A 116,700-nucleotide genomic window follows, 5' to 3' on the forward strand; every position below is an offset into this window, starting at 1 on the left:
AATGAATGGGGCAGTGGAGGCCGCCAACAAGAACATTAAGAAAATTGTGAGGAAGATGACTGAGACCTATAGAGATTGGCATGAGAAGTTACCGTTGCACTCCTGGCCTATCGAACATTTGTCAGAACCTCTACTGGGGCAACCCCATTCTTATTGGTTTATAGGATGGAAGCAGTATTACCAGTTGAAGTAAAAATACATTCTCTTCGAATTTTGACGGAGGTAAGGTTAGATGAAGCTGAATGGGTTCAATCCCGATATGACCAGTTGAACTTGATTGAGGAAAAAAGGCTAAGAGCCATTCAACATGGTCAAATATATCAGAAGCGAATGATGCGAGCTTATGATAAGAAAGTTCGACCAAGAAATTTTTATGAGGGAGACCTTGTACTGAAAAAAGATCATTCCTATTCAAAAAGACTTTAGGGGAAAATGGATGCCGAAATGGGAGGGGCCGTATGTTGTGAAGAAAGCTTTCCCTGGCGGTGCATTGATCTTAACGGAAATGGATGGGAAAATTTTACCCAATCCAGTGAACTCAGACTCGGTTAAAAAATACTTTTTCTAAAAGAGAAGAGAATCCAAGGTGAAAACCCGCAAAGGGCGCCTTGAGATTTCAAAAAAAAAAGGAGAGGCCAAGGTGAAAACCCGCAAAGGGTACCTTGTGACCAAATCGGTTTTGAGTTGAAAACCCGAAAGGACAGCTCAAATTTTGAAGAATACACAGTGATCTTGCTATATTTAATTCAATAAAGTGCGAAGCACGTTGCATATTGAGGCATCAACAAAGTACTTTGGATCTTTTAAACACATGTTGAACTCAAGAAAGACTTTATGGAGCTGGTGTATAGACACTCAAGTAGCGATATCTTGGGCATCTAACTTTTATCCTGTCTGCTATCTTTAGATTCTATTTCTTCTTAAAGATAGGCTTTCAGATTAATTTCCTTTGTATCTTTTTTGATAATTCATTCAAATCCAACTATTCTTAAAAGTTTATTCATCTTCCATTATTCTTTAAGTATGTTGCATTGAAATAACGATAGATGAACTAAATATGTTCACAAATGAAGTTTTGTACATTACTCTGGAATTTCTAGATAATACAAGAAACTAAAACAGGACAATTGTTCGAGAAATTCACGTAAGTCAGGGATAAGGAAACTCGAGGAATTTTTTTCTTCTAGTCCAAAAGGAAAATGGAAAGATTGTCTTACAGAAATCCTCAGTGGATCGTAGCATTAGAGGAAGGGAACAGGCCTATAGGCTGAGCAAGAATGATACTTTGAAAAAACAAAAGAAGGAATGGGTGATGACGTCTAGGATAGGAGTCATATTCACAACATTTTGCATCATAACATGTTTAATTAGGAACATTCGACTCACTTCGATCATAGCATCCTAATTATCAGGCATAATCATTCTACAGGTTATCAAAGATGGGGCGCCTTAATCCCCTAAGCAGTAGAGTAATAGGCCGCAGCATAGAAGATCTCACCTTCAGATGTTTATACTGAAGAAGATCCAAGATGATTTGGCATCCTTGTGCTTACAAGAAGCGAATCGAAGACATAGTTGATTTGGCTTTCACGTGTTTACGATGAAGCAAATCTAAGATGATTTGGCATCTCTATATTGTCAGAGAACAAATCGAAGTCTGGCATCTCCACTTCGACGGGGAGCAGATACATAGCAGATCTCACCTTCAGATGTTTATACTGAAGAAGATCCAAGATGATTTGGCATCTTTGTGCTTACAATGAGCGAATCAAAGACATAGCTGATTTGGCTTTCACGTGTTTACGATGAAGCAAATCTAAGATGATTTGGCATCTCTGTACTATCAGAGAACAAATCGAAGAAGCAGATTTGGCGTCTCTGTGTTTGGCGGAGAGCAGATCGAAGATATCAACATGGCAGTCATAAGTTTGCAAGCAGCAGATTGAAGATCATGATTTGATAAGATCAGTCAAATCTGGTCTTTCTAAATCTTTGCTTAATTCCTGTTACACAGCAATGAGCAAAGAGGGGCAGCTGTAATAGCCCAAATTTGACCGGGCTTAAATAAAACAAAAGAAAATAAATAAATAAATAAATATTTATTTATTTTAAACAGTCCACTAAAGGTCCAGGTTACAAAGCCCAAAATAATGGGGCCTAACGTCTAAATATAATCAGACTCAAGTCCTAAAACATTACTGGCCCAAAATAGCCCAAACCCGTTATACACACACCCAAACAAACCGGTTACACCCTACCTAGCCCAGGACAAAACCAAACCCAAATAACAGAGGCCCAAAACTTAAAATTACAACCCTAGCTCTTTCTCCTCACGCCGCAAACAGAAGCTTCCAGAAGCCATCCCAACGGACGCATCTGCTTATCTCTCACGTCGTTCCAGTAACCCTCCATCAGCGCCGTAACTCTGCCTCCGTAATCAGCGCGCGAATTCGCACCAGTACATTCACTGCCAAATTCTTCATGATAACTGCAAAAGAAAGAAAAAACCACAGCAGCAAAGAAAACAAATATGGAAGGAAAGATTTCTTTCCAAAAATATGTAATAACAATAGTGGCTATAAAGCCCGAATGCTTTCATTGTACAATGGACCGCAGATTTTTACAGAAATAAATACATACGGAGATTTCACACAAAAGTAACAGGAAACGGATTTTATTTTAGAAGGTGATTTTTTATTACGTTTCTTTTCTCTTTTCATAAGAATATACGAATCGTCTTTTTTAAAAAAACTAGTAGCATTCGAAAGAAAAGGGGAGTTACTTGTGGAAGGACGACGGTTTTAGACCCTCAGACCACCGTGAATGACGGCGCGTGGGCACGTGTAGGACCAATGACCGGAGCGTGGCCTACGGAGGCCAGAGCCCGGAGTTCCTCTCCTCTCCCCTCTTTCTGAGGAAATTTTTAAGTTTTTTTTTTTACTCGGGTTTCAAATGAATATAAAACTAAAAATTTGGCTTATATAGCCCTTTCAAAACGGTCCCGTTTTAGCTTAGTTTGATAAGCTTAAAACAACGACGTTTTAAGGCCCCAGGATCCGCGCGTTGACCCGATTACCCGGGGAGGATACGCGTGTTTTTGAAGATTGGGTTAATTACCCAATTAGTCCCTCCACCTTTTTTACGTTTACAGTTTTGTTTTATTTTATTTATGATTTAGCCCTGATATTTTGTTTCAGTTTTAATTTAGTCCTTGCAGTAACTGTTTTAAGTCCTAGATTAAAACGATGCCGTTTAGGGACAAGGAAAAATTTCCCGATGAGTCCCTAGGGTTTAACGGCCGTTTCAATTAGGTCTGATTTCAGTTATTTTCTTATTAAATTAGCCACTGACTTTTATTTATGTTCAATTTAGTCCCTTTTATCCCTTTTAATCTATTTATAACCTATTTATTTTAAAAACTTTATACATATACTATTCTATTTTAATACGAATATACGTATTATATATCTTATAATTATTTACTTATATTTTATTATATTATATTACTTCATATCTTTCTATTATCACATTAATATATATCTTAACACATATCATTACTTATTATTTATTATAATACATTTTTATCACATAATGTTTATATATCTTTTATATTATTTTACATTTTAACAATACATTATTTCATATTATTATTATTTATTATATATTATTTTTCACAAATTATTTTTATTATTTTACATTATTATTTATATATTATTATATTTTTACTTGTATTATATATTTATTAATTATTTATATATATTATATATTATTTTTACATATATACACTTTCATATTATAAATTATAATTATTTTATATTATGTCATTTTTTTATACTATTATAGTTTATATTTTTATATAATTATTATTCTTATAAATATATTTTTATTATATATTATATTATTAAATATCACACTTTTTATATATGCTCATTCTATTTATCAATGGTTTATATTATACATATATTTTTAAAACTTGTGTTTTTATTATTATACAATATTTGCTTTTACTTTAGAATTAATTGCTATGTTATATTTTATATGTTATGCAATATCTTAGACTTTTATAATTTACTTTCAAATGCATATTTTTTATATATGCGTCAGAATTGAATATCATGTATCATTTATACGTTTAAATATATGTTGAATTACATGTTTATGGGTTTTTACCTATTCTTCTTAAATATATATTGCGTTTTATGTATTCTTTCTTATTTAGAATTTGTCATGTTTTATTTTTTATATATATTGGTTAGTATATAATATTTATGTTGTTATGCTATTATTAAAATATGTTATATCGTATGTTATGTTAATATACCCCTTCATGCATCGGTTTTAAAAACGAGACATCAAAGTTTTCAAAAATAAAAAGGCAATGCTTGGTGTTTGGAAGCTTCGAGAAAAGTAGTGTCCTAACTTATTGGGTTGCAATTTTTCTCGTTGAGTTCGAATGGTCAAGTACGCTTCTAAGTTTTTAAGATTTTCAAAATACGAGCAACTATCTTGGAATTTCAAAGCGTTGTGTCCTAACTTACTGGATATGGCGTTTTGTCGTTTCGAGATAGGGATTTCCAAAAAAGGGCTAACTTAGTATCAGTATTTTGATACAAGTGAACCCCAATTTCAAAAATCAAAATATTTTAAAGAAGATTGTATCTTAAAATTTTTAATTTCCGACATTAAAGACATTTGATAATTAATTAGGTACCAATTTTTGGGCGTTACGATGGTGCTAATCTTTCCTCGTACGTAACCGACTCCCGAACCCGTTCTTTTTATTTCGTAGACCAAAACTAATGATTTTAAAACAAAATATTTTAAAGGTGATCCAATCACACCTAAAAGGATTGGTGGTGACTCCCGTTTTCATTTTTAAAGTCGATTCTTATTTTCCCAAAACTCGGTTTAAAAATGGTTTCGACAACTACTAATGATGAATTGAATTAAACAATTATAATTAAAGATTATAAATATTTAGAAAAAATCAAATATTATTAAGTAAATATATCATAATTTCTCCAACTTCGGATGTCATAGGAGATCCATCTTTCTTCCTATGCGTAATCTCAAAAAGCTGAAGGCGTCCAACTTTTTGTCCAGATTTGACTTCCTACAATATAGTAGTAAAAATATTATTTAATAGTATAAAGTTATTAATATTTGGAAGAATTAATAAATTCATAATACCTCGGCCTCAGCTACAGAAGCAAAACTTCTCGACCCTGCCGTGTGCGTGAATTTTTGTTTTTGCCTGCTGCTTGTTCCAACTCACTCACGGTCCTACATAATGAAATTATTATTACGTATATAGTAAACACTATATATAAGAGTTTGGAAATACGTAATACCTCTCCTTTCTTTGAATTCCAGAATCTAACCGCATCTTCCCATTGGTACTTCAGCATTCCCGGTGGGACATTTCTCAATTTTTCCTCGAGGCTTATGTCTTTCTTAAAATATTGTTTTTTTAAAGTGCTTTATTGTCTCTCCATTTTTTACCCAGTGCCTTCTTGATATAATCATCGGAGACCTCAAAAGCAAATCTCTCCTAAAAAAACACAAGTTTAGAATGTAAATATAAATGAAACTTAAACCAAAGTATTATAAATTACATTCACATTTTGTTACCTTAATATTAGCGAGAGTCTGATTTTTGTTGCTATCAGGCATGTGATGCCATGATTCGTAGTTGATGGGCAACATATTGGCATTTCATGCTAAAATGCCCAAATAGCCTGCTAAAAGTCGAGCTTCAGATCCAACAGGCTGACCATGAGTATTTCTACTTACTTTGACACGCTCGACAGGATCTAAGTCGTATAAATCTCTAAGCAGTGTACGTCCTCGAACTCTGCGCGTCCCACCACTTTCAGCTGAAAAATGATATCTATTATTATATTAAAATTGACAAATAAATCAATAATAAAAGTCAACACATGTAAAATGAACTTAACATTACTTTGAAATTCTTCAGGCTCGTCAAGTGTCTCCGGCACATTCGAAGATCCAACAACTGTCTGTTGTTCACTATTTCCTTCTTCCGAATTTGGAGTATTCTGGACAATACTTAAATCTCGTAATTTTCTTTTACGCATTTTTCCTGCAATACACATAAAATAGTTAAAGTTTTAGTAACAAATTACAATAATAATAGTACATATAAAATAGTTAAATTATATAACATGACCAAGATTAAAATTATAATATTACATATAATTTTCACTTCGTAAAATCTTACTACATCATTATTCGTAAATATCTTCATCCACATCATGTCGAACCCATTGATGTTGTGTACTAGTACTAGGGATATTTTCATCTAAGTTTTGTTCTGGAAAATGTAATATTTCTGATCTTTCGACGATGTCATCTCTACTTCCATTACCCATGTCAAACAAGTCTCTAGGGGTGTTCCGGAGTACAACATACCAACCTTCTTCAGTTGGATCTTTCGAATAAAAAACTTGTTTCACTTGAGAGGAAAATACATATGGCTCGTCCATCAATTGTTATCCAGTGTGAATCAAGTGAGAGAAATTCACCATTGTAAAACCAAATTGATCTTTTTTAATTCCTCGAGCAGTATTAACATCAGCCCAATCACACCGAAATAAGACAACTTTCTATCTGCCATAGTAATCCAACTCAATAATATCGATAAGAAGTCCGTAATACTCCACATTACCCTCAACCGGATTACTGTCCCTAGCACTAGCATAACTTGTAATTGAAGAATTAACAACAACTCCACAATTTTGAGTTCTCCTCATTCTCTCGCGATACTTTGTATGAAATCTGTATCCATTGATAAGGAAGGCACTATATCTTTTTATTACTCTGTTCGGGCATTGGGAAAGCCATTTAACTTCGTCATTGACGTCCTTCCCACTCCAAACCTATTGAACCGAAAGTAAATTGAATAACTATAAATGTTTTATGTAAAAACATTCTTATTTGATTAACTAAATTTTGCAAATATATGTAACTTATTAACTTTAGTTACATACCGTTTGGCTTAACTATTCATGAAAAGATTCTGTAAATAACTTATTAATCTCTCGATGTTGTAATCTTCGAGAGCGTGCACAAGATCTCAAAATTTATTTGTGCTCACTATGTTAAAAACAAGTTTAATTGGTTAGAAGATAAACAAATCAAAACGACGAATATGTGAGGAAATTTTAGAACTTACTTGCGTAACGGTTCAACTAAATCGTGGTAAAAAAGTACATATCGATGTGCTTGTATCCACGATATATCATCTAATTCTGCAATTTCAACTTTTCCGATTGGTTCTCCATAACTTTGGAATAAATAAGTTTCAGCCAAGTTATGATCATTGAGCCCAGCATTTCTAGTTGGTCTATTCAATCGTGTTTCAACATCTTCTAAATATCTAGAACAGAAGGTCATGCACTCCTCTGCCAAGTAGCCTTCAGCAATTGATTCTTCTGGATAACGCTTATTGCGACAATAAGATTTCAATTTACTTAGGAACCTAAACACGATATACAATATTTATCAAAAGTTGTAACTAAATGTATAGAGGCGAATGAATAAATACTTGACAAAAAATTAGCACATTTCTATAGGATACATCCATCGATAAAAAACCGGTCCACCAAGTATTGCTTCGTGAAGGAGATGGATTACCAAGTGCACCATAATAGTGAAGAAGGAAGGTGGAAAGATCTTCTCCAAATTGCATAAAGTCAAAGCAGCTCGACCCTATACTTTCTTAAGTTCTTCAACATCCAAAACTTTGCCACAAATAGCTTTCATTATATTGGATAGTTCAATTATACAGGACATCACATTTTTTGACATGCAACACCGTAAAGCAACTAGGAGTAAATCTTGCATCAAGATGTGGTAATCATATGATTTTAATGAATATAATCTTCGATCTTTAAGACTCACACATCGAGATATATTTGACACTTACGCATCTGGGATCTTTATATCCTTCAACACTATGCAAAACACCTCTTTCTCTTTCTTTGACATTGAAAAAATAGAAGGCGGCAACTGACATTTCCCATTCGGAAGTACTTGAGGATGAAGATCACGCTGAATTCTCATGTCAACTAAATCAAGTCGACTCTGAAGATTATCTTTTGATTTTCCATCGACATTTAAAATTGTCCCAATTATGTTCTCGCATACATTCTTCTCAATATGCATGACATCAAGATTGTGGCGTAAAATGTTGTGTTCCCAATAAGGCAACTCAAAAAAAATACTCCTTTTTTTCCACAAGTCCGCCTCATTAGGATCATCCTCTTCGTCAGATTCATCATCAGATTCATCCCTCAATCTTCTCCTTATTTGCGTGATAGGTGGTTGATTCATCTTCCCATAACTAAAGTTGATATCTTTTAACATAAACAAGATTTTAGATCCAACGGTCTGCTCAGGAGCTCCTCTGTAATCTTCAGTACCGTCAAATAGAGTCCTCTGAAATATAAATTTATGATTTCCATCTAACCACTGACGATGGCCCATGTAAAAGAACTTCTTCCCATTATACAACCACTTTGAACAAGTTTGCACAGCACAACAAGGACAGGCATAACGTCATTTAGTACTCCAACCCGATAAATTAGCATAAGCCGGGAAATCATTAATTGTCCATAATAAAGTTGCACATAAATTAAAGTTCTCCTTTCTTAATACATCATATGTCTCAACACCCGACCATAATTGTTTTAACTCTTCAATAAGTGGCTGCAAATAGATGTCAATATCATTTCCGAGACCTTTCTCTCCAGGGATAATCATTGATAAAATAAATGAAGATTGCTTCATGCAAATCCATGGAGGAAAATTGTAAGGAACAAGCACTACAGGCCAAGTACTGTACGAAGTACTCGTGATTTTAAAAGGATTAAAGCCATCAGCTACTAGCCCAAGCCTCACATTCCGAGGATCGCTTGCAAAGCTTGAAAATTTACTGTCAAACGATTTCCAAGCTAAAGAATCAGCAGGATGCCTTAATAAAATCGGCCGTCTTTGAGGACATGAAAAGCCTTTGAAGTCTTGGTATTAGGGGAAAATATCGCATAACCTTGACTGGCTTCTTTCTTAACTATGCCCCACATTCATCCCCATTCACATCTTCTGTATTCCCATTCATCCAACGAGACTTACCGCAAACATGACAAGACTGTTGGTTCTTATGATCACCCCAATACAACATGCAGTCATTTGGGCAACTATGAATTTTATCGTACCCAATGCCCAAATCTTTTATTAGTCTCTTCATATCTTGACAAGACTGGGGGATTTTTGCAAATGGAAACATCTCTCTCAGAAAATCTAGCAGCATTGTAAAAGAATTTCCGGTCCACCCTCCCAAACATTTTAAGTGAAATAGACGAATGCAGAAGGACAATTTCAAATATTTTGATCCCTCGTAAAGTTCTTCGTTCATTTCATTAAGTAAATTGTAGAACTTCACCGCTTCTTCATTTGGCTCCTCATCAGGTGAACTTGTTCCCGTTTCGCAAAAAACATTTCCACCAATATTACAATCGTCGGATGCAATAAAGTCAAGTGGAAACGATTGCTCACCATGACTGTGCATATTAAATGCATCCCGCAACATACCTTCCATGTCATCTTGTCTAACATACTGGTGGTAATCAGTGTCAAGATAAGTTGGATTAATCGTTGAAGAAGTTCCACTAGATGTACACTCTCCATGGAAAATCCATTTTTTATACCCCCGAATAAAGCCATCAACAATTAGGTGTTCGTAAACAACTTCACGTAAATTCCAATTGATGTTGCCACACTTCTTACGCGGGCAAAGAATCATATTCTCTTGGCTTGCATTTTGAAATGCAAAATTTAGAAAATTTTGTACTCCATTTCGATAGGCGTTGCTTACCCTTGACAATTTCATCCAACTCCTATTCATTTCGTAGTTCTTGAATTCTAAAGTTGACAATAAATTACACGGGTAAGTTGTTTATTTATAACTCTAATTAAGTTATGTAAGTTATGATATGATATATATTTATGCATTATGTAAGTTATTTAAATTATGTAAGTTATGTGAGTTATGTGAGTTATGTAAGTTATGTAAATATAAGTTATATAAGTTATGTGAGTTATGTAAGTAAGTTATGTGAGTTATGTAAGTTATGTAAATTATATAAGTTATGTAAGTTATGTGAGTTATGTAAGTTATATGAGTTATGTAAGTTCAAGTATATATTTTACGTACTAGTGATGTATTCAAGTATATATATTTTTAGAATCTTATAAATTTTGCACATTAATAATTTATACAGTATAAATTCTTATATGTTAAAATGATATAATATTTTAATTATTTTCAGCATTCCATTTTCTTAGATTTAATATGTTCTTATATATTAAACTTGACAATAAATTTATTACTTCAGCATTCCATTTTTTATACCTCGGAAAAAAAAAATTTGACGATGTGGAAAATCACATGGAAAAAAATTTATTTTAATTAAATTATATTTATAAAAATTATATTAATTTAATAATATTTAAATAAATTAATCCAAATTATATTATTAATTAATCCAAATTATATTAATTAAATAATATTTAAATAAATTAATCCAAATTATATTAATTAAATAATAATTAAATAAATTAATCCAAATTATATTAATTAAAATAAGATTGAACATTGTTTTAATATAGACATGTGTTTTGCTTTTATTTGACAAATCACATGTGCAGTTAAAATATAGATGTACAACAGTCCACACTTAATTTAATTTCTGTTTTACAAGTCATCTTTTCTTAATTACATGTTCAAGCATTGTGTGAACATCCGTATTTAGTTTAAAAACTATGATTTATTTTGAATAAAAAGTTTTAACTTAAATCATAAAACGGGCGATAATATTTGTGATAAAACGGACGAGCATATTTCAATAATAATTTAAATTTAATTATAAAAAATAGATATAAAATATTTTATTAAATATTTGTATCGGAGATGGGACATATTATATGAATAATTTAATTTAATTATTAAAATCGTGATAGAAATATAGAAATATTTAATCAGAAATTACAAAAATAGGGTAGAAAAAATTCACGTGGCAAATACACCGCAGATTTCAATGGAGAGACATCAAATAAAGATTTAGCAAATTAAATATACATACCTCTTAGAAATTGTAAATTGGATGATAGGTCAATTCCAGCAATTTAAATTACACCTGCAAACAATGAACAACCATGAAATTAAAAAATTAAATAACATACGATATCGTTTTTTATTCGTGACAGATTATAGGAAATGGTTTGTTCAAAGTTCTGAAAGAAAAATGCGAGAAAAATTTCAAATAAATCAAATGATAGTTAATGTCTGCCACTCTAACTATGCCTATGTTGTTAGTATATTAAATATTAGAAAATTATTTTTAATTATAATTTAAATTATATTTGATGTTTTTATTCTTATTTTTTCATGTAGATATGATGTGGCACTTGGTCTCAATATATTTGGAGCTAAATTTGTTGCAAATTTCGCCAAGAAATGTGTAAAACTAAAAGTTTTGGATCATGTATTCACATGTTGGCGAAAAACAATGGTTTTTTGGTAAAAGTGTATAATAGTCCCTATATTAGACATTAATTTTGAGGAAAAAATTATTGAACAAAAATTGAATGAACTGAGATTGCTAGGTGCTTCATACAAGGTTATTTAGCAAAAATTAAAAGGTTGCAAATTGAGCAAAAATTCACTTAGCTAATGGAATACATGGCAGATTTCAATGGAGAGACATTAAATAAAGATTTAGTAAATTAAATATACATACCTCTTACAAATTGTAAATTGGATGGTAGAGTCAATTCTAGCAAATTAAATTACACCTGCAAACAATGAACAGCCATGAAATTAAAAAATAATCCGAGGATAAACAAGAATAGTAATTTGAGTTTTTACATTAAAAAAATGTACAGTAATAAACTTGAAAATTTATAGACTAAAATGGAAATTCAAAAACCCTTTGAAATTAGACTAACATGGGTTTACTAAATACGGGTGTTACTATCTGCGTGGTATATTATTATACATATATTCATATTATATGTATTTGCTTAATATGGTAACTTATATACATATATTCACAAGCAGCTGGAAGAAAAACTAGAAGAAAATAGGGATGGGTTCCTTACTTTATACTTCAAATTGCATTTTGATCCTTTTATTGAAGAAAAAACATTTAATTCACTTAATTTTAGCGAAAGACTTATTTGATCTAATATATAGGGATCAGTTTGTTAATTTGTTTCCAAAATGTAATCCTAGATATAATATAGGGACTGCTAGTAATTTTACCTTTTTTCAATACAATTACATGATTTTGAACCAATAAAATGTAATTCAAAATGTAATTGTTTTTAAACCAAAAACAATCTAATTAACTGCTATAATGAAATCGATTTCTGGTTGGATTACATGATTTTGATTTTTTTTAAGACAACACATGGTTTTGATGCTTACATCTAGCAGGCTAGTATCAAATTACCAAGAAAATGAATACTCCCTAGTCCCTAGACTAGTCCTTGAAACATATGCAAATGAAATTACACTAAGATAACTGACATATTAGTGTGTGATGATTTTAGGATTTGATAACCCTCCCAATAATAATGATTTTAGAATTTGATAACCCTTTCTAAGGTGGAAAAAAGTAAGAAAAAAAAGAACAGAAAAGATTAGACAACAAGAAACATACAAATTCAGTGACAAGAACATCTGTTGTGTACTCCCCAATAACATCACCCTGATAACCATCTTTCCAAAGCTCCATATTTTCCTGAAAAAACGTATGTTAAAATTATAATCAGATGCATGCATAAACTATCATGTGCAATTATCAATTATTCACTTTAAAAGGGGAATAAACAAAGCATTCCATATAAAGAATTTGTGGAGATGAAAAAAAATAATACGAGGAATAATAAATGAAAATGATTATAGCCCAAGTCAACGAATAGAAAATGACAAACTAGTAAACAGAATTTGGTTTGGTCAAGCTACTTTTAAAAACAAAATAGAATCAAACTATGAAGATGAAATACAACAGCCAACAAAGATTACATTTTCTCAACCAACATATTAAGTAGTTCGATTCAGCCAATTTAAGAATTTTAAACAGGTGACACGATATGGATGTCTACTTCAAACCATATTCAAATATTATTGGAAAAATAAATTTTCTGCTTGCTCGATTGTTATTTTCAAAATAAATCAGCAACAACAGCAAAGCAAGAGATAAGGCAAGGCAAATCAAGCAGTCAAAGCCCAAAAGTGAAATTTCTCATGAAAGCTACTAGAATACCAAGTCTAATCAACAAGTGTAATTAACACAACTTCAGCTCTCATGTCATTTATCCTGCATATAATTTAAATACATGTCAACACTCATAATAAATAATGTGGCATCAATGAAATGATTAAAACATGAATTAGTAATATATTAAATATATGTAAACAATGTAGCATCAATGGGCAAACAGTAACTGTTGTATATGAACAACATGAACACAATACCTATAGTATAGGACTCGAAATTCCAGCTGCAGCGGTGTAGAGAAGAGGCAGACGTAGACTCAGTTAGGGAAAATGAGAGAAGAAATTAGGTAAATGGGGGAATGAGATCGAGTTTAAGTTGGGGAACACGAAGACCAGTTAGGGTGCAAAATCAAAATTTTTGATTTGGGGTTATGGGATAAATACTGGTAGCTGAGCAAATCAAAACGACTTCGGGGAAAATGATTTCAGTATATCTCTTTGAGGGAAATTATAGGGGATTTCTGAAATTAGGGTTTGGGAGTAATGGAAAATTTTAGGGATTTCTGAAACAGATGAAGAAGGAAGTAATCGGGGTAAACTGAACTAGGGAAAGTAAAGGGCAAATGGGGTTCAAAAAAACGACGACGTATTCAATCTGGTGAAAAATATTTGTGGCGTTTTTAAAAAGTGCCACTAATTAGAAAGGCTATAAAACGACACAGTTTCTGCAATCTATTAATAGATTTTTGTGGCGTTTCTAGCGAAAACGCCGGTATTTCACATCTTTTATGGCGTTTATAAAAGCGTCACTAATAAAAGGCTATAAAACGATGACGTTTTGAAATCTCTTTAGATGTTTTGTGGCGTTTTTCCAAGAAGCGCCACTAATAACTTGGTAATAACGACGCCGTTTTGCATTCTACAAATAGATGTTTGTGGCGTTTTCTAGTAAAAACGCCGGTAAATCACATCTGTTGCGGCGTTTATAGAAGCGCCACTAATAAGAAGGATGTAAACATTCAAAACGACATAGTTTAAAGTATTAATACATGTTTGCGGCGTTTTTTTCTAAAACGCCACTAAGTATGCAATATAAATCCTTTTTTTCTCTTTTATTTTTATTATTATTATTATTATTATTATTTACTATTTAATACATGGTTAAATTTTAATTTGGTCTCTCTAATATATTTAAATTTCAAATTTATTTGCATATACTTTAATTTTTAATATCATTTAGTCTATATATTTTTATAATATATAGAATTAATTTAAACAGTTAATATTATTAACTTTTTTATTAAAACGTTACATGGTAATATAAAATTTGAAAATTTAGAGAATAGAGATTGCAATGTGGTTTCCATTTTTTATATGTTTATGTTGTTCTTTCACATTAATATATATATCAATGTATATCCATATGAAATTTATTCTTACAGGTTTAGGATTTAGTATTTAAGTAGTATTTAAGGGTTTATTGTCTATAGTTTAAGGTTTTATGGTTTTGGATTTAGGGTTTATGATTTAAAATTTAGGGTTTATAGTTTTAAGACGTTTTATAATTTAAGGTCTAGTGATTTAGCTCATATTGAATGTATATATTAAATATTAACCGTATATATTTATTTATTTATTATTTTTTCTCACATGAAAATAGATTTATAAGATACTAATAATAATATACTTGTTGTTGATAGACAATACTCTATGATTCAGTTGTAAGTTCGAATTTTAGAGAAAATATTATTAGAAGAAACAGTCATGAACCCCAAATATGATATACTTAATATCAAAAAATAGTCTATGATTCAGCTTCAGATTCTTCTTCCTTTTTTTCATCTACTGGTGCAGCTTCTTCTAGTTTTGCTTGTTGCTTTCGATCTTCTTCACGCCATGTGAAACACGTATATATTAAAAGCAGTATCACAAACACCACTGTGATACATACCATCACTGTTCCAAATATATTCTTTCCCAACTTATCTTTAAAATCTGTATTTTCAAATAAAACAATTATATTAAAAAATTATAATACGAGTTCGAATCTCAATATATCCTGTTAAGGAACAAATTTTTGCATGCATGCATGAACGAGACAATAAAATAATTATAAATATACATACATATATATATAATGTTGAAGAAAAAAATACCCATTCTTGGTAGCTAGCTCGAAATCTCAATAAAAGCCAATTTGGTTGAAAAATTCTTCTTCTTCCAATGTTAACTCCAAGCTTTAGTGTTTGCTATTAGGTCTCTGTTTATAGTAGTTTTATGCTTAAGTTAGGCTAATTAGGGTTATTTAAATATTTTTTTAATTTCAATAAATGAGGATATGCTTTTAGATTTGACCAAATTTCTTGAAAATAAATTAGATTTCTGTAAATAAATTAACTCATTAATTGCATATCGCTAGACCAAGTTCTGAAAAAGGAATATTGAAATTGGAGTGATAATCAAGGCAAAAGATATTATTTTACCTTCACGCTTCGTGTTTAGGTTAATTATTTATTTGTTGATTAAATTATAGTATAAAAATTTAAATATTACGATTTGTTCAAAGTTTTTGTACTCTTCGTATATTTGAAATTTAATCTTTATACTTTTATTTTCAGGAAATTAGCCTCTCTACTTTTGAATTTGTTAGCACTGTTAGAATTCTTTTGTGTTGTGTGGCGTTTTGAAAAAAAAATAAACTTGGTGTCCATGTAACAAAAATATAGCATTGTAACATGACTGAATTTAATAAAGAATTTTAACGGTGCTAACAATTCTTAAAAATTCGCATCATTATTTTAATTATAATAAAGTATTTAGACTAACTAATGGCATTATAAAAGTTGAGGTATCAAATTATGTCAAAAATTAAAGTATATAGATTAAAATTGAAATTTGAATGAAATATAAGGATCAAATTGAAATTTAACTAGTCTTATAATCTAACAAGTAGAGGGATTGAAATTAAAATTTACCCATAATATTATGATGTCAAAAAAGAAAAGGAGTGTCTATTGAAATTAAACTATGCTCGACTTGAATTTTTATTTTTATTTTAAGGAATTTAGTTTTTTTAATTTAAAAATACAAATTTAATTATTAACACAACTATAATTATTTTATTAAATTTAAGTTCATTACAATATTTTTTTTGTTACATGATTAGTAAGTATATTTTTTTATTTTAAAATATCATATCACCGAAATTAATAAAAAAATGTAATCAAAATTAATAATTAATGAACCCGGATTTTAAAATCTAAAAAAATAAATTTCTAAAAATAAAAATATTACAATTTGACTAGCAATAATTATAATATACAAAGAATCGGTATATAATTTTTTTCCTTTTCTTGTGAGGTTGGTTTAATAATGTTTATTAAAAGAGAATCTTCACTTGTATCTAATTTACTTTAAATAAAGTTTAATATAATATTTGGTACTTAAATTTAACATTTTTTTTAATTTAGTATCTAAATTTGACCCAAACTTGACAATCACTTTAAATACTTCTATTTTTTCAAAATATTTTGTGTCAACTCATAGTTAAATTATTTAATATAATATTTTCATTGGCATGCTCTCAAGGATTCATAGTAGAGTATTATAATACTTTGAAAACCCTAATTATTATTTCTTTTATTTTTCGTATTAATTTCTCCTTATTTATATTTTTAATTTTTAACTGAGTGGATACACATATAATGGGAGAAATTAGTTGGCCTATTGTAGGAGTAGGTTTCACAGTGTTCCTTGTGATTGTGCTTTTAATATGTATGTGTCTATCATGGCGTGAAGGAAACCAAAACCAAGCATCAGCACCGCCACCACAACGGGAACCATCGGCAGAAACGTCACAACCCGAACCACTGGTAGCAACGCCACAACCCGAACCCGTGGCTGAAACACCACAAGCTGATGTTGAAGTTGAAGCTGCAGCTGCAACAGATGTTGAAACGTATGTTCCAACAAACGCCGCAACACATGCGGATATTGAAACCGGACCTGTGACAGATGTCGAAACATATGCTCCGACATATCATCCAATTTATGCTCCGACATATCCTCCAATTTATGCTCCGACGTACGCTACAAGAGATTATGAACCACGTGTTACATCATATACATTCGCAGATTTTGCACGACTTGTGAGTTATTCGATGCATGGTTTTTAGTATTATCAGTTGCATTTTTAAGTTTTGTCTCATGATTTTCCATCTAATTAATAAAATAATGTGGTGATTCTTGCGAAGTTTTCTTTTTTCTTTTTGAATAATAAACAAAATTACAATTTTCACAATTTTTTAAGCCGATGAATGAAATTTTAATTTTTAATAGTCTATATCTTTATAACTTTTAAGGGATTAAATTGAACTTTTATAATTTTAAGAGGTCAAAGTATAATTTTACTTTTACTAATTTAAAATTTTAAAATATTTTAAAGGGTCTAAATAACAATTTTCAATTTTAAACGAGGCCAAGGCCCCTACCAGCCCTCTCTAGATTCACCTCTAATCATGTGTTGTACGAACATATATTTTGCAAATTCTTCGATCAATAGAAAACAAGATTGTCCACTGTTTAGGGAAACTTTTTTTAGAAATGATCAAAATTAAATTATAAATTTTTGAGATGTGAAATATAAATTTTATTATATATTAATTTATAATTTTATAATTTTTGAAAGGGCTAAATAGATTTTTTTTTTGGTACAAAATAAAAAGTAGATAATGACATAAAGTTTAAAATGAGTAAACTTTTGTGATTCAATTATATAGACATTGAATATTGTATTTTAAATGAAATAATAAAACAATTGTAAATTACATTAATTTTTTTTTATTAATTATACCCCGGTCCTTGTACTCTTCGAATGCTTAAAATTTAGTTTTTTTTTTATTTTCCTGATTTTAAAATTAAAGTCCAAGTTAACCTATATAACTTCGGTTATATTTGAATATTTAAAGATTTAATTTAAAAAATAGAGTGCAATTTATAACATATATTCGAATTTAGTCCCAAAGCCTTATTGCTCGGATAATAGTTTACTATCATCAAGCACATCATTTTTGCCTAATTCTGCTTCAATGAAAGTATTGAATCTAGGGAACAATTACTTAACTTGCCACATAAAAGGTAAACGCATCAACCATGGGGGCTGAACCACCTGCATCATCGTTGGTGGAACATGAAGGTTCTGCATTACCCATTATTTGGCAAGTTGAAATAATGGGGTATCAATCCATAATGATGCTAGGATCGAATTTGGGTTACATTGTTTTCACAATCGAAAGAGATCTGCAAAATAATTTTACAAATTAGCTCTACATCCAACATCTTACTTAGGCGAATTTCTAACAAGTATTTCATAAGTTTAATCTTCGTAATCTAGCATTCGAGTTAAAAACCTATTTTCTCTTTTCGTAATTTTTCATAGTAGCATTGGAACTTCCAACTGAATTCGATGGGAAGATTCAGCTTCAGCAGTTTCCTTGAAAGCAATTTAAAGAAATAAATCAGTGGGGTGTGTCGTGATTTAGCAGATAGCTACATTTACTTGGTCCTGGTATTTTGTTTTTGCAGTATATGACAAAAGAAAGTGTAAAAGGACACTTTGCTGTTTATAAGTTACCCAGTGGTGAGCCAATGGGGCTTTACTCAGCGTATGAAAACTCACCAACCCCTTATTCTTTTCAGCCTCAACACCAAACACCAGAAACCGCTGCACCAGCACCATATGCATCAATGTTCCACCCCCATTTAGTTCCTCATCGTTCTTATCATCTAAGTCATAGGCCCGGTAGGTTCGATACTGGTGTAAACCCATCAACATTACCAAGTTTTAAGATCGGAAACCACAAAACAAAGATGTGGTAAAAGAGACTGGTACACTCTTAATTTATATCAGCTCCATACTCTATCATAGTTCATAAGTCTTCAATTTTAGCTGTCCACATATTTGTCCTAATTTCATTTTGAAATACTGTTCTTTTAAATTACTCACTGCTAAGATCTCCATATTTTGCTTTAAGTTTTCTGCACAAGCCTAAAGGACTGTCGACCTAGTGGCAAGATTCCTGAAAAATGACTGATTGATGTAAAGATAGCAAGTGGTACACAACATATAAATGTTCAAGGCTGGCTGTGCATTGTCCGAATTTGACAACTGGTACCACTAGAATGATGACCTGGTGATGGCCAAACCGTGACTATGCAAAATTCGTGAGGGACAAAGTTACAGAGTTTGGAAAGCTTTTAAGTGCCGAGAGCGACTAGAGTAAGATGGATATCTATATATTTATAAATATACTGTCTGTATAGAGTAAAGATTTATGGAGTAAAAGTAACATAAAGGCCTTTATATTGTCAAATTGTATTTTATCCCTTTCTGCTCAAAAAATGAGCAAATTAATACTTGTACATTAGATCAAATAGTAAACTGATCTTCCTAATAAAAATTTCATCCATTTCTACTATTAAAAATTGGTCATTGTATGTCAAAATGAGGCACACGTGGCATACCCCTTGTATCTGTTTGGTTAATCTATAAGCAACGCCAATTTTTAATGGTAGAAATGAATGAAATTTTTAATAGTAAGGACTAGTTTACTATTTGATCTAACGTACAGGGACTAATTTGTCCATTTTTTTAGTAAAAAAAACAAAATACAATCTAACTCTTAGTATAAGAGCCTCAATGGTACTTACACTGACTTCTTGTGCATCTTAGCTAATATTTCTGCTACTACTAATGTAGAAGTAAGAAATCCATCTTATTCTTCTGTATTTTCAGCAATAAAATTGTGTTTTAAATTATTTACTCCGTTCTTAATTGAGAACATCCCATAGGATTTTGGCAATGTTTTGGGGGATAACAGGTGAAAAACTGATCAAGCCTTGATAAATTCTAGACAAGTTCGCCTTAAGAAATTTACTTCAGCTAAGGATACACTGATTACTACAACCACATACAAATTCAAACACTTATGAAAGCAGGTTAACTGTTAAAAAAATGCTGACATGTTGGCCTACATTGGTCAATGGTTCTTACTGATGGTTTTTGCAGTTCCGAAAAGCACATGTAACCCATTTCTTGTTTGCCGCTCTTTCCCCATTTTTTGGTTCTCTAAAAACTATGAGAAGCCGCATGCATCTGAGAGCTGTCAAAACACAGATGCTATTCCATTGAAGGCTGCTCCAATCTTTGATGACTATCTGCCAAGTGAAAATACAAGAAAATTAAGGTATGAAATGATCTTCTGGATTAGAATAAACATAATTGATCAAAAACTAGTTTTTAAGGTGCTATTGCATCTGAAGCAAAATCTATAGATCAGGAATTGTTCCTATCAACTGTCTCAGTTCCCTTTTATTCCTCTCCTTTTCACCTCCCATCAATATTGGTTCCCAGAACTCCTAAGTGTTGGTACTGGCAGTACAATAACTAAGCTTTCACAAATGGCACCACTATATGTATTATCAGTTACTACTATTAATCTAACTCCATTCTTTTGTTAGTATGACAATATGAACAAAATATCTTACAGAGAAACGATTCTAATTCATTCTATAAGCTCCACCATGATGAAATTATAAACTAGAATCACAATAATTTCAGAAACAAACGATCCGCATCATGGCATTGAAGAATAATAATATTGTTTCTTTCCCTAGTAATAGAGTTAGAGCATAGGACTATAGCATAGGACTATCTTTCTACAGGAACACAATAAATCAATAGCAGTTGGGTCTTTAAGTTTCAACATTATATATGTTCAAATTAGTAAGTGGTAATGACAACCAGCTTAAGCAAACAAAAAAAAAAAAAAAAGATACAAGCAACAAAGTTAGAAACCTTACCTCTTTATTCTATACAAAGCATTTTGCAAGTTTTCCCATCCTCAACTATTTGATTAATAGCATCCCGCAATTTCTCATAATCGTCTAATGTATTATAAACCTGATGAGAGATTCTCACATATCCTGTAATACACCCATCATTAGCCCTAACTCCATCCTCCCCATCTTTTGGAACTTCAACCTCATGACAATCCCGTAAATACGACCTCAACCTCGAAGCATCCTCTTCACTATTAAGACACAACCTTGAAGGCAAACCGACCATAATCATCACCGTACACATCTCCGGGGGCGACCCTAAATTTGTCCCCCAAGATTCTGCCAACATCTTCCCCATCTTCACCACCTGTTCATGGTTCCTCTCCATTATCCCTCAATCCCACCTTCAAACCGGTTCACAAACTCTAAAACCGCAGGAATCACGAGCTGAGAACTGTAATCCCTAGTCCCTATCCATGAACTCTCTATCGGCAATCCGTTCCCATATTCATGTGAAACAACAGGGTGATGCACATCAGATGATGCATTCGATTTCTTACAATGTAAAAACGCTACAGAAGGCGGGCAAAAAAACCATTTATGTAAATTGCTAACATAAAAATCAGCTCCAATTTCTTTAACATCTACTTTCAAGCTCCCTATCGCGTGTGCCGCGTCTACAAAAACCTGATCTATTCCTTCCTCTCTACAAACCCTAACTAATTCTTTTACCGGAATAACAACGGATGGCATTGACGTAATATGATCAATAATCGCTAACCTTATCTTCCTACCGTTTGATTTTCCTTCCGTGATTGATTTTTGAACTCGGAAATGATTTCTTCCTCTGAATTTACCGGGAACGGTAGCCGTACCTCGACGACGGAGCCACCAGCACGTGTTACGTAGGCCTGGATTGATTTCTTAACGGCTTGATACGCACAGTGCAACATCAAAACAGTGTCGCTTTTCTTGAACTTCCCTTCGGCGAAACTATGACCAATCTGTTGGAGGACGATGGCGGCGGCGGTTGTCGCGTTATCAACAAGGGAGACCTCGTCGACGTGGTCGGCGTTGATGAGGTCCTTTATGATCATCCGCGACGCCGTTATTCCATTACGGAGGGTATTAAAGTAAAAGGCATCAGGTTGTCGGAGGAACTGGAGCTGCCACCGGCGTTGGGCAGCAAGAACCGAACCGGGGCAGCTACCGAAACTCCCGTTATTGATACGAGCGACACGTGGTTGGTGGTGAGAGAACTCGTCTCGGATTTCGGATTCCGGTATGTAATTGGAAGAAAACTTGGGTTTTTTGGAGCTGCGGTGAGGCGACTCACTGTTTCGAGGGTCTTCGTGCTCCATGGGGGAAGCGAAATGGTGAAGAAAGTGAGTGTGAAATTAGGGTTACGTCCAGAGAATCACAATCGGCATGATTTTCAGTAGACTAGCAATTTTTGCATTTGTATGGGAAAATTCCAAGGCCTGGAGTTCTGCCCGCTGTGAGCTAAGGCAATAAAAGTTTACACGAAAGATTTCATTTAAATTATTAGAAAGTTTTATTAAAAAATTTTAAATAATTCTGCTAATAAGCTTAAAAGTGATAATTTAATAAATGGTAATACATTAGTGAGTAAAAATATATGTATTTTAAGTATAGGTCGATTTGATGGTCAATATCGAAAATTGAAAATTTATTATTTCATGCAAAAAAAACTTAAAATATAGAAGAGAATTAGAGCTTCTCACCCTGCAAGAAATGCAAACAAAAAAGGCCATACAACAAATTATTTTAACAATTTAGTGACTTAAATGAATATCTTTTAATAGTTTAATGATCATTTTATAACTTTTTAAAGTTGAGTGACCAAAATATAAACTTATTAATGATTTAGTGACCTTGAGTGTAATTTACCTATAAAATTATTAAAGTTTTATATAATATTAAATATTTTAACAAAATTGCTGAATCTTTACCAATTTTAAATTTCTTATCAAAATATTTAATTTCTAAAAAAAGACTAATGCTCTTAAATAAATTACTGAATCTTTTAAATAATTATTAAATTTCATAAAAAAATTAATGAATTTCTTTTTTTATACCGTACTGAATTTTTTAAACATTATTAAATCTCTTACAATATTAATGAATAACTTACAATATTTCGGAAAAATTAAATTGGAAATTTTTGCTTTAGACCCCCCAAAATTCATAAAATTATAGTTTGACTTTCCAAAATGTTAAAAGTTCCATTTATTCATTTTGAAAATCATAAAGATACCAACCAATACATGGGTAAAATTACATTTTAATTCTCCTTAAAAATATAATTTAATCTCAGCCCCTAAAAGATTTCTAATTTTCGCCCCTAATTTTTTACAATTTAAATGACTGAAACTCTTACCCGAAATCGTCTAATAAATTATAAATCTATTACTATTTTTGAATTTCTTACAAAAAATTTTAAATTTCTTACAAATTTACTTAAAAAGAGTACTACATCTTACTGAATTTCTTATAAATTTACTAAACCTCTTGCAAAATTACTAAAAATCTTACAAATTTATAGCGTTTAACTGATTTTTTACAACTTTATAAATTATTAAATATCTTCTGAAATTACTAAATTATATTTTTAATGTTGGACTAATTTCTTACAACTTTGTAAACTATGGAATCACTTATGAAATTGTTAAATTATATTTGTAATGATTTCAATAAATTATTTAATTTCTTACAATTTTGGAAAAAAAAATTTACAAAATTACTAAATTTGTTACAAAATTGTAATACTTTTATCAAATTACTCCATTACTTACAACATAAATTACTGAAATTCTTATAAAATTGCTAAAGGCCATTTGAATGGGTGTTTACCTCCAATTTTTTTTATACTAATCGTAAATAAATACACTATCCATCCAAAAAAACCCTAAATCTCATACAAATTTCTTACTGAAGTTATTACAAATTTACGGAATTTCTTATAATATTGTAAAGTTATCAGTAAATTACAAAAAAAATTCTTTACAATGCAAATTATAGAAATTCTTACATTAAATCTCATACAATATTGTTGGCTCTTATAATATTACTGAATTTCTTACTTGGAATCCATGAAAAGCTCAATTTAAATAGCCCATTCTAAACTTTTCCAGAAACACGTATTTTCATTGTACTAATAAGATAAAACCAGGGCTACAAGGCTATCAAACATCAAAGTCAGACCCCAAAAAGAGGTCTATGCATGCGTGTGTTATTATGTTAATATCCTAATAACATTACATTGATTGATAACAACAAATATAGATATATGTATGTGTTCATATATGTATATGTCATCAATATTACAGCCTCTGCAACTCAGTCCAAACCCTGGAACTTTACAGTTTATTATAAACCGATTACAAATACAAACCGCCTAGTAAATGTTACATATTTAGGGAGACTAACCGGACTTCAGCTTGCACCATAGTCCAACAGTTCCCATCTGAAGGGACGGAACACGTACACAACTTCCGGACAGCTCTTAAATAATAGAGCAACACAGACGCAGACTGCAGCAATTGCTACCATCGACAGCATTGCAGGCCTGTAACTCAATGACATATTGGTCACCATCCCATAGCTATAAGGAAGCTTCTGGTCACAAAGCTTGCAATGTCGCTTCACGGGTCTCAATTCGAGCTGGCTTATCTCAAAGCTGGTGGTTGTCTCATTGTTTTGCTTCTGGTTTGTGCTGGAGACAGAGGGAGTGGCGGGAATGTCAACCACCACATGCCCAGAAGGTGATCTCTTGTTAATTTTCCTTTGTACCAAGTGGATGTACGAGTAGTGGCCACGTAAGCGAGCATAATCTTCAGGTGTAGAGCCAGTGCTGTCCTGAGCACTATTCCAAGCATCAATGCCAACCTGAACAGAAAATAAGCACAATACTTAAGAAGTCAATAGACCATGGCTGACAGAATCCAGACTGAAGGAGATACAGAAGATCACCGAAATTCATGTTAGCAAATCAAAACAAGAATTCCTGCATTTCATTTCCAGGAATGCTCAGATATAAATTAAGAACATACCTTTCCAGGATCATCAGTTAATGCATCCAACACATCCTCGGAACCATCTTTACCAGCTGCAATGTGAAGAGGAGTCAAACCTCCAGGGCCTAGTACATCAGGTCTAAACAAGAAGGTTTTATCAACACCAGCAGCGACTGTCCTGTTCTCAAATCCTAATTTATCTGAAGCGTTCTCCAGAATAAATCTTAAAAGGAGCTCCACTAGAGGTCTACAATTTTTCCTAACAGCTCTGTGAAGAAGACTCATCTCTGTTAATGCAAGGTCGATAGAGTGGTGCTCCCCAGAGCCCACTGTTCCATCAAGAAGAATATTTAGAAGTTTCTTCACTACAGCACACCACTCATGGTCCATAGAGAACTCCATAAGCCACTTGAACCGCCTTAGAGAAAAGGATTCTGAGCTAGGATCCAACTGGCCCAATCTAGACTTCAATTGACTTCTATGAAGAAGCCAACCAACTTCATGAATGAAGTCCATGGCTACATTTTTGGCTTCCATTCTGCCAACATCGGCATCAGTGTCGGTAATCTCCAGTAAACTCTCAAGCATTCGGATCTCTGAACAAACATCATCCTCAGCAACAATGAAAGGGAAGAAACTGCTGCTAAAGCAAGGGTCTTCAATCTAGAGAAGATCAAGGAAATGTCAATTTCCGCAAAAGGAAAGACAAACTAGAATAAATTATATATATGCACCTTTTATAACAAGCATGTAGGGTAAAAAAAAAAAGAGAAAATAGCAAAGACAGATATAGCAGTAGACTCTACTTATTTTGCACTACAATAATGGCGCATAGTGACTGAAGAACATAGTGCAACTGGAAAACCAGAAAGTGTCGTGCTTCTATACCTCTCTCTACATTCTCACCAAATATAGAATAATACCAAAGCCAGACACAAATTAATAAAAGTTGTCCAAGCAGTCAACAAGCAGCCAAGCATGTTCTATAATCCAGCAAAAATACATCCAAGAACTTAAAAGTTCAGACTATGTCTCAAATCTCATCATCCTAGGACTTCCCTCTTTCCTCCCTTTACCCCCTCACACACTCCCATGTTTCACCTTAAATAAGATGAAATTTCTTGCGAATAATTACGATAGTCCACCCAAAAGTAGTAGAGTTAGCAGTAGCACTAACCAGGATGTATTTGCACTACACCTGTTATCTACAAGCTACATTGTAACCTCAAACTCAACTAAAAGGAATCTTACTAGAATTCACATATAATCATTTCAAAGATAACAGCAGCAAGGATGAGAGCAATAGGATTGATTAAACTAGTAGAAGAAAGACCACCTCAATGAATCCTCTCCCAGTCACAGTAGGGATAGAGCAAGAGAAGTTAATGCACTGTAACTCATCTTGCTCCTTGAAATCATCATTGTCATCTATCAACTCATGAGAATCATTTTGCACCAGATACTTCCCTTCTACTGAACAGAGCAACCTGGGATAGGAATCCAAGAATATCAAAGGCTCTAGAGCAACCATAAAAATTCAATACAAAGCATGTACTCTCTTGTATACACTCCCGAGGATCAATTCAAGCAATTGAGGGATAAAATGACTCAAGAAATATTGGCTGCAAGAAAAATGTAAAGAATACCTTGTGGCTGGCCGAGACAGATTGATACCTTTAACTGAAAATTGAGCTCTCTCAGTTGCAGATACTGCAATTGGTTTGACATTCACAATTTTACTATAACGGACGCTACCAAGAGGTAAATACGTATCTACCAGAACCTGACCTGCAGCACAAAAATAAATTGGTCAAGTGTTCACACCTCCATGCATAAGTACTCTTGCTTGCCAATTATTTGTTCATATCAATTAAATGAATACTGATAAAGACAAGATAAAGAGACCATTATAAATGAATGCTATCTGATCTTGCACCCTTATACAAATCCATCCAGTCCTCCAGAAAGTGTCATCCGAACAATCCAGAAGTCGACTCAAACTGAAACTCAGATTAGAGCACAGCTGACAAAATAATAGACGATTAAAATTGTGAAGAAATTAATAGCATTTAAATGCATAGGAGATAAAAGAATCTATAATTTCATGCAAACAAGCTTACATCATCCCAAGCAGCCTCAGCTTGACGAAGATAAATTGTGAGAACAATGCAACCAGGCCTAATATAGCTCTCAATGTCGGTGGGACTATGAGATAGCCAATCAAGAATCTGGAAGTTTAAAACATACATAATTATACTTTCGGAAGAAGCGAACCCCATACTACAGTTGCATTTAAAAACTTTTGAGTACCTGTGCTCGCAAGACCAAAGGAAAATCATTTGGTTCTTTCCCAAATAATTTAAACACAATCCTATTTGTACGGCTCTGCAATGTCAAAGTGAAAGTAAATCATCAGAGGTGAAACTTTCATAGAATTTTATAGCACTACATATATTAATCAACAGATGAGATCGATCATCAAAATATCCCTTGGTAATTGCTTGTCATGACAATTTAAACCTCCTCCACAAGTAAAGCCATCTAGCAACTGCACTGACCCCAAAGTAATATTCAAGGAATTTTAATACAAAAATGGTATGCATCATGCATATTATGCAATATAGAGATACCTGAGCACCACCACTGGAACTAGAAGGTGATTGGCCAGATGCTGAATCTGAATTCCTACTGGTCTGGGGTGGACTTGACTGATGAGAGGTCTGTTGAACCCATGAAGGGCAATCAAGAGAGCTAGTCCCTATATTCACAGGTGCAGGTGACCTCTCTATGTCATCTGTGCTATTGTCTGAGTCAATATATATGTCATTCAGATCAAAATCATTCATCTTGACCACTCCAGCAGCACTGCCTTGGACCTTAGCACCCCTAGTATCATGAGAACATACTGCTTTCTGTGGCATCTCCAATGCAGGTCCAGTGATATGCTGCTTGAAAAGCTGATGAGGGCCTTGGCCATTAGAAAACAAAGCTGAAACAGCTTCTATATCTTGAGGTACGGGCAGAAGCCCAGATATGTTTCTTCCTCCTTGTTCATTGGTATGGTTTGCAAGGCTCCTTAGAAGATGAGACAGAACATCCTGGTCCGTGGCCTGGCCAGATGTGTTAGCTGTCATTTAAGAATATCAAGGTCATTCACCCATAAGCAAATACAAAATATTCCATGTGAAATACAATAGCTAGAATTATCCTACAACCAAAGAATCTTAACAGCTCTCTCATGTCTAACTTCTAAATTCACCTAAAATATAGATTTCCAAGAAAGTGCATGGTGAACTATCCTGAGAAAAATAATTGACTAAGTATGAAAAACGAATTGAGATTCCTTTTGCATTGGTTGTTCAAACATTCATAATTGCCCCTTAGGTCCCCAGAAGGGAAAATGATTGTGTAAGTATGAAAATGTATAGCAATTTAGACCCATTTTTCAGAGAAAAAATATAGAACATTATATACTCAACAGACACAAACCCAATAGCATTCAGTTGTAGTGGAAAGTCAACTAGATACTTACAATGCAAATTAGAAAGTATCTTCAGAAGACTTAACAACAGATAACCACTAGTTTGCTCATCATTCAGTGAATTGCCATTGACGACAGCTTCAGGATTTCTTTTCCTCCTCCTTTTATTGTGGCCAGCCAGACGTCTGCGACAGCTTCTCTTACCGTCATCAAACTCTTGAAGGACATGAAACCTACCAAAAACCAAACAACATATCCAACAATATAGATTTTCAGCTTGAAGTACAAAAGGTCACCAATACGTTACTTCTATAAGAATTTCTACAAATTTAGTTAGCCTATCTCTTTCAGTTCTGCAAAGTGGTTCAAACCTTAAATGCTTACCGACTACACTGCTGACAAAATCGCTGCATGACATTTCCGACCAGTGTTTTACTAGCCTTGGAATGCATCTCACAAACCTTATGCCGCCTATGATAATCCTTGGCATCACTCAGATCAGCCCTGCAGTCATCAACCTGACAAACTGCACGATTTCCAGAACCTCCACTCAACTTGGTCTTCTTCCCACTAGTTCCCTCCCAATTTATTGTATCTCTTTGGCTAAGTAGATTACCATGACCATCTTGGCCCCCAAGCTTCAAAGTAAGGCTACCTGCTTCTTCATTCAGACTGTCATCTTTGACCACAGTGACCCTTCTCCTCTTCTCCAATTCCCTTTTCCTTTCAGTTTCCAGATCCACTTCGTCAGAGCATGACGATGAACTATTGGATGAATTGCCAGGAATACTGGACCCCAGCGGGAAAAACTGCCTCCCCATACCATCAGCAGACACCAGATTCATCCGGCTAGCAACAAAAAGGTCACCATCCCATTTCCAATCATTCAAATTCCACTCCAATGTCCTTTTCCCCACAGCCTGCAGATCCTCCGGACTCACACCATACAACTGAGCTTCACTTCCATATCGAGCCTCCATTTATAAAACCCCAAGTAACCAGAAGACTCAAAACCCAGTAATTCAAGCTCAAATAAATCTCAATTTAACAACAATCCACAACTTTAACCATATTCCAGCTACAGATCAGAGCTCCAAAACCCTATACTACTAATTACAACTAATCAGATTCAGCTCTTTCCCAAAAGTTCAATAAACAGTACACCAACACATCCATGATCCCAATTAAGAGTAACCCACATACATAGTCAAAACAAAAAGCCTACTTTTCGGTAAAACCCCAAATTCCAAGCACTTGAGGGTTTTTTTTCGCATCTCACAACAACATATCCAAATAAAAGCTGACAATCAACTCCAATTTTAAAGGAGCACAAAGAATCAGAGGTAAAAAAAAATAGACCTACCGGCTACTAGCTCGGAGTGTAGACAGGCGGGAAGATTAGGGAAAAGAGTTGGCCGGAAAATGAATGGAAATTAGACAAAGTAGCGAAACGTCTCAGTAATGATTATTTATGATAGTAACGTTGTTGCTTTGTTTGTTTGTATTTTTTTTCTTTTTTTTATGAGGAGAAGAAAAAGAAAGGAAGGTAACAGTAGACATTAAACCAAAATGGTGGACACACCACGTGTCATATTTTCTTAATTCTCGTATAATTATTAAATCAAAATTCAAATGATTCCATTTGCACCTCGTTAAACGGGATGACATTTTTTAATTTTATTTTTCTCCTACAATTTTTTTAAAAAATATCGAATAATTTTGAATAAATATTTTTAAAATTTTAAAAAATTATATTCATAATATATTTATATATGTATTTAATTTTTTTAATTGAGTGAGTGAACCAAACATTAATTTAATTAGAAAATAATTAAAATATTTTTATAGAGTAATAAAATGTACAAAAATATATTTTTAATATTAAGTAAATTTAAAAAATAATTACATAAAATACTTGAAAACAAGGAACCATTAATATTAAAGTTCTAATTTTATCATCTCAATCAAAACCAGTGTTCGTTTTTTTATAAATAAATAATTTTCCAATAATTTATATTAATAAAGATGTATTTTATGAAAATATTAACCAAATATTGATGGTAACGAGAGCATCATGTAATAGTTTAATATCACATCAATAACTTCATCTTAAATTTTAAGATTTTCATTGAGATATAATTTTTTTTCAGGTTAAAATGCTTATGTGTCATTAAACTATTGAAAAAAAATGTAGATGAGGTGCTATTACCGTTTCATACAATCATTCTCGACAATACAAATATTTTGAAAAAATTATTTTTTTAAATTAAAAAAAGTTAAACTATTTTAAAAAATTGGAATTTCTCGTTAAATCTTTCAAAAATTTTAAATTTTGGATAATTTTCGTTAAACTTTTAAAATATTTAAAAGTTTTAATTAGATTTATAAAAATTTCTAAACATTCACATTAAGTCCTTTTAGTTAAATAGGTTATGGAATTAAGAAAATGATAATTTAAAGTTGATCACGGGAGTAATAGTTCAATGGCAGCTTGCATCAACCATCAAGTGCCAGCTATGGTCCTTGTTCATCATACTTCTTTGATGAAAGAAACCTTGTAATGTTTGGACCAAAAACTTAGGTCCATCTCTATATACCCAAAAAAGGAAAACCAACTTTCATCACATTTTGGGTTTGAATTTGAAAATTCTTTTATATGGAAAATTTCGCCATTATTTTCATATTAAGATCTGAATTTTTTTCGTTTAAATTAGACCCTAGACTTGGCAAATGTTCTCATATTGAGACTTGATTTTTTTTTGTTCAAGTTAATCATTAAAAACTCTAAAGTTTAAGCCCCAATCTAATAACAATTGTCAAGTTCAAAACTTAACTTCAACCCAAAAAAAGTGTAAGCCCCAATGTGGAAAATATTACCAAAAAAAAGTCTAGGTCTCAATGTAGGAACAATTGCCAAGTTTAGGGCCTAATTTAGACCAAAAAAAAGTTTAGACCCCAATGTGGAAAATGTTACCAAGTCTAGGTCTCAATGTGAGAACAATTCTCAAGTTTAGGACCTAATTTAGAAAAAAAAAATCTAAACCCCAGTGTGGGAGAAGTTGCCAAGTTCAAACCTCAGATAGTGATTTAACCATTTATTAAATAATGTTTAATCAATCTTGGGGCCTATGGGTACTTTAATAAAAAATAATGGGTAAACTACATTCAATGCCACTAAACTATTAGTAAATTTACATTTTGGTTAATCAACTTCAAAATGTTACTAAATAGTCACTAAACTATTCATAAGTTTTCATGTAAGTTGTCGAACCATTAAAATTGTTGTTGTATAGCCTTCTCTATTTGCACCGCATACACCAATTGAAAGGTTTCCTTCTCCTTTTATTCTATAGTCTAGTTTTTTTTTTATGAAATAGATTTGAACGCCGCAAATCTATGAACTAAATCAAAATAAGTTTCTTCTCTGATCTTTAACATTGGCCATCAAATCGACTTGGATCTAAGGTATGTTCTTCTACTGGTTGATAGGTATTGATCCACTATATCGATTGTCGAATCGTCACTTGAAGCTCGCAAGTCGAATTTAAAAGAAAATAACAGTCTAGTAACTTAAATAAAAACTTTAAAATAATTCAATAATTAATTTATAACTTTTTAAAATTAATTGACGAAAATATAAAACTACTAGTAAATAGGAACGGATGTTCTTTACCCGAAGAAATAAACTTATATTTTGATAAGTTAGAAATTTTTCATTTAAGTTTGCTATAAGTTATATTATTGTAAATTGAATGAACCTAAAATTAACTAAATTTGTTACTAATAAATGTTAAGAATATATTTTTTTTAATTTTAATTGTAATAGCCCAAAATTGGGTCTAGTTGGAACAGAGGTTTCAGGACCACAAAATCCGAGATAGAAATAATTATTTTATGATTATTTTGAGGTCTATGATATGATTTCATGATTGTGTGAAAATTTCGTGAAGAAATTCTATGCATAAAGTGCTCAATTTGAAGTTAGGGACTAAATTGAATAAGTTGCAAAACTTGCATTCTAGAAGTTTCTAGTATGAAATTGCTTTGAAATATTAATTAGGAGGTCTTAAATAGAAATTTTACCAATTTCTAAGTGATGGACAAAAATTGGACATAGATGGAATTTTTGAAAGTTTAGTTAGGAAGGGCATTTTGGTCATTTGGTAATTAAAAGAAATAAAAAGGGAAAATAAAGCCAAAATTGACACATCTTTCTCATGGAGGCCAAAATTAGCATGGGGGAAGCCATGGATATGGTTTTCAAGCTTTCCAAGCTCAATAGTAAGTCCGTTCTAACCCCGTTTTTCAAGTTCTTTACGTTTTTGGAATCCCGGTAATTTGATTAAGCTTATTCTAACAATAATTTAAGCTAGGGTTCATATTTGGAAAAATACCCATAGGTGAAATGTGTTTATTTTGCTGTTTTATAATAGAATATGAGGTTTTAAATTATGTTAGACAACTTATGCTACTCGGTTTTGAGTGAAAACGAGTAAAAGGGCTTAATCGGTAAAAATACCTAATAGTCATAAGTATATGTTAGAGTGAGAATTTGATGTTGACATAGAAGGGAAAAGTGATCAGCATGTCATAAAACATAAGAATAAGGGATGAAGTTTAATTCCCGAGCCTAGGGGCAAAAGTGTAAATATGCAAAAGTTTAGGGGCAAAATTGTAATTTTGCAAAAGTTTGAGTTAAGGACTGTTTTGAATAGTATATTAATTAAATAAGTAAAATATGATGTTTTAGATCCCGGAAAACGAGATTTGAACCTAGAATGAGAGAAAAATCGAAAATTGAGAAAGTTGGTAAAATGACCGTTTTAGTATCGAGGTAAGTTCATATGTATAATAAGCATTAATTTATGCACGTTTCAATGTAAAATTGATATATTCATTATGATTTATGAGGTGTTAAAAGTATGTAAGTTGGTATGATAATAATATAGCAATAATGCTTTAATTTATATTTGAAAGTTAAATTTAGTGAATTAATTGAATTATATTAAATTAAATGATTATGGTGCCAAGTTTATGAATTGATTTAAAAATATGTCTATGGTACATGAAGTGCATTGAATTATCATACATAAATGTGATTTCTATGATTATAGATATTATGGGAAATTGTAAGTTCATATGATTTTTAATAAGGCAATTTGTAATTTAATGTTATTGCCTTGATATTAAATGAGATGTAAGTTTATATGTAAGTAATACATCAATATTACTTACATTATGATATTTTATAATAATATTGGAAATATGTTTGTGGATAATTACTTGATTGGTGAAATTGTTGGAAAAGAGAGAGAAATCTTGGTTGAACCTTCGGAAAGATTGGATGATACAGATTGTATGTAGCTAGGTCACATGTATGGTGCTGAGTGCACATCATGTGTACAAGAGAGCTACAAGACATTATGATGTAGCTAGGTCGCATGGGTGATACTATGTGTACACCATGTAGACAAGAGAGCTACGGGATATATGTAGCTAGGTCGCATACGTGGTTCCAGGTGAAGGACACCATGTAGACAAGAGAGCTACGAGATAAATTGGCTAGGTCACATGGGTGGTACTAAGTGTTCACCATGTGTACAAGAGAGCCGAACTATATGATGGGTGAAGCTATGTGTTGAAACCACCAAGTATCGAGGATTGATCCGAAGTGTTCAACGGGAGACTCTCTATGTATTACTTTGTGAGTTTTGTGATGAATAAATGCAGGAACTTGATTATGTGAATGATGTGTTCATTAAGTGGCCAGGATGCGGTGAGGTTATAAACAAGTAAGTTATACATGAGGATAATTTTATGGTGACCTTGTGATCATGGGCCTATACTTGTGATGCATGAAATGTGGTGAAAATGATTTGTGATATGTATGTTAAAATGAGGTTAATACAAAGAAAGTGTGAAAGAGTGAATTAGCAATAAAACTGTTTTGGACAGTAGCAGTGACGTGATTTTGAAAAATCACCAAAAATATTAGAAATTGAATCATAGACTTAATGAGATATCAAATTAAAGCTTAATGAGTCTATTTTCATATAAAAGGAACAGAGCAAAAAAAGGAGTTCTATATTTTGAGATATTTATGTTTTTGTGAGACTAGTTTAGAATGATTATGTGATCCCCTGTTCTGACTTTGGAAAATCACAAAAATTTGGATAAAAATAATTAGAGGCTTAAACTTATATTTTTAAAATCCCTAATGAGTCTATTTTCAAGATAAATCAACAATAACATTATCTGAGTTCTGTACTGTGAGATAATTAATTTTTAGTTAAGAGAGGTTAGAACGGTCAGAAAGTGAAACATGGGAAATTTTAATGAATAAACTGTACTAATTGGCTAAACCAAAAATTATGAAAATTTTATGGTGGAAAGATATGTGAGTCTAGTTTCAGAGGAAATTTACGGATCTTAATTTGGAGCTCTGTATCTCGAATTATAAATAAGTAAGTGACTATGACTTGTGTGGACAGTTTGATGTGAGCATTTATTAGTAAATTGTGAAATCGTACTTACAAGAATGCTATATACATTAAGGATGTGGAATGGAGAGGAGGAGGAGGCAAATAAATATATGTGGAATACATGGAAACTATGGTATATGAAATATTGATATAATGAAATAAATGATATGTGTTTATAAGAAAACAGAAAGAGAATGATATGTATCATGACATGTATATATATATGACTAGTCTCAATGTAATGCTTGTTGGGTATGGAGTTAAATTGAAACATTTCAGGCAAACATGTTATTTTGCGCATCTGAATTGTGGTATTTTATAAAGATATGATCTAGTTTTAAATATGAATGCTTGATGATTAAGCTGAAGATATTTGGTAAGATGATAATCTTGGTATACATGTATAAGTGGTACTATAATAAACAAGGTAAAATGAGTATGAGAGACACATGTATGATGACATACAAATGCTATGTTTGTGGTTTAATTGAGAATATTTAATCATTAAATGAATACCATGTTATATGCTTTTGATTTTGTATAAGTGTGTAAGAGATTAAGGTTGGCCAAAGCTTAGAAAATAGCCTAGGTATATTCCACATAGGCAGAGACACGACCATGTGTCTTAGCCGTGTATGGAACACGACTTTAGGACACGGGCGTGTGGAGCCTTAAAGCATGAAATTTCCAAGATTTTCGTAAGTTCTCGGTTTAGTCCCGAACCCTTTCTAAAGTATGTTTTGGGCTTCGTAGACTCAAATAAGGGACTATGTGTAAGTGAATGAACGTTTTGAAATATGAATGAAATTTTATGGACCGTATTTTAATTTAATGTTTGTATGTTTGTCTGGTAACGCCTCGTACCTTATCCCGGCCTCGGATACGGGTAAGGGGTGTTACATTAATCTTATCTTTTTACTTTAAATAAATTCTTTTCTTTCTTAAATGTTTAAAGAATTATAATTAATTGAGTGAAAGATGTCTCGTTTCTACAGAGTTTATATCTTAAGCAAGTTAACAATGTATTACGTAGGTTAGTAATATGTACCATAGATGATTAAACTTGTTGCGTTTTGAAAATCGACATGCAATAAAACATTTTAACACTACTTATTATCGTCATCGAGAGAATGTATATCATCTCAATAAAGTTATTTTATATGCATTTCAATTTCTATCACTCTACCAGTGATAACCTGACAAATAAAATATTGTTCTTGATTTGGAAGACTTATTGCGCAACAATTTTCACCAATAATTTTTATTAAAAAATAAAGATTTTTTGCACAAAATTATTCTAATTCTGTTGAAAGATTTATGTTATGATCGTTGGTTGTGGAATTGATAATTCCTTTTGCAGGGAATGGTCAAAATTTGTGGTATGTGAGTGTTATTCCAAAGTTGTCAGCAGCATTTTTGACATTTGATCTTTGGTTCTCTTTTGATGGAACAAACCTTGTTTTTAGCATTTGGATGTATTGTTGGGTTGGACTATACAAAAATGGGTTGCCTTCCTCACCTAACTTCTTTGATAAGATTAAAAAAAACCTTTTTTTTGTAGACAATAGAAATGACATGTGTCAAGACACAATGGGAGGAAAGTTGGAGCAGGCTTTGAAATATTTAATAGAATGGGAATTTAATTATAATTTTCGTATTAATTATAAATTTATAGTTTTGAAGGGATTAAATAATTTTTTTATTTGTAGGGGGATTAGAGTGTAATTTTACTATATATTAATTTATAGATTTTCAATTTATAAGCGGACCAAATTGATTTTTTTATTTTGGGGGGCCAATCAAATTCACCAATGGTGATGGTTGAAAAGGTGAAAATTTTTTTGAACAATCTTGTTATAGATTCTAATCATATGTGTTATCTTTTTGACACAATGCCTAGAACTACCCTTTGCCCCTCCCCGACTCATAAATAGGAGAATAATATGCTTCGACGCACTCGAACCCACATCTTTCTACATTGGCAACAATGCTCATATTAATCGAGTTAAGACTAAATTGACAAAATAGGTGGAAAATTAAATGGAAAGAACTAAAATAAGAGAATTATAGAGAAAGATTGAGAGAATGTTTGCCCTCAGGTCAAAATTTCCCGAAAGTTCTTTCATAAAGTTATGAAGGATTTTTATTTATAAAGTTCGAGAATAAGAGTTACAAAGCTAGTATTAATAAGAGAGAATTTTATGTTGAAAAGGAATTAATACTCTTTTATTAATAATGAGTTTAAGTAGTTGACAACAGCGAATAGTGAATAAAAATTCATAATGTTGTTGAGAGAAAATGAGAGAAATACTTAATATTACAAGAAAATGTTCTCCGTCCATATATGATCCACCAAACCAAGATTTTCCAAACATCCCATAAGTGAAAATAACAAAAAAATCCTACCATATTTCGGGATTATTTTCAATTCTTCTATTTAGGGTTAATAGTAACATGTGAAACATCTTCTACAAAACATTTTTTAAAGAATATGTCTTCCAGAATGACCTTATTTTACGATGAGTTGTTTTATGGAAATACTTTTATTGAAAGTTTTATTCTAAAAAAATGGGTATTCTTAAAGAACAATTGTTCTAAATGAAAAATATTTTGAATAGCAATTATTCTGGACATAATTATTCTCGAAGAACAACCATTCTAAGCAATAGTTGTTTCAAATTGTTATTGTTTTTGACTAGAGCTGTTCTCAAATGATAGTTACTTTGGATGGCAGATATTCTAAATGGAAACCTTATTTTGAATATAGTTATTTTGAACGTAACTATTTTTTCGAGCTATGATTGTTATGAACAACAAGCATTCTAAACAAAAATTCCAAAAGAGACATGTTAAAATTAATGGGAAAGATATTAGAAATTATTTTGTCCAAATTTTAATGTCTATTAAGAGCTTGGACTGTAACACCCTCTAACCTCAAACCATCGTCGGAATAGGGTTACGAGGTATTACCGAACATATTGGTTAATTTACAAAGAATTTATGAATAAACAACAAATATATTAAAATTAAATCATTAAGCCTCTTTTATGAACCATCGAGGCCTAATTCACGTATTATAAATGAATAGAGATTTATTCAAGTACTCCAGAATTTTTTTTTGTAATATAATTACCTTTTTTATTTTTATTTTTTTTGTTTATTTATTTTATTATTATTATTTAAAAAAACTCAATATAACTCCTTTAGAAACATCTAACATTTCCTGCAATTTCAAATTTGCAACCAATTCAACACAAACAACAACTCAATAAATACAATCTTCATCCAAATCACATTCGTTTCATAACAATATCACTAGTCCTTATTTTATCTAACATTATATCCATTCATACTTTCAAGGAGTATTTAAACATCTTAGTTAATTTCCATTCATATCATATATCAACTTATATTAGCTTAACTAATATATTCATGAGTTAATACAAAACAGTCATATAACCTCCTATACATGCCATATAAACCATTTAAAGTATTTATAACAAAATCTACCGGAAAATCGAGATAGTGTGACTTGAGCGTGATGATCCGATCCTTTGACCCTTCCGTTAATTTACAAAGAGCAATAAACATTACAAGTAAGCTGACTATAGCTTAGTAAGTTCGTCGGCTTTAACTATAAATCTTACCAAATATTAGTTTTCAATCATATGGATATTTCAAGTAAGTTACTTTCATCCTATAAGTCATTATCTCATTTAAAAAAAAAATTCATCCTGTAAGTCATAATCTCATTTAAAAAAAAATTACTTAATTGAACTCAATAATAATAATGATAACATTACTAACATTTCTTTTTCCACACGTTACATTTACGACTTACCAACTTGTCCATTCAAGGAACAGCTTACGGATCTGAGTACATCGTGATCTGAAGCCCGAAGTTTAGCCGAAACACATAAGTGCTAAACGGAAGCCCGAAGGCTAACTGAAGCACACAAGTGCTAGACGGAAGCCCGAAGGCTAACTGAAGCTCATCAGAGCTGAACTGAAACCCCAAAAGGGTTAACTAAAACTCATATGAGTTAACAGAAGCTCGTAAGAGCTAAACGGAAAGCAAACACGAGAATTCGCAACAAATGTTGAATCTCGGTTTACTTGGGTAATTTACCATCAATTCATCTTTTTCACTGAACGATCGTACTCATTTCCTGCATTTCGTTCCTCCAAAATACTCAGTTCGATTTCATAACTTTTGTACATAATTTACTTATTTTCAACAATTATCATACATAAATATTAATCACCATTCATAAAATAATATTGAAATTTAATAATTTAACCGTATGAACTTACCTGGAACAATTTGCAGTAGTCGTAGAGATTTCTGGAACTATTCTGAAATTTTCTCTTTTCCTCGTTTATCCTCGATTTCTTGATCTATAATATAAAATTTTTCCATTTATTCATTAGTATTTATTCAAATTCTATTCTAATCTACAGCTTATGCACTTTAATTTTTGAAATTACACTTTTACCCCAAATTTTATAATTTTTACAATTTAGTCCCTACTCAATTAACCCTCCAATTAAACTAATTTTTCTCAATTAACACTTTATTCTATTACTTTAAACTACTTCGTGTTTGTTTTATAACTCATACTTTACCATTTAAGCCATTTGATGCCAATAGTTATTATTATCACATTAATTCAATTAATAGCAAAATGTTACAATACAACATAAAAAAATTAACATAATAAGTTCCATATGAATCTACCTGACAAAAACAACAACATACAAGATGTCAGGGACTAATCTCAATTTTTCTTTCTTCACGATTACCCTCCAATTGGTTCAAGTCTCGCTCTATACCATAATTCATTCCAATAAATCAATTTCAAATACTTTGTAACATTATATTAAATACATACTACAGTTCAGTTTCACTTTTCAAATGTCCCCCAAAGTTTTGCATTTTATTCAATTTAGTTCCATAAGCCGAAATTACTATAACTTTCAAATTTGAGTTTCGATTTTGAAACTAATCTCAATTACATCCTTCTGAGATTCTCTATTATCCATAATTATAGATTTTTCATGTTAATTTCGAAATATTTTCACTTTAATCTCTATGTTCGAAAACTAACAATTAAACTTTACAAACTAGTCCTTTTTTCATTTCTAAGCTTAAAATCTAACAATTTAGTATCAAAAGCTTCAAGAAATCAACAATGAGAACTTTTGAGAACTTTAACAGTTTTACAAAATAGTATGCAAGTCAACTAAATTAAACTCTCGAGATCTCAAAAATATAAAAATTATAAGAAACAAACCTCAAATTACTTACCAATTGATAGATTAAAGTTATGGCTTGAACTCTATTCTTTCCCCTTTTTACAGTATGGGAGATGAAAAGATGAAGGAATGCTAAATTTTCTTTTAAATTTTGTCTTATATACTTAGATTAATTATTAATTAATCTTAATTTATTTACTTAAACCTTAATTAGTTAACCTTGTTTAGCTTAAGTTAGTACATTTTTACATCACTTTCCACTATTCAATATAAATTGGTCTAAGTGCATAATTGGTCCATCAGCTAATTAAAAATCCATAGCGATTAAATTTTGACTACTTTTACGAATTAATCCTTGTACCATAATTAACTATCAATTAGAGATAATTACTATACCTAAATTCAATAAACTACTTAATTAGACTTGTAAATATTAAATAACAATATTTATGAACTCACACATTGAAAATGAGGTTCCAAAACCACCGTTTCTATCACTGTTTCTAGTATCACTGAGAAACAGGTTGTTACAATTTGAATATAATAATATGTTAAACATAATGTATTTTTCATTAATATATGTAAGTTTTTTTTAGGAGAAGTTATTATAAGTGCATTCACAATTGTAATTATAAAGAATATATCCGAATAACTATAACAATAATTAATTATTATAGAGCATGATTAGATTGTTAACCAAAATATATCTAGATTTAAACTAAAATAAATTTATACAGGAGCATAGGCGGATTTAAGGGTATTGGCAGGAGCCTCGGCCCCCTTAAAATGGTCCTTTAAATTTTAAAAAATTTATATTAGCAAAGGTAAAATTACACTTTAGCCCCTTAAAATGATAAAAAATTGATTTAATTCTTTTAAAATTATAAAGATATATACAATTTAATTTTAGCCCCCTAGATTTTTTTTCCTGACTTCTCCCCCGTATAAGAGCCACTTATAGTGGTACATAAAGAATAAATATAGACGAAAAACCCACACACAAAAATCAAATATTTTAAAGTTAGGAGGATCTCAACCTTACCATTAAGCTAATACCTCATTCACTCTAAGTTTATTTTTAAAAATTGGTTATTAATGATAATTTTGTTTTGTTTTTATTTTCTCTTTTTACCTTTTTTTTTATAAAAAGTTAAATATTTAAATTTAAATTTTATTATTTATGTTAACTTGAGATTAATTCTTTTTCTTCCCTTTATTTTTTTATATTTTAATCAATTTTGCCCAATAGGATATTTTAAATAATGGTAAGTAATTAATTTTACATAAAAATAATTTAATAAATTTATCTTGGTTATAACTAAATTAAATATAAACTTTAAATAATTAATTTTAGTTGAAATTAAATATTTTTATGAAAATAATTAAATATATTTAATTTTATAGTACTTCAATATGTAATTAATTTTTTATTAATGTTGTAATTAAAATTGAAGAGATGAATAAACTAAATAAAAAATACAAAGACAAATAATACCAATGCTATAATTGTCATTTTATTTAATTTTTATTTAGTAAATAGATCTCAAAGACGTTTATAATGTGTTCTTTAAACCTAAAAGGGTAAGGAGACATTCTTAAAGTCACGAGGTAAATATATTATTATCCTCAAAATACATTAAGAGAAGGTGCATTGGTCTTTAAAAATTAAAGAAACTTTGCACAAAAAATTCAAAATGGTTCGGGTTTCCTCAAATAACGATTCTCCCTCATTCACTAATAGGTATCTTTTAAGGACAGTGTATAACCTTTAAAATATTATCTTTTAATATGATGAGATAGTCCCATTACCCCTTAATATTTTTCTACCAAAACCTTAAGTAAACTCTCATATAAGAGAAATGAGAAAATGAAACAAAGAAAACCTCTCAAAGGTAATTATACGAAGTTTAAGTACTCACAAATACAATTAAACGCTTGTATAATGAATAACAAATGAATTTAGCAAGTGTTTGTGAAAGAAAGATGAGACGTACAACAAAATGGAAGGTTGGATTTTTGTTTTTAATCTTTGTAAGCTTGTTTATTTTCTTCATTGTAGTGTGATTGGATCCTATTTAGATCCTTTTATTGATTTGTAGCCGCTTGAGGTAATTGGGGGAATTTTCTAATTGTTGAGAGCATTAATTTCATGAATTAATGATAATTTGTAAGCATGGATATAGATATCCTAAAAAGTGGTATTGATACCTTTAGGATATCAATACTTTACACAAAAATAGTCGTTAGAGATGATTGGGTACTAATATTCTCAAGGCAAGTACTGATACCTTAAGAACATGTATTGATACCTTGCTCCCCTATTTTGAAAATTTGACTATTGACTTCCAATATACAAATACCTAGAGCCTAGGTATTGATACCTCAAGGTATGGTATCGATACTTTACCCTTCTAGATTGTATTTTTGACCACTGACTTGCAATTATCGATACATCGGTCTTAGTGACAGATATCAATACCTTGATGCGTGGTATCAATATTTTACCCTTCTTGAAGTTATTTTTAGCTACCGACTTAAAATGTACTAATACATCAATTTTAAGGACATATATAGATACTTTGATACATGGTATTAATACTTTACCCCTTTAAAAAGCATTTTTTATTACAGAATTACAATGTATCGATACACCACTCATGAGAATAAGTATCGATACCTTAATACATGGTATCTATACTTAACTTTTGAAAGCTTGGATGACACTTTAAATCAATTTGGAAGGGTCTTGGAAGTAGTTAAAAATAATTTTAAAGCTTGAAAGCATTCTTGAAACTTATTTTTGAGTTTTTATAAGTTTAAAATTATCAAATTAATTTTCACTTATTTGATTAATGGGTTGAATTTTATTAAGAAAATTGAAAGTAAAAAGTAACAAATATTTTACATTAAATTTAAGGAATAAGTGCTCTAAATAATTTTATGAGATGTGTGAATTGAAACTTTTTTAGGATTCATGGAATATCAATAAATCAATAATAAAATTACAATCCATTGTTCACACCTTTCTTTTGGTGCAACATTGTTCACATTTCAGCCATAATAATTTATCCAGCAGCGTAGTTCATGCTCTCTACTTTTACTTTTTAAAAGGAAAAATTAATTTAAAAGAAAATGATGATTTGGGTTATTGAAATTTAGTTTGATTAATATGTATATTATTGTTAATATGTAAGGATGTATGTTTGAGTGTGCTAAAGTGTATTATCCTCCAATTTATAGGTTTGGGGGCTATGAGTAGTTCTAGGCATTGGATTAAAAAAACATATATAATCAGAATCTATAATAAAATTCTTTTAAAAAAATTGATGGAACGATCCCTTCAAATACTAGAATTTTCATTTTCTTCTATCAAACAAGTCGTTTTTTCTCTCTTATTATTATTATTATATTATTTTTGTCACTCATCGGTTAAATTATTGATGGAGTGTTGATGTGATATTTTTCATTGTCTTAATAATATATTTAGTTTTTTAATATTTATAAATTTTATAATAGTTCAATGAAAACTTTTGAATAGTTCAATAATTATTTTATAATTTTTTGAAGTTAAGTGATCAAAAAGTAAATTTACTAATAATTTTATAATATTAGGTGCAACTTTTTTAATAACTTTTAAATTTTATTAAGGCATAATAATTTATTTGGTTATCCAACTTTACAAAAAAAAGTTATTTTAATTCTCTATTTAATTTTTCGTAAAGTTATCGTTTGTTAATTTTAATGACGTGGCATTCAAGTAGCAATTTATGTGTATATCATATAAGCAATTAATTAATTTTTTGAAATTAAAAAAATAATAAATAAAAAAATTAACTCATCCATTATTTTAGGTGATTTGACAAACAGAATAAGTTTAAAGATTAAAAAAATAAAAAAAAATTAAATAGGGAAAAAAACAAATTTTTTTATAAAGTTTGATGTTCAAATAAATTATTATTTATTTTATTAATTTCTTTTGAGTTTTGGACATATTCTCTTAATCTTGAATTTTCTTTTTGGACTGTTGTAATTTGTTTTCCAAATGTAATCCATCCTTAATTCAGGATTAAGTTAAACTTATGAAAAAACTGATTAATTTTAAGATTATTTTTTTAATAAATTATAAAAGGAAATTTTTTTTAACAATAATACGATCAATCGTTACTCAAATTTAAATTATACTTGAAATAATAAAACCCTAATTGTCAACTTAACATACTATTTAAACCTAAACATACATATAGGGCAGTCAACACTCTAAATATCATACCAACTCTGGGTTGAACTTTAAGACTAGTTTAAACATTGCATAAAACATCTTACTTTTCCTTTCACAATTAAAACCAGCCACGTAATCAAGCTGGGTGGATTTGAATCCTTCCAATCCCAGCTCGGTTCAAGAAAAAAAAATCAACCGGACGGTCGGTGGAGTCAACTGTCAAGTCTGGCTAGCTAGCTATCAGTGTAGAAAGAAAGAAAAATATAAATAAATAAATAAAGTGAAAATTATAATAATAATAACAACAAATAAATTAAAGGAAACTGCCAGCAAAGTCAAGGCTCCGATTTTTCACTTTCATCATACGCTACGCGCCCTTCAAGTTCTCTTAATCTTCGCATCTTTCGCCGGCTTCACCGTCTCAGATCTCCGGCCCAACTGTTTCGCTCACTCTCTTATTGGACTGATCGAAGTCCAAGTGCTTCTTCACTTTATCGGCGGCTATTTTCAGGTTATATTTTCTTTTATTCTATACTTTTTTTTTTGTATTTTCTTTGATTTTTCTCTTCGGCTTTGAGACTAATTGTAGCTTTAGATTAACATTTAAGCGGATCAGTAACGCTAATTAATTTACGGATTTGCTGAGTGTTTTTTGGGAAATTATGATAAAAGAAAACGGGATTTTGAGTTTTGGCTGTTAGATTGGACCTTGTAAGTTACAGCTTGTTTGGTTAGTGGTTGATCTGCTTGATTAAGTGGTAGATGGTTTAACTTGGAGAAGTGTTTTTCAACTTTGTGCTGAGAAGAGATTATTGAAAAGAATTTGTGATCGTATCTGGATTTTGAGCTACTTTGGAACTGAATTATTGTGCTGGAAAACTTTTAGGTGGAAAAGTTGGTCAAATTCTAGGTTTGTGCAATTTCTTTTTCTTTTTTGTGGTTTTACTAGCAGTTTGCAGCGGCTAATTTAACGTTACTAAACTTTATATCCAATATGTTTACATGCATGTGGAATTTCAAGTTGGTTCTGACTTCTGAGTATGAATTTCCCGTGATATCATTGAATTTTTGCCTATGCCAGGCTGCATTTATATGATGAAATGAAAGGTCTAATTTACCCTATCTCTTGTTTCTTTGGGGATATCATGCGTAATAATGAAATGCTACAATCCGTGAGTTTACAGAATTTATCATCATTTGCATTCCTAGAAGGTTCTTTTTTTTGGTTCTTTCGCATGCCATATTCAATATCTTGAATGAGAGTCTTCAAATGATATGGGAGACTGCTTTGGGGAAATATATTTAGATTTAAGACAAAAATTAGATGAAGCAAATATGTTCTGTGGTATAGAAGATTTAAGATATGCATCAGATGGACATTTGGTTTGAGACAATCCAAAGGTTTTCATTTATATACGAGCCTCAAACACACACATAGTGGAAAAACTAAATGCATTTTGCTTCTACTTTTTTTGTCCTGTGCTCTTCCCATATGTAATTTGACCTGACAATTTTGGATACAGTACGAAAATGTGATATAAACACAATATTACATTTTCAAACACAACTAACATGACACAATTAATTCATGTATCATATTTGTGTTTATGATTTAACACATTTAATGAATTGTGTTTACACGATTCAGATGAGAAAAACGAGACAAGACACACCTGCATGGATTTCTAGATTTATTTGTAATTTTGTTGTATTGATTTGCATCTTCTATACCTGCAAGACATGTAAAGCATGGTGTGGTTAAGCTGTCCCCCACCCCCCCTTTTTTTTCTTTTTTCTTTTAACATTTATACTTACTTACATGCTTCCTTGGATTTCCAGATTGGTATTTTACAAATTAGAGATAATTGTCAAAGGATAGAGCCATGAGTTGTTTTGGCTGTTGTGAAGAAGATAATATCCACAATGCCACAGACAATGGAGGCCAATACATGGTTAAAAACTCAGCAGGTAATCCTTTGGTTGAATTTTGATTCAGCCTCTGTGTGAACTTAACTTGCATATGTCTGCACCTTTAATACTGTGAACTAGTTTAATGAAGCATAATATGTAGGGTGGCATGAACTTCTTTGGTGCTTATGCTCATAGTCAGTTGTTAAATTGTAGCTTGTTTATTAGCTTTAATTTTATTTTCCTATAAAAAAATTATTTTGCTTGATTTTTGTTAGAATGATATCTACACATGTATGTGCTATTTTCTTCAACCTAATTTTTTTTTACTACTCGATATTGATGCATGTTTGACTCTATCTTTTGAATGTTATGTCTGGGTATGCTTTGTGCTCACTTTACACTGAATCTGTTGGTCTAATCTGGGCTGAATTTTTCCACAGGAAATGTTGGGGGTTACCATACATCTGAAACTGCATCGAAGAGTGCTCAAACTGTGAAGGTTCAGCCTATTGAAGTCCCTGCTATTCTGGCAGATGAATTGAAGGAAATCACAGATAACTATGGTAACGATGCTTTGATTGGAGAAGGTTCATATGGTCGAGTTTATTATGGAGTTCTTAAAAGCGGAGAGGCTGCAGCGATAAAAAAGTTAGATGCCAGCAAGCAACCAGATGATGAATTTTTAGCCCAGGTTCAGTCGACAGCTATAATTCATTGCATTTATCACATCCTGATATAATTTTAGAGTTCCATATTTATATCCATTGATGTTTGGATTTTCAGGTTTCCATGGTATCAAGGTTGAAGCATGAAAACTTTGTTCAGTTGCTTGGTTATTGTGTTGATGGGAGTTCTCGTATACTTGCCTATGAGTTTGCTTCTAATGGTTCACTGCATGATATTCTCCACGGTATGCATGATGATGCTTTGTTCATTGCTCCTGCTAATCATATATAGGGATGTAACAATGCTTGAAGGAAAGATCTCTTCGTGATGTTATTATAAAAAATTTCTTCCTTTATTGAAAACAAAGCATCTGGTTTGTGATTTTTATGTTGTGCTGTTAATATTGCAAGATTACTATTCCTTTGATGCAGGGAGAAAAGGTGTTAAGGGAGCTCAGCCAGGCCCTGTTCTGACATGGGCACAAAGAGTGAAAATTGCTGTAGGAGCTGCAAAAGGGCTTGAGTACTTGCATGAGAAGGCTGATCCTCACATCATTCATCGTGACATAAAGTCTAGCAATGTGCTCATATTTGATGATGATGTGGCAAAGATTGCAGATTTTGATTTATCTAATCAGGCTCCTGATATGGCAGCCCGTCTTCATTCCACTCGTGTACTTGGAACCTTTGGTTATCATGCTCCTGAGTAAGTTATCTGTTATATTTATTTTGTCGAAGTTAAATAGTGTATTGATTTTTGGTACCTAAAATGAAGTAGATTTTCATATGATTACTGAGATGTTTCAGGGAACAAGCATAAAATGTCTAAAATTTCTTCTTATATATAGCTTGATTTAAGATAGAATACCTTGAAAATTGACTGTTCTTTGGCAGATACGCGATGACTGGGCAATTAAATGCCAAGAGTGATGTATACAGCTTTGGTGTTGTGCTGCTGGAGCTTTTGACTGGAAGAAAACCTGTTGATCATACTTTACCCCGTGGACAGCAAAGCCTAGTGACATGGGTACTCTTCTGCAACTTGTTTCCGTATATCCAGCCTCTGTTTCATTGTTAAACTTTTCAGGCATGGCTGATTAATGAGAGCTTTGAATTCTGTTAGGCTACACCAAGACTTAGTGAAGACAAGGTTAGGCAGTGTGTTGATCAAAGACTAGGAGGAGATTATCCTCCCAAGGCCGTCGCCAAGGTATTAATATGCTTGGTTGCTCCCAATAATATCCGTTTTCTATTCACACCCACAATTTCCGTGTTATGCTAATATTTTTAAGAGGCTGCATCAAACCTTGTTTTAACCTTAAACCTATCCTGATCTATCCTGGCCAGATGTTTCCTTTGGTATGCTCACTGAATGCCAATGTGATCTGTCATGTATGTATGCCTAAAGCAGTTTGGTGTTCTGATTGCAGATGGCTGCAGTTGCTGCATTATGCGTGCAATATGAAGCTGATTTTAGGCCAAATATGAGCATCGTTGTCAAAGCTCTTCAGCCACTGTTGAATGCCCGGCCTGGACCTGCCGGTGAAACACCAAGCACATAATATGTGTTCTCCCACTCTTTCTATCTCTGTTCTGTCTGTGTGCGCAGAAGTGTTCACACAACCAAGCATCCAGAATTTATAATGAGGGGATAAATTTTAGAAGGTGATGATAATTTGTTTATTCAGAGTGCCGTATGCATCTATTATATACTCGTATTCGATTTGTTCATAATGTGAGGTGTTCTTTTAATTATTATTGTTATTATTATTTTTAGGTTCTTGCATATATATGTTGATGGTCTTCTTGTATCCTTTTTTTGTCTAAATTTAATCATAACCTTATCTTCCTTTCATGAAATTGTTAGCTTTTCCTTTTTCTTTTAAATGGTTTTGCATCTTTGGTTGCTCGGATTACAAGAAATCACCATGAATGAAAGAATATATTATGGACAAGCTAGATTGTACCCCGAACCGAGCTGAGTTCAAGCTATAAAAAGTTAACTTTGTGCTTAATTAGGTGAGGGAAATGGGATTGTTTGGGATTGAATTCAAGCTTTTATGCTCACAATATAATGCTTTTGCCCTTTAGGTGGTTGGCCAAGTTGATGTTTTGTTGTCCTAATTAACAAGTAAAAAAGTTAAAATGGGTTCAAGTATAATTTAAAGTTGAATTCGAATAATCAGTATTTTATTTACTGTTGTAATCTTATATACAAAGCAACCTATGTTTGGCATTTGTTTTGACAATTCAATATGTGCATTTTGCAGACTAGTGCTGTACTTTAGATTGATGTGTTCAATTAAATAATTAAATAATGACATGTCACGTATCACGTGTATTTCATGTTGATATATATGGATCATTTTAACTGAATAAATTGATAAAAATTTTGAAAGAATGATTAGTTTGTTCTTTGATCTAATGTATAATGATTGTTTTATTAATTTTTTTAGTGAAAGAGTTAAAACGCAATTTAATTCTAGTATAATGACCTTCCTGATACTTTTATTAATAATTCATTAATAGGTTTAACGTTTTAATTTTAACTCCAACAAAGCACATAAAAAGCATGGAAGTGTTTTATTTTGAGTTTTGGCTCGAAAATGGCAACGGTTTTGTTTAACTCTTTTTTGAAAAGTTATTAGAGATTACTAAGGTTATGTTTGATAAGCTTGAAAAATAATTCTAAGAACTTGAGGGTTGAATTTAAATTATAAAAAAAATTATTTGGTATGTTAGTTAAAATTAAATATTAAATATGATTTTATTTTTTGATAAAAAATAATAGAATATTAAATGAAACGGAATAAAATAAAAAATGATTGAATTTATTCTATATTAAGTAATATGTAAGCCTCTTTTTACTTATAATTTTCTACACATTTTTGTAGAAAAAATAATCTATTTATTATTTTTTATAATGGGTTATCAAATGCGTTTAAAAAATTAAGTTGTTGAAAATATTAATTTTTAGTTATTGAATTTTTTTGAACACTTTATCAAACCGGGCTTAAATATGTTTAGTTATGGTAATATTTTTTATGAAAATTGTAATAATATTATTTAAATTAAAATTTCCACCACCATCCTAGTCAACTTATTTTCTCGCAAAATAGTAAATAATTGTTTTATTTATTACTAGAATATGTAAAAGCATCAAGGAAGTCCCTATACTTAGGGATGAATTGTAATACCCCATACCCGTACCTGAGACCGGGATAGGATACGAGGTATTACCGAGATTTTCAGAATAATTTCAATTAATTTATATTATTTAGTATTCATTTTCATGTTTCATATAACATCCTTTTCATATATTCAATTCAAAATATCATATAAAATACGATCCAATACTTAAATTGTCATATTTACATGCTTATTCAGGATATACGAACCTACCTGACTAAATTGCAGAAATACCAAGATTTAGGGGCATATTGGTAATTTACCATTTTCCCAAATTTCACCCAATCTTAAATTGATAATTTCATTCAGTTTATTAATTTAGATAATAAAACAATTCATTCCCTTCAATTTAGTCATTTTTAACATTTTACAAAAATTTACCCCCTAAAGTTTTACTTTTATTCAATTTAGTCCATGAGCTTAAAACATGCAAATTAGTCATGCTAACTGAATATTCATATATATTTTCCTCCTCCTCCTCTCCATTCAACATCCTTAATGTATATAACACTTGTAAGTAACATTATCTATAATTTTTATTATTTACTTTTATGGATATTCAAGCTGCCCATCTGTGTCATAGTCACTAAATTGTTTATATCTGGAGCTATAAAACTCAAAATTAAGATCTGCTAATTTTCCCTAAAACTAGACTCATATATCTTTTTACCATAAAATTTTCAGAATTTTTTATTTAGCCAATAAGTACAGTTTATTCTTTAAAGTTATCCTTGTTCTGCTGTCTGACAGTTTCGACCCTTCTTCACTAAAAATTAATTATCTCACAGTACAAAACTCGGATAATATTCCCGTTGATTTTTCATAAAAATAGACTCATTACGAATTCTAAAAATATAACTTTAAGTCTCTAATTATTTTTATCCAATTTTTTGTGATTTTTCAAAGTCAGAACAGGAAAACCCGAATTCATTCTGACCTTGTCTCACAAAATTCACTATATCTCATAATTTACAATTCAATTGCTTATAGCGTTTCTTCTATAAGAAACTAGGCTCAATAAGCTTTAATTCTATATTTTATTCATCCTCTAATTCAATTTCTACAATTTTTGGTGATTTTTCAAACTTAGACTACTGCTGCTGTCCATAATAGTCTTAGTGCAAAATGTTGATTTTCTATTTTTAATTTCAATTTAATCCTAACTAAATTCACTTACTTTTTTTTATCTTAATTCATACTTTATTTCTACTCAATTTTTAACCAAACTTAGACATAATTATCTATTTTTCATCATAAAACCGTAATTTCAAAATTCTTTCAATTTAGTCCTTAAAGCATAAAACTTATGAATCACTTTACAATTCAATCCTTATTTCATTTCTAACTTGAATTTCTATCAATTTAGCCCTTAATTCATCATTTTACTCAACATGAACATTATCTAGAAATCTAATAACTTTCAAAATATCAACTTAATTTCATCAAAATCTTGTTCCAAAGCTTCTAAAACATCAAAATTAAGTAAAAAAGACTAAATTGACTTACCTATTAAACTTCCAAGCTTCAAACCTTCAATTTTCTCTTTTCTTCTTTCTTTTCATTCTAATTCTTTCTTTTTTTTTATTTACTTTACTTTTAATAATAATATATTATATACTTATATAATAAGCAAACATATATGTGTATTACAAGTGTATGTATACTATTAGTACACATATAAATTATTTTTACCATAGACTTGTCTTATATTTAATTTATTTATCAAATAATATCAATTAAATAATAGTAAATACATTAATTATTTACTTAAATAATAAGTGAATACATACATGTATTACAAATGTATGTATTATATTAATTACACATGTATTTTATTTTTGCCATACACTTGGCACTCTTTTTTGGCTTATTTGCCTTTTAGTCCATTTACTTTTCTTTATTCTATAATTAAACTTTCACTCTTCATTCAATTTAATTCATTTATCTAATTATCCTTAATTAAGCTAAATTCACTTAATTAAACTCTAATTAATCACTCATTTTACTTCGTAAATATTTTTAAATAAATATTTACGAATCCACTTTTCACAAATAGAGATCCGAAATTATACTTTCTCAGTATCGGTAAAATTCGGGTCATTACATGAATTGCATTTCGACCCCTCTATTGAAAAAATGGGGAATACATTTCGAAATGTGTAATACATTTCGAAATGTGTAAATTAGTTTCATCGTTAAATTTTATTTGTTAAATGATGATGTAGAACGTTAATTTGAATGGCTAATTACTAATTTGGTCCCTGAACTATAGCTAAAATATCATTTTGATTTTTTTAAAAATTTCTTAACAATAATTCTAAAAAAATTTAAATAAATATAAATTATTAAAAATATTAAAAATTATGTTAAAATATTTTTAAAATAAAAAAATTTCTAAAAATTCAAAATATATATGTAAAATATCTAATTTTTTTTAAAAAAAATTATTAAAATTTCAAGTTTAAACAAAAAACCAAATCTTTTTACAAGACTTTCTTCTCAATTTTACAAAAACCATAAAAAAAAAATTCATATGCTTGATCGAAGCCTATACATAATAAAAACTTGATTGAAGAAAAAAAAAACCTAAAAATTTTGATTGTAAATAAGATAAAAATTAAAATTAACATATTCACAGTTAATGTCATAATTCCCTTAAAAACTAAACTTAAATTGTTGATTAAGCTTGATTAGTACGAGTGCAGGAGGATATCAGTTTGAGTGTACTAAAACGTATTATCCTCTTATTTATTCTAGTTATTGTGTCAAAAAAAATATCATCACTCCAAAATAAAATATTTAATTTTTTTCTTTATTTTTTTATAAACAATAAGATTTATTTAAAAATTAATTTACCTTACTGCTTTAATTTAAAAAAACTATTATTAATAAACCCTCTAGTTTATGAAATTAAAAGAAAACAAAAAAAATAAGCAGAATTGACAATTTAAACAATTAACCCACAACAATGTCAATTGGGAACAAAAGTAACACAAAAAAGGATGGGAGAAGAGAGAGAAGATTCGCAGAAGCTGAAGAAGATGGCGGCCGCTGCCTACGATTACGAGAACGACCCAAGGTGGGCAGACTATTGGTCCAATGTCTTGATTCCTCCTCACATGGCATCTCGCTCCGATGTGGTTGATCATTTCAAGCGCAAGTTCTACCAGCGCTGTATCGTATGTTTCTTGTCTTTCTTTTTCTTTTTATAATAGTTCTATCAATTTGTGCTTTGGGTTTATTTAAGATTTTCCATTTGTTTCTCTACGAATTTGGAATCTGGGTTTCTTTCTGTTTTGTGTTTGTCAGCTGATTAAGGGAGAATTGCAATTTCACGTTTAATTTTTTTTTTGTAACCCTTGTTTATTGTGTTATGTGTTGGTAGGTTAGAATTTGATGGTTGGAACTTTTGGTATATGGGCTTTTCTTTTTCACCTCAAATCTTATTTTGTTGTTCTTCAATTTTGGAACTTGTGAATTTATATATGATTTCTTTGGTAACTTGAAAACAAAGCATCTATAGGTAGGGATGACAAACGTCAGTAGCCACTGCTTCGATTTAACACATTCATTTCTTCTTGAGATAGTTTTTGCTACTTCAGTCTTTAAATGTTAGCTATCACTTGGCCAGTTGGCCCCTCAGGAAAAAAAGCCATTGCGGTAAAAGTACCATGGAGGCCCTTGTACTTGTACTAGGAATCAGATTGCATTTTGCTCTCACTACTTAAAAATTGCGCAAATTAGTCTCTATAGGTTAGATTAAAGAGTAAACTGGTCCTTCTATGAATTTAATCCATTTCTACGGTTAAAATTTGATCCCTGTACATTAGCATGAGATATACATGACACGCTACATGTCACTGTATGGTTATTTCGTCAGCCACGACAGTTTTTAATAGTACAAATGGATCAAAATTTTAACAAAAATGACTAATTTACTTTTTGATCTTAAGTACAGAGACTAATTTGCCCATTTTTTAGTAGAGGAGGCAGAATGCAATCTAACTCCTAGTACAGGGGCTTCCATGGTACTTTTACCAGCCATTGCTTAGTTTTTATTGCCTCAACATCATGATATGTGCAAGTACTAGGATTTGGACTAGTTCACCTTATGACCTTTTTTGATCACCTTTTGAATTTGATATTGAGTTTTGGAGCTGGCGACCATGCTTGATTTCTGCAAATCTTGAATTAGTTAACATAGTCATCAACAAATAAAAGATGTTAAAGAGTAGTAAGAGTATTCCCTAATATTTATTCCACTAGGGTGATTCCATTTTCTTTTATATTGTTTTAACTTTAGTTCCTTCAATAGTACATGTTTTATTTTCTAACTATGGCAGTCCATTCCATTTCCACTGTTACCATTATGGTATCAATGCCATTGGCTTCATGGTTCTGGAATTGGGATATATGGTATATCGACCGGGTTTGGTGTAGTTTGCAATATTGTTTTCATCCCTTTTATGGCTTTTACTAAATCAATTTGAGTTAATGCAATATTGGATGAATTTGCTTGCTTCTTCTTCTGCTCAAAAGCTCTAATATGTCTTGAAGTACTTCCGGGTTAATTTCTTTCTTTGTTTTGCTACTTCTTCTATGTGATTTGCTTTTATTTTATATTAAGTTGTTAAAAAAACAATAGTAAATGGTGGACAACAGGTTCATTATTTATTAAGAATGAAAACTTAGGTTGTAATACTACATCAATTCTAACATAATTTTTATAGATAACATGAAAACTATGCACTTTGTTCTTCAAATTCAAGGTTGCAATTACAATTGCTATTCTTCAACATATTATGCATTTTTGCATCTAAATGGACTTTATTAGAAAATGTTTCAAAAGCAAAAGAGCAAGAAAGCAACGAATAAACAATACCTTAAATTCTGTTATAAAGCAAAAGCTAATAGAAAGTAGCAAAATCATGTTTTAAATAAGAAAATAACTAAAAGGTATCACCAAACCTAACGTAACGATTCAATATAACTATTGACTTATGTTTCTATTATCCTATTTGTATATGAAAGTTAAAGTCACAATGTTCCAAACCTAGGATCCCTAATTGATCCTTGCCCAAATTCCTTCCACTCTTACCACTCAAGTCCATGCAACTCATTTTGTAATTCTTGGCATTGTATAGACATTTGGGTTTTACATTAAAACTAGTTTTCTGCAATTGGCTTTTCAAAACAAAAAGCAAAGGATAGAAGCAACAATTGGATGTAATCTTAGTAATTTATAAAATGGTCTACATGCTTGAAAAATAGAATCAGAGGGAAACTTTGCCCTATTCCCCTTGATGGAACTTGTCTTGTCCGTTAATGTTGTTTACATGCAATTTCTTGCAATGATTAGACTTTTATATCTATATGTATGTTTGTAACATTCTAGTACACTCATCTTTCAGTAATATTCTAGTATTGTTACATGACAACTCATATCTGATGATTTATGGGATATGTTTTATGAACAGGATCCTGACCTTGTGGTAGAGGCTATGTCATCAAATCCATCTGCTTCATCATCAACCTCATCATCATCAGCGAATGAAAGCACTCGAGCACACAATGCAGGTAAAAACTTGTTTTTGCCAATGAGGTCAGACAAAGAAGTTAATATTTGCACTAAATAACATAAAATTGTAGAATTTTGTGTATTTGCTCGTCCTTATTAATGAGCTGTTTCCTTCATTGAAATCAATCCTAAATTTGTAATTTAGGCTCAACCACTAGAAGTTCAAGGGCATCAGCAGCTGCCACTTCAAATACAACTTCTATGCGCTGGGATCGGCAAACAATACAATTTTCTGTCAATTCTTGGGTATACTACCTACCCTCCCTCCTTTCTTTCTCCAACATGTGCATATTTGCATATTAGGAAGTGATGAGTAAAATGTGCATTGTATTTCCTGATTTATTCTTGCAATCTGTCTGTGAGAGACCACAAGTTGATTTTAACGACTAATAAATCATTATGAAATTCTAAGCCGGCTGCTACCTTTCCTTTCCTGCCAATATTTTTTGGTTACATTTTCTCTTGCAGGTTTTTATCGTGGCTGTGCTTGCCATCTTTCCACTTGTTACTAGAACTCTTTCTATCAGAGCATATCGACTGTCGTTCATGGGCACTGCTTGTTCCGCTTTATACTCTTTGTATGCACTATATGGGGTACACTTATTTCCGCTAACTTATTATCCTTTTAATTTGATTTACTGAGGTTCTTCTCTTGAATATAGCCTTTTTGTTTATGCAGATACCAAGGGCCTGGAATTTGCAGGCTATTCAAGTGTATTTTCAATCAATAATTACAACCAAAGATTTTATCTACTTTATCTACAGCCTTACATTTGTCACTTCTCATCTCTGCCTTAAATGTAAGCTTTCTTCTGTTCCTAAATAGTTTTAAGGAATTCTCTTTATCATTTAGTGTGATGAATCAATATTATTCTTTTCTGCAGTTGCTTTGATTCCCATTTTATGCCGAGCACTTGAACATGTTGCAAAGTTCTTAAGGCGTAATTTCAATCGTTCTACCTTGTACAGGTAGATCTTTACTCATATATGTATAAACCATCTGCTACGACGGAGTGCTGATTTATTTTATCCTTTATTATTTTAATTAATTATCAGACTATTAACATTATAGTAAAATTCAGTTAATTCATTGATGATATTCTTTAAATGAAAATGCTTGACTCTCAGATGGACAGAAATCACATGCTATTTTTTCCTCCTGTTGTTTTCTTTCTTTTTAAGAGTATGTTATGATCATTATTGTTATTTTTTTCCCATTTTAATGTTATAAACATACTCTTTCATAGATGGGGGCGGAGAGATTTGAACCCATAACCTCCTTGGGCCTCACCTTGTCTTTCCATCCCCTAGGCCTTTGCTGCAGTGGCTTGTTATCCTTATTACTTGGTAACACACAATAATGCTACACTTCAATTAGAGTAAAACAGCATTCTTAGTATTACATACCATTTAAGATAATAGGACAGTAGTGTTATGGCACTGTAAGGAGGATTTTACACAACTTTCGCAGAAGGTAATGGTACTAATGAAACGGAAAGCTTACCTTTCATGAATGTTAATCTGAAGTATTTATCCCTTTTTTTTTTTTTCATCTTAACCAATTCTTCAGATGCAGAGTAGTTCAATTTGCTTTACAACATTCTTTAATCTCAGCCCAAAAATGGGTGAAACAAAATCCATGTTGTTTGTGGATGTGCATGTCTGTACTTGAAGGTCTAGTTGTCCATTCCTTTATTTATACTTTCGCCTTTTGTTTAAGCAGGAAGTATTTGGAAGATCCTTGTTTGTGGGTAGAATCGAACACCACTACTCTTAGCATACTCTCTTCACATGCTGAGATCGGAGTTGGCTTCCTTCTAATCATTTCTTTGTTCTCGTCAGCTTCCTATATCTTTTTACCATTTTTGGTTTATTTTTCATTGCTAAGCCAATAGATACACCTCCTCCAGCTTTCATAGTTTGCTGAATTTTGTATTAAATTCTTCAGGTGGCAACGCAATATCATACAAACTTTCATGTACTGGCAGGTCTGTAATGCTTCTTTCTTCTGTCACCTCTTTTTTCTATTGGTTAACAATTGTCTGGATGGTATGATAGGTTGGTAGAGAACCCATTTTATGCATGCTGAAAACAGTGTTGGAATTAATTTCTTTAGACTAGGAAACTTATTGATCCCATCGTCCCCTTTTGCATGTTATAGCTTTTTGTATTATATGATCTTTATGCATTATTCTTGAAATCATATTTCAAGAATGAATGAATTAGACTAAACCCCTTTTTCCCCACTCTGACAGCTATTAAAGCTTATGTACCGTGCTCCGGTTACAACTGGTTACCACCAAAGTGTTTGGGCAAAGATCGGGAGGACGGTTAATCCTCTTGTCCAGCAGTATGCTCCGTTTTTGAACGGTCCGGTTTCTGCAATACAGCGATGGTGGCTCAGATAGGAAGTCAAAAATGGCCGATTTGTAGATGAAGATGCGGATGAAATGTTCTACACAAGGTTTAGTTTGCATCTCTCTTTTTAAATTAAAAACTGATTTGGGATAAATGATGATATAGCCATTTTGACTGGAGAAGATGGGGTTTAACATTTATTCAGCTAATTACAGCCTTCTCTTGCTCTTAACCTTATTAGACTCTTTTGTGTCAATCATTAAAATTGTGTTTTTTTTTGCCCGTTTTTATTTCATGGCCTTAAATTTAATAAAGGCAAAAGCACTCAAGTAGTATACAATGAAATTATTTGCCTCAAGTAGTATACAATGAAATTATTTTTTTTTCTTTTCTATTGAATATTATTTAATTTGCTTTTTTCATTAATTGAATTAGTTTTAACTGACTTGCAGTACTAATTTAGAGGTTGGGTTTGGCTCCTTTTCATTATTTTTTTTGGGTCAACTATAAAAATAGTCATTTTTGTTACGTGACAGTTCGAATGGATTTTAAATGTCGATTTGAATGTCCAATTAGGACGAGAATAGGTTTTTAATTAAATAAATTTAATTAAGTAAAAATTTTAAATTAATTACACTTTGAATTGAAAAAGAAAAACCGTTGTCTTTGTTTCTTTTAATTTTCTTTTTCATTTTGACTGAAAAAAAATTCTTATCCCAGTTGGACATTCAAGTTGGCATTTAAAATTCATTTGGACTGTCACATAGGATTGTTGTTAGGGATGTAATGGAGTTTAACAGTAGAGTGACTACTTTGTAATAAAATGATAACATAAGTGACTAAAACGTAACATTTTAAACATAAGTAATTAAAATATAAAACATAAGTAATTAAAATATAATTTCGGGCAAATAAAAATGATTATTTTTATAGTTTATCTTTAATTTTTTTTTTGTCTATTATTATCCCATGCATGTTAGGAGGATCCTAACCCTTATTTAGACCCTAACAAGGTAGACCCAGCAAAATTGATATTACGATACATATTATAAATAAAAATTAAACGTATCTTAATTCTAGGGCTGTAAATGAATCTAATTTGAACGCAGAAATCTTTTTTTATAATCATTTGTTTATTTTTAAGCTTGATCATGTTCAGTTTGTGTTCGTTAAGAATTTTAAATTTTTGTTCATGTTCGTTTAATTAAAATTATGTATGTTCATATTTATTTGTTTAATGTTCACGAACAATGTTAATAAATAATAAATAAACAAACAATAAATGCATACACTCGCATGTATTGTTTAGATATAAAATACTCAAATATAAATATTAATAATTATATTATAAATGAAAAAAAGTACAAAGTAGGATAATTTTATTAATATATATTAATGGAATTTTAATAAGAAAATATTATTACTAAATAAACGAGTCATAAACGAGCCAATAAACGAGCTTGTTTGTAAATATAAACGAACCTAATACACCTCTGTTCGTGTTCATTCATTTATTAAACGAATATAAAAGTTTTGTTTATATTTGTTTATTTAATTTAATAAATAAACATAAACGAATGTTATATAAATGGTTCATAAACAGTTCATCGAACTTCTGTTCATTTACACCCTACTTATTACATATGGAAAAACTAATAATTAAAATGTTATAAAATTTTGTAAAAGCTAAATAGATTATAAAATCAAAAGAGGAATATTTTGATAAAACTTTTCAAAATGGTAGTATTGCAATTTTAAGTCAAAATGTTTAATTAAAAAAATCCTCAAACTCTGATTTCAAAATAAAAAGTAGGGTAAAGTATAAAAATAGTTAATTTTGTTTGCTCTAGAGTACATTTTAGTCACTTATGTTTGAAATGTTACTTTTTAGTCACATATGTTATCGATTTGTTACGAAGTAGCCACTCTACCATTAAGCTCCATTATCTCCCTAACGACTTTGATGTCCAACTGAGATAAGAATAGTTTTTCAATCAAAATGGAATAGAAAATTAAAAGAAAAAGAGACAAATAGTTTTTCTTTTTCAATTCAAAGTGTAATTAATTTAAAATATTTAATTAATTAAATTTATTTAATTAAAAATCTATTCTCGTCCTAATTGGACATCCAAATCGGCATTTAAAACTAATTTGGCTGTCACGTAGGATTTCTATTAGGGAGATAACGGAACTTAACGGCAAAGTGACCATTTTGTAACAAAACTAAAACATAAGTGACTAAAACATAACATTTCAAATATAAGTGACTAAAATATGAGGTAAACAAAAGTGACTATTTTTATAGTTTACCCTAAAAAGTATATCATTGTAAAATTGGATCAAATCGAAATTCAATAGATGAATCTTTAAATATGGAATAATTGCTATTTTATTTGTAAAACTATACTTTTAACTTTCCAAAATAAAAAAGAAATTCTATTTAATTTTTTAAAAATATGAAATTATGAATTAATAACAAAATTATATTTTTACTTTTAAAAATTTATAATTAAATTTTAATCCCTATAAAAAGTTATTCCACCTGCAAGTTATCATGCGATAACCACTTAAGTAGGCTTATACGGCCCAAAATGAAGCCACGTAGGGGAATAGAAGCGATCCTCATCCCTTAGAACATTCTCAAACACGGCATATTCAAGCAAGTTTTTCACACTCAATTAAACAAAGCTTTAAAAACAAAAATGGCTGAAACCGAAGTAGCTCAAGTTCGTTTCGGCATCGTGGGATGTGCAAACATAGCAAGAAAAGTGGCCAGAGCCATTAACTTAGCCCCTAATTCTATCCTCCACGCCGTCGCCAGCCGCTCCATAGACAAAGCAAAGCGATTCGCAAGTGACAACGGATTGGACCCAAGGGTCAAGATTTACGGGAGCTACGACCAACTGCTGGATGACCCGTCGGTGGATGCGGTGTACATGCCATTGCCGACTAGCTTGCACGTCCATTGGGCGGTCATGGCTGCCCAAAAAGGCAAGCATGTGCTGATCGAGAAACCGACGGCTCTTGATGTGGGGGAGCTTGATACAATACTTGAAGCATGTCAATCTAATGGCCTGCAGTTTATGGATGGGTCGATGTGGTTACACCATCCTAGGACTGTTAAAATGAAGGAGATGCTCTTTGATTCCAAGCTTTTAGGAAACGTCAATTATGTAAGTTTTTTGTTAAATTTATCAGATTCATTTAGAATTTGATTCCAGCTATATATTTCAAAAATTTTATAGGATGCCTATAGTAATAGCGACGAAAAGAGTGAAATTGTCACTATATATTAATCTACACTGAACTTGTTTTACTGACAAAACCAGATTGTTGGTAAAAATAAATATCAGTAAATTATTCTATTAGTAATTATATCGCATGTAAGTTGTAGGTTTAGTTTCTACATTTTAATTTTGTCATTTTTAGTCCATTTATTTTTCGAATTTTAAAATGACAATCTTGATCGAATGGTAATAAGTTGAATTCATTAAGTTTTGTTGTTACCAAATTTTGACGCGGCAAATATATTATGAAATGTGTAATGTCGTGTTAGTTTTTTATTTTCACATATTACTCATAGAAAATGTCGAATAATGGATATAACTGCTTTTGTTTCAGTTAAGAATGAAATTTTAAATTTCTAAAAGAATAAGAAATAAGAATGATTCAATTGGAGAACATGAATTAAATCTACAAGTTTTGTATAGTAAACTTAACCAATCAAATTTAAATGTCACCATTTGTACGAACTGAAATTTTAAATTGAAAAGTATAGAGACTAAAATTGACTAATTCAAAAAGTATATGAACTAAATTTATTAAATTATATGAACTAATAGCACAATTCTACCTATTTATTATATCAATCTACTAATGGAATTTGTTGCTCTTTGGTTTTCAGATATACAGCACATCAACAACTTCAGCATCCCCAGAATTCTTTGAGAGTGACATAAGAGTAAAAGGAAACCTGGATAGTCTCGGAGCATTGGGTGACCTTGGCTGGTACTGCCTCGGAGCTGTGTTATGGGCCAAAAACTACCAGCTCCCAACCGTAGTCACCGCCCTACCGGACGTCACTACAAACTCCGATGGAGTCATCATCTCCTTCTCAGCTTCCATTCAGTATACAGAACCATCATCATCAGGAGCCACGACCAACGCAATCATTCACTGCTCTTTCCTCGCCGATACATCCATGGACTTGACCATAACTGGTTCCAAAGGTTCCTTGAACCTCAACGACTTCATCATCCCGCAGCGAGAGAGCTCTGCATCGTTCGAGTTCACGTTGGGTGCAAAGTTTGTGGATCTTCATATCGGGTGGAATGTGAAGCCTGAGAGAGTAGTTGTGAATTGTGATGAGCTACCGCAGGAGGGTTTGATGGTAGAGGAATTTGCGAGGGTTGTTGCGGGGATTAGAACGACACCTGGGATGTTGCTGGATCCTAAATGGCCTGAGATTAGTAGAAAGACTCAGATGCTAGTGGATGCAGTGAAGAAATCTGTTGATCTTGGTTGTAAGCCTGTTTATTTTTGAAGTGACGATCTTGTGAGTATGGTTGGTGTTGGTGTTATTGAACAGGTATAGTACCTAAGCTTACCTATTCAGATATTTCCCCATTCTTTTTACAAACTATAAACTCATCTAAGACACAATAAAAAATATATAAAATATTATGATAAACTACATCTAAGATCACTGAATTATTAGTAAGTTTATATTTTGACTATTTGATTTTAAAAAGTTATAAAATGGTCACTGAATTATTTAGAAGTTTTCATTTAAGTTATTGGACTGTTAAAATCACTATTGTATAGCTTTCTCTGTTCGTACCGTCTGCGCCAAACAAAACCTCTCATTCCCTTTTTCTTCTAAAGTTCAGTTTTTATTTTCTTTTTATTTTATGAAATAGCTGTGAATGTCACAAATTTATAAATTAAAATTCAAACAATTTTTTTCTTTTATCTTCGACATTGTTTGTCAGATCAACTTGGATCTAATGTATGTTCTTCTACTCATCAATGGTTATTGATCCACCATGATGATCATCGAATTGTTGCTTGGAGCTTGCTAGCCGGATTTTAAAGAAAAAGCTTAACAGTCTAGTAACTTAAATAAAAACTTTCTAATAGTTGAGTGGCTTAAATAAAAACTTTCAAATAGTTCAATGACCATTTTATAACTTTTTGAAGTTGAGAGATCAAAATATTAACTTACTAATAGTTTAATAACCTTAAGTGTAGTTTACTCAAAATATAATTGATGCTAACCTATTATTAATATTTTTTTTGGCTAAAGTAATTCATTGGTAATATTACAATAAGTGGAATATAAATATTAAAAAATTCTACTTAAATATCTTTCAAAAATTCCTCCCGACAAAGAATGAACACAACACTACCTAATTACAATCTCTCTCTCAAAACTCTTTTCTCTTCTTTTCCATATTTATCACGTTAAGTTATATAGTTGATCTAATAAAGATTTACGTTAAATAACGATTCACCAATTAAAAGAGGATATACAACCTATGAGCGTCTCTATTAAATAATTCTCCAAAACCTTCATGACAAAAGACAAACACAACACCACCAAATTACACTCCCTCTCTAAGTACTCTCTTCTCCTCCTCTCTATAGTCTCCCCTCTTTCTCCATAGAGTTAACTCGATGATTTAATTTTTACTCATTAACAAATATTATTATCAATTTTTATAAGTAAATAATATCATAAATGAGGAGAGTACAAATTTATAATTTGTCACCCAAACAATTTACTTTATTTTAACACTTGAAAATTTTAAAAATCATTTTAGAAATTCCAAAATTATATATATATATTAGTTTGACCTCTCTCTATATATTTGCTTTGTCCTTTAAAATCCACACAATTCTCTTCGATTTATGGACACCATAGAGTACTTGGAGGGAGCAGATTTCGCCTATCTTCAACGCCAACAAGAGGAGAGATGGCCGAGACACCTAAATTGAAGAGCCTCCATAGAAGATCTGAAGAAATAAGAACAGCAGAAATGAAAGCTTTTGTGAAACTTGCTATCGGTTGAAGTGCTGATATAGAGATTCGAAAAGACGAATAATTAATGGGTACCAGCTGTTGACAGTGACTGGATTAGGTTTCTCATTTCTTTATTTTGTTTTATTTCAATTGTTATTTGTTTTTATCTTGGATCATTTACTCTATTTTGGGCTGGTTTTCTCTTCTATTAGTTTTTTCTACTTAGGTCTTAGCTTCAAAGTTTTACAAGAACATTTCCTTATTATGTTATTTGTTTTTTTATCAGTAAAATCCAGTCGAACTGTTCAAAAAAAAATAGTAATTGTATCACCATGTAATTACAAGTAAATTTAATTCTATAAATATATTTATTTTGCAAAATATAGCATTTTAAGAAAAAAACAAATTTTAATTAAAAAATTCTATATTGTTACAAATAATATAGCCTAAATATTGTATATAAGTTTGTATATTCTTCAACCTATCGATTGGTTGAATCAATGAAATCTTCTCGATAAATCTTCATAATGTTTTTGTTATTTAAAGTTTTTCAACATTTTTTTTTCCATTAATTTTAAGCTGTTAGTTATATATTGTCTTATACATTTAGCCTTGCACTACAGTTGTTCGAGTTAAAACAAATGGTGCAGAATAGAATTAAAAGATATAAAGTTAAAATAAGAAAAAATTAAAATATGAAAATAAGGTTAAAAAAATTAAATGCTCATGTTTTGATTTACAATTCTTTGTTGTGTATCAGCATCTCTATAGGAATTTTATTTATAAGCCTTCGTACATGCATAAAATAGAAGAAAGAATGGTAAACTTTTAATATTGATTTCTAGGGAGGAATGTACTTACACCAGTGAAAAACTTAGTGATTTTACACCCCTCTGTGACTTTTAATACAATTAATATTTTAACAATTTAACAGTTAAAATTACCAAGCTGTTTGTACGTGCCATGTATGTAAATGTTTGAATTGAAATGATATCTCTATCATATTTGTAACACCCCTAACCCGAATTCGATCGCCGGATTTAGGCTAAAAAGGTATTACCGAGCTAAACATTAAATTTCTCATCCACATTAACTAACATAAACAGAGATCGAGCTGAATACATATTGATCTTTGTGTTATATATATGCCATTTTCATATGGCCAAAATATTTACAATTACAAAACACAGTTATCTTCAGCCTAACCTATACATGCCATATCAGGACCAAAATAAAACTGTACCAAAAAGATAGATAGTAGGATGAATTGCTGACAATCTTCGAGTCGGTGGCCAAAATCAACAATCTATAAAACAGCGAAATAAGGAATAGAGTAAACTTTCGAGGCTTAGTAAGTTTTAAGCATTTCAAACAATTAAAACTTGTCATTTAAACCGAACATTAAGTATCACAGAACTCGTATTCTAATTATATATTACTTGGCCGAATATACACAAGTACACTAATTATAAAGCCTATTGGTCGAATATATATATGAATACACAAGAAATTTTCAACACATATTTAACTACAGTATATGGCTGATACAATTACTTTAAGTCACATACTTTCATATAATGACATACATTGACCGAATAGGTCATTCTCTTATTCTTAAATACCGTATTCATCCACACGTATATATATATCGTTCTTTAATACTAATAGTTCACTTTAAAATCATTTCACATATGAGTACATAATACGTACCTTAACATGTTAAATATATAGTACTTACTCAACAGTGGTTTTCCACAGATATTCAATGTCGTAATCTTACTTAATTTACTGGCATCAAACCTGTCAAGTCTTAGAACTTGAAACAAATTTCTAGCACCAGCCTGCGGGAATTTAAACCCGGTATAATACCAGCTCGTAGCCTGCGGGTCTTTAAGCCCGGATAACATTCCAGCATATAGCCTGCGAGTCTTTAAGCCCGGATACAATTCCTCAAGTATCATGCATATTTAATCATATATTAACACATCTCATTGAACATGTCACATTAGTAGTCATTTGCTACATGCGAATATAAGCTCCATATACATTTCATTAATTAAGCTTAACCCGTATTGACCATTCGACTATAGTTCATATACTTAGATTATTTATCACACAACTTAATTCAAGTAGAATCAAAATGGCACAATTCATCTAATATACACATATCAAGGCATCATAAATTTTTATACTAAAGGCGACTACTCAAAACTTACCTCGGATATCGTCGAACGATTACAACGGCTATTCGATTACTTTCTCTTTTCCCTTATCTGAGTTTGCCCCTCTATGCTCTTGAGCTAATTCAAACAAATTTAGCTTATTAAAATCCCATCATGCTAGATTATGGTCGAATATGACAAGAGATTTACTGGGTCATATAGCTACCTTTAGCTCAAATACGAAATGGTCATACCCATTTAATCACTTTAAACATTCTAATACAATTTAATTAAACATTTCTCCAAGTATACCTTTATGACCGAATATACATATCAAATAAATAGCTTACTTAATACATAACTCACATAGCCAAAGTACATATAACCCTAATGACCAAATATGTATATCACCAAAATTCTCGTGACTTAACCTTTAACCCCTTTTAGCCGAATATCCATTAAATATCTAGTTCACATACACAAACACAAAATTCATATGGCTTATCATATTTTCATGTACATATCTTAACTATATAGCAGAATATATATATAGTTCATCAAACCGATATTTATTCCTATTCTCTTAACACATATGGATCAATTTGACATGCATTTACCTTTGGCACATTCGGTCATTTAAGCAATAACCTATCTAGAATTTAAGCATTTTATACTAAAAATTCTCCCAAGGCCAAATTCATATACATCTTTTAATACTCATAGAAAGTTTATATTTCAAATAATTTGTGCATACACCATTAACCTACTAATTAACTAAACACTTTAAAAATTTTCTTTAACTAAACATATATTCGGCAATGACCACAACAATTTAACAAATCTTAAAAACAATCTATAACATTTTAAATTCATCTTATCCCCCCCCATGACCGAATGTGCATATATATATATATAAATCAAATAACAACAAAATTTTCTGTAATATCCTGATTTTGGGCCTAGTCGGAATAGTGGTTTCATGACCACAAAATCCGAGATAGAAATAATTATTTTATGATTATTTTGAGGTCTATGATATGATTGCATGATTGTGTGAAAATTTCGTGAAGAAATTTTATGCATAAAGTGCTTAAATTGAAATTAGAGACTAAATCGAATAATTTGCAAAACTTGCATTCTAGAACTTTCTATTATGAAATTGTTTTGAAATATTAACTAGGAGGTCTTAAATAGCAATTTTACCAATTTCTAAGTCTATGGACAAAAATTGGACATGGATGGAATTTTTGGAAAGTTTAGTAGTAAGGGCATTTTGGTCATTTAGGGGTAAAATGAATTAAAATACAAAATTAAAAGTCAATTTTGCTCATCTTCAACCCCATGGCCGAATGTAGCAAGGATAAACCATGGCTAGGGTTTTTCAAGCTTCCAAGCTCGATTGTAAGTCCGTTCTAGCCTCGTTTTTAATAATTTTTACGTTTTTGGAGTCTCGATAGCTCGATTAAGCTTATGCTAGCAATAATTCAACCTAGGGTTCATATTTGGAAAAATACCCATAGGTGAAATTTGTGTATTTTGGTGTTTTATGATAGAATATGAGGTGTTAAATTATGTTAGACAACTTGTACTACTCGGTTTTAAGCGAAAACGAGCAAAAGGGCTTAATCGGTAAAAATACCTAATAGTCATAAGTACATGTTAGAGTGAGAATTTGATGTTTCCATAGAAGGGAAAAATGATCAACATGTCATAAAACATAAGAAAATAGGCTGAAGTTTAATTTACGAGCTTTGGGGAAAAAGTGTAAATATGTGAAAGTTTAGGGGCAAAACTATAATTTTGCAAAAATATGAGTTTGGGTCAATTTGAATAATGTGAGTCCGAATTAGACTATATTTTAAATGATAGAGCAAGGAAAACTAAAATTCGGGCTAAAATGGGGAAAATACCAAGTTGTGGACGAAATGGTAAAAGTAGCCATTTTCGCATACGAGGTAAGTTCATGTGTAAATAATGTAGTATAATTGTTATTTTTAAGTTATTGATGTTAATTATATGATATGATGATTTTTATCATGAAATATATGCTTTGTGGTTATTTTCAAATAAAATGCAAATTATGTGAATTATTTGTTAAATATAAAGTGCTACCGAGTATTGGTTTCGGTATTTTACGGAAGATGGCATGGAGATGTGTTCGAGGAAAATACCGTTTGAACCTTAGGAATAGATTAGGATACAAGTGACATGTCACTAGGATATTTGGGCATCCGAACTCGTTGAGTTGAGTCCGAGTTCGAAAGATGTAACTAGGCATCCGATCTCGTTGAGTTGAGTCCGAGTTCACTTATGGATGCGAACGCCCGAGCTCGTTGAGTTGAGTCCGAGTTCACTTATGGGCGGGTTACATGGTAGCTTGGCTACATATGTGGCACTTATGTGCAAACTTTCCATGTATCTGAATTATATTCCGATGTGTTCAACGGGTAAAATTCTACTCAAATGGAGGAATACTCGAGATGAAAGGGACGTATTGGTAAGTTTTGTGAAATGAATACTTTGAACAGGTATGTACTTAACCCTCGGGTTGAAAACTCGATATAACAACAATATGGTAAGATGATAAATGAAAATGTGATATGAATGTCTCGGTGATGATTATGCAAATGATGTTTTATGTTTGCTTATATAGTTGTGTTACTTGCTATTTGCATGTGAGCTTACTAAGCATTTATTCTTACTTCCTCCTTTTCATTCCTTGTAGTGTTGACAAGCCAGCTCGGAAATCGGGAACGGTCGGAGGCATGCTCACACTATCCGTATACCATCTTGGCATAATGGCTTGCATATTTTGAGTATGCCATGTATAGCATTATAATCATTTTGTATATATGGTCTTATGATATGGTTATTGAGTGGTATGGAAATGCTTGGTAATGATTAGCCATTGAAATGGCTAATCATGATCATATTTGGTGTTATGTATGCTAAATTGCTAGCTAATTCATGGAAACCATGAAATAGGTAAAATTTACCCTAAAATAGATTCAGACAGCAGCAGTGACATGAGTTTGAAAAATCATTAAAAATAGTAGAGATACAATTAGATGGTGAATAAAATATGGAATTGAAGAATTATGAGTCTATTTTCATATGGATGGAACAAAACAGGTATATGAGTTATATTTTATGAGATGTTTAAATTTTTGTGAAACAGGGCCAGAGCGATTTTTGGATCCCCTGTTTTGAATTTGGAAATTCACCATAAATTGTTAAAATATAATTAGAAGTCATGATTTATATGTACAGATTCCTTATTGAGTCTAGTTTTATTAGAAACAAACAACATAGTCATTTAAACTCTGTACAGGGAGATATCGAATTCATAATACACAGAGGTCAGAGCAGTCGAACCCTGAAACAGGGGAGAATTTAACTAATAAACTGTACTAATTTGCTTGACCAAAAATTTTAGAAAAAAATTAGTAAATAGATATATGAGTTTAGTTTCAGGGAAAATTTACGGAATTGGATTTAGAGTTTTGTAACTCGAGATATGAATTTTTAAGCGACTGTGATGCAAATTGCTAGCTTGACTGAAAATTTTAAAAATAAATTGTTTAAGCTGTTTAAGTAATGAATTAAGTCTGTTAACACCTCGTGTTCGACTCCGGCGACGGTCTCGGGTACGGGGCATTACATTTTCTTTCCAAAATGCATATATATACATACGGCAACTTCAATTCATACCTCTCAACAATGAATTCAACTTATTCAACCATCATTTAATCTACTTTAACATATAAATAACATCTTCCCAAAAACTTATCAAAATAACACAAATTTAGCAACTTGCCGAATGGATATATGTTCAATGATTCATGAATTTAAACCATTGGTTAACTATACTATGTACTTATCAATTTAATTTCATAATCAATTACAAAAAAAAAATCACATTACATACCTTTAAATTGAGATAACCATGGCCGAATGCCTTGGCTTCTTCTTCAATATTTTTCTTTCTCAATTTTGGCAATGAAGAAAGAAAGATGAACACCCATTATTTTATCATCTTTTTCTTATTTTACTAATTATTTTTATTTCAAAATAATGCCATTACTTATTATAATACTTAAATAAAACATATATTATCCATCAACCATCATTATGGCCGGCCACTATATTAAAAGTGGTCTATTTGACATGCAAGGCCCCCATGTCAATAGTTCATGCATTATTTGGCACTTTAAAATTTACCCATCACATTTTCAAGTCTTATCACATGAGTCATATCTTATAAATTTCACATACAAATGACAAAATCAAAGCATGAAACTTTTACACATGCATTTACACATATAATAAACATAGAATATAACGGTTAATTATTTTTATGACCCCGAAACCACTTTTCGACTAGGGTCAAATTAGGGCTGTCACAATATTGATCTAAAATATTGTCTATATTAATATATATTTTTGGTACTTCCTTAGAATTTTTCGTATTTCCTCACTTTTTTGGTATTCCCTCGTAATTTTTGGTATGTAACACTCCATACCTGGCTCGATTACCAGGTCTAATCTACAAGATGCCACATTCATTGCCGGAGCAACTACAATCAAATTACATTCAAATATTACCATTACACAGTTAATTACAAGTAATATAAGCATTAGATACCATTTATATTCATTCACAGGTCTTACACAAGCCTACGAAAGCTCTATTACTAACCTAATATCGATTTGGGACTAAACTGTAATATTAACAAAATTCTAGGTTAACGTTAGGAGTTCCTCGTCGCGGCGCAACAAATTGACTTAGCTCCTCATTGCAACGACCCATACTCGACATCCTGTCATGGCATGGTGACCTGATCTCGCCGCGACATAACATATTGTTTCAACATATTACAAACCAATACACATTCTTCAGCCAAAATCATATCACTAATTGGTTCAGTTTCAAATCATAAAACCTTTCTAGCACATATACATTCCATTCATTTCATCATTTTCATCCAATTACCTAAGTTACTTCGCTAAACTAACCATTAAACTACTTGCCAAAAGAATACATACATATATACATACATTACCATTTACAATAGCAACCATATCACATTTATACACTAGCTAATATTGTGACAATCTAAGTTGCACAAATCAAACATATAGCCACTTTCAAAATACCAATTCTAAGTCCAAAAGTTCATAAGTATCATGCTATGCCAAAATTTGACTCAACCTAGGTACATGTCATACTTAAAACAAAATGGAAACTTTACTGAGTCGGAGATCGCTTGCTGGATGCTGGATTTACTGCTCGAACACTTGGAAATCTACTATACTTGCACACGAAGAAAACAAATTGTACGCTGAGCAAATACGCTTGGTGGTATTTCCATAATTTAAGCCAATGCAAAACAAGTTTAAAATTATTGCAAACAATTAAACCTACTGAAATTTTACAATCAAATCTTACATAGTTGTATACCAAATACTTCCATTACCAGAGTAACTTGCATATGATCATCTTTACATTTCAATACATTAATATGTACTCAAAACATACCATTTCTGATTAATTTCACAATAACCATTACTACATATAAACACATAATTTCCATTCATATTTAGTACTCAACCATTTCCAAGCCTATTGACTCGTTATTGCTTCATCAGCCCTTAGGGCTTGTTTTTAGCCAATTTGCATGGTCTTTCACATGCTATTGAATATCACATTTCATATGTATGCATTTATACCAAATCAATTCACATTTCATTTCAATCTATCATATAACCAAATCATGTTTATATAATCCTATTAACTTGACTCGAATTTCAAGACGAATACATGGATTAGTCAATCTACATCTTAATCTGACACCGCAGTGCATCATCGGATCAACTGAACGAAGTATACTAGTACCTATAGTGCATCATCGGGCAAGCCAAAGAAATTATACTGGCACATAAGGTGCATCATCGGATGAAGCGAAGTGATCATACTGGCACATAGGTGCATCGTAGGATAAACCAAAGCAAATATATTGGAACACGTAAGTGCATCATCAGATGAACCGAAACAAATATACTGGCACATGCAGTGCATCATCAGATAAACCAAAGTAAATATATTGGCATACGAAAGTGCATCATCGGCTAAATCAAAGTATAAACCCATACAGTTAATAAGGTAACCAATTTCCAATTTCATCACATAGTTCAATTCACATTTCATCATTATCAATTCATAATCAAATCACCATTCCAATACAACATATAACATGTTTCAACTCAAATCAGTCCATTTTTTATTTTGGTCCTTTGAACATATAATTAATTAGGCTTAAACTTTAATTAACTTAATCTATGATAATTAACATCACATCCCACTAACATCTATCTCAAATCAGTCCATTTTTTTTGGTCCTTTGAATAATTGTTATTTAAGTCCCCAAGCCTTATTCTAATTAAAAATTTATAGCGATTAAATTTTTACGATTTAGTCCCTAAGCCTTACTTACTCATAATTTCGGCTAAATCACTTAACCAATTTTCAATTCATCAATATGCTAACTCCGTAAATATCCTTATTTAATATTAACAAACTCGATTTATAGAAACGAGAACCCAAAACTGTATTTTTCAACATCATTGGAAATTGGGTCATTACATGATGCACCCTCAAAAATTTTGGTATAATCACATAATTTTTTGTATAATTTCGAAATGAGGATTTGGAATGAGAAATATAATTTTGGGGTAAAAAATATATTATTTTTTAATATTAAGCAATTTCATTGGGATTTTATAGATGAAAAAAATGATAACTTTTAAATTATTTTTTTCATGATAATATTTGGTACGAAAAAAACTTAAATATAATGATAGTTTTTAAAATTTTAAATAATTAAATAAATGAAACAAATTTAAGATCAACCAATTTTTTATAGTCCCTCATAATTTTTGGTACTTCCTCATAATTTTTTGGTATTCTCTCATAATTTTTGATACTTATTCAGAAATTTTGTTACTCCCTCGTATTTTTGGTACTTTCAAATAATTTTTTTGTATTCCCTTGTAATTTGTAGTATTTCCTGGAATTTTTGGTATTTCCGGGTAAATTTTAATTTACTATTTTTTCTTGTTATATTTGGCACAGAAAAAACTATATATAATGATAATTTTAAATTTTTGACAAATTAAATAAATTTAATGAGGCCAAGCAATTTTTTTTTTTGTACTTCTCGTGTTTTCTTCTACTTCTTCATAATTTTTTATATTCCCTTATAAGTTTTTGTACTTCCTTAAATTTTTTGGTATTTCCTTCTTCCTTTTTTGACACTCTTTCAATAATTTTGATATTTTCTCATATTTTTTTGGTATTCCTTCATAATTCTTGGTACACTCTCATAATTTCTAGTATTATTTCATTATATTTTATATGGTTTTGGAATGAAGGTTTGGAATGGGAATTATATTTTTGGAGTGAAAAAAATATTATTTTTGAATATTGAGAAATTTTATTAGAATTTTTTAGATAGATAAAATTGGTAAATTAAATTATTATTTTTTCTTGCTAAAATTTGGTAGAGAAAAAATTATATATAATGATAATTTTTAAGATTTTGATAAATTAAATAAATAAAATAAATTTAATGAGACCAACCAATTTTTGGTAGTCTCTTATATCTTTTGCACCCGTCTTGTTTTTTTTTTTTTTGTACTTATAATTTTTTATATTCCATCATGCTACTTTCTCATAATTTGTTATATTTCATATTTTTTTAGCATTTTCTCAATATCTTTTTGTATTTTCTCTTTTTTTTTATTTCCTTATAATTTTCGATATTTCTATAATTTTTGTATGATTTCGAAATGAGGATTTGGAACAAGACAAAATTTTGGAGTAAAAAAATTTATTTTGAAATATTAAGAAATTTCAATAAGATTTTATAACGAAAAATTGGTTTGAAATAAATTATATATAATGATAGTTTTTAAAATTTTGAAAAATTAAATAAATGAAATAAATTTAATAAGATCACACAATTATTATGAGGGATTACCAAAAAATACGATGGATTATTAAATATTAGTTCATCTGATAAAATTTACTTTACTTTTTTTTATTTTAAAATTTTATTAATATATAAAAACAAATTTTATAAGTAGGCAAAAAATATATATTTTTTATACCAAAAATTGATTTCTAATGACAAAATTTAATTTTGATAACATATTATGAAGGAGTATTAATAATTATGTAGAAATACTAAAAATTATGAAGGAGTAATATAAGATTCTCACAGTTACTGGGTGACAGGGTTTAGAAGATTTATTGGTTGAGAAAATGCGATTACTTCATAATCATAAGCTATCTTGCATGGCTAGAAATAGCTCGGATTAGAAACTACACTAAGTTACTTATGGAAAGTGATTGTTTAATGGCTATTGAATTGATAAAGGAGAGCAACGCGAATTATCCATCCACTACTCTTATTAGGAATATTAACGAAGCAATAAGGCATATCCAAAGCGTAAAATTTGAATATATTCCAAGATGACAGATTGGCTAGCTAAGACTTGTACTAAGGAGGATGTTGAATTTAGAATTATTGATTTCCCTATTTTTCATATTAGGAAATTACAATCAGAAGATAAAATAAGTACATCTCATGTATGAGTTTGTTGATTAAGGCAGTTTAATTACTTTCTTTTCATTATATAAAAAAAATTATGAGGTGCGAAATTGCAAAATATTAATTTCTTATAAATTTTATTTATTTTATTTTATTTTTAAAATTTATTAGTTTATATATATATGCAAAAATAAGTTTTTTTATACCAAAATTGATTAATTTATATATGAGAAAAGATGAAATGAAATTTTCTGTAAAATAATTTGACCGGATAATCCGGTATTCCATTCCCTATTACAAGGGAGGTTATGGAAAGCTCACCTCACTTTCCATAGAATTTCTCACAAGAATTACTTAAGTCAGTCTGAGCAGATTCAGATCCCACTGGAAGAATCTGGAATTAAAAAGCGATAGGGTTTGGTTCGTTGTTAAAAAGATAGGCAGAGGCATTTAAAAAGTTTAGAAATCACTTAGGGGAAGCCTAATCAGAGAGATCCATGGAGTTTTTAGCTAAAGAATACGGGTACGTAGTGTTAGTGGTGGTGGCTTACTGCTTTCTCAGCATATGGATGGGTATCCAAGTAGGGATGGCTCGCAAGAAGTATAAGGTTTATTACCCCACCCTTTACGCTCTTGAATCCGAGAACAAAGATGCAAAGCTCTTCAACTGTGTTCAGGTTTCATTTTTGTTTCTTATTTTTTTGCTTCTTCTAAAAAAAATTGTTCAAAACGAAGCGAGTTGAATTAATTTTTTGATTGCAGAGAGGGCATCAAAATTCGCTGGAGATGATGCCTATGTTCTTCGTACTGATGATTTTGGGAGGAATGGCTCATCCTTGCATCTCCGCTGCGCTTGGACTTTTTTACACCGTCACCCGTTATTTCTACTTCACCGGCTATTCCACCGGAGATCCCCAGAAACGTCTCACTATTGGGTATATTTCTTCTTCTTTGCTTATTTATTATTCGTGAGGGTCAATTGCAGTTTGAATTTTATAAACTTTAAAATGTTTTAATTGAGTATTGGTTTCCTAACAACCGAATTTTTTTATCATTTTAGTCAAAGGTTAAATACAAGTTCAAACCGGATGCGAAAGTGATAGTTTCTCAACTTATTGTTTTATTATACCTTGAAGTTTGAAGATATAGGGTCAGTTAAATATGAATTTTAGTTTATGAACTTGTCAATTAGGGTTTTTTTAGTTCCAACTTGGGAATTAAATATTTTGTTCACTAAATTTGGGCACCATTAAAATTGATAATTAGTTCATTTTGTTCACAAAATTTAAGAAATCATTCAGATTTGATGACGTAACTTTTAATATTGTTCATATCATAAAATTTTTTTAAAAAATTTTGATATGATGCAATTTAAGAATGTTATTTCAATCAAATTTTTATTTCTATCGAAATCAGGATGAAAATAAACTTATGAGTTAAATCATTATTTGAGATTTAAATTTAATATTTTTTCTCATTTTAAAGCCTGAATTCTAGGGCTTTTAAGGACTAGATAATTGTCCGAGGCTTAATTTGGATTAAAAAAAGCTAAGACTTTTAAGGTTAATTGTCAAGTTTAAAGCTTAAATTGAAAATAAAATTTAAACTGAGAAAAGTTGGCAAAGTACACATAGTGATTTAACCTTAAACTTATTATGTGACCTAATTCTCAAATTTGGAAGGATTAAGATTGATCTTAGAGTGCTCAATATGGATAATGGACAGGAGGAAGTGAATTCGAAAGCGTTGAAGCGCATATGGATAGTTTTAAGTATTGTGTTAAAAAGAGTAGATATGATCAGAAGTTCAAAACCTATAATAAGATTGTTTAACGAAATAAACTCTTAGGAGACGGAGGAAGAATACTAATATTTTGATATTCAATTTGGTGTAATTGCAGGAAATATGGGTTCTTGGCATTGCTGGGGCTCAAGATTTGCACTATTTCATTAGCAATAAACCTGCTCCGACGATGATTTTCTTTCCCATCTAATTAGGGTATCGTTGTGATCTCATCCCTAATTATGTATACATTTCCTTTATATGTACCGCATGAGAGGTCTTATCTATTATAATGACATCTTTTGAATCCACTTGAAATAAACAAAATTTCATTTTCATCTTTATTTTTTAACCATAACTATTAAATTAAAACAGATTATAATAAAATCTCATATTAAATATTAATTGATGTGAATTTATATTTGTTGTTCTCGACTTTATCATGTCTTATAATTTAAGCACTTATTCGACGTTCATATTAATGCAAAGATAGTTATATTCTATGAAGATTAAAAGTTGCTTTCAGTTTAAGTTATTACTTTTAACATCATCAATATAGGTTTTAGAGAAGGGATGGGGGATGTCTTGTATTGTTGGAGAGGGTACCTCTGGCTCTTATTAAATAAATTCTGAGTTTGAATATTGTTTGCCCTTCCACTCAGTTTAAAATAAAGGTTATTATCGTTCTCCTGTCTTAACTTGTAATACATATGAATAATATTATTCCATCATCTTCATCATTCTAACCATTACTTTGCTCATGCTTCTTTTCAACTCCTCATTGATTTTAACATCTCATAAACTACATTCTTTTTGTAAGTCCATTATATAAAAATAGCTTTTTGTATGGAAGACTCACACCCAAATATGAATAGCATGTCTTGCATATCAGAAGCCAGTAAATAAACAAATACTAATGAAGCAGCATATCTATCAAACATCTGAAATTTATTTTCTTCCACCTTTTGGGGATGGAAATTGAAAGCAGTAGTCACATTTAGTGATACAGTATATAATAGTATTTTAACAAGTTGGATGATTTTCTTTTTTAAATCTAATTAGAAAATCAAGGCAACTCAGACAGGTCTTTGTAATAGGTAAAATAAAGTTCACATCCTAGATATCTGGAGAGGAAATATGGGTTCTAATAATGCATCACCACTAAAGGAGATTAGCTGGAGCTTTCTAAAGTCACCTAATCTCTCTAAGAGATGACTCTCACAGTTTCTGGCAGCCAGGACTCCAGAAGAGTAAGCTCCGTGCACCGACCCTTGGTGCTCCTCGGTAACTGCTTCCCCTCCAAAGAAAAGATTATCCAAAGGTTCTCTAAGCTTATCATACACATCTCCTGCCATCCCGACTGGATCATACGAATAACAGCCAAGGGAATTTGGATCTGTTCCCCAATGTGACACCAGATATTGTACCTGTTTCGCATTTACCATTCTCAAATATTAGCTCACACCTTCCATAGGAGACGATCAATTATGTTATGGAAAATAGAACATGACGGAAACTTGTACGATCTAGTATATCTATTTTGATTTTCTATCAACATTTAGAAAGAAGATTCAGGCAGATTAGCAAACATAATTCCTTAAACCACCCAAGTTTAGTCTAGGTAGGATAAATCAAGTTATATAAAATAAATAGCTGGAAGCCATAAATTTACCGGCTCAGTTGCATCAGGAAACATTTTCTTCAACTGCGACATCACAAAGTTCACAGCATATTCATCAGAAAACTTCTCCAGATCGTCAGCAAATCTTCCAGCAGCCATATAGACAAGAATAGGATGGCCTGTTGCCTTGTGAAGATTGAGAAAATAACCACAAGAATAAGAAGTGCGTGCAACAATGCCTAACAGCTCAACATTTGGCCAAAAGACTCGGTCAAATAGTAAGGCAATCTTGTTTTCGTTACCAACACCAATATCTGAAATTGCAGCAACCTTCCATTCTGGCAACTTTGGTTCAAACTGAATCAAATTGGCTTTAAGAACCCCGAGGGGTACAGTTACTATAGCAGCATCAGCAATGAAGCTCAATCCGTTCTCAACATTGACCACCACGTTATCACATCCTCTGGATATTTTAGAAACCCTACTCATCAATATCCATAAAAGAATCAAAATCTTTGTTGCCTGACAAGCACCATAAACATTTCCCATTCTTAATTTTCATTTAAAGAAACAAAATGTCATTTTATATGCTACAAGAATATATTTACAGTTCCCAACAATAAAAGTAACATGCTGACTGTACACATGGAGATCACAGCTACTCAATTTCAGTATTCAACATCCCAAGTAAATAAAATGGAATTTGAGTAAATATATGATCAAAATCTCAAAAAGTTGAAATGCTAGAACAGTGTAGGCCTCATTTAAACATCAGATTGTATCTTTCTAATATCAGATTAATGAAACAGAAAGGAAGAAGAAAATTAGGGAAGAAATAAAGCGCAAGCATCAATGGCGCATGGAAAAGTAAATTTCTACCGTTAGCAAGACTTAACAGGCAAATTTGGCACCTTAACTATAACCAAATGTGATTTTGCACCTAAAATTTAAAACGTGCAATAAGGTACTCAAATTTTGCTTATCTACGAGGTTCAGATTGCATATTCTACAACTCTGGCAAGGACTAAGCATAGAACTGTCACATCTTCCCCACCACCAGGGCCACATCATTATGAAGTAACTGAGTGGGTTGGGGATATGCCATGCCTTCTCTACCACCGGTGGTAGATGCAAGCTTTAGTAAACAGAAGCAAAGTTCAAGTACCATATTGCACATTTTTAAATTTGTGTACCAAGTCAAAACAGCTGACCATAGCTTTGGGCACCAAAATACATACTAAACCCTGTTACCAATTGAGGGTCAATGCTGGATACTATACTAGTAAAAGAGACACAAGCATAGTTATATGCTTTGTCTAGACTAAATCTCTTCGGTACAGGAGCAGAATATTATTTTACTTGCATTAAAGCATTTAACAAAGATATGTAATTAGCAAATCAGAGAACCATTTTGATGCACCAAACATTACCTATGATTCAAGCGAACATCAATATCTTTAGCAAGTTCTTTTATTATGGGGTCATAACCCTGCACCATAAGTCCATGACCACCCAAAAGGACTTGTTCCTGCACATCGCAAATCAGCCACCATTTCAGTGAGCAACCATTAATTTTCTTAATAGATCAGATGAAATGTTTTGAACTCTATTATAGGATTAAAATGTAATGCTAAAATGTTGTGTTTTTATGTGAAATTTTCAGGAACTTCTTCGTTTTCTACACAATTAGAACATGACTAAATTAATCAGCGTCACTTCATGCAAACCAGTGTTGAAAAGCTTCGAGATTCTGATTTGCAATAGTGAAAGATGTAGGTAGAGTTTAAAGTTGAAGTGGAGTTGATCTGGTCAAATGTTAGAATAGAAGGGGCTCCATTGAGAAGACACCCAGATGGAAATTTCTAGAAAAAAATACAAATGAAGAAAATAAGAGAAAAGGACTTTCGAATGTTCATGTGATAGATGAAAAAGACCAAAAAGGTAATAGGGCCAGCCAGGTAGGTGTTCTCAATGATGGGTATTTTCCCCTTTTTCTTTTAGTTAAACCCACATGATAAATCCCAAATTCAAGTCATTGTGCAAGTATAATAAAAACTAATGTAACTGTTACTCCTCAGTTTTCATTCTCCTTTCACAAGAAGGGTCAGCTAATATGATTGCAACAAGTTTTATGGATTGGTATGGAAGTGTTACCTAGTATGGTTCCAGACCTGTAAATCATTTTGCACATGATTACAGGTTTAAATTACTACATCTTTACCTTCTTCACAAATCTATGACACCACAAGCTATCTGACGGACAACTCAAAATTTAAAATGAAAGGCATAGTGTAAGATTGTTATCGTGTTTAAGTAACAATTACTACGTCCATAAACAAAGATATCAGGTCTCCAACAAGGACAGCAAATTAATAGAGTTTAGCTGTTAAACAAGTAATACTTGCCTGATCCCAGCATTTCAAGGATATCATATCTGTATCTGCAGCAAACCAAGCTTCCATTCTACATATGTACCACTGCATCACTTCATAGGCAAGTCCTTCTTGTCTATAAAAAATAGGACATGTCAATGACACTAAATAAACCCATGTTTATCAACAAGGTAATGAGATAGTGATGCGAAACACAAATACCTTAACTCAGGATTCCTATCTAGCACAATTGATATTGCTTTAAGGACTGACATGTCCTTCTTGTGTTCATCCCGTACTTTCTCAGTCTAGAGGCATAAATATAGGGGGGAAAATGAGTTTCACATAACATTACAATGCCCAGTTATAGCAAAGACAAACTAGATCATTTATTTAGAACAATACCTCTTTGAGTATTCTCTTGAATACATCTCCAACTTCAACAACAATCTCTTGTGGAACTTTACGACCATCCATATCAAAAAGTGCATAACTGATAAAAGTAAAGTCAGATCCTCACAAAATTAGTTCAAACTACAATGAAGGAAGCTATAGCTGCAAGTTGGTTTACATGCATGTAGTGATGTGACCCGTGACAGAACTAATACATGTTGCCAAAGTATCACTTTTGGTTATTACTAGCTGACACGTACGTACTAATACATGATACAAAAATTATATAAACCACATTAAATAAGAGATTAGAACAACCAACCATATAAAGAAAAAAAAATAGAGATAGTAATGAAAGAATAGGAAACCATGCAGGACTATTACAATTTCTTTCTACAAGTTAAAGCCGGTTGGACTTTGACCTACACAACAGAAGATAGCCTTCTCTCACACCATCATAGACCCTTCCCTTCCCCTTCTCAAGATTGACTGCTGGCACCTTCAGGTTTAAAGATTCATTCTAATCGTTGACTGCCCCATTGATGACAGAGAACAGATTACAAAGAAATATCCATGTTGTCTGTTCTTTTACTTTTCAAAAAAATATGAGATTAACTGAATTTTTTTTTTAAGTATTGTGATCATTTAATGTCAATATACGTTGAAGAGTATGTTCAAATTCATTGTCCATATTCACTACAGAACATGCTTTAACAATGGCAAAGATTTGCTCATTCCATGAAGTAATGGTACAAATCTCACAAGCCATATCCTGCTTTCAGTCTACTAAGAACATTGTTTATCTGAGTTTGGGACATATGGCAGGATGAAACAATGTATAAAGGATCCAAGACCAGTATAATGATGCAATATAGATTGATGAAAGCCGTGAGGCCCATGAGGAAAAAGAAAAGAATAGCACAGTATTGGTATTGGTATTGTCATTTGTCAGAAGAACCATGCATGTGATCTTGAGAGCATGCTAGAAACGTATAAGCAGAAAGTTAGAAAAGATTACCTTTCCAAATCATGGTCATACAACACAGAATTGTCACCACTAGTACGGTACAATTTAAGCCCCAGAGAGGATATTAATGGAGCTAAGGGATTCTCATTGCATACTCCGTGTAGCCTGAAATATTAGAAAGATAATTAATAGACAAGACATAGATTCATTATTCATATTAGCCTCCTGAGCCACTTAGACTTTGCAATTAAAAATATGACTGACAGAGAGAAATATGATTTTAATGCTAGCTAACAAGTCTAAGAGAACACTCTTTCAACTTAAATAGCAGATTATATCCATTTATCCTTCCACATTTCACACTAGTAGCCAATTTAGATCATCTCAAGTATCTGACAAACATTTTAAACCAAAAAAAAATGTCTGACGTCTAGACAGAAAATGAAATCTAACATTTCCTGATATCATTCAATGGAATTATAAAGAAGCAAAGTAAGAGAAATATCAAGATCTAAAGCCTATTAAAGAAAGAGGAGGAGAAAAAAGATGACTTTCCATGAAGCTCCCATATCCACAGGGCAACCAAAAGAGAAATCAGTATGGATGCGACCACCAAGTCTTTCTCGTGATTCCAACAGGATTACCTGAAGATAAACAAAAAGTCTGTCAATTGAACAGCAAATGATAACAATAACAATACCAATAATGGTGTAGAATCATTGCCTTGAAAGAAGCATCAGTCAGAGTCCGAGCGGCAGCAAGGCCGGAAATACCACCTCCTATCACAATGACACAGGGAACTGCTGCCTCCTCCTGCCTCTCAATGCCTGATATATATACACATACATACACATATATACACATAAGAGTTCAACATTAAACTCATAAATAAAATGAAATAAAGAGAATGAATATTAGAAATCGATTAATAACCTTGGAAGCGGAGCAGATCCATGGATTAGAGACGAAGAATTACGGGTGTATAGGAGTGAGGAAATTAGAAATCAGCTGGAATGAATGGAAGAGAAGGGAGATTAAGAGGCCGGCAATGAAGCGGCTGAGATTGGAAGAGGAGGAGGAAGAGGAGCAACACGGCTTGTCCAAGGCGTTCATAAGGAAATAAAAGAATACCCAAAGGCTGGGACTGGCATAGATTATGGTTATATTATATATAGACAGTAAATCACAGCTGCCGATGCTGATGGAAAATTGGCGTCGGCGTCGGCGAAGGCAATGGCAATGGCAATGGCGGCGGCTGATTTTCTCCTTCTCTCTTTTCGCTTTTTGTGTCTCTTCCTTCAATGACAAACGCAAATCAATCTCTTCCTCCCACAATGAAAATCGTAAACATACATACAACTAGTACACCCTTTAAATGATTGGCAACTGAAGGGTATTTTTGCAATAAAAACAAATTTGAGGACCTCACGGCAATTTTGTAACAATAAAATAAAAATCGAAGGGGTGAGATTTTTTTAGGGTAATGATAGAAAAGGAAACTCTTATAGATTTTGATGATAATAATTTCAGACGTAACGCTCTTCCTTCAAAATCTATTTCAAGAAAAAGATAATATGTTAATATAAATATTTAATTAGTTCGTACTTGTTTAGTATTGAGTTGGGATTAAAATAATAAAAAAAATTTTGTAGAAGAGGTTTGTACTTTATCTGTTAAAGTAAGTATAATTAGTCTGATTCGATATTTTTTAATAATCGACTTAATAAAAATTCATATTTTTTATATCAAAAAAGGAAATGATTATATCTATTTTTTTTTTCAATCTATAAATAAGAAGATAACAATATACTCGAATTTACATCTTCAATACTCATATTAATCGAGTTAAGACTCAATTGATAAAAAAATCTTGATGAGTTTGAGAAGGTCACGCAAACTTTGTAATAAATATAAAAGTCTAAGGGATGAGATTTTTCTGTAGGGTAATGTTAGAAATGTGAACCTTTTTTTCTTTTTATGGAGAGTTTAGAAAAGTGAAGGCAGAGATAAAATAATATATGTATTATATAAATTAGGAATAATTTTTATTTATTTATTTATTAAAATACTATATTTGCTATTTTTCAAAATATTTATTATTTTTCATATCGTATGGTAATATATTCAAAATTAAAAAAACATATATTAACATTAGGAAAAAACAAAAAACAAAAAAAAGGAAGAGAATTGAAGTGAGAATACTCAAGTAATCCATGTAATTCTGTCTTACTTTGAGTCTAGTACGCGGAGTTAGGTAAGACTAGCCGGACAGATCCAAAAGTTCATATCAACTATCATTATTCATAAAAATACATTATTTTTATTATATTTTTGGATAAATTACACAATTAGTCATTAAACTACAAGTAAATTTTTATTCTGATTATTTAATTAAAAAAATTATAATTTAGTCAATCAACTATTCAAAATTTTTTATTTAAGTCACTGAACTGTAGACTTAATCATGAGTTAAGTCACTCGACCCAAAGGCCTGCCAGAAAAGTAGGTTTGGGCAAAAAAATGAAGATTGTTTTCAAAACAAGTTAGGCATCAAGTAAGCTTTTTTTAGCTCTGGCTCGAGCCCAATTTGTATTTGCAAAAAAAATCAATTTGTTGTTGTTTCCAATACTTTGGTGCTATTCTACCACTATTTTGTTATCATTTCGCTATTATACTATTATTATTTTTGTCGTTATTGTTTGAATATTATATAACTATTGTTTTTATTGTTAATTTTTTGTACTTATCTTGGTGTTAGTAAATACTTTTTTAATTTATTTTTAATTTGTTGAAAAATGTTTATTTTAATATTTTTAGTGTATTTGATGTATTATATTTTTTAAATTTATTTTTATATAAAAAATTTAATGCAGGCAGGTCGAGCTTGGATTTTAGTATTTTTATTTGAGTTGAGTTTAGGCAAAATTTAGGCTCATTTTTTAGGTCGAGTCTGGGCCTAAAAATGAGCTTAAAATTATGTTGAGGCTCAGCCCAAACCCACCCATTATCACCTCTATTAGGCTATTAAAATTAATGCTATATGACTTTCTTTATTCACACTGCTTGAACTAATTGAAAGTTTTTTTTTCTCTTTTTTTACAGTTTAGCTTTTTTTCATATAACAATTTTTTTCTCCAATCTCTGATATTGACTTTTAAATAGACTTCGATCTAAGGCATATTATTCTACTCGTCAATAGATACTAATCCACTATACCGATTGTTAAATCATTATTTGAAGCTCTTTAGCGAAGTTTTAAAAAAAACTTAGTAGCTTAGCAACTTAAATAAAAGAACTTTTGAAATAATTTATTAACTTAAATAAAAACTTTCAAACAGTTTAATGACTAAATTATAACTTTTTTTATTTAAATGACCAAAACAAAAATTTAACCATAATTCAGCAACCAAGAGTGTGGTTTACCCTATAAAAATATAATTATATTTCCCCATAAATATCTTTATTATTTAAATGAAAAATCAAGTGGAAAATGAAAAGACATTACAGGTCAGGCCTACCAAAGCGTAGGACATGTGATAGCATCAAACAAAATGGGTCAAATATGTTTGCACTTTCCAGTAGTCAGGTCAGGATGTCCTTTTTTACTGTTTTGGTGTTTCCTCTGTACTTTTATGCCACCTTGCTAGATTTTTAAAATAATTTAATGTAAAATAATATTAAATAGAGGGGTAAATTATTTTTAATGTCATTAAATTATTAATAAATTTATATTTTTATTTAAAGTATTAAATTATTAAAATTATTATTGTATAATATTTTTTATTTGTATCACATATGCAATCAGAAAGTCTTTTTCCTCTTCTCTGCTATAATGTGGGGTTTTTTATCAAATGATTTTAAACGTTGTAAATTTACAAGCTAAAATTTATATTGTTTTTTTTTCCAATTTTTGATATTAAATCAGATCGATTTGGATCTAAAGTATATTTTTTTACATGTTAATAGATATTGATTTATTGATACACTGTACTGATATTGCTTAGAGCTCGCTATTCGAATTTGAAAAAAGAAACCCAGTGACTAAAATAAAGATTTCAAACAATTCAATAACTATTTGTATACTTTGTAATAAAAACAATTCAATAACTATTTGTATACTTTGTAATGGTTTAATAACTTTAGATGTAGTTTATCCTTATTTTTATGTCACCATGCTTCAGTTGCGAAGCTAGAAATTTTTTTTGAAAAAAGATTGAATCAAATTATATATTTTTATAATAATAAACATGTAATTTCATCATTTTAATAGTTTATATATTTATAATTATTAAAAAATAAAATCAAATTTTTATTATTTTTGAGGAGACGAAATAATAATTTTATTATTACTAATTTAAAATTTTATAAATTATAAAAAGATTAAATGAAAAAATTTTATTTTAAGGGAATCAGCTCCCCGCCAACCCCTTTGCTCTACGACTCCCTTGCCTACTAGTTTAATATATTTTTCAAAAATTAATATTAATTTAATGTGAAATAATATGAAATAGAACTGATAATTAAGAAAATTACATATTTATCTATATATTGGAGCATTTTGAAGGGATGAAAAACATTTTTTGCAGTTGAGTCCATATAGGGCGAAGATAATGCAAAAATGGAGATGAGGACATAAGAATAAAATAATGGATTTTATTCGGTGGTTGATGCAGGCGAAAGGTTGAAGACAAGAAAGTATGAGAAGGCGCCGCGCTGTATTTCCAATGTCTCCAACTCACTCGTTTATTACTTTTTTTCCTTTTGTTGCTTCGCTTTGTGAAACCCCACAAAATCATACCCCTCATTCGCCTCTGAATTTTATTTGGTTTTTTTTTCTAAAAATATATATATTATTAGGAACATAGTGGCATTAGCATAGTGTAAGTTATAGCCATTCAATTTGGGTCGGTACATTTTGAAAATTATTATTTAATAAATAAAGATATTGTCGATAAACTATTTGATATAACAAAAATAATTTTTTGTCCTAAAAAATTAATAATTTTTTAATTCTTCTAATTATTAATTAATAAAAATATCTTAAACACAAAAAAAAATTTACATAAACACAATATAAATAAAGATATTGTCAATAAACTATTTGATATAATAAAAAATAGACATTTTGAAAATTTTAATTGGTAAAAAAATATTCCAACATTAGGAATATTAGAAGAATTATAATTACTTTTTCTCAGATTCATTCGAATAATATTGATTTATCTTTTAATTTTTATAATACTTTTCACCCCAAATCATAAAAATTATTTAACTTAAAATTTATTTTAAATATATTAAATATTTAAATTTAAACATATTAATTTTGAAATAAATGTATTAATTTATTTTTATTTAAAATAAAAAGATTAAATTACACATATATTAACAATAAACCAATTTTGTTAATAATAAATATTACCAAAAAGTTTAAATTAATAAAATTTATAATTTATTTGATAAATACGAGATATTAATTAACACTTTCTCATAAGTACCAATCACAATCTTAGAACCATATTTTCACATTCTATTTAATTTGAATCTTTAAAAAACCAAAATCTAAAATTACATTCTACTTTATTTGAATCTTAAAGATATACAGAAAGTGCTAATTAAAATATTAAGTGTTTTTGTACTTAAATTTTATATTTTTAACAATAGACACAATATCCTTATAAAATATTACATTTTACTTCATTTCCGTGTAATATAATTAAATTATGTTTAAAATTATAACGGAAATTATCGAAAAAACTGTTAATATTAATTTTGGTAGCTTACTCTTAATTAATTGTTAATCCAATGAAATAACAATAGGCAGATAGTTCATCTTCCAGCAGCCGCCGGGGGTTGTTTGAGCCAGCTTCAGGGCTGATATTGTAGGACTTGGTGATGAACAGTTTGTTGTTTATGTACACATTCTGTGTTTGTCCAACGCAATGAAGAACTAATAATCTAAAACTTAAGAGTAGTACCAAATATGAATCTATCTGTATGCTCAATTATTAAAATTTTTCCTACAGTTGAAAGATTTTACACCTATATCTATATGCAGATGTGCATGTGCATCAACTCTACCATCAACTCATAAAAGCATCTAATCCCAAGACTTTCTTATTTCACATAATAATCTCTATATCAAAACATACCTTAATCTCATATCATTATAAAATCATAAGCCATCAATGCAAATGAACCAAACAAAAAAACAAAACAATAACCAAAATAAACTTATAGCAGAACATTGTGATTCATTCTTGTACTATCAAAAGCTTACGGAATGAAGTCACAGCAGCATAACATTATATCTTTCATTTTCTGAATGTATGAGAGAGTGAGAGGAAATGCATCATTGATGAAAGATAATTAGGTTAAGAAAAGCCACGACCAGGAAACAAAGACAAAACCAGAATAGAGTTTATAACACCTACAACCTATGTTACTTAGGTGTGAGTGTCGCACATGAGAGTGTGTCTGACATGAGTATTTCAGCTTCATTTAAAGTAAGACCAACATAAAGATAAGATATTGGCTCAATTATTTCATCTTAAATGCTAACTATGCTTAATTACCTAAGCAGCTAAACCATCCCTTAAGGTAACTCCACTATGAATAACTGTTTCCTACCATGAAGACTGCACTATCCACCAGTCTAAACTCCACCAGTTCAAGTCATGTTTTCAATCAGAAAAGAAAACCTCCCCAAGGACACAACCAAGAAGAAGGTGAGGTGATCGATCAATTCCAAAATACAACCAAATGTTAAGGACACAACTATGTTACTGTGACATATTTTACAATATACATACGGCAGAACTTGAAGGTTTGCCAAAGTAATATCGGTAAACCAAGCTATTGGCTTTTATCTTGTAAATAAAATTGTTAATTAGTGCCTGCTGAAAATGGTTAAGGTGACATGAAGGATAAAAAGATTCATAACAAGACTTGAGAGTAAATGAAGAGCACCACCAAATCTACCTAACATGGTAGCAGCTTCTTTTGTTTCACATACCAGACAATGGTAGGCCGATATGTACAGATGGTAGTCGATGAGTGATCCGACAAATCATTGGCAGGAATCAAATGAAAGGATAATAAGATTAACATACAAAAAGAAGCAAAGGTATATATTTTGCCATGATCATAGCACAAAAGGTACAGATGAAGTGGTACACTCAAATAAAAACAATGACAATGAGAAAGTAATCATGATAATCTTAAAAGATGAATGGGGTTTTTCGATCACTATCACATGGGAAGACTGCAAAATCAACAATCAAAAAATAAACACAGAATAACGGTACTGATGTTAATATTGCAAAGCAAACACATCTTTAAATAAAACGGAGCTATTGCAAATGAAAGAAACATTAGAACAAAGCAAGTATATAGCATCTGAAGTAGCAAATACAGTAATATCATTAGATTACATTTTTATCAAAGATCTTTAAATAAAATACATAAACATAGACATGAGTTCGCCCAAATGCACAACAATTTATACATGATTCTTATTTCATATTAAAGACTTAAAACACATAATTTGATCAATTGACTTCCTTAACGTTAACGGTGGGAATGGTTACATACCCAACCTTCTTAGGGCTAAGTTCTCCGTCGCTCTCATCATCCTCCAAACAAGCACGATGATAATCAGACCGTGCCGAGAAGAGGGTCCAGACCAAGTAGAGGGTAGCCGCCGTGAGAGCGCCGCAACCGACGCCGAAGAGAAGAGCGACGATCACGCTAAGGATGTCCTTACTGCGCTCACGGAGAGAGCTGAAGACATCGGAGGGCTTGGGTTTCGGTGGTACAACGCTCAATTGACCGATCTCGGTGAAGACGGTGACGAATCCGGTGGAGGAGGAAGGGTCGTTAGGGTTTTCAAAAGAGAAAGAATAGGAGGCCACGAAGAATGTCTTGCAGGGTCTAGCGGTGGCTGATGCCGAAAGGATGCCCACCGCCAGAATAGTCACCGCAACCACGAATTGACTCCACCTTCCCATTCTTCCTTCACGGCAATTTCGTCGGATTTTACGATTTGATTGCAAATTACGAATCGAGTCTATTTCCGCACCCCCTAAAACATATTTATACCACTACATGCATTTATTTGTTTTGGGACAATTACACATTTATCCCTCTTAGAAACTTCCATGCGTTGGTCAGAACACGGTCCTATTTTTAGGTTAAATTACAGTAGTAGTCACCCAACTATTAATAAATTTCTTTTTGGTCACTCAACTATGAAAAGTTACAAAATGATCCTTCAACTATTCAATTTTCTCTTTTTCAGTCACTGATGACTAACTAACATAAAAATAAAAATATCCAAAAATCCAAGATAATTTGGTAAAAAAAACAAAATTGAATAATTAAATGACTATTTTGTATTTTTTATAATTAAGTAACCAAAACAAAAATTTATTAATAATTAGATTACTACTAATATTATTTACCTTTTTAAAAAATGGATTCAACCTTTAATCCATTGGAATAATTGTTTTTATTGTTTAAAATGATAAAATACTATTTTTAAGTAATATTAAATAATATTTTTATAATATTATTTATATACTGTATAATTAAAAATAATAATAATTCTTTTGAATTCAAATAGGATGAAACCAATTAATTCTAAAAAGAAAATTAATTTTTTTAAGGAAATTAAAAAAGTAAAATAAGTGACCAAAATAAAAACTATTAAAGTTGAGTGACTAAAATGATTGTACAAGAATGCTAATAACATTGCCTGACCAAGTTAACAACTGGTGACTGAAATGAAAACAAGTTTGTAATAGCAGTGCCATTTTTACAAATTTTCTTTTATTTTGGCCGTTCAACATGAAAACTTATGAAATTTCAATAACTAAGGCTTCGTTTGCTTCAACATATAAATTTTTACAAAAAATATTTCCAGCCCTTTCCAATGTTTATTTCATGTAAAATATGATGGTCAACATAAAAGGTTTTTTAGTCAATATAAAATTACCTCATTACTTATTAGAAAAATTTTTCGTAAGATATTTTTCAAATTGATAAAGCTTTGTTCACTGTAACACCCCTTTTACCGACCCAAACATCGGGTTAAAGTATGTATCAGGATGTTGCATTCTCTACCACATTATTTACTTATAATATTTTCTTATAAACTTTCATAACTTTTCAATTTAGTCCCTTTTTGTCATAAAAGTTCAATATTCACTAATTAATCATATTAAATCAATTTTATTTCTTGTTACACTTTAATCACATAGTTTATCTCAATACCTTGTTTCACATATCAAATCTCTATGTATTTCACTTCTATTATTTCATCCACATATTTTCTAAATAACAAATTAGTCCTTGTCATCATAAAAAATATCATATTTTTCCACAATTTCACTTTTACAATACTTTATGCATATTTCATCATCTCATAACATATTCACTAAAGTTTTATTATATTTACTTTATTCACATATTAAATTGTTTCGCACTTAAACTTTTGTACGTTTTCTCAATTTAGTCCCTATTGCCATGTAATTTATTTTTCATCATACAAGCATTTTAATCAAATATTTCATTTTAATATCTTATTTCACATAACAAATTTTCATGCATATCACTTCTCTTGTTTCAATTATAAATTTCACAAAGTTAACAATTTAATCCTTAACATCATGAAAATTCATAATTTATTATAGTTTCACCTTAACATCACTTTGTAATCAATTCACCACTTCATTTAAACTCTTTATCATAAATCTCAAATGTATGTTTGTTTCATTAAAAATAACTTTTTATAAAATATTTTCAAAAAATCTGTCAAACAGTAGAAAACATTTTAACATATTCATCAAAACACTATTAGATATTAGCTTTTCTAAAAATTATTTTCCCAAAATTTGTTTTCCAAATTTACATTGCAATATATGCACATATATAGCTTTAAGAAATACAACTTCTGTTTTGCATTCTCTGTTTCTTTTCATAACCAGAACTAGACCTACTCATAAGTTGGATTATCTATCTAAACCCGAAGTCCTGTCTGAAAATGAGAGGGTTGGACAAAATACAAGACTTAAAAATGGGTTTGGGTTAAATTTAAGGCCTGTTTTTTATATGGGTTGGACCTTAGACAAGATTTATAGCTCAAGCTCGACTCGACCTTGCTCGAATATTATGTTATAAAATAATACTATATAATTATATATGTTAAATAATAATTATATATTTATATTTATATTAAATCACTAACCTAATCACAATTAAATTTATTATCCAAAACATAAAAAAAAACTTACCCAACTAAATAACCAAAACCAAAATATAAAATTTTAAATATTATATTTAATACAATAAAACATTTATTATATTTATGGTAGTGTTTTTTAATATAAATATTTTTTAATGTATTAGAAATTTTTTATTTTAGTATTTTTTTAGTGTATTTAGTGTTATGTTTTAAAAAATTTATTTTTAAATAAAAACTAACTTAAAAATATTAAATATAGTAGGGTCGAGTCGGACTCGAGTTTATCTTTCTTAAACTGGATCTGATTTGAATAAAAAATTAAACTGGATCTGATTTGAATAAAAAAATAAACTTATTTTTCGAGCTTAAAAATTTAAATTAGATACATTACATGTCATGTTAAGGTTATGATCACCTTTTGAAAGCCTTCTCATTATTTTATTTGTTGACTCAAAACTACCCACAATATTTTCACATGGTTGTTTCTTTGTTTCCTTGTTAACTACTAGTACGTATTTAAACATCAAATCAGCCATTCACGACACCAAAGATGAAGAATGCGCCTTTAATATGGAGCTCGTAGAACTTCAACCTGACTCTACGAAATAGTAAGAAGCATTCTTCGGTGGGTAAGGTCATGGCCGAGAAAACAAGTGAAGTTAGGCCCGAGGTGTGACCTTTCAGTGAGCTCCAGTAAAACATTTTATTGTTGTCTTTGGCAATGAAGCTGATAAAAGAAAACCCTAGATCATCTAGGAGCCACCCTCGAAGAGATAGATTTCTTAACATTCAAGTTATGGATTAGGGTTCACAATCTTCCTATCCAGATCATCATGTTTACTCCACTCTTAGAAACAAACTTTGCCAACACAAAAGATGTCCAATGGGGAGGCATCATGCGAATCAAAGTTGTCACCGTGGCTAACAACATAACAATTAAATAAGGCTCCTTTTTTTGTTAACAATTTTGGTTAATTTTTACATTCTCGGAAAATAATATTTAAAGAATGTTAAATTCTAAAAGAAAGTTGTTGATCACTTTTGGTCATCCCTTATTGGGAGCAACTCTTTCATATTTATAAGGCATGGTTCGTAATGTGATGTACTAAAAGATAGTTAGGTGTCATGCATGTGACACTTCTTCCTTTAAGCTCGGCACGTACCTTTAGATGTGTCTCATTAGTAGAATGTATGGCTTGCCAGGTGTGCAACTCTCATGTATTGCTCACCAAGTGTGCAATTCGTGCATATGGCTTACGAGATGGGTTGGGCTCCAAGGACAACAGAACAGATCCAAGTGTATGAAGGATTCTATAACAAAAATAAATTAATTTTATATAGAATTTGAATTCAAATTTCATAGATAATATGGATAGTATTGCCAGGAAAATAAAATTCAAAATTTTTATTATTAGAAAATGTCATTTAGTATTTAAAATAAATTATATTATTTAGAGTATTTCAAATTTTTTTATTTAAAAAATCATAAAAATATGGCATAGGATGGAATTTGAACACATGTCAATTACTAAAATTTAAACTTTACCACTCAACCAAAATTTTATTTTAATATTAATTATACATTTTTATTTTAATATACACAATTTATTACCTTTATCAGTTTAATATATTGATAATGTTGTTGATTGAATTAGTGTCACAAGTTAACTCAACACCAACTCAAGATTGATGACAACACCAAGATAAATAACAGTACTTATTCAATATTTTTAATTTGATGTATTTATGTGTTTAAACCTCATTTTACTTATAATTTAATTTATTTTTTTTCCATTTTAACATCGTACATATTTCATATGCTATTATTAATTAGATTCAAACCATATGATTCATTATTTATTATATGTTATTTTCGAACACACCTCTATTTCTAAACATGTAGTATGTATTAGGATTTCTAATGGTAAATAATAAAATTAAAATACATAAATACTCTTATATTATTAATTGATTAAAAAATATTAGCTTTTATTAATACTTTAATAAAATTCATCATGATAGTATTGATGTTTATAATACATAACCTTCTAAATAATTGCATCATTCATCTATCTTTTTGGTTAAAAGTTAAATGCTAAACTAGTAAAAGGGCCCTTAAACTAGTTTTTTTTATAAATAACCCCCTTCACTTTTGTTATTCTCAAATAAATCCATATACTTTGATCTATATTTAAAATTACCCTTATTTCAAATTCATTTATATTGAGAGTTTTTTATTTAGGTACAAGTTGAAATTTAATGGCTTATTTGGATGCAAACTAAATATTAAGGGCTTATTTGAGTACCAATTAAAGCTTAAGGGTTTACTTGTATGTAGATTAAAATTAAGGGCTTATTAGGTGTAATATAAATATATATATATATGAGAAAGGATTGTTTAATGCTACGTCAACATTTTCATACTGGAAAAAAATTAAATCCAAATAAAAATCCTGTAATTCATAATGAAATTGTTGATGTAGAATTAGACTATTAAAAATGAATAATATCTATATTTCGTACAATAATTTTTCTCTCTATATATATATATGAAAGAAAGCGATTTAATGATAAATTTATTCATGGGTCTAACAATGTGTACAGCTTAGCAGGCCTGGTTTGGGGCAGCCACTGGACAAGGTATGTTCTAATTTAGGTGAAGTTAGCTCGGCCTAAATTATTATTTTACTTTAATTATAAATTTATACAAATATTAATATAAAAATAATTGTTAGTCCATAAACAAAATTTAGGTTGGGCAACAACTACGTATCATTCTAGCTTGGAACTAACCTGATTTGGGGTTGGGCAACAACTTTACCATTTTTCTAGTCGCAGTTTGTCCATAAACAAAACTTAGGTTTTTATGTAAAAAAAAGTACTTAAAAGAAAATGCTAAAAAAATAAAATTAAGCCCCTATATTAAATTTGTACCCAATTAAGTCCCTGTTGTTAATTAAAATAATTAATTAAGTCCCATTATTAATGATTTTCATCATTAACCATATTGACGTTAAAATAAATTGACGAATCAATCAGATGATGACATGTGACAACTTTTGAGTTAATCTAATATTTTTTCCATAAAAATATTTAAAAAAATCTAAAAATTTAGAAAAATGATTAAAATTGATATAAACTTATTAAAATTATAAATATTATAAAATATATAAAATTTTAATAAATTATAAAATTAATAAAATTTATTTAAAATAAAAAACGTATGAGAATTCTTAAAAAAAAGTAAAAGCAATGTGATCATATATTGATTTTCAATTTTCTATATGTGATCATATATATTTATATCAACGGTTGAAGTTAGTGTTGAAAAAGTCAAAGTAATATGGGACAAGAGACTGACAGAAATATTTTACGATTTTTGTATTAAATAAATATTAAAAGAAAATAAACCTGATACTAATTTAACAAAAGAGTGATGGCTGAAAAGAATGCCCAACTTCGAGAATGAAACATGTAAGGCTTATTCACAAATACTGTAATACTCTTAACTCGTATCCGTCGTCGAAATAGGGTTACAGAGTATTACCGGAGTTTATAGAACAATTACATATAATTCATGTTAATTACTATTCATTTCTGAAACTAGTCATATTGTCCCTTAAATGGACCATCGGGGCCTAATATAAACATTGGAATCGAGTCGGGACAAAATCAGGAACTCAAAGAATTTTTCGCAAAATTTTAAAATTTTTCCTAGATGCAGGGCACACACGCCCGTGTGGTCAAGAGACACACCTGTGTGACCATAGGACATGCTTGTGTTGTGAGCCGTGTTTAACCCCGTGTAACTCTCTAACTTGTACCAGCCGTGTGATCAATTTAATTTTCTAAAATTAGGTGCAGGTTTCACATGGTCAAGATACACACCCATGTTCTGGACCGTGTAGCACAAACGGCTGAGACACACGCCCGTGTGGTCAAGGGACACGCCTGTGTGACCATAGGACATGCCCTTGCTGTAAGCCGTGTCTGACCCACTGTAACTCTCTGACTTGTACCACACGGCTAGCCACATGCCCGTGTGCCAGGCCATGTAATCAATTTAATTTTCTAAAATTAGATGTAAGTTTCACACGGCCAATATACATGCCTGTGTGATCAAGGGACACGTCTGTGTGACCATAGGACACGTCCATGCTGTAAGCTGTGTCTGACCCAGTGTAACTCTTTGACTTGTACCACACGACTAGCCACACGCCGTTGTGCTAGGCCGTATGATCAATTTAATTTTCTAAAATTAGATGCAAGTTTCACACGGCCAAAATACACACCCGTGTTCTGGGCCGTGTAGTACACACGGCTGAGACACACACTCGTGTCTTTACCCGTGTGCCCAATTTTGAGCATTATGTTTCTCAAATTTAAGATGCAGGGGACATACGGCCAAACCACATGCCCATGTACCAAGCCGTGTGTCACACACGGTCAAGACACACGCCCGTGTGTCTAACCTTGTGGACAAAATAAAGTCATTTCCTAGTTTTATTTCTCACCCAAATTTGCCAAACAACCTACATCAATACTTGCAAACATATACCAACCAGTTCAAGTATTAAAATCAAACCAATTCTAACATCTAACATGATATATCATTACATGCATTTATATTTATAATATTACCTTTTAATAACATACATGTTTAACATAATTCAATCAAACCACACTAAACATATTAGTAATTATCATGATGTATCTTATAATTATGTCATAACAAACTTTTACTAGCCATTCCAATGGCTAGATTACAAACAATCATTTACAAGTCAACATTTGTTCAAGTTAACCTATACATGCCATTATACCAAAATAAGTTTACTATTTATACAAAAACAAGCTGATAGATAGTGTGATGATGTTTCGACTGTTCTCCAACCTTAACGAGCTTTTGAGCACTATAAAACAAAGAAAATAAAACCTAGTAAGCATTTAATGCTTAGTAAGTTCGTATAACTGGGATTAAACTTACCAATTGCATTCATTAATACAAGCATACAATAACATGTTTTCAACAAATTTGCAAGTTTGCCTAATCAATAGACTCAAATAAGCAAGTTAGTCACATAATTCACAAAAACATCAAATAAGCATAGATGAGATCATCATGTTACAATCTTCAGGTATTTTAGAAACATTTGAGACATGATTATTTTAATTTCATAATTTCTCATGTCAGGAGTTTTATCCGTTGAATTATTGAAATATCGATGGATATTCAGGCAGTACACACAAGGTGTACAAAACTCTAAACCATCAACTCATAATCAGGGGTACCCATTAGGACACTTAATTAGGGAGCACGCTCTCGAGCCACATATCAGAATGCTCAGATGGGCCATATAATAGGACACTTATCCAGGCTAATCAGGAAACTCATAAAGTTTTAATTAGGGAGCTCATAGAGCTTAACAGATAACTCCGAAGAGTTAATATCAGAGAGCACCAGATAAGGTAACAAAGAGTTCAAGCGAGCCATGTCATGAAGCCTATAAGAGTTTATATCAGGATGCTCACATAGAGCTGCGTTTGTGTCCGTATTATATGCTGGATCACAACCGATCGAGTCATGTAACAGGATGCTCACACAGAGTTGTGGTAGTGCGCAACACATGCAAAATCACTACCGATCAAAATGCTCGCATAAACTATATAACAGAATGCTTAATAGGGCTATATCAAGATTGCTTGTCCGAACTATATTATGTCTGCAACATATGCAGGACCACATTTAATACGGGAAATCACATGTATCTATCGAATTTCATTATTCAAATGAAACTTAACATCTTATGAACATTTTCGAGTATGTGTTCATTTCATGTATTTATAATATTCATATAATTTACATAAGTACATATCATACTCAATACAAATACAACATTCAATTGAAATAAATTAACATGTATAATTAAGTTACACGAACTTACCTTGATACTTGTTCGTATTTAAAAGTCTACTAATCTGAAACTTTTTATTTTCTTCGATCTAGCTTCAAATTTGAGTTGTCCAGATCTATATAAATGAATTAAATCATCAATTTATCACATTTCGTATTCAACTGGATTCAATTTTCACCCTATACAAAATTATCATTTTACCCCTAAACTTTTCATAAATTTCAATTTCATCCCTAGACTCGGAAAATGAAATTCATGCAATTTAATCATTATTCAAGCCTAACTGAATTTTACATGTTGTAATAACAACCCATAAATTTCACAAGAATCATAATTTTTCCATAGATTTTACCACTTTTCAATTTAGTCCCTAAATTAAGATTTCAGCAAAATTCTCATTGTAAAAGTTGTTTATCTATCAACAACCTTTCATTTTCTACCATAAATTTCAAAGTTTCAGCATATTCATTCATGGCAAAATTTCTATACTTTGATATCTTTACAAATTAATCTCCAAAATAGATAAATTAAGTTATTCCGATCTCAAAAATATAAAAATTACTAAAAACGAGACAATAAAACTTGCCTAATTAAGCTTGATTAGTTTCCTTTCTCTCTCTTAGGGTTTCCATATAATTTGGGCATGAAGATGATGAAAATAATATGATATTTCTTATTTAATTAATTTTCATCTTTTAATTTTTCTTATTTCCAATTTAGTCCTTAGCCTTTTCTAATTTTTTCATGGATGAATTATTAAAAATATCTACTAAATTTTCTTTAATGGTCTAATTACCATATAAGGACATCAAATTTTGAATTCTATAGCTATTTGATCCTTCTAGCTACTAGAATTCAATTTTTGCATTTTATGCAATTTGGTTCTTTCCCTAATTAAACATATAATCAATAAAATTTATTATCAGAAATTTCATATGACATTCCTATTTTAACGCAGACCACGCAACAATATTAAAATAGATTTTCTTTCTGGCTCGGATTTGTGGTCCTGAAACCACTATTCTGATTTCACTGAAAATGGATTGTTACAAATACAATTTAAAAATAGGTGGGATGCCTTGAAAAAAACATGGAAGGCTTGAAAAAAGTTTAAACGTGAATGTACTGGTTTAGGGTGGAATTCTATTAAAAAAAACCGTTGATGCATCGGATGATTGGTGGGAGAGTAGGCTAAAGGTACATTAACAATTCTTATTATTTTTGTTTTTTTTCTTATTTATGAAGTTATTGATGATTTCTTATTAAACTATCAATTTATATGTAGGTTGTGCCTGAAGCTCAAAAATTTAAAACTTTGGGCATTGATCTTGAATTTGAAAGGAAGTTAGACCAGATATTTATGGGGATAGTTGCCATCAATAATAAAAGCACAAGCACATGTTTTGGGTACACTCCCTAATGAATTTTTTTAAGATGTTGACAATAACATGCTTGAACAGAATGAGAAAGAAACTGCGGTAGATAGTGTTCACATTAAGGGAAACAATCAAAAAAAGAAAAACACTTGAGGTAGAAACTTCACATTTTAAAACTAGAAGGAATAAATCCTTTAAACAAATTGGAGGGGCTGCAATATTGTCCAGTCAAATTGAAAAATTATGCAATGCAACTGATAATAAAGTATAAGTTTTTTAATTGATAATTTTAAAAAAATAAACAACCCTTAAATTAATTGTTTATCATATTATGACATGCATGAAAATAAATATTATATTATTGATTCTAGATATCCTCAAATGAAAGGTTATCTTGGACCATATAGAGGACATCGATATCATTTACCTAACATTTGTAGAGGTAAACTTATATATGGTAAATAAGATATATTCAATCATTCAAATTCATCATTAAGCATTGTGAATGAACGAACTTTTGGTGTTTTGAAAAAAAATGTGTCATTTTAAGGGATATGTCAAGTTATAGTTTTGAAAAGCAAATGATGATCGTTATTGTTAAAATGACGATACACAAATTTATCTAAAAACTTGTCAATCCAAATGATGCAGATTTTATAGACCACAGAAATATTGGCAGGGCATATGGGAATATTATTGACCCAAAATATGTGAATGATATAGAAAACGATGATGACGTGGAACCAAACAATTCAAGTGATTATGAAATAAAATTAATAAGAGATGTCATAGCTTGTAGTTTAATGAATTCACTTTAAATTGCAAATGCTAATGTTAAAGTTTTAATATTTATATTAGGTATACAATTATTACCATTTTTTGAAACTTAATTCAAATACAAAGAATATTTTAATTTGTTAGGTTTATGTATTATAGGTTATATATTCAAATTACATTTTATCTCTTTAAAAATATTTTTTCACAGCAATGCTAAATACTCAAATCTTAAACTAAACTTTTCAAAATCATTTCTGATAAGCATTTTTCACAACACTTTTTAAAAGCACTTCTCAACAGTAATGCTAAATTAAGGTGTGGTTTGGATGGGTGGCTTGATACGATGCAGTGCAGTGCAATACGGTGCGTTTAGTTTTTTTTTTATCTCACGCTACATTATTGTCATAGTATATAATCTCACCACCACTACTATTTTTATACTAAACGCACTGCTCATCCAAATTAAACTTAATCCTAAAAGTTAAATACTATAATAATAGACTCTATTGCCTTACTTTTTTTTGAAGGTAAATTTTTTAAGGAAAAAATAATAATAAATACTCGTTGTAGATGGTGAATGACAAGCTCCATCAACACAATAAAGGCTTTAGTCTCAGCATCAATAGAATATTATGACACGTTGACAATTGACTTTGTTACAACTTAAGCACGGCATATCTGGAGCGATTGCAAGCATTTAACATGATAAGAAAATTAGTCCCGAATAGTCCAAAGTGGCGAGTAAAAATCGACAAAAGAATCAAGCGTTCACCAAATTATAGAGGATGACAACAAAACCATCCTTAAAATTACTTGTAAAATTAAGATTATATGTATGAACAATACTAAAAACCATGCTACAAGAGCAAATAAAAACTTTTAAAATTGAAGACTTATTAAACAATGGAAAAAAAAACATATAAAACTTAAAAGATAACATGTTTCTAAATCGACTCGTGAAATCACTATTGGTGGCCGATGGAGTTTTAGTGAACGCCATACATCGTCATCTGTTTATCACAACTTGTAAAGACGATAAAGATATTTACAAAATAGATCTGCAAACTAAAAAAGAGAGAAGACATGTAAAGTGAATGAGAAAAAGAAAAAAAAGAAATAAAAAGTTGGTGGGAGAGAGAAAAAAAGAGTGATAACCAACCGAGAGACTAACACCTCCGCTGGGCAAAACAAAAGATATTAAGTAAATGCTTTGAAGGAAAAATAAGGAAGTTTTTAAGGTTTTGAATCAATTTAATTTATAAATCAGCACAGATCAAATATATTTTTTTAATTTTTAATAATTTATTTAATCAAACCGAATCAACAAATCCATTAGCCAAAAATATTGTCTTTCCTTACAAAAGATATTAAGTAAATGCTTTGAAGGAAAAATAATGAAGTTTTTAAGGTTTTGAATCAATTTAATTTATAAATCAGCACAGATCAAATATTTTTTTTTAATTTTTAATAATTTATTTAATCAAACCGAATCAACAAATCCATTAGCCAAAAATATTGTCTTTCCTTTTTTTTTTTTTCTTAACTCATATCCAAATACTAGGATTAAATTATAAAGTATGTATATATTTACATAAAACAAAGTGTAATTTGGTAAAAGATAAAAGAAATATTTGCGACGAACAGTCCGTAGTAATGATTTATCGTCCGTCGCAATAATTTGGGGAACTCTAGAAACTCAGCATTTTTCTCTTTTCATTTTATATTTTTATTCCCTCATTTTCTCTCTCCGTCGTCGCTTACCCCTCGACCTCAGTGTTGCAATCCTAAAATTATACTCTCTCGCCGTCATCAGGCAGCACCTCTATCCTTTCTTCCGCCGTTTCTGCTACTTCTACTTTCCACCTTTGTGGTCTTCCTTCTTTCTTCCCTCATTTCCTTTTCCTTTATTTGTACCCTAAATGAAAACTTGAAAAGCTGCTCATAAGGGATGACCCACTGCTGTCGGGCCTAGAATCAGCCGTCTCACTTCATTTGCTTCACCCTTCTTTCTCCATTTAAATCCCGAAATTCAAAGGTTAGTTTTTTTTTCTTGTTTAGAAAATTTAAAATTGCGAATATCATTTTGCTTTGATTTGCAGGAAATTGTATTGAATTCATATCTTACTAGGGTAGCTTTTGACTTCACTGTGTTCTAATTTATTTGATTTATATAATTTTCATTTATTGGCATGATTAATTTTGGCTCTTCTTCAAGGAATTAGTGAGAAAGGGAAATGAAGTAATGAATCAAAGGAATTTCTGGCATCGTCGTGTGGTCTCCCACCGTTGGCTTTTGATGCTTGGTTAAGCATTTTAGAATCAGAAAAATGGAGCTGCAGATGAAGGTGGCGCAGGCAGTCCATGTGCTGAATCACGACACTGAATCTTCTAACCGCGTTGCAGCCAATCAGTGGTTGGTTCAATTCCAGCAGACTGAGGCAGCCTGGGAGGTCGCCACCTCCATTCTTACCTCCGATCATCAACCTTTTCCCTCTGATTTTGAAGTGGAGTTTTTTGCGGCTCAGATTCTCAAACGGAAGGTATCCTCACTTTTTGGAGAATTTTTATATCTTTGAAGGAGTTCATTAATAGCACCAGGCTTGTTTTCTCTCTATACATACTTACTTTTTCTCAAAGTGTTCAGGTTGTTTTTACTAGTATTGAGATTTTGGGATTATATAAAAATACTCTTTTATTTCCCAAATATTTTGTTGCAGATCCAGAATGAAGGGTATTATTTGCAGTTAGGAGTTAAAGATGCTTTGCTTAATGCCCTTCTTGTGGCTGCTAAAAGGTTAAGTTCGGGACCTCCACAGGTGCTGCTTTTTTATTTTTTGTCTGAAGACTTTCTCTGTTTAAACCATATTATTTTATTTTATTTTCTGTAGAAAGAAAAAGATCCTGTCCTTGCTAAGCTTATTTTCTTCTCTTGATAACAGCTTTTAACCCAAATCTGCCTTGCACTATCTGCTCTTATACTTCGTTCTGTTGAGCATGGGAAACCTATTGAGCAGCTGTTTTATAGTCTACAAAATCTCCGGACTCAGAATGATGGGATTGTTGCCGTACTTGAGATGCTCACTGTTCTTCCAGAAGAAATTGTTGACACCCAAAATACTGAAATAAGTGCATCCCACAGAAACCAGTATGGCCAAGAGGTCTACTATTTTCCATTTTGTGCTTGCCACCCTCTCTAGTTTTTTGTTTAATTTTACTCTCCAGGGCTGCTGCGTTTTTATTGAACACTTATCATCATTGCTATTTTCTATGTAAAGCAGCTTCTTTCTCATACTCCCATGGTTATAGAATTCCTACTCCAACAATCTGAAAATAAGTTTCAAGGTGGCCTGCAACCAAATGAAAGGAACAGAAAAGTTCTCCGATGCTTACTCAGTTGGGTAAGATGGTTAATCAAAATTATGTCAGTCCTAGCACAACAGCATTTTTTATTGCTACATCTGCCTGAGTTCACACGTTTTTATTTACAACACACACTCACAAAACAAGAAAGAAGAGCCTGTTACACAACTGATTATATGGCTCTCATTATCCAATTACTCTTATTTATTTAGGTTCGAGCTGGGTGCTTCTCTGAGATTCCTGAAGGTTCATTTCCAACACATCCATTGCTTAATTTTGTATTCAATTCACTGCAGGTAAACTTTCACTATCAATATAATGACTTTTGAGCTCAAGTAGTTATAATATACTTATATTTGCTCTGGTGGTTGTAGGTATCCTCTTCATTTGACTTGGCCATTGAAGTTCTTGTTGAACTAGTGAGTCGTCATGAGGTATTGTTCTGCCAAATTTTTTGAAGTTGCAGTTTGATGTGACTAACTATTTATTTAACTCATTTTTTCCTGTGCAATAGTCTGCTTTCGGGCCTTTGTTCTTTGCTTTACTTGTTTGTTACATATGTTTATCTAATTTCTGTTATGCTTGTTTTCATAGGGGCTTCCTCAAGTTTTGCTATGCAGAGTACCTTTTCTTAAAGAAATGCTTCTTTTACCTGCGCTTACTGGGGGAGATGTGAAGGTGATTGGTGGCCTTGCATGTTTGATGTCCGAAATTGGGCAGGCTGTAAGTATTTTGTTTGGTCTCATGGGCGTTAATAATAATGTTTTTATTAGGCCACTCTTTAGATTTATTATCAGACACATATTTAATTTTGGCATATACATACATATCCGTTGCGTATTGCTTCACTCAGGTGAGTGCCATTTGTTTTGCACCCCGTGCCTTGGGCAATATATGGGTTTTGGTGCCTTGCTTGCACCTTGCTCCGTTGTAAACACTGGTTTCACATGTACATGGACAATTTTATGTAGGGCATCTCATTGCTTATTAACCTTTCCCATTTTTTCTATCTATAGGCACCATCGTTGATTGTAGAGGCAAGTGCTGAGGCACGTGCACTGACAGATGCTCTGTTGAGGTGATGTTTTGATCTACACTTTCAATTCACCATCACAATTGCATTCTGATATTGCTGTGAAGGCTGTTGAACATGTTTTTCCCATATTCATCCTTTGCCTTGCTCTGTCAAAATCCAATTGTGGTAAAATGAACAGATAACCATTTGCTTTGGCAGGTTTATGGTAACTAAATTGAGAATCATGTGTCAAAGATCTGTTAAACATGTAATAGATCCAGCATAAGTATGATATGAATCATAATATGCAAAAGGGAAGACAATTTGAGAAGGGCCCATGATGGGATGCATTCTCCTCAATAATTTTCTGTATTTTTGTAATAGTTTTGTTATCATGTGCTTTTTATTCATAAATCTCTTCCTTGCCTTCTTTTAACCACAAATTCAGCATATAACCTGTAATTTCTGCTTTCAGCTGTGTGGCTTTTCCCTGTGAAGACTGGGATATTGCAGACTCAACTTTGCAATTTTGGTAATTCCCAAAACATTTGTGGAAACAAATATTGTTTTGCAGTATAAATTTTTTCCTATTTTATTGAATTTAGTTATTTGGAGGATCTCAGTCTTCTTTCATTTCCAGGTCTAGTCTTGCAAGCTATATACTTGGCTCTGATGTTAATGGTACCAATAAAAAAAATGTCGAAGGCATGTTTTTTTCTGTATTCTCAGCATTGCTTGATGCCCTTTTGCTACGTGCTCAGGTTATTTCCTAATCCTTTACTTGCCCTCTGCTATCTTTTCTATTCTCTCTATGAAAAAGGAAAAAAATTCATGGGTGTAACCAAGATTTGTAATTATCATGTTTGCTCTGGCACTCAATTTAGTCATTTGCGGAAATTAGATTTTTTGTCCTGCGAACAGAAAAAAAAAAAACTGAAAAAGCTAAAAGTAATAGCTGCAAGTAAGTAGTGATATTGCAACCAATGGGAGCCAACTTATGGATGTCTCAATTAGTTTGTCTAAATTTTATTTTCAGTTTTTCAGGTTAATTGTATTAGCATCTTGATCAAAACAGCAGATTTTTTGGTTGAAGCACAAGGACAAAGGAAACTGAATTATTTGAACAAAATGATAGGTCGTGTCATTTTGGGGTCTAAGCTTAATTCTGAGCTGCATAGTGCATTCTTTTATTTATTGTCTTGAGTTGCTGCATTCTGTTGTAATGCTGAACCATCCTTTAATTTGCAGTGGAGGTCAAATTGTACACCTTTTGCGTTTGGATGAATGTGTTTGGAAACCTCAATAGAACTCTGCTACTCTTGTAGCCTAGTGATGTAATTGGTCTTTATTTGAATGCTTCTTGGACATGAAAGCCTTTTTAGAACTATACTATCTGAACACATTTTCAGTGGATATCAGATCTGTTCTTCACTTTCATGTTTTTTATTATTAATACATGCTGATAGGTGAGAAAAGGGGTCTAAATGATTAATCGCTAGTCCTACTGCTCACCCTTATGGGAGTAATTGGGTTGATGTCCCCTAATTTGCTCATCTATGATATACTTTTAGTAACTCAGCAATTGACATGAATGCTTACTTTAATGGTTGTCTCAAAGGCTGAATCATTGCTGCAACTTAATTTAATTGCTGCAACTTAATTTAACTATCTGTTCAATATCACTTAGCATTTTTGTGTTATGTGTGACGTGTGCATGTGCTGGTGGATGTTTGGTTATACCATTAATATTTGAAATAAGGACTAACTTGTTGAAATTGTCTTTTGTAGGTGGATGAATCTACATTTAGCGATGAGAGTAGAACTTTCGACTTAGCTGATGGTCTTGTCCAATTTAGGATGAATCTTGTTGAACTTTTGGTGGATATATGTCAGCTACTACAACCTGCTACATTTGTACAGAAGGTGCTGATACTGTATAATAATCCAAGTTTATGTGGTTTTCCTGTTTTAATATTTGTTCTGGTCGATGATATCTCTTGCGTAAAGATGAAGTTCATATTTGTTGGTTTAATTCTTTTTGATGCCTCTTCAAGTGTTCGTTTTGTATATTGGTCAAGTTTAGTATGCTATGATGATCACTGAAGTTTGGGAACCAACATGGCTTCACCTTCATTTCACTATTACATATTTGGAGAACCCTCAGTTAATTTTGCCTGCTTACCTATTTGCGAGGAATGTTAATCAGCATATATAATACACCAATAATTCTAGCATGTTTTTATTTGTATTTTTCATGAATTTTTCCCCATAGTTGCTTCCATTGTAAAATATGGTGTTCTTTCTATCTTGTATCATTTTATTCTTGTTTCAATTTGCAGCTTTTCTTCAGTGGTTGGTTTTCCACAAACGTGGCAATACCTTGGAAAGAGGTGGAAATCAAATTGTTTGCCCTCAATGTGGTAAGGACAATGTGCACCTTTGTAGTGGTTTTTGTTTCTTCTGAATTCTTGGTGAATTTATTCATTTTCCATCTTCCTGAGCTTACTAAAAGTCTTGCACAGTATGAGTTATTTGCTGACTGATCCTGACAATTGGTGTTCGATGGGATGCCATTTTGTATACCTTTTAATTTTTATGATGAACTCCTACCAACTCCAATTTACTGTTTTTACCGCTTGCGCTAATGGTCAATGAGGTTGTATGCATTAAATCTATACATGTGCGAATGTAACATATGTATGTCCATATTTTGCATTTAATGGGTACGTCCTTTTGTCTTACACCTCTCTTGAAGGTTTTTGTGTTCCATCTATTTTATGTTTAAAGGTGAGTTTGAATGGGCGGTGCGTTTACCTGCGGTTAGTGTAAAAACAGCGGTGGCAGTGAGATTAGATACTGTAGTGATACTGTAGCGTGAGACAAAAAGTAAGCTAAACGCACCGCACCGCCGCCCCAAACGAAGCCTAAGTCACACTTGTCACAGTTCACTGTTTTGATGTTCGAAAAGCTCTAGCTTTTCCAAGCATCTGTTAATGTGGCATCAACCTAATGTTATATCCTTGTGCAACTCCTCAATAGGTTATGTAATATGTTTCATAAGAGATATGACTGGAGGAATCTTTTTTGACTCTTCACAAGTGTATGGTTTCTCATATTTTCTTGTAACATTAATAATGTGGGAATCCTGCAATTACAGGTTTCTGATGTAGTTCTGCAAGGAGGCCAAACTTTTGATTTCTCAGTGGTTATGCAGTTGGTTACAGTGCTGTCTTCCTGGCCTTCTGATGACCTCAAGGGATTCATGTGCATTGTATGTCAGTTTGTTATTGGTTAATTTGCAATGAATATTATTTCTTAATGTATGTTTGTTAAAAAATGATTTTGCTCAGGAGGAATTTTCTCTTAACTAGGTTTACAGATCAGTGGCAGATGTTATTGGTTCCTATTCCAAGTTGATATCTACCCTGGAAACTAATGCTAGACCTTTACTGTAAGGATGCCCATTTCCTATTGTTTAGCAATGATGTGCTCCTTTTCTACTAGATTTATGTTTTTGATTCTTTACAGAAATAATTGTCTGTTATGATAGGGAAATGTTTTATGGGAGGAGAGAAAAAAAGATTTGTTGTGCAACATCTATCATTAATTTTTCTGTGAAGCACTGTTTCATTGTTTCACTAATTTGCTACTTCCAGATTATTTCTTGCTGCAGGGATTTCAGAACCTCTCTCCTCAAATGCTTGTGCCTCTGCCCTCCGTAAACTTTGTGAAGATGCTTCTGCTGTGATGTATGAGCCATCAAATTTGGATATCTTTATGTGGATAGGAGAGGTAACTATTCTTTGTGTTCTTTTTATTCGTTTAAAGTGGAAATACTTAATACTTCATCTAATTGTGGTTAAGCTTTCTGGATTTATTTGAGATACATGTATACTCTCCAAGCCATGTCATTTTTCACGCTTACTGTTTCATAAGCATAACTTCAGAATAAGTCATTACATATAACTGATCATCAAACAGGCTATCGACATCTGGTTGCGATCAAGTTCCTGATTGTTATTATTTTTGGTTTTATTTAATTTGTTTTCTTGTTATCATGTTCTTTTTCCTCTCTGCCTCTTCTATTGCTGTAGTATATCTCATTGAAATAGGTACTTGCTAATTATATTGTTCATTATACTGTTTTCTGATTTCTTTATCATTTCTTCCTACAGGCTTTGGAGAAGAAGTGTCTTCCTTTGGAAGATGAAGAAGAAGTTGTTACTGCAATCAGCCTAGTCCTTGGTTATGTTTCCAACAAAGAGCTGCAGAACAACTTGTTGTCTAAATTGCTATCATCTAGCTATGATGCTATTGGGAAACTTGTCAGTTTCTTTTTACAGTACTTGGTCTATTATTATGGTTCTGTTCTTATTTTCCCTTTTGGTGTTGTTGCTAGTACCTGTATTAACTGGGTTGTACAAAATTCTTCCATGATTCACCGAAGCAAGTTGTTAGCTTTAAAAAGTCTAAATCAAGAAATTGGTTGTAAAGGAGCTAATAAAAAAAGTTGTGATTTCTTTTAATGGATGTTGCACTTTCTGCCTGCTATTGTGACAATTACCATGAGGTATTGCAATTTGAGATAGTAACTTAGCATGATGATGCTGGAGTGAAGAGCGATTGGAACTGTTTCGCTGTAGAGTAAAACTGGTCTGATATGATAACTACAACTGGTGAGATATGTATAAGGTAGCACATACTTCTACTCAGGTATAGCTTAGACATAAGCCAGTAGTTAGATGGGCACTAAGACAAAATATAAAGTTTTTAGATTCTTTCAGATTTGTACTTTGTAATGAAATTGGATCAACTACGTAGGATATCTTTATTTTGCTTTCAGTCTAATCTTACGACTTCGTACCAGATAATGTTCTGCTATGTATTACTTTCTCGATATCAAGTCACATGGTGTCTTCAATTTTCTATTGTGTTAAAATGTTTCATCAGCATGCCATTTGTTATGCTAGTCTTCTTTCACCAGACTACTTTTGTTTTAAGCATTTTAACTGTGCAGCTCTTATTTGTTGAGATATATGGGAATTAGAAAACATAATGAGAGTATTATGAATAAAAATGAGACAAACTTGCAGTCATTGGATATATAAGAATGTATACCTTTATATTCTGCTTAGCACACTTGCTGCTATTTTGTATGTGAGATTTTAGTGTTCTTTGAGGAGTAAAACTTTTGTCTACAATATGAGCATTACTTTTGACATGCTTCAGTGTTATATAGTAATGGTTCAGTGTGAAGATTGCTTACTGTCTGCAAAAACTGGGTGAGCTTAGAGAATCAACAGTAATTGTCCTTTGAATAAAAATACTAGCTGGTTTCTTCATGTAGGTTTTTGTATGTTTTCTACTCCAGCCGTTACTCCATAATCTTAGCTTCTGTCTGTGATTGGTGTAGGGTGCGGTGTTGTTCTATGGTGGTTGATAATAAGTTCACAAGGACAGTTTAGTCATAATATAAGCTGAATGATACTGAGAGGGGTGCTTTTGTGTTAGATACACATCTGATTGGAAAGAGAGATGTGTTATAGACATTGGAGGGAGCAGTTGTCAGATGAGAATGAATAAATGTCTCTAGATTTTATTTGCTTAGTTCTTGATGTCACTGTCAATTCACCACTCAGCTCTTTTTGAATTTTATTGTGGAAGCATCTTCTTTGTATTCCTTTTGATATTGACTTTTGCAGACTTTGTTGTTTTACATTCTTAAGTTTTGGATTTAAACTAACTGCCTATTTTTCTTTCAGATTGAGGATGATAATAACCATTCTTTAAGACAGAATCCAGCTGCTTATACACAAATTTTGGGCCTTGCAACGAGAGGGCTGCACAGGTATTCTATTCAGAGTAATGAATTGGATATCACTCTTTACTCGATGCAGTTTTTGCTGTTGTACTCTATCATTGGTGGAGCTTCAGATGGGATATGTGGCTATTTGAGTTGAGGTGTAATCTTTGGTTGTCTGGTTTTTCAGGATGGGAATTGTCTTCAGTCATCTAGAAATGCCTCTGCTGTCTGAGGCTTCGGCTGATAATCCCATCATTGCTGTAATTAGGGTTTTTTGGCCTATGCTGGAGAAGCTTTTTAGATCAGAACATATGGAGAACAGTAGTTTATCTACTGCAGCTTGTCGTGCTCTTTCGCTGGCAATTCAATCCTCAGGTGCTGGACAATGTTTCACCTTTTTTTCTTTCCTTTTCTAGGATCAACTATTGGGGTTTTACTTGGGGGCATGGAGTCTTTTGATTGCATGATGCTACAATGCTGGATGTTGCTTAATTATGCAGGGGAGCACTTTGAAATGCTTCTGCCCAAGATATTAGATTGCTTGTCTACAAACTTTTTGTCATTTCAAGGTCATGAATGCTACATCAGAACTGGTAAGTACGCAGGCTCTAGTTTTGAAGCAATTGGTGCAATTAGGTATTATGGTATTTTTTTCCAGTAATCTTGTAATAAATACAAAGTCTACTTTGTATTTGACATAATAGTGCTCAATAGCCCTTCTGAATTATCGTTATTATCTTTCCTCATGATTGAAGAATTATCTAAAGTACAGTTGCGGTTGCTTAAGATGGTTTGTATAGTGCATTTTTCTTATATAGCCAATTTTTATCCTCTAGTTCTGAACCAAAATATGGAGTAATAATCTTCTTGTTTATCACTGATATTTTTGGCCGGTGTTTTCTGATGTGGTAGTATAATGTGGATGCTATTTTTTTCTTTTCCCAAGAAGTAAATGTGGCACATGGCATGCTGTAGTCACATCTCAAATGCTCACATGCATACTTATTTAATTTATATTATAGTAGATAGCAGCATTCAATGAGCTTTCTTTTACAAAATATTTACTCCTCCTCAGCTTCTCTTGTTATCGAAGAGTTTGGTCTCAAAGAGGGGTATGGTCCTTTGTTCATTAGTTCATTTGAACGATTTACTCAAGCATCTTCAGTAAGGGCCCTTAATTCTTCTTATGTATGTGACCAAGAGCCTGACCTAGTAGAGGCGTACACAAATTTTGCATCAACATTTGTTCGTAGTTCTCGTAAGGTGTAGTATACTTCTTATTTCACTGTTTATCCTTTTACACATTTTATTAAGACTAGCCTTCTGGAAGGAAATAATTCAAATGTTCTTTTTTGCTGTTCAATAAAAATCTCAGGAAGTGTTGGCTGCATCTGGTGCTCTTCTAGAAATTTCTTTTCAAAAGGCAGCTATATGCTGCACTGCTATGCATCGCGGGGCAGCACTTGCAGCTATGTCATACTTATCTTGTACGCACTTCATGTTAACTACTACTTGCTTCCCTGTACTTGTGAGATCAAAGATAAGAGACACTAGTTGTTATACTCTCAATGGGATCTGTCATCCTAACAATCACAATTAGAATGGTGTTATTTAAGGAAGCAATCAACTGATGTCTACAGTTTCAATTTTGTCTTTGGAAACTACCCTGTGTATCACTTTAAACCAACCAACTCCTTGTCCTTTTCTCTAATATGGATACACATATATATTGCTTGACTTATAGTATTTGAGCTTCACTTGGCGTGGATGTTAGTAGGAAGTAATATTCACTCTGGTATCATGTATGATCACTCTGTTTTATCCCTGCAATAGCATTTGGCAACACACAACATTGCTTCAGCAGTTCCAGTTTATGTATGATATATCTATTTCTGTTATTAGATTTCTTTAAGGTTCTTTGGCATTGGCAAATACAGAATATCAGATGAACCCACAACATAGGCACGCATATATATGGAGTCTGTTCATAACATATTGCACGATTGGATTACTGAATTGTGACCCATGTTAGTGATTATAATTACTTGTATTTGTTCTTTAGGTGTGCTTGAATGTTCTTTATGATTTTTGTTTTATCCTTTTTTGGGGGTTTACATTCTGTTATAGTTATCACCTGGTAAAGGATATTTTTGTGATTTGTCTGAGCCTTCTAGGTTTCTTAGAAGTTGGTCTGGCGTCTTTGTTGGAATCAATGACCTTTTCTCCTGAAGGATCATTTGGGGCCACATCAATTCAGGTTATTTTCCATAGTGGGGAGGGACTTGTATCAAATATAGTATATGCTTTACTTGGTGTCTCAGCAATGTCACGGGTAAATTCAGTATTCTTGAATCTTTAATAGATTATTGACTGCATTTCATTTGAAAATTCATTCCTTATTTTGGTATAAATTCTTGATGTCATATGATGTATTTGTTATTACATTTGAAATTTAATTACAGGGCATTAACTGATATTTCATTGTGAACTTGGAAATTTTAAATGTTTAGAACTTGCTTAACATCTGTTGAAGTATTGAGATGATAATGAGAGAATATTTGGTGCAGAATTGAAGTTTAAATCTTGCATTTCTTTACAAATACAATAATTGTTGAGGTTGCGTTCAAGAATATATCAACTTGGTAGGTGATGATTTGACAATAAGTTTTACTTACTGACAGAAGTTATGGACTAAGGTGTGATAAAGGAACATGAGGAGTTTATAGAGGGCCTCAAGAAAGCGGGCTACAATTTCCATGTCACTCTGATTATGTAATAAAATTTCTACTCTAGGTGATCATGTAGTGAAGTAGCTGCATAAATTGGAGCAAATGGAAAATCCGTAAAAAAAGGAAAATTGTTTATGGTTGATTAGTTGTGCATCTATGGACATTTTGTTGTGCCAGTGGCATTGACATTAGAAAATGTTCTATTAACTAGAAGATATGGAAACAATATTTTGTAGTATACTGGTAATGGTCTCATAAATAAGCCTCTGCTAAAATGCATATTTTATGAAAATTAATGCTGCTAGCTTCAGATCTTGGTTTGTTATAACTTTATGTATATGTTTAATCCAGTGTAAAGGTAATGAAGCCACTCACCTTCCATGATATATCAAAGCATGTCATGCATAAATGAATGCACATGCACATGTATATATGTACAGCTCAGAGATCATTCTTCTTTTCCTTTTAACTTAATAGGTCCACAAGTGTGCGACAATATTGCAACAATTGGCTGCATTTTGCTGTTTGAGTGAGAGAACAACCTGGAAGACCGTTCTTTCTTGGGAATTCTTGCATTCATGGTTACAAGCAGCGGTCTGTCCTCGCTTTCCTTCTCCTTTAAGATGCATATGAATATCTTTGCTAACTGTGTGCGTTCAAATCTTAGTGCTTAACCAATGTGAATAAAGCAAATATATGCAGCTGATTTGATTTTCCTTTTGACTTAGATTCTGTTATGTCGATTTCTATTTTGGCTTCTCCTATATGCATGTCATGGAGATGCCTAAATGAATGTAGGGTTGACAAGACCACTCATTGGATATGCTGTGTTTAAGTAGGACATTATTTTTGTGAGTTCAATGCACGACGGCCATGTCACCATTGAACAATCTTACCATTGTGCCAATGCTGAATTGACTTAGCTAGGCTTTTCTTCTTAAATAGATATGCCAAATGTCAGCTTTCTTGGCTAGTAGTCTTAAGACAATGGTAGTCACTCAAAAATAGGCCTAGCTATCTGACGCAGTTGTAGATGTTGAGGGAATAGTAAATACCAGTAGATCAGGCTACCTACTGTTCCGTGTATGCTATATATAAATGGTATTATGTTTCTGAGGGAGAGAGGCCATCTAATTTGAACGGCTGTGTTGGTTCAATCTGTCGTATTTGTTGAATTTCTTCTGTTTCACCAGGTGCAGGCTCTTCCAGCCGACTATCTGAAGCAGGGAGAAGCTGAAATGCTAGTGCCTGTTTGGTTGAAGGCCCTCGCCGGTGCTGCCTCAGATTATCTCGAGAGCAAGAGCTCCAATGGAAGGACAAGTGATTACGGTCACATGCAAGGGAAAGGAGGGAGGATGCTGAAACGAGTGATCCGAGAGTTTGCAGACAGTCACCGCAATATCCCGAATTTCACTTGACTGCAACCCATAGATAAAAAGCGCTTGTTGCCTGCAGCTTTCGACATCATTTGCTCGAAGCATTTGTTACTGCCATAAAAAGGGAATGTAATTATCTGGTTATTGAAGCTCAGTCAATTCTGGGACTGGGAGTTACCATTGAAAAGTAAAGGCTACTTCTTGTACAGCGTATTGGCCCCTGCCCCCAATTTTGTTAGACCAATTATAAAGTGAGATTAGGACATTGGGCGAGAGCATTTGAAAATGGGAATTATTACTGCCCTACTTTTCTCTCTTTTATTTGCGCCAGAGAAATACATTGTACTTAAAAAGGGATGTAATGTAACCATTGATTTCAATTTTCTTGACTCGAAAACATTGTCAGATTAATAATACAAATTATAATTATTCATTTACACTACCATTTAGTTTATATATTTTTTAAAATTTTCCTACTGCCAAATTCGGACCAATCATCCTCTGTAGAATATACTGCAAGTGAATGTCCTGTGCATCAGTGATAATGGTGTTCCTTGTAGCAAGGTTATCCACTGCCTACTTCAAGGCTTTCTGCAAAGCCATAATTTCCGCTATTGTAGGCGAACAGAAGCCCTTGGAAAACATAGATATTGCACGAATGCTCTTCATTGCATCGTCGTGTTATAATAACTGCAGCTCATTTGCATTCTCCTTCACAGCACTCGTTATCCTGCACGATACTCCTCATCCACTACCACACCATGACTGCCATTAGTTACAAGCTGAACAAGAGGCTGAAACCCAGGACAAAACCATTGAGCAAGGTACATCCGATCCATTCCGCCAGCAAACCATACAAAACTCTTCCGAGGCCTCTTGCGAAGATTGTCGAACAAGACCTTGAAACAATCAACCAAAGCAAAGTTAGTACACGTACCCATCCGACCCCAAAGATTCTAATAGTATAAATGCTTTTTATGTGAGGTATCCTTATCACCTATTACAACTCTTACCACTCAAATTCATATTGTCACATTTCTCTCGTAATTGTATTTTGAAAGGTAAAATATTTTTCAATGAGCATCACATACATTCCTTCACCTTACGATTTCACTTTGTATCATTCTTTTTTATTTTATTATATCAAAATGCTATATCAATCTATCCCTTACCCCATACAAACTATCGAAATTTGAGCAATAGTCCAACTCCGAATGTCTCTATCCGTAAACAAAAATTGCAACTTTTGCATATCTCATACTTGCCTGTTCGTCTCCATATTAAATGACGAATTCTAAAAATTCAACCCTATCATCAACATAAAAGCCATGGTCCCTTGGCAACCAAGGATCTTCAGGGACCATAATGTTATCCCCTGAACCAACATGCTACCATAAACCCAATCTTAGCAACTTTTAGCATTAAGTAAAGCTCGGGTTAGAGCTCTAAGAAAATATTTATCTTTCAGAACTTTCAACAGCAAAGTACTTGGGTTAGATAATAATCGTCACCCTTGTTTTGCTAATATTGTCTGGTTAGTTACTTTATTTAGTGATTGTAATGAATAATTCTTATTAAAACTATTGATATAATATTTATGTCAATTTAAGTAAGGAATTTAGAAATTTTTATAACTTTTCATGGTTAGTTGACTATTTTACAGGGGTTGATCTTTTTATAGCTTTTGATAGTGGAATAGCTAAAAGAAGTATCAATAGTTGGAGGACTTTTGAATGTAACATGACCTTAAAAAGGTTAAAATTTGTTATTAGTCTTTGTACTTAGATAAAATTTGAAATTTAGTCCCTGTACTTAAAAAGTTAAAATATAAGATATCTTTTTTTTTTAAAAATCTCAATC

The 116,700-nt window shown here is 31.4% G+C and overlaps 9 protein-coding genes across 16 annotated transcripts; 5 read left to right on the forward strand and 4 right to left on the reverse strand.

Annotated features, from left to right (window-relative positions):
- Nucleotides 1–20,182: 20,182 nt before the first annotated feature.
- LOC107916839 (L-cysteine desulfhydrase) lies at nucleotides 20,183–22,665 on the reverse strand. Its single transcript, XM_016846208.2, is given in 4 exon segments — nucleotides 20,183–20,518; nucleotides 21,164–21,532; nucleotides 21,535–21,963; nucleotides 21,966–22,665. Coding segments are annotated over 3 exon segments (1,332 nt in total). The 5' UTR covers nucleotides 22,504–22,665; the 3' UTR covers nucleotides 20,183–20,518; nucleotides 21,164–21,167.
- Nucleotides 22,666–24,572: 1,907 nt separating this feature from the next.
- LOC107916844 (squamosa promoter-binding-like protein 1) lies at nucleotides 24,573–29,671 on the reverse strand. Its single transcript, NM_001327133.1, is given in 10 exon segments — nucleotides 24,573–25,051; nucleotides 25,216–25,842; nucleotides 26,516–26,666; nucleotides 26,826–26,967; nucleotides 27,085–27,202; nucleotides 27,300–27,407; nucleotides 27,490–27,564; nucleotides 27,810–28,306; nucleotides 28,712–28,893; nucleotides 29,045–29,671. Coding segments are annotated over 10 exon segments (2,949 nt in total). The 5' UTR covers nucleotides 29,641–29,671; the 3' UTR covers nucleotides 24,573–24,598.
- A 15,240-nt stretch (nucleotides 29,672–44,911) lies between these two features.
- On the forward strand, nucleotides 44,912–48,948 carry LOC121204907 (pto-interacting protein 1). 2 transcript variants are annotated; one of them, XM_041075689.1, is made up of 8 exons: nucleotides 44,912–45,128; nucleotides 46,457–46,585; nucleotides 46,969–47,219; nucleotides 47,312–47,438; nucleotides 47,626–47,899; nucleotides 48,088–48,220; nucleotides 48,317–48,403; nucleotides 48,624–48,948. In XM_041075689.1, exons 2-8 carry the CDS (start codon nucleotides 46,501–46,503, stop codon nucleotides 48,753–48,755), a joined length of 1,089 nt encoding a protein of 362 aa, XP_040931623.1. In that variant the 5' UTR covers nucleotides 44,912–45,128; nucleotides 46,457–46,500; the 3' UTR covers nucleotides 48,756–48,948. The 2 variants fall into 2 exon arrangements, with proteins under 2 accessions (XP_040931623.1, XP_040931624.1); XM_041075690.1 differs by lacking the exon at nucleotides 44,912–45,128 and adding an exon at nucleotides 45,509–45,527.
- Nucleotides 48,949–53,302: 4,354 nt separating this feature from the next.
- Nucleotides 53,303–58,710, forward strand: LOC121204908 (uncharacterized). The gene is made up of 9 exons (XM_041075692.1): nucleotides 53,303–53,561; nucleotides 55,860–55,959; nucleotides 56,106–56,206; nucleotides 56,429–56,554; nucleotides 56,640–56,760; nucleotides 56,845–56,929; nucleotides 57,684–57,797; nucleotides 57,909–57,948; nucleotides 58,216–58,710. The coding sequence occupies exons 1-9, from the start codon at nucleotides 53,385–53,387 to the stop codon at nucleotides 58,366–58,368; spliced, it is 1,017 nt and encodes a 338-aa protein (XP_040931626.1). The 5' UTR covers nucleotides 53,303–53,384; the 3' UTR covers nucleotides 58,369–58,710.
- Nucleotides 58,711–60,877: 2,167 nt separating this feature from the next.
- On the forward strand, nucleotides 60,878–64,610 carry LOC121203533 (uncharacterized oxidoreductase At4g09670). Of its 2 annotated transcripts, XM_041075694.1 has the most exons (3): nucleotides 60,878–61,491; nucleotides 62,223–62,906; nucleotides 64,242–64,610. In XM_041075694.1, the coding sequence occupies exons 1-2, from the start codon at nucleotides 61,021–61,023 to the stop codon at nucleotides 62,859–62,861; spliced, it is 1,110 nt and encodes a 369-aa protein (XP_040931628.1). In that variant the 5' UTR covers nucleotides 60,878–61,020; the 3' UTR covers nucleotides 62,862–62,906; nucleotides 64,242–64,610. The 2 variants fall into 2 exon arrangements, with proteins under 2 accessions (XP_040931628.1, XP_040931627.1); XM_041075693.1 differs by having other exon boundaries at nucleotides 62,223–64,546.
- A 10,478-nt stretch (nucleotides 64,611–75,088) lies between these two features.
- On the forward strand, nucleotides 75,089–77,234 carry LOC107944272 (microsomal glutathione S-transferase 3). The gene is made up of 3 exons (XM_016878094.2): nucleotides 75,089–75,791; nucleotides 75,877–76,049; nucleotides 77,015–77,234. The coding sequence occupies exons 1-3, from the start codon at nucleotides 75,612–75,614 to the stop codon at nucleotides 77,088–77,090; spliced, it is 429 nt and encodes a 142-aa protein (XP_016733583.2). The 5' UTR covers nucleotides 75,089–75,611; the 3' UTR covers nucleotides 77,091–77,234.
- Nucleotides 77,235–77,825: 591 nt separating this feature from the next.
- On the reverse strand, nucleotides 77,826–83,612 carry LOC107944271 (probable polyamine oxidase 4). The gene is made up of 10 exons (XM_041075695.1): nucleotides 83,183–83,612; nucleotides 82,973–83,076; nucleotides 82,805–82,893; nucleotides 82,301–82,414; nucleotides 81,295–81,382; nucleotides 81,112–81,197; nucleotides 80,923–81,025; nucleotides 79,948–80,045; nucleotides 78,569–78,998; nucleotides 77,826–78,323 (listed from the first exon to the last, which is right to left on the reverse strand). The coding sequence occupies exons 1-10, from the start codon at nucleotides 83,202–83,204 to the stop codon at nucleotides 78,006–78,008; spliced, it is 1,452 nt and encodes a 483-aa protein (XP_040931629.1). The 5' UTR covers nucleotides 83,205–83,612; the 3' UTR covers nucleotides 77,826–78,005.
- Nucleotides 83,613–89,619: 6,007 nt separating this feature from the next.
- Nucleotides 89,620–90,364, reverse strand: LOC121204909 (uncharacterized). Its single transcript, XM_041075696.1, has one exon. The coding sequence runs from the start codon at nucleotides 90,253–90,255 to the stop codon at nucleotides 89,797–89,799; it is 459 nt and encodes a 152-aa protein (XP_040931630.1). The 5' UTR covers nucleotides 90,256–90,364; the 3' UTR covers nucleotides 89,620–89,796.
- Nucleotides 90,365–102,209: 11,845 nt separating this feature from the next.
- On the forward strand, nucleotides 102,210–115,277 carry LOC107944136 (transportin MOS14). 6 transcript variants are annotated; one of them, XM_016877968.2, is made up of 25 exons: nucleotides 102,210–102,592; nucleotides 102,780–103,097; nucleotides 103,275–103,373; nucleotides 103,497–103,715; nucleotides 103,836–103,955; nucleotides 104,130–104,213; nucleotides 104,292–104,351; nucleotides 104,512–104,640; nucleotides 104,934–104,995; nucleotides 105,408–105,464; nucleotides 105,573–105,693; nucleotides 106,721–106,855; nucleotides 107,272–107,352; nucleotides 108,090–108,203; nucleotides 108,304–108,383; nucleotides 108,589–108,724; nucleotides 109,108–109,257; nucleotides 110,695–110,780; nucleotides 110,923–111,110; nucleotides 111,236–111,328; nucleotides 111,811–111,998; nucleotides 112,111–112,222; nucleotides 112,910–113,067; nucleotides 113,942–114,058; nucleotides 114,658–115,277. In XM_016877968.2, exons 2-25 carry the CDS (start codon nucleotides 102,885–102,887, stop codon nucleotides 114,880–114,882), a joined length of 3,027 nt encoding a protein of 1,008 aa, XP_016733457.1. In that variant the 5' UTR covers nucleotides 102,210–102,592; nucleotides 102,780–102,884; the 3' UTR covers nucleotides 114,883–115,277. The 6 variants fall into 6 exon arrangements, 5 of the variants coding, with proteins under 5 accessions (XP_016733457.1, XP_016733458.1, XP_016733456.1 ...); XR_005900046.1 differs by lacking the exon at nucleotides 114,658–115,277 and adding an exon at nucleotides 113,417–113,507 and having other exon boundaries at nucleotides 102,216–102,592; nucleotides 102,773–103,097; XM_016877967.2 differs by having other exon boundaries at nucleotides 102,219–102,592; nucleotides 102,773–103,097.
- The last annotated feature ends 1,423 nt before the right edge of the window (nucleotides 115,278–116,700 follow it).

The sequence above is a fragment of the Gossypium hirsutum genome, chromosome A08 (genome assembly GCF_007990345.1).
Source record: "Gossypium hirsutum isolate 1008001.06 chromosome A08, Gossypium_hirsutum_v2.1, whole genome shotgun sequence".
NCBI classification, from domain to species: Eukaryota; Viridiplantae; Streptophyta; class Magnoliopsida; order Malvales; family Malvaceae; genus Gossypium; species Gossypium hirsutum.

Excerpts from the sequence above, each read along its gene's own strand:
- LOC107944136 (XM_016877968.2), top strand. The coding sequence starts at position 102,885 with ATGGAGCTGCAGATGAAGGTGGCGCAGGCAGTCCATGTGCTGAATCAC. Across the intron at positions 104,641-104,933 it reads TGTCCGAAATTGGGCAGGCT|GCACCATCGTTGATTGTAGA; the intron begins GTAAGTATTTTG and ends TTCTATCTATAG. Across the intron at positions 105,465-105,572 it reads GACTCAACTTTGCAATTTTG|GTCTAGTCTTGCAAGCTATA; the intron begins GTAATTCCCAAA and ends TTTCATTTCCAG.
- LOC121204907 (XM_041075689.1), top strand. The coding sequence starts at position 46,501 with ATGAGTTGTTTTGGCTGTTGTGAAGAAGATAATATCCACAATGCCACA. Across the intron at positions 46,586-46,968 it reads CATGGTTAAAAACTCAGCAG|GAAATGTTGGGGGTTACCAT; the intron begins GTAATCCTTTGG and ends ATTTTTCCACAG. Across the intron at positions 48,404-48,623 it reads CTCCCAAGGCCGTCGCCAAG|ATGGCTGCAGTTGCTGCATT; the intron begins GTATTAATATGC and ends TTCTGATTGCAG.
- LOC107944272 (XM_016878094.2), top strand. The coding sequence starts at position 75,612 with ATGGAGTTTTTAGCTAAAGAATACGGGTACGTAGTGTTAGTGGTGGTG. Across the intron at positions 75,792-75,876 it reads AGCTCTTCAACTGTGTTCAG|AGAGGGCATCAAAATTCGCT; the intron begins GTTTCATTTTTG and ends TTTTGATTGCAG. Across the intron at positions 76,050-77,014 it reads CAGAAACGTCTCACTATTGG|GAAATATGGGTTCTTGGCAT; the intron begins GTATATTTCTTC and ends GTGTAATTGCAG.
- LOC107944271 (XM_041075695.1), bottom strand. The coding sequence starts at position 83,204 with ATGGATCTGCTCCGCTTCCAAG. Across the intron at positions 82,894-82,972 it reads TGACTGATGCTTCTTTCAAG|GTAATCCTGTTGGAATCACG; the intron begins GCAATGATTCTA and ends GTTTATCTTCAG. Across the intron at positions 80,046-80,922 it reads CCTTGAAATGCTGGGATCAG|GAACAAGTCCTTTTGGGTGG; the intron begins GCAAGTATTACT and ends TGCGATGTGCAG.
- LOC121204909 (XM_041075696.1), bottom strand. The coding sequence starts at position 90,255 with ATGGGAAGGTGGAGTCAATTCGTGGTTGCGGTGACTATTCTGGCGGTG.
- LOC121203533 (XM_041075694.1), top strand. The coding sequence starts at position 61,021 with ATGGCTGAAACCGAAGTAGCTCAAGTTCGTTTCGGCATCGTGGGATGT. Across the intron at positions 61,492-62,222 it reads TTTTAGGAAACGTCAATTAT|ATATACAGCACATCAACAAC; the intron begins GTAAGTTTTTTG and ends TTTGGTTTTCAG.
- LOC121204908 (XM_041075692.1), top strand. The coding sequence starts at position 53,385 with ATGGGAGAAGAGAGAGAAGATTCGCAGAAGCTGAAGAAGATGGCGGCC. Across the intron at positions 56,207-56,428 it reads AATTTTCTGTCAATTCTTGG|GTTTTTATCGTGGCTGTGCT; the intron begins GTATACTACCTA and ends TTTCTCTTGCAG. Across the intron at positions 57,798-57,908 it reads CTAATCATTTCTTTGTTCTC|GTGGCAACGCAATATCATAC; the intron begins GTCAGCTTCCTA and ends TAAATTCTTCAG.